Raw genomic sequence first — 143,794 nt, 5'->3', positions numbered from 1 at the left:
TTTCCTTCATTTCTTTTTCATTATTTCTGATCTGATCTTTATGATTTCTTTCCTTCTGCTAACTTTGGGATTTTTTTGTTCTTCTTCTTTCTAATTGCTTAAGGTGCAAGATAAGGTTGTTTATTCGAGATGTTTCCTGTTTCTTAAGGTAGGATTGTATTGCTATAAACTTCCCTCTTAGAACTGCTTTTGCTGCATCCCATAGGTTTTGGGTCATCGTGTCTCCATTGTCATTTGTTTCTAGGTATTTTTTGATTTCCTCTTTGATTTCTTCAGTGATCACTTCGTTATTAAGTAGTGTATTGTTTAGCCTCCATGTGTTTGTATTTTTTACAGATCTTTTCCTCTAATTGATACCTAGTCTCATAGCGTTGTGGTTGGAAAAGCTCCTTGATACAGTTTCAATTTTCTTAAATTTACCAAGGCTTGATTTGTGACCCAAGATATGATCTATCCTGGAGTATGTTCCATGAGCACTTGAGCAAAATGTGTATTCGGTTGTTTTTGGATGGAATGTCCTATAAATATCAATTAAGTCCATCTTGTTTAATGTATCATTTAAAGCTTGTGTTTCCTTATTTATTTTCATTTTGGATGTTCTTTCCATTGGTGAAAGTGGGGTGTTAAAGTCCCCTACTATGAATGTGTTACTGTCGATTTCCCCTTTTATGGCTGTTAGTATTTCCCTTATGTGTTGAGGTGCTTCTGTGTTGGGTGCATAAATATTTACAATTGTTATATCTTCTTCTTGGATCGACCCCTTGATCATTATGTAGTGTCCTTCTTTGTCTCTTCTAATAGTCTTTATTTTAAAGTCTATTTTGTCTTATATGAGAATCGCTACTCCAGCTTTCTTTTGGTTTCCATTTGCATGGAATATCTTTTTCCATCCCCTTACTTTCAGTCTGTATGTGTCTCTAGGTCTGAAGTGGGTCTCTTGTAGACAGCATATATATGGGTCTTGTGTTTGTATCCATTCAGCTAGTCTGTGTCTTTTGGTGGGAGCATTTAATCCATTTACATTTAAGGTAATTATCGATATGTATGTTCCTATTCCCATTTTCTAAATTGTTTTGGGTTTGTTATTGTAGGTCTTTTCCTTCTCTTGTGTTTCTTGCCTGGAGAAGTTCCTTTAGCATTTGTTGTAAAGCTGGTTTGGTGTTGCTGAACTCTCTCAGTTTTTTCTTATCTGTAAAGGTTTTAATTTCTCCATCAAATCTGAATGAGATCCTTGCTGGGTAGAGTAATCTTGGTTGTAAGTTTTTCTCCTTCAGCACTTTAAATATGTCCTGCCAGTCCCTTCTGGCTTACAGAGTTTCTGCTGAAAGATCAGCTGTTAACCTTATGAGGATTCCCTTGTGTGTTATTTGTTGTTTTCCCCTTGCTGCTTTTAATATGTTTTCTTTGTATTTAATTTTTGACAGTTTGATTAATATGTGTCTTGGCGTGTTTCTCCTTGGATTTATCCTGTATGGGACTCTCTGTGCTTCCTGGACTTGATTAACTATTTCCTTTCCCATATTAGGGAAGTTTTCAACTATAATCTCTTCAAAAGTTTTTCAGTCCCTTTCTTTCTCTCTTCTTCTTCTGGAACCCCTATAATTCGAATGTTGGTGTGTTTAATGTCGTCCCAGAGGTCTCTGAGACTGTCCTCAATTCTTTTCATTCTTTTTTCTTTATTCTTCTCTGCATTGGTTATTTCCACTATTTTATCTTCCAGGTCACTTATCCGTTCTTCTGCCTCAGTTATTCTGCTATTGATCCCTTCTAGAGTATTTTTAATTTCATTTATTGTGTTGTTCATCGTTGCTTGTTTCATCTTTAGTTCTTCTATGTCCTTGGTAAATGTTTCTTGCATTTTCTCTATTCTATTTCCAAGATTTTGGATCATGTTTACTATCATTATTCTGAATTCTTTTTCAGGTAGACTGCCTATTTCCTCTTCATTTGTTAGGTCTGGTGGGTTTTTATCTTGCTCCTTCATCTGCTGTGTGTTTTTCTGTCTTTTCATTTTGCTTATCTTACTGTGTTTGGAATCTCCTTTTTCCAGGCTGCAGGTTCGTAGTTCCCGATGTTTTTGGTGTCTGTCCCCAGTGGCTAAAGTTGGTTCAGTGGGTTGTGTATGCTTCCTTGTGTAGGGGACTAGTGCCTGTGTTCTGGTGGATGAGGCTGGATCTTGTCTTTCTGGTGGGCAGGTCCACGTCTGGTGGTTTGTTTTGGGGTGTCTGTGGACTTATTATGATTTTAGGCAGCCTCTCTGCTAATGGGTGGGGTTGTGTTCCTGTTTTGCTAGTTGTTTGGCATAGGTTGTCCAGCACTGTGGCTTGCTGGTCGTTGAGTGAAGCTGGGTGCTGGTGTTGAGATGCAGATCTCTGGGAGATTTTTGCCATTTGATATTATGATGAGCTGGGAGGTCTCTTGTGAACCAGTGTCCTGCAGTTTGCTCTCCCACCTCAGAGGAACAGCACTGACTCCTGGCTGCAGCACCAAGAGCCTTTCATCCACATGGCTCAGAATAAAAGGGAGAAAAAGTAGAAAGAAAGAAAGAGAGAGAGAGAGAGGGAGGGAGGGAGAGAGAGAGAAAGGAAGAAAGAAAGAATAAAATAAAGTAAGATAAAATAAAATAAAGGTATTAAAATAAAAAATAATTATTAAGAAAAAAAATTTTTAAGTTAAAAAAAAAAAAGGACAGATAGAACCCTAGGACAAATGGTGGAAGCAAAGCTATACAGACAAAATCTCACACAGAAGCATACACATACACACTTGCAAAAAGAGGAAAAGGGGAAAAAATCATAAATCTTGCTCTCAAAGTCCGCCTCCTCAATTTGGGATGACTCGTTGTCTATTCAGGTATTCCACAGATGCAGGTACATCAAGTTGATTGTGGAGCTTTAATCCGCTGCTCCTGAGGCTGCTGGGAGAGATTTCCCTTTCTCTTCTTTGTTCTCACAGCTCCCAGGGGCTCAGCTTTGGATTTGGCCCCGCCTCTGCGTGTAGGTCGCCGGAGGGCGTCTGTTCTTCACTCAGACAGGACGGGGTTAAAGGAGCCGCTGATTCGGGGGCTCTGGCTCACTCAGGCCGAGGGGAGAGAGGGGCACGGAGTGTGGGGCGGGCCTGCGGCGGCAGAGGCCAGCGTGACGTTTCACCAGCCTGAGGTGCGCCGTGCGTTCTCCCGGGGGAGTTGTCCCTGGATCCCGGGACCCTGGCAGTGGCGGGCTGCACAGGCTCCCCGGAAGAGGGTGTGGATAGTGACCTGTGCTCGCACACAGGCTTCTTGGCGGCGGCAGCAGCAGCCTTAGCGTCTCATGCCCGTCTCTGGGGTCCGTGCTTTTAGTCATGGCTCGCACCCGTCTCTGGAGCTCCTTTAAGCAGCGCTCTTAATCTCCTCTGCTCGCACACCAGGAAACAAAGAGGGAAGAAAAAATTTTCTTGCCTCTTCTTCGGCTGGTCCAGACTTTTCCCCAGACTCCCTCCCGGCTAGCCATGGCGCACCAACCCCCTGCAGGCTGTGTTCACGCCGCCAACCCCAGTCCTCTCCCTGCGCTCCGACCGAAGCCCGAGCCTCAGCTCCCAGCCCCGCCCGCCCCGGCAGGGGAGCAGACAAGCCTCTCGGGCTGGTGAGTGCTGGTCGGCACCGATCCTCTGTGCGGGAATCTCCCCGCTTTTCCCCCTGCACCCCTGTGGCTGCGCTCTCCTCCACGGCTCCGTAGCTCCCCCCCTCCGCCACCTGCAGTCGCCGCCCGCGAAAGGGCTTCCTAGCGTGTGGAAACCTTTCTTCCTTCACGGCTCCCTCCCACTGGTGCAGGTACCATCCCTATCATTTTGTCTCTGTTTATTCTTTTTCTCTTTTGCCCTACCTAGGTACGTGGGGGGTTTCTTGCCTTTTGGGAGATCTGAGGTCTTCTGCCAGCATTCAGTAGGTGTTCTGTAGGAGTTGTTCCACGTGTAGATGTATTTCTGATGTATCTGTGGGGAGGAAGGTGATTTCCGCGTCTTACTCTTTCGCCGTCTTCCTCCGACTTCCTATTTGTAGACTTGTGGACAATAACCATTTGACAGGTGTGAGGTGATACCTCATTGTGGTTTTGATTTGCATTTCTCTAATAATTAGCCATGTTGAGCACCAGATTCTGCCTTTAGAGCTGCAGTTCACCAAGGATGCCTGGGTCCCCAGATATTCCATGGACTGCTCTGGGATGAAGCCTGAGCAGTGGGACTTTTAAAGCGCCCCGGGTGATTGTAAAGTGCATCCAAGGCTGAGAGCCCTGCCCTGAAGCCTTGTTACTCAGAGTCTGCTCCGTGGATCTGGTTTCTCAGAGCATCAACAGCACCCAGGGGCCTGTTTGGAAATGCAGAGCCGCAGGTCCCGCCCCATATCAGAACTTACTTCGTAAATCTGTCAGCACGTTTAAACACCACTGACTAAGCCCTTTCTCCTCTCTTTGGTATAGTGGTTATTCCAGGGCTTCAAATATCACCTCTACACAGAGGACTCCCAGATTACTCTTCCCTGATATTTTATAACACTGTGTCTGTACTAGGATGATGGAAAACTGCTGGGGCTTCCCGCTCGTTCTGACTTTGAGAGCTGTGCTTGGAATTTGGAGTCTGCAAGTTTTCTCTGACTCCCGGACTCACTGGAAATGTGACTTGCAGGTCGCTGCAGTTTTTCTTGTAGATTTGCATGTTTTTTAGGAGGAGACAGTTCAGAAATAAGCTGCCACCGTGTGCCTATCAGAGGCAGAAATCACTTTCTTAGACTTAATTTAAAAATTATGTATGATTGGGCTTCCCTGGTGGTGCAGTGGTTGGGAGTCCGCCTGCCGATGCAGGGAACACGGGTTCGTGCCCCGGTCCGGGAAGATTCCACATGCCGCAGAGCGGCTGCGCCCGTGAGCCATGGCCACTGAGCCTGCGCGTCCGGAGCCTGTGCTCCGCAATGGGAGAGGCCACAGCAGTGAGAGGCCCGCGTACTGGGGAAAAAAAAAAATTATGTATGATTTATTCCTTCTGTTTTTTTGTTTTTATTTCTCTTTATGGAACTCCTATTATTTAGCTGTTGGACCCCTGGAGTGGTTCTCTGATTTTATCCTTTCTCTCCTTGTCTTTTGGCTCTACTTTCTGGTACATTTCCTCAATCTCACTCTTAGTTGTTAGCTCTTTCTGCGCTTACCCATCTCCCCTTGGCACATACATTTTCATGTCTGCCAGGCTGTCTTCCAGTTGCTGACACCTACAGCTCTTGGCTTGGGGACTTTCTGTGGCCACAGACTCCACTGTGCTCTTGTGAGCAGCAAACCAAAAATGCCAAGAATTACTCTGCCTTGGGAGCAGCCTTCAGCGAATGGCTGATTGGCTTTTGTCACTCAGCATATTTCCCTGGAGATACATCCAAGTTGTTGCATGGGTCCATGGCCTATTCCTTTTCATTGCCTAGTAGTGTTTCATAGTACGGTTGTACCACAGTTGGTTTAACCATTCACCTGTTGAGGACGCTGGGAGCTGTTTCAAGTTTGGGGCAGTTACAGATAAAGCAGCTACAAACATTCATAAATGGATCTTTGTGTGAACATAAATTGCATTTCTCTGGGACCAAAGCCCAAGAGGGCAGTTGCTCGATTATACAGTATTTGCATGTGTCACGGTGCCAGGTTTTTGACATATCATCAGTGCTGACCTAGAGGGGTTTGGACTTTACTTGACAGCAATGGAAAGTGTTCACAAACTTTTGGGCAGATAGGATGCAATCACAGTATTGCTGTATGAAAAGTAATAATCTCATGCAGTGTGGAGACTAAACTGGTCATGACGAGTCTGCGCCACTACTATAAATATAAGTAAAAGGATGAAGAGCATGAACCAGAAGAGAGTCACCGGGAGTGGACAAGAGAAACAGATCCAAGGGGCAAAGTTCTTTGGAATCTTACAGAGTTAATTCCACAGCTGGAAAAGGATACCCTTTTAAAATATGACCCATGGACTTTAACTCCCAAGAGGATGTTTGAGGAGAAATAACAGCAAAGCAAAGCAGAAAGGAAACTAGTTGTGCTTAAATTTATTTTCAATTAATGTGTCCATATAACATTAAAGACATTTCCTATAAGCAAAACTCTGGTTTAAGTAACAGCTGAGGGGAAAATCTCCACCTCATTTTTTTCCTGCCTGCAGCCTCTGTGTACTGCTTTTAATAAAATAAAACATGATGTGCTTCTGTGGGTAAATTATGATTTTCCCCTAATATATTCTAATTCAGACTATTTTCAGAGAGCTTGATCTGAAAATTGCTCCCATATCTATAAAAAGCATATGTATTTTGAGAACTAAAAGATGAGAAACAAGAAGGAAAAAGATACTTAAAAAAAAGAAATGCTTCAGCCTGTCTAGTTACAACTTGAGCCAAGAATTTGATGTCCTGAGAAAATAATTCTCTCCAACAGTTTTAGAAAAGGAAGAACCCAGATAAAAATAAGCCTCTAGCAAATGGAGCCTGAAGAAGAATCCATTCCCAAAAAAATCTAATTAAAAATATGTATTATCTCACTTGCTCGTGTTATTTTTGGTACCTTAAAGACAAATTACTATTAAAACTTTTCAAAGAATTGTACCATGTTTCTCATAGCTCCCTATCTTTTTGTGGTTTCTTATTACAGAGGTAAAATTGAGGGTGAGGGTTGGCGGTTTGCTTTGTCTTGTTTCCGGTAAAGTTGTTTTTCGTGACAAATTCTTAGAGGTAGAGAGCAAACCCACCATTCCATTTTTCAAATGCAGCTGGTGAGGCCAGTTTCAATACAGAAGAAAAACCAAGCCAAACAGGCAATGAAACAGAAAACCTGCAGAGGTACATTTGCACTCAATATTGATGAGCTGGAGAGTTAGCGCCACTGTTGAAATTTGGTCATACACAACCACCACGAGCAGCCCCAGCCAAAGAGACTGTGGACTCCTGAAGCTGCGTATCGCTTTCTCCATATTAACCTTTTTCTGCAGCTGCCTCTTTCTCCAGCCTGTACCTGTGTTCTACTGCACAGGGAACATAGGGTTCCTGTTCCAAGGCTGTCTTTAATGAGGCATTAGGCGGCCGTGCTTCATGTCGTGGAGCCACCCCCAAAACTCTTGAAGCTGCTTCTCATGAGGATATATCAGGTGCATCTCAGATGCTCTGCAGCAGGCAGTTGGGGTTTTTCTACCATGTTTGCAGACATCAACATGCTCCTTCCCAGGCTTCCAGTGGTGGAGAGGTTTTATGGAATGAGGCGAACATCAAGAGAGTTTTAGATTGCAGATCCCACATTTCCCAGATTCTCTTCCATGTGAATAAGTTCATTATTGAACCATAGCACATACACATGTTTTCTGTATCTAATGACCTGTTTCCTTCAATTACCATTATATGTGCTAAGCTCCTCTGGCATGTATAACTTCTAGCCAAGCAAAGGAGAAAAGGCATAATTCCAAGCTTAAGAGTGATTGCAGGGCTTCCCTAGTGGTGTAGTGGTTAAGACTCTGCCTGCCAATGCAGGGGACACGGGTTCGAGCCCTGGTCTGGGAAGATCCCACGTGCCTCAGAACAACTAACCCCACGTGCCAAAACTACTGAGCCTGTGCTCTAGAGCCAGAGCTCCGCAACGAGAGAAGCCACAGCAATGAGGCTGTGGGCAACGCAACGAAGAGTAGCCCATGCTTGCCCGAAAACCCAATGCAACCAAAAATAAATAAATAAATGTATTTTAAAAAATACATCTTTAAAAAAAAAAAGAATGATCGCATACATAACAGCTTTTAACTCTTTTATCCCTTGAAGAAGGAAGTGCCTTTAAAACCACTCTTTTGTTCGAAAGCACATTCACAGTTCCCGAACTTGCTGTGTTTGAGTTCTTTTTTTAAAACCTTAAATTATTTTACTCTTTTTAAGTAGATCACGTCCAGTAGTTTATGGGAAAATTGGTATTCTACCAAGCATGTTCTCACATGTTGATAAAAACATGTGATGGAAGCATATGCTCCACGGTCGCCAGCCTCCAAGATGGCCCTCAGTGATGCTCACCAACTGAATTCATGCCCTTCCCATGTGGAACCGGGACTGGCCCTGCATGACCCACAGACGCGAGCAGAAATGGTGGTGTGTGATTTCCAAGGCTAAGCCACAAGAGGCATCGAAGCTCGCACCTTGGTCTTCTGGATCACCCACTCGGCACAGTGCCATCTGCCATGCTGTGAGGGTACTCAAGCAGCATGTAGAGAGGCCACACAGACAGGGACTGACTCGCCAATCAAGGGAGGGAGCTACCTTGGAAGCAGATCCCCAGCCCCAGTCAGGCTTTCAAGATCATCGCAGACCTGATCAGAAACTGACTGCAACCTCATGAGAGAACCAGAGCCAGGATCACCCATCTCAGTCACTCTCAAATTCCTGATGCTCAGAGACCTGGAGAGATAAGGAATTACTACCACTGTTTTAAGCCACTGCATTTTGAGGGTGATCTGTTACACAGCCGTAGTAGTTGGAACACACACATATATACATTACCAAACACAGATTACCCAGAAAAGGATTTAACTCCAACAGGAAAAGTTCTTTCCAGAGTGTCGGCCCTTCCAGCAGAGTATTCAGTGAAGCAGATAAAAGAATTTTTTTCTACTGACGGTCTTTAAAGTATCAAAAATCGAACATGGGGATACTTTGCATATCAATTAAATTTTTTCTTCTTAGAACCACTGTACCTCCTCCCACAGAGTCCCTTTTTCTGATTATATTCTGGTAAAGAGAGCAGAAATGGTCTGTACGCCTCTCCAGAATTTTCCGTAACTGGCTAGATATGGTTGCCAGCAATCCATGTGAGTTTTGACATGTGATATGTAATTGAACTGACAAAAAATATTAATCAAATCGATACTACGTAGAGTGTGATTTAGATTTTCTCCACGAAAGAAAGTTTAAGAACTTAATTGAGTTGGAGGGACTATTGAGATAAAATTTTAAATGCTGTGTCAAATATTTGCATTGAAGAAGGGTAAAAGTCACGTTTTTCCTTTACTCTGTGCACGTAAAGGACTGAATATTTTCAAAGCTACATTACAAATAAAACTATCCTGGATATGCCAAGCCCTCTGGATTTTTAAGAAACAAATTAATTATCTGTACACAAAGGCAGTCCTGTGAGCCAGACTTGCTGTATCTTGCTACATATTTCCAATCCTGCTACATCTATGCCAAGATGGAATTCTTATCACGTTACTCATGTCTCTTTTAGCCAAATGTATCAAATTATAGTCATGGAACCAAGTGCATGAGAGCTCACAGACAAGTGGAATAACTCAGTTCATGGACTCTATGAGCAAATCCAGTATTCAGAAGGCCGCTGAAGAGAACACAGCCTGTCCCGCGCAATGAAATTTAGAACAAAAATTGAGAAGGTTCTCTCCCTGCAGCAGGGAGTTTCCCAGCCACAGAAAACTGCCTTCTGTATTCTGGGTAATTACCCCACATATAAAATATTTAATAGTCCTTTCTTCAGCCAGCCATTTTTCTACCCACAGATGCCACCTTCTCATCCCAAAGTCCACTCTCGAATTTCACAAGGAAATAGGCTATTAAAAATAAGGAAGAACATTTAGTCACTGACTATCCTGCCTTCTTGTGGTTTGGGATTTTATTGTTATCCTTTATATCAGGGAAAAGAAATAGCGCAGATTGGCTTTTTTGTTTGTTTGATGTTTATTCAGTGAGCACTTTCTCTGAGCAGAGAGCTGATTTGATCTAAGCATTCAACTGCTGTTAGTCATTTAATCCCCAATAACCATTGTGGGTTATCCTCTTTCACAATGAGGACACCAAGGCTCTGGGAGAATAAGGAACTCTGCCCAGCTCATGGGACCAGTCCAAGGAAGGACAAGGATTTGAACCTGTGAAGGCTAACATAACACCAAAGTCTACACTTGTAACCTGTACTATATCCCTGGTCACTTTAATCACTGAATTCAGTCACCAGAGGCATCTGTTCTCAGTGGCTTTAAAACTAGCCATTGTATCATCTATCGCATGGGTCGTAACATAGTAGGATTCCCAGAAAACCGGGGAATCTCCTGTACAGGAGTTTTATACCTTATACACAGTCCCTCAGACATTTCAGAAACCTAACAAACGTGGTGGTGGCACTGCTACACGTCATTAATGTACCAAAAAATACATCAAAAGGGGTTTTTCCTGATTTATGAGACTGTAATTGAAAACCCAAGTACTTGTCTAATTCATTTACAGAAGAGATTCTAAAAGCAGAGTGCCTCTTAAGGGAATGCTTGTAGCCAAGGACTAGGGTTTTTGGATTGGAGTCAAATCCAGACAGAATTAAGTGTTCTAGTCCTGTGTATTCCAGCATTATGTATAACATTGTACATGTTCCTGATCAGTCTTAAGGTGAGAAATACACAGTGGGCAACTCAAAATCAGAATCCATTTCTAAAACAAGTTAAACTATGGAAATTGATAGCAAGTATGTAAGTAGGGAAAACTTAGCAAATTGTACATTAGAAAGTGAGTTTACCTTGCTGATGGCAAGCTGTCTGCCAGAAACCCACATAGGTGTGGAAGGGTAGACAATAAGCTCAATTCCTTTGTGCTAGGGACTCAGCAATCCATTACTGGGAAGATTTATAAAAACTCACCACACAGAGAAAAGAATTAGAATGAATGAGAGGAGTTAAGGTGAGGGATTGCTGAGGAGCTGTCAAATTATCAAAACGTCGCATAGATGGAGGTGCCTGAGTGAGATCAAAATACCTAAGCAATAAGACAGGTGAATTCTGTAACCGCTTGCCAGAGTAAAGCACCTTAGGAGAGTAACAATGATAACGGCGATAATATTAATAAAAAATATCATCTTCAGTTGATGTACATTCCTTGAAAAAAATTACTTCCTGAGAAATCATCACTGGGTAACATTTAACTATCATATAGCGCTGCAGTTGTTTATTGACCTCTCCGGGTTGGGTTTTTTTTTTTCCCCCCTGAGATATCCATCCAGTATCTGAAAATATAATTTAGAATCTTTAAAAAAAAAAAAATTGATGCAGTTATCTCGTTTTTAAAATGATGAATCTGAAAGTTAGACAAGTTGACTGAATTACCTGAGGTTCTACTTTTATTTTTTTCCTGTCTCTGTTTATTTGGCAAATGCAGTGTAAGCCCGCAGTCATGCTGTGCAGTGGTCAGGCTGACCCTGGACACCCTGCATTGAGGGCAAAGTTAATAATACTAGATCCAGATCTTCTGACTTCTACTCAAAGATCTACAGAAGAAACATCAAAGTACCTGTGTCCACTAGGGTAAACAGTCTGTCAGTGGAGACTGTCTTAATACTTGATAGCAGTGTCTACAGCCAAAGCTCCGTCCCCACAGCTGTCATTACAGAAACCTAAAGGGATCTGCTAGGCATGGGGAAGTCCAGTAATTTCAGAAATGCTTCACAGTGAGTTCTGGAAGAATAAAAGATGTGCCTCATTTTCTTCAAACTGATAGCACTTGGCATAGAAGAGTCAGGACTAGGGCACGTGCTCCATAAAGAATGCTTGAATGAGCCGAGAAAGTTGCGTTAGAAGGTTTCTGTCGCAGTTGTCTGTCATTCCTCGGGCACTTTTCTCATCCCTTTTGACACTGATCTTTGGGAAGAAAAGGGGAAAATGAGGCTAATAGAAGAAAGGTAAAAATAGCCAATATTTGGAGAGATCCAGAGCTGTCCGAAAACAAGCAAGTAAGCACTCTTGCTAAAATACAGCCGCACTGGCGGAATTACAGATATCAACAGATCAGAAGTCCAAGGCGACCAGAAGAGGAAGCCCACGCCAAAGCCCTGATCAGAGATGCGGCTGATCCCTGCCCGTTAGAGGCTTACAAACCAGAAAAGCTAGACCAACACAGGCACGCAGAAAGCAGATGCTAAAGAAAACCACTCGTGTGCTCATCAGGCTCGTTCCAGCTGGGATTCAGGACATCACTGCTCGTTACCAGTATCCATACTGAACACAAAGAAGAAGACACCATAGGAAACGAGGCCCTCCTGGATAGCCCTCGCAACGATTCAGTAACGCATTGAATATGTGTAATGCTGTTGCATTAATATCTGCTCTTCATTAACAGAACTCACTCCTTTATTGGTAGACACTTGTTTCCTCCGCATCCTTTTTCTGCGTGTCTGTGTTGGTTTAACGCTTTTAGTTTGTAAGCCCCTGATGTGCAGAGATCAGCAACATCTAGGAATGGAAGCAAATGTTGGGAGTAAAGAACAACAGCAGGTAGATGGGAAAAATAAATTAGACAGCATGGGGATGGGGGGGAAAAGACAGAAGCTACTCTAAGCAAAGAAAGGAAATTATAATTAGAAAATTGCATCAGGAATCTACTCAGAACAGGGATGCAAAGAGCAAAGGAATATTGAGGGGGTCCAACCCGTATCAAACTGGAGTTCTAATAGAAGAGAATGGAAATGAAACGGTGAAGAAAACATTCCATGGCCCAGATCATTCCTGAATCATCCTGGATACCCTTCATTGCTCAACAGAAGCCCTGAACTAAATAAATGGGAACTTTTAAGTTCCATAATAAGTGTGAGGCCCCATGTTTCTCTGCTCTTTCCTGAATGACCAACCTCTACATAACTCCTCAAAATTTGCAAAGCTTTCTTCACGTACGGTATCTCACTTAATCCTCTGAGCAGCCTGTGGTGTGGGTATCATTAAACTTATTTCTGTGTGAGAAAACTAAAACTCACAATCCCACAGCTAGAGAAGAACAGAGCCAGGGTAGGTGCCACGGTTTTAAAACATGTCAACATATTCTTTGATACTTCTCCCTTCAAAAGGTGGAGCCCAGGTCCCCTTCCCTTGAGTGTGTGACTTAACCAGTCGATTAAGGGTGAAGTGAAGGCTTGTGAATTTCAAGACTCAGTCATAGGAGACACTGTGGCTTCCATCTTGCTCTCTCTCGGATCCCTCACCCTGGGGAGGTCAACTGCCGTGTTGTGAAGACATTCAAGCAGTCCATGGGACAGGGCCACTTGGTGAGGATGAAGCTTTCAACCAAAAGCCAGAGGACAGAGGCCTCCTACCAAAAGCTGTGTGACTGAGCCATCTTGAAAGCGGATCCTCCAGCCTCAATTAAGGCTTTGGATGCCTCCAGCCAGGGTTGACATCGTAAGTGCAATCTCATGAGCAACCCTGTGTCCGAACCACCCAGCTAAGTTGCCCCTAAATTCCTACCCCCAGAAACAACGAGATAATAAACATTTGTTGTTTTAAGCTGCTAGGGAATCATTTGTTATGCAGCAGTAGACAACTGATACACACCAGGAAATGAATCCAAATGTCTTGACCCCCAAAGCCTGTGCCCTTTTATTTCACACCACTGCTTTTTCTGTGACTTTTTATGCAAAATCAAAATATTTTGTCCCATTTGACTTCCATTTCCCTAACCATCAGTTCAGTCTTTGCCAACTGTGTCACATTTTTCAGTGATTATTTAGTTCTTACATTCTTAAAACACTGGCTTCCCCTTCTATATTTATAAGGGCCATGAGAACAGGGGATAGATCTGTTTGAGTGACCACTGCATCCCCCAGTTTAAATAAATCCACCAAATTTAGTGTTTGGTCTGTAATGAGTACTCGATAAAAATTTGTGGATGAATGAATGGCCAAAACACATATGATACAACTAGTCTGTCACTGGGACTTTGTTTTCATTTTATGCTGAACCAAAAGGGAATAAATTCTGTATCTAAGAAGGAGGAGGGGATCCTGTTGGAGTTACAATTTTATTGACTCAAGCTCCGCAGGAGAAGTTTGTTTTAGTCTGATAAAGAAAATACCTGGAAAAGCAGAATATATTACTGTTTTTCAACAACATGCAAAAATCCCCAGGGCATGCAAAAATAATGTTTTCCTAATCAAAAGCGTCTTGTTTGATCCTTTTGCTTCCCGTCCCAGACCGACTGGAGGTTTTGGGCAGCAAGCCCTCAGACAGGAGTGGCCCAGCCTGCCGGTGACCTCAGCTGCAGAGGGGGCCGGGAGGCCTCGATTACAGACAGCATTTTTCTGGGCAAGTTATTTGTTCGCACATGAACCGTAAATCAACATGTGGTACTAACTCATGATGGCTTTTGACTTTGGGGGAAATGCCTAACCACCCAGATTTTATTTCACAGCCAGGGAAAAAACAAATAACGTGTGAGAGAAACAAAATGCAGGAAACGTCTATGAGACACGACCGAACTTTTTAAAAACCCAAGAACAATTAATGTTGCTACAGCAATGCAGCTTTGATCAAAGACCAAACATTTTTATAGCAACCACCAAAATGGGATGTGATAGCACGTGTGCACGTTTAATCCAGTCCTCACTCCTTCCTTCAGCATTTTATCCTCTCGTCCAGTGCCCACCAGGACGCTCAGCTGTGATGGAGGTGTTCTGTGCTAACACAGTAACCACTCGCCGGTGTGGATACCGAGCCCTGGAAATGTGGCGAGTGTGACGGAGAATTGAGTTTTCAATTTAATTTCATTTTAATTATTGATTTATTGTTAATGACTATTAAATTTAGTAATTTTAAATGTAAATGTCCACAAGTGGCTGGAAGCTCTGGTGTTGGCAGCATTGCTCCAGAGCCATTTCCCATAGGGTCTTGAGCTGGGGGCAGTCTCAAGCTACTGGAGTAATTTAGGTTGTCAGGCTGAAAATTATTACATTTTGCCAAAGAGAGATAGCAAGAAACACCAAAATCTCAAGCTGTCTTTAAGACCTGCTAGGGGACTCTGTTGTTCTGCTGTCTTCTGGAGTCTCTCGTGGTCAGCTCCTGTACTGTTCTGCTGTTTCCTGGAGTCTCTCGTGGTCAGCTCCTGTACTGTTCTACTGTTTTCTGGAGTCTCTCGTGGTCAGCTCCTGTACTGTTCTGCTGTCTTCTGGAGTCTCTCGTGGTCAGCTCCTGTACGGTTCTGCTGTCTTCTGGAGTCTCTCGTGGTCAGCTCCTAATGTGAGAAGTGAGGCGCGAAGGAGCAAAGAAGAAAGCCCACCCCAGGCCTTCAACCCGGGTTCCTGTCCAGTCAGAGAAGGAGGGTTCTGTTCCACAACAGGGATGCTGCATTTGGGGTGAAATGGGCAGCAGAGTGAAGTAAAGATCTGCAGCATGGAAATCAGGTTTCATTCACCAGGGAGTTCTGACTGGAGCACAACAAGCCCTCAGAGGCCCTGAGTGGGATGCCCAGTAGCCAGACTGGCTGTGTACCACTGTCTCCTTCTGCTTTGGGAGCAAGTCCAAACTGTGCAGGCTGTCAGGGAAGCCTGCCCAGCTGTCCTCCCATCACCTAGCCACCTAGTTTCTCACTGCTCCCCAACAGATGTGACCGTCAGTTCCTGTGCGGAAGCCCCTGTCTAATCCGACTTCCCTGGCTCTCTGTAGACCTCCCTGACTGCACGCCCATCAGACTGCCCACGTCAAAGCTGGGGAGCAGCTGGAACCTCGCCCTCTGCTGGTGGGAGTGTGAACTGACATGACCCCTGGGGAAACTGGTCTCTAGGTATCCACGAAAACCGACCACTCCTATTCCTGGGTAAATACATACCCAACAGAAACAGGTGCATATTTTCACCAAAAGACGTGCACTTTAATATCTAAAGCAGCTTTGTTGCAAGGTCCCTAACACTGGAAGCACCACAAATCCCAACAACGACCGAACGGATCAATGGGGTGTATTTATACCACGGAACACTATACAGAATGAAAAGAAACTGTCTGAGAGCACACGCAGCAACAGCAGCACATCTGACATCATGTGGCCTCCAGACACAAAATAGCACCCCTCTCTCCTGTCTGCTAGACGCTTCCTGCCTTTTGCTGATATCATTCACTGTGTAGAAAGTACAGAAATGAGCACGATTAATCCATACTGTTCAAAGAAGTGGGGTGGGTAGTGACAGAAGGGGCAGGGACGGGGGCAGTTGCAGGGTGCCCGTAACGTTCTGTTCTTGATCTATGTGCTGATTAGATGGGTGTACTCCGTTTTAAAAAGTCAGCGAGCTGTACCCTGAGATACACACGTACAGTTTTCTATAGGTGTTCTCCAGTAGTTTTTTAAAAAGCTCTATTCATCCTCAAAAGTGCAGCTCAAAACTTACTACTTCCATAAACCGTGAAAGTCTTCTACAGTGATCTTTCATTCTCTCATCATTTACAACAAAAAAGCAAAAAAAAACTGTGTATGGTTTCAGACACACACGTCTCACTGTATCCATCAGAATTTAAACACTCCAGTTTTTAAACCCCCCTCAGTTTTCGCACAGTAGTGGCCACAAAATACATATTTCATAAACTCTTTTAAATGAAGCACATCTTTTCTGCCATGACTTAAAATTGCTTAAATGGCAAAGACAGGTATTATCTCATACTTTCTGTGAATTTTCAAACAGCTGAGTTCAGTTAAGCACACATTTCCTTGCGCGTATAAAAATGGAAAACATGGCAACAAAAAGGACTCTGGAATTTTCCATCCATGCAGCTGTTGCTACACAGCGTCTGTGGTGTAACATTCTCTTAATGGCCCTCACTCCACAGTCCCACACAAGAGAAATGATTTCATTCCCATGCAGTCCCATCACTGTACTGGGCAAAGGTGTCAGAAATCATCGAGAGAAAGGAAAATACTCCCCCGAACTGTGATAAGCATGAAAACCGTTACAAAGTACTAGATCCAGAATTTGAAGATTCATGCTAAAGCCTACGTTGGCGAGTTTCCAGATGACGGTGGACTGACCAGCGTGCTTATTCTTTCACTCATGAATTCTGAGAACGGAGGACGAGAGAAGTGTGAATCCATGGGCGAGTCCTAAACCACAGCAGTCATTTATAGGAGTCCTCACTGTGACCTAAGGACAGAGTAGGGAGGCTTTTCACTGACACACACTGTCAGTTAAGATGCATCAGTGAGGAGCTCCTTCAAGGCCTCACTTCTCCGTTCCTTCCGGCCCAATGACCACCACCAACAGGATTGGCCTCTCAAAGCGTTCTTCTGTTTGCTTGGTTTCATCAGCCCTGCAGAAAGAAGGGAAAGGAATCCCTGGTTTGCAGAAATGAGCAAAAGACGGGAGACTGAGGATTTCCCTAGCACTGTCACCTGTGCCCTAAATAAACAGTTGCAGATATAATCTCCCCACTCCTACAGCTCCACAGGGAAGTTTGGTGCCATTTGACGTGGCGTAGTCTGACATATTTACACGTGTGCACAGGAAAAGCAGAGCAGAACATCAAGCATGTGTGTTGCTCGAAAAGACTCTTGTCCAACATCCACAGAGCCATGAGGGCTCCATAGGAAGGCCAAGTCCATGAAATCCGAGAACCAGCCCAGCTAACGCTGTTTGGGGTGCTCTACGTCAGGCTGACTTGTGACTTTTCACTTGGTAGCAGCTATAAAATTCTTTACTCTTGGATTAAAGAACTTCCCAGAAATAATCATATTTATCATCTCTGTTCTAAGGAGTAACTAAAAGCAAAAAATTAATCACGCAGACACTCCCTTCCTCCGTCTCTCTCTCTCTGCACCAGATATTTCCTTTTAAAATAGGAAACGCCCAGTCTCAGTTTCAAACCTCCTTTGAGCCCAGCAATTCCACTTCTTGTATTTACCCAAGAAAACTGAAAGCATAGGTGCACACACAAACTCACACACGAATGAATGTTCATAGCAGCCCTAATGTCCATCAGCTGATACCCGGATAAACGAAACGTGGCATATCCGTCCGGTGGAACATTACTCAGCCTTAAAAAGTAATGAGGTACCGATTCATGGGACTGCACGGATGAACCTTCAGAACGTTACGCTCAGGGAAATACACCAGACACGAAAGCCACGTGTTGTAGGATTCCATTTATATGAAAGAGTCAGACTAGGCACATCTCGAGACAGAAAGCATCTTAGGGTTGCCAGGGGCTGGGGGCAGAGGGACACGGGAAGTGAGTGCTGGTGGAGACGGGGTTTCTTCTGGAGGGTGATGAAAATGCTCTAAGGCTTATAGTGCTGTTAGTTGTACAACGTTGTGAGTACAGCTGACCCTTGAACAACACAGGGGTCAGGGCTGCCAGACCTCCACACAGCCTGAAACCCTGTGGGACTTGACGGTCATCCCCTTGACGGTCATCCCTCTGTATATGTGGTTCAGCGTACGGGCGGTCAACCACCCGTGGACCTTGTAGTACCGGGGAGCTCATTTATTGCAAAGATTCCGTGTAGAAGTGGGCCTGTGCAGTTCAAACCCATGCTGTTCAAGGACCAACTGTGTACTAGAAACTACTGAAGTGTGCATTTTGGGATGCCTTTTCTGGTAGGTTTATTCTATCTCACTGTTTTAAACCTCCATTTCAGACGGCTCCTCTGCTGCCCGTTCCCCCAACACACCCCCACCCTACCCGACCCCACCCCACCCTCCCAAATGCAGGACTGGGGAGTGAGGGGCCCTCTTCGCATCTCTTCGAGCCACCTCTTTCGAGCAGGGACGCAGCAGCCCCTTGCGGGTGGGGGTGGCATCACCTTCTTGGTCCTCAGCCACAGAAGCAGTCGCAAAGCACGGGTGCAGCGGGACTCTGGGCCTAGGAGTCTTTGTTCATTACGTTTCAAGCAAAGAATAGCAAGGAGGTTACGACCTTGGTGCCAACCCTTAGGGCCTGGAAAATGTGCAGTCTCCCTGCTGGACTTAAATCACAGGCATCCCCTCGGAGCTCCTGTTCATCAGGCTTAGAACAGCCCTGCGAGTTGCCCCCACAAAGCCGGAGGCCTGACTGTCAGCGCGTTTTGCTGTGTTTCCAGTGAAACAGGCCCTGGGACTCTGCAGGTCTGTCCGGCAGCATTTTCAGAAGATACCAAAGCAAACAACTGGCAATTCGAATGCAGACCAGAGACGTGGCTGCTGAGGTGTCAGGTGCTTGGTGGGGGTGGGGCGGGGGCGGGGGACTGCGAAACTGCCGGGCTCCCTCCTGTCATCAGCTCCTGGCCGCAGGGAGAACAGGAGGAGTTGCACTAGACCCCCCCTCCCCCCCCAACCTGCACGGGCAAGCACCCTTACACCTGGGAAGCCCGCACCACGTTGCCCCCCCCAACCTGCACAGGGCAAGCACCCTTACACCTGGGAAGGCCACACCACGTTGCCCCCCCCAACCTGCACAGGGCAAGCACCCTTACACCTGGGAAGCCCGCACCACGTTGCCCCCCCCAACCTGCACAGGGCAAGCACCCTTACACCTGGGAAGCCCGCACCACGTTGCCCCCCCCAACCTGCACGGGCAAGCACCCTTACACCTGGGAAGCCCGCACCACGTTGCCCCCCCCCAACCTGCACAGGGCAAGCACCCTTACACCTGGGAAGCCCGCACCACGTTGCCCCCCACAACCTGCACGGGCAAGCACCCTTACACCTGGGAAGCCCGCACCACGTTGCCTCAACCTTTAAGTCTCTGCCACCCAACTAGAGACGCGTCCAGAGCTCGCGCTTCCCCAGAAGAGATCCCCTTCTTGCCACAGTGCCTGAGATTCATCCACAAGGCCTCAACTGCCCTTTGGTTAAGACACTCTTTCCCTCAATACTCGTTTCCCAAATGCTTGTTTTTGCTGCCAGGGGTTCCACATTGAGCCATTAGCCCTGAGCACTGAGAGTGTCTCACCACCCTTGTCTTCAGCTGTTCTCCCGCCGCACCCACCCACCCGTCTGCACCTGCCTGTTTGTCAGCCAAGGCAGCGCGCTCCCCTCCAGGGCTTTGCACCTGCTGTTCTCTCCGCGTGGAACAGGCTCCCTCCCTCTAGCTGCTAGCAGGCCCCCTCCCTGTATTCCGTGCTCTGCTCCAGGGTTGCCTTCTCAGGGAGACCTCCTCTGCCATCTGTGTGCAGTCCTGCCATCCCCTCTTCCATCGTTCTCCGTAGCACTCAGGGCTGCCTGGCTAGTGCACCTTTGGGGTTTGGGGCTGGAAACCCACTGGGACGTGCGCTTTCTGAAAGACTGGCCATTTTGGCCACTCTGAGGTCTCCTGCCTCACTGCAGTTCCCCAATAAATAGTAGGTAAAGGAAAGAATGAGAAGTTGATTAAAAGATTAGAGATTACAAGGCAAGTCCTGTTCCCAGAAAGCTGAGTAGTGGTGTACAATCCTCACCTTAGGGCGTAGATGTGCGTATCAGGTGTTTTCCATAATTCCCTGAGTGTTACACAGTGGGCACCAGTAAGCTCATTCAGTTACAAATAGCAGAGATCCCGTCTCCAGCCTCCACACTCCAGGGAACTTACTGGAGCAGTCCGGCAGTAAAGCTAGTGACAGACAAGACTTGAATCTGGGCTCAAAAAATCAACAGGACTACAATCTGGTTTTCCTCTCCAGTTCTCAGCTCTGCCTAGACAGCCATAGTTTCACTTCCACACTAAGCCTCCGTTGTGGGCCCTGGTGGGTGCCAGGCATTCAGGATGCTTCCTGTTGAAGTCCAACAGCAAAGAATCTTTTCAGGCAGCACCCAAGGGCAGGTAAGGCTTTCCTTTCCCCGAAGCCCTTACATCCTATTGACTCTGTCATATGCCAACCACTGGATGCATCCATCGCTGGGACCAGCAAGCATAGAAGGAGCTTCAGCTGGGATCCAGCCCCCCCACACATCAGACATGAAAACAGTGGAGGGCTAAATTCCTCAACAGGAAATCAGGGTTCCATCAGGTAGAGAAGTGGGAAGTCACTGCTGGAAAGACAAGCCACAAATGCCCAGTATATTGTGTGTATGTAGGCATTTAAAATGTTAAAAACCTAAAGTCTCTGTTAAATATAGAATAAAATTTTACTTCTCTAAAATCATGTCTTACCTCAAATTGCAGCTTCCTCAATTTTTAAGGGCAGTGGAAATTTTTAAAATCTTTATTGTGGTGGTAGTTACATGACTGTTAAACTGGTCAAAATTCGTAGAACTGTAGCCAAGATTGTAGACTTTATGTATAGGTCTGGAGAACAAATATGTTGCCTTTGCAGACCAAGACTGCAGCAAGTACTCGGGTGTGCCATTGTGGCATGAAAGCAGCCATAGACGATATGTAAATGAGTAGGCGTGGCCATGTTCCAATAAAACTTTATTTACAAAAACAAGCAGTGGGCCAGATTGGACCTACAAGTTGTATATAGTTTGAAGATTCCTGAACTACACACTTGAAAAAGAATGAATGTTACTACATGTAAATTGTACCTCGATAAGCAAACAAGAAAAGGGTAAAGCAGAAAAAGAAAGTACTCCAGGAAAAAAAAAAAACGCTGTAGTCCCTTCAGCTTACTTGAAGCAAGATTTTATCAGGAGAATAGAGGTATTTTTATTGTTTGGAAGAGGGATCTGCTGATGGTGTTTGTGCAACACATGAGCCAGAAGGTTTATAGAAAGTTAAACGGGGAATTTTAAACTTGACTTCTGAAAATTATTTAACACACTCACTTGAAAAATTCACCAGGAAGTCAACTGCTTGCCTCTGTCCTTGACAGAGGTACCTGCAGCTGGCTGAGCCCTGAGTCAAGAGTCCAGAAATGAGCTGTTTTGTTTTGGTTTTATTTAGTGTGATGACTTTAAGACCCAGTGTCTTGTACTTCTAGTTTTTTATTGTTTGCTTCTTTTATGGCAAAGCAATCTTTATCGGACAGAGATTGTAAATAAGATCCGGTCGTTTCTTCCCCTTCGCTAAATAATGGCACAAACAAAACATCCCTGAGGCTGTTAGCCCACCAGAATTGAAAGAGAAATCAAACTACTGGGAACCAGCAAGTGAACGCTCTCAAGACCAAAAAAAAAAGAAAGTTTTTAAAGCAGAAGAGTTCAAAATCGGCTGGCATTCGAACACCCAAATTTGATGTAGGCAGAGTAATGTGGAGGTGCTCCCACACTGCGGAGACGCAGGTTGTATAAAAGATATACAGTCAGACTCTAGCGTCTGGATTTTTGTAAGATGTAGACTAGATAACAAATCAAAGTGTTCATCTCATCTCTGAGTGGGAGAAACACGCTTTTAAATCAAAGGAAGCTAATGTGCAGATCAGCTGGAATTTTCCACGAAGATGATCCTTCCCCCACACAAACATCAAGCCTTCAGAGGATGTACGTTAAGGGCAGATGTCATGCCAGGCTCCAGAAAGACAAATAAGACATGAGCTGCCCTCCGGCTGCTGAGAGCCCAATTACGAAGACAGATGAAAACACAAATATTTAAGAAAACGTGTTGTGTTATAACAGAGTCTCTAAATACTTTAACAAGTCCAGGCCAATTTAATTTACGCAAGGTGACGTTAAACATGCAAGCAATATGATTTCCCTTTGAAGCAATACTACTAATAAAATATGATCAAAAGAGTCATGCAAGAGAAAAAAATGGTCACACATAATTCATTTCCCCCTCCTAAGTCTGGTGCTATCATGGATAGTGGTGCAGAATTTTCTTTCTTTAAAAAGAAATGCCGGGGCTTCCCTGGTGGCGCAGTGGTTGAGAGTCCGCCTGCCGATGCAGGGGACACAGCTTCGTGCCCCGGTCCGGGAAGATCCCACATGCCACGGAGCAGCTGGGCCCGTGAGCCATGGCCGCTGAGCCTGCACGTCCGGAGACTGTGCTCCGCAACGGGAGAGGCCGCAACAGTGAGAGACCCACGTACCGGAAAAAAAAAAAAAAGAAGAAGAGGGTACATTGTACATGTGTGGTTAAAAAGAAAAAGAAAAAAGAAATGCCAATTAAAAAATGTTTTTTAAAAAATGTTTATTTTTGCTTGATTGTTTTGTGTTTGTTTTGTTGTGTTTTTTCTAAAATAACTTGAAGTTAATATTACCAAGAGAGATTAGGAGTAAAATAAAGAAAACATGGACCATCAGAGTTAATTTTAGTAACAGTCCTGGTCTTAGTAACCATCAGAACGTTTTAGAGACAGAATTTTGATATGGTTGTAATAACCAAGCCAGGAAGATGGAGTTAAGTTGAAAACATAAAGTCAATTTTTCCACTGAGTCATTTCCTAGAATGAGACATAAATATCCCCAACATTCTTTGCCCTGGACATTAAAATGGATAATTTGAGTGAATATCTCCTGCAGTTGATTAGAGTCACTGCAAGTTAATTGTGCGACATGAAACCTCACATGCGGGGCTCTCAGATTGTAAGGGTACCTCAGAAGGATCACAGAGGGTTCTTGTCTCAGTGCTGATTCCCAGCAACCACTCCCCAGAGAGTTTGATTCAGGAGACTAACGTGGGACCGGGAACTTAACTCATTTCATCTGACAAACTGCATGGTACCCCTCCTGTAGCCAGGGAGGGACCAGGGTCTGCAGAAGCAGTCATCTGTGTGTTACCAGTACTCCAGGTGACCCGTAACCTAGAGGCTCCCAAACCTCACCACCATTGGCTCTTCAGGGCTCCCTGACAAGCCCAGAAGAATTTGGGAAGGGCCAGGGTCTGACATAGATACTGGCGGGAGATGTGCTGCATGCTGTCTAGTCCATTTGTAACCATTCAGTGAGCAAATCAAAAGTTTTAAAAGAAGAGGGGGACTTCCCTGGTGGCGCAGTGGTTGAGAGTCCGCCTGCCGATGCAGGGGACGCGGGTTTGTGCCCCGGTCTGGGAAGATCCCACGTGCCGCAGAGCAGCTGGGCCCATGAGCCATGGCCGCTGAGCCTGCACGTCCGGAGACTGTGCTCCACAACGGGAGAGGCCGCAACAGTGAGAGACCCGCGTACCGAAAAAAAAAAAAAAAGAAGAGGGTACATTGTACATGTGTGGTTAAATTTCATCAACTCCATAAGTGCCTTTACGTTAATTGTGCCACTAAGACGTTTATTTCCTAAAACAACAGCTAATCCTCTTTATCTGAAGCTACCGGTTTTCCCAAGTCAGCAGAATAACCGTATCAATGTTTCTTTTTCTTTGCAAAATAGAATCTCAGACAGCCAGCCTGAGAGGCATGTATCAGGCCCCTTGCACTGCAGTCATCCATTTGTCTTTTGACAAATGAAGGAATCTCAGACCCAAATGACTAGAAGGAAACACGGCTTACATACAGTCACATACTATGTTATTTGTTGAGTCCGTGTATGCAAAAAACTATTTTGAAGCGAGTCACGAATTGATGGTGGTCCGTTTGATTTTGTAACAACTCCACTCTGTGTTCACTGTTTCTCTCTAAATAAAGGACGCTGGTGTGCCTAAATAATCTGGCTGAATAGGAGACTTGCCTATGTCTAGTCCAAGGGTTGGCAAATTATAGCCTGCTGCCTGTTTTTGTAAAATAATAATAATAATATTTGATTGGAACACTGACATGCCCATTCATTTAGGTGTTGCCTGTGGTTGCTTTCTGGCTACAACAGCAGAGTTAAGTCGTTGCCACAGAGCCATATGGCTCTCAAAACTTAAAATATTTACAATCAGACCCTTTTCAGAAAACGTCTGCCAAAACCCTGATCTTGTCACTTGAGACCACCAGAGTTAGCACTCAGCCAGACAGATGAAAATGCTCGACGTTGACAACGAAGCCATCTAAGTCTGTGCAAAGAACGGCTGTGCGTAAAAGCAACAGAAGAAATCACACAGAAACGGTCGACAGATTTTACTATATTTAAAGTATCTTTAAAATGAAAAGGACAATAAGGGAAAACATGGCAAAAAAATAACAAAGAGGTTAACGTGCTTGATACCCAAAGAACTGTCACAAATCTGGGGGAATGCCACCAGCAGTTCGGTAGAACAAACTGAAGAGGAACGGCTACAAGTTGCCGCTTTACAGAGCAGGAAATAGAGCTGAAAAGAGAGTGAAAAGATGTTCAACCTAACTAGTAAATAGTAAAATTAAAAACGTAATGAAATACCATTTCAGTTTGGGAAAAAAACTGAGTGAAACAGTGAGTCATATCCAGTCTTGGTGAAGCTATGTGGACAAGGTACCCTTGAGCCCTGATCATTTGCGGGGTGGCTGGGGGGATTCTGAAGGGCAGTTGACAACATCTATTAAGATTACATACACAGGCCCTTTGACCCCACAATTAAAATTCTTAATGTTCACCTTAGCGAAATACTTACAGTTGTTCACAAGACTGTAAGTCAGAGGCCACACTATAGAAACTGTGCAGCAACTATATAGGATGAAGCAGAAGTGAATGTATTGATGTTGACAGCACTCCAAGATTATTTTCACCCAGAAGAAACAACTTGCAAGGCAATATGTACATGAAGTTACCATTGAGTTTCTTTGAAATCATATTTTTAACTTGTCATGGACTGAATTTTGTCCCCAAAAAAAAGACAAGTCCTAACCTCCCAGTACCTCAGAATGTGACGTTATTTTAAAATAGGGTCTTCATCAAGGTAGCCAAGTTAAATGGAAGTGATTAGGCTGGGTCCTAATCCAATACGACTGGTGTCCTTATAGAAAGGGAAAATACAGACACGGAGACAGATGCACACAGAGGGAAGATGATGTTAAGGCACGTTGGGAGAAGGTGGCCACGTGACTGGAGTGATCTCCAGGCCAAGGAAAGCCAAAGGTTGACAGCCAACCACAGAAACTGCAAGAGGCAAGGAAGGATCCTGCCCTAGAAGCTTCAGAGGGAGCACGGCCTTGCCAAAACCTTGATTTTGGACTTCCGGCTTCCAGAACTCCAGGACAATACATTTCTGTTGTTTTAGGCCCCCCAGATTGTGGTACTGCGTTTCAGCAGGCCTAGGAAACTAATCCACCATCCACTCACATCTCCCCCAAAACACCTAGTCAGATCGGGACGGCTTCTACGCATAGATACCTGTGTAAGTGCACAGAAAATGATTGACAAGGTCGTACACCAACCAGTAATGCGTACCTCTGGGAGGCGTCTGCAGGTGACACGTGAGATGGACCTCACCTTTCCATGCATTATTTGATAATCCAGCCGCTAATACGTGTTAATGTAGCATTTGTTTACGTGAAAAATTCTCTCTTATAAGGTGAAATGGTGAAGAGCGTGCCCAGTGCCCCTCCCTTCTCGTGGAAGAAGAACCCCTTTTCTGGTCCCACCTCTCCCATCCCAACCATCTGGTTCCAACACGCCATCCACCATTGACTGATCCCACAGATGCCCTTTGGGACCAAGCCAGGTCCACTGGGTCTGACGGAATCCCTCCCTGTTGGGATAGCTAACGACCTAAGCCTGGGACACCCTGGCCTCTATGTCCACTGCTAGGCAGGGGAAGCAGCTCAAGTGGGACAGAACAAAGCCAGCCTAAGAAAGGAAACAAGTGATGGATGGGGCATGTCCGTGAGAACCGGTGGCCTGAAATCCTTGCTTCCAGCTGCTCCAGAAACCACCTCACCTCTGTCCTCACTTACTTGAGCCAATACTCTTTGTCACCAGTGCAACTTAGAATTGGGTTTCTGTCACACTCAAAATAGCCCTACACAGAAAAGAACAGGAAAACGTAAGAGAGTAAACATTATCCATACAGTTCTAAACATCCGGTGGGAAAATGTTCAGAACCTTGTTAATAATCAAAGGAATACAGATTCCTTTAAAATGGGCTGTCTTGTTTGTTTGTTTTAACTCAGTGGCTTCTGTGCTCTGTGTGTGTGTCCCTGAAAAAACTGAAGTTCTCTGATAGCATATTTTATTCTTTTTTCATCTTTTTCTGCAGTTCCTAAATTCTTAACAATGAAAATCTATTCCTTCTATATTTAGAAGGTAATTCCCCATCCTTTAAAAAACAAAAAACAACCTCTTACAAAAAATCAAGAGTGAAACATTTAGGACCTAGATACGAAGATATAGTCAAAGAAGTCCAAGTATGTGATCACTCACAGGGAAAAAATGAGGCAAGATGAGGGTGACATCATGGTTTAGAGCATATTTTGTCTGGCTTCTCAGCACACCTTAAATGTAGGGTGTTTGTTACTAATCTGGATTGAACAGGCTTGCGGTTGGCATGATTATGTCCTATATTTCAAGCCCTTTAGTGTATTAGATCCTGATAACGAACGCAGTATCTGCCTCAGTGCTCACCAGTATTCCAAGGAGAGCCGTACTCCCTGAGGAAAGATCACCTAGGTGAACTCAGGTCTGGCCCTGTGATTTGTTTCCCCCATGAAGGTGAGAAACATGACATTTCAGGGGGATGCTTTCCAGTGGGGTTGTCATTTCCCCCCCACCTCCCTATCTCCATCAACCTCAGTCTCCACGTGACTCTTTTAGCAGAGGCCTCGGGCCAACTTGCAGTGACATGTAGCAAGAGCAAGAAAAAAGCTGAGTCATCGGGCCCTGGGGTTGTCAGTTAGTTACTGCACCATCACATGGCCTCCCCTCCCTAATGCAGTGGAAACCCAGGGAAAGAGACTACAAAGGATCTTTGGAAAGAAAAGGAAGGTTGCGCATACTCAATTGCAAAACGTATTTTAACTCTCTGACCTACTGTTCTATTCTCTTGCTATTTTTACACGCTGTAGTTATTCCTCTTGATATTCCACTAACTTAGCAAAAGGTTCTAGTGCTTTTTGAGCCTGATTAACAAGGAAGCAAAGGGAAAATCTTGGCTGTATCAGAAGCTTTAACATTTCTACCACAGCTCATACTCTGCACTAAATTACACTGCTATCAACATAATCAAGCACAAACAAGGCCACGTTTCTGTAATACATTACCCAACTCATGATTCCCTCCACCTCCCAGTCTCAGAAGAGACTGCAGCGGGAACCACACAAGCAGCTCTGAGTAATTTTTCCCAGATTCATTTTACTCCAGTTCTAAGATGAGTTTAGACCGAAGATTTTTGCCTCGTGGAAGCTAACTTAAATCATTTCAGTAGATTCAGGCTCAGCTTGGGAAGTGTGCATATCAGGCGGCAGAAGTGCCCCTGTATTGCATCAGGGATATGCAAATATAAAGAAATAGCCCCTCACATAACAGTAAGGCAAGAACATGTTTTCATAAAACTTGAGGGAAATCGTGCATGCAAGAAATGCAGGAAAGAGTGAAATTACTTTTAACAAAGTGAATTGAGATCATCGTCATCTGGAGCCAAGGAGCTTCTCACGAGCTGAGGTGCCTTACAGTGAAGCACACACATGCGCGTGCACACACACGCACACTGACGTGCTATCTAAAATGGAGCACTGTACACACGCACGGCCACATAGAGAGGGACATACATGGAGAAATGGACACACACAGGCATGCACACTGTCTTCACTGGAGCAGTGTCACACACACACACACACACACCTGGACACGCACCACCTACAGTGGAGTAATGCACACACACTGGAAATACCACAGGAAGTATTTGTATCAAATTGAAATGAAATTTGTAGATTGCTGTGACTTTTTAAAAATGCCTTCTCAAACCACTGAGAGCTGCGGCTTTGTCTTATATGTTGTAAACATTTTGGGATTGGTCGGTGAATTTCTTGCTGTCGTAAAATTTTTAGCAAACTTGAGTCTTGACTTAAATAGGTAAACCACAGTGTTTTATCAACACAAAATTTCCCTGTGGTCCAGGTCAAGGTTGCCCAAGATGTTAATCTTTGACAAATTAAATGCTGTAAATTCTGGCTAAGGCATGAAAACACAGTAATATCAAAAACATCAACTCCATATGTAGTTCTTTTAACCACGTCACATGTAGGAGGCTTGGGGTGGGCAGGAATCTGCCGTTTAATATTGATGGTAGCCAAAAGGACTCCCACTGGCCAATTCAGGGACAATTAGAGCATCCAAAAGAAGAAGAATGCTAATTGATTATAACACATGTAACCAAAACAACAACAACAAATTACCAAAAAAAGAAAAAAAACCATGAGGCTCTAATGCACAAAAGTTGGGGTACAGAGAAGAAAATTTTAGCAAAGAACTTGCAGAATACCTCACACAGTGTTAATGTGTCAATTATATCTTAATAAAGCTGGAGGGGAAATGAAAAAAGAATAGTGTATAAAAGAAATGATCAAATTAGTAATTCACCATTCTGTAACCAGCAGTGTAGTACTTCAAACAGGAACAGTTAGGGGCTGGGTGTGACCCTATCTTCACAGTCCCAAAATATCACCCCCCTGGCCCCCATTGACTCATTCCTTACACAGGAGAGAAGGTGCCCGCATGACAAGGATATGGAGTGGGCACAGCCCTAACCAACTAACCGAGCTCAGCAAAAGCAATAGAAAGTCACCTTGAGCATTAGATCCCCCGGTATAACTCAATGGAAGGGACGCAGTAACACTCTTCAGTGTTCTTGCCAACAGTGTCCAACCTGCGTGGAATCCTGAGGAGACAGGCAGACAAATACAGACCATGGGACGTTATAGAAGACAACAAGCCAGGACTCTTCAAAAACGTCAGTGGCGTAAAAGAAGAACTGAAGGCAGACAGACTGTTCTAGATTAAAGGAGATTACAAAGTCATGGCCAAATGCAGGGCATGATGCTTAACTGAATCTCAGACTATTTTAAAGGCTCCGGAAGCACATTCTGTACTGACGTCGGAAGCTCCTAGAATCTACTGAGTGGACACAGGTGTCAGTGGCCAGGCAGGTGTGGCGGCCTCCTGCTGCTGTGGAGGCTCACTGCATTGGAGGGGCACGGGACAGGTCTGGGGGCAGGCTGCTTTTGTGGTGGCGTTTGCACAAGGCTGAGACAGCCCATCCAGGTGAGACCCCTGGCATCGACCTGCAGGCAACACACGCACACCCACTGCAGCTGAAACACACCCCCTGGCCCTAGGACCCATTAGGGTCTATCATTTTAAGGGAAAGTCCCTTGGCCTAGTCCCTTTGGGCTCCTCTAACAAAGTACCATAGACTGGGCAGCTTGTAAACAACAGACATTTATTTCTCACTGTTCTGGAGGCTGTGAAGTCCAAGATCAAGGTGCTAGCAGATTTGGTATCCGGTGAGGGCCTGTTTCCTGGTTCATAGAAGGTACCTTCTCCCTGTGTCCTCCCATGACGAGAGAGGAGAGGGAACTCTCTAGTGTCTCTTTTACAAGGGCGCTAATCCCATTCATGAGGGCTCCACCCTTATGACCTAATTACCTGTCAAAAGCTCCACCTCCAAATGCCACTACCTTGGGAGTTGGATCTCCACATACGAATTTAGGAGGAGGACATCAACATTCAGTACATTGCATTCCTGGAGTAGCTTAACACAGTTGCCCCTGTCAAAGCCCGGCATTATTTTGTTAGTGGCAGCTGTATTGAACAGAGGCCCCACCAGCAATTTCTAAAAGGCAACAGATGATTTAGAACTTACTAGACTGGTGATTTGTGCCTCAGTTTATATCACTTGGAAGGCAGTTTTAATGATACACGGTTTAGGGAGAGAATAAAATGGACTATTTTTGAAGGGAGTGTATTACTTTATATTACCAAGTATTTTGTATGTTTTATATTACTATAGATTTTGTATTTTAATACTAAGGGGTAATTTTGATAGTGAAATATGTGTAAAGTCCTACATTAAGTGCCCCTTACACAGTGGTATCCACTAAATTTTACTTTCTTTTCTTCCAGGAGAATACCGAGATCTTTGACAAAGTAATGAAAAGCAAGAGATGGAACAGGTGCCCTCAGATAGGCACTTGTGTGCAAGCCATTTACTGGAATCCCCAAAGGCTGTAAACTCTTCTGTCTGAAAAGTACACCCCGTTGCCAGCCCTAACCTAATCCCACAGGAGTTCCCAGCTACTTAAGCAAGTACTTCAGTTGCAGCGAAATTACATTTACACACCAGTGCCAGAAGGAAAAATAACAATGGGAATGGAAATTCAACTTAAACACTGTCACTGAGGCACATTTCACGGACTGCAAAACTGAAGGGACATAAACTGTTTCCAATTTCCCTCAGCCCTGAAAGGAAGAGCATGAATCAGGTAATAAATCAAACTTTAATTTATAAACTTCTTGGGATTTCACTTTCATGGATGACTATTTTATTCCAGAACTACTTCTGAGCCTCCCTCGTCAGTAAAAGAAACATAGAAGCACCTCATTTATTTACCAGTCGCGACGGATGGCTCTCGTTCCCCAGCCCACCTCCCAAAATACATCTGCGCCGGTCACTGGTTTTTTGTTGTTGTTGTTGTTGTTTTAATGTGATCCTGAAAGGGTTTACATTTCAGGGCATTTCCCAATCACATGGAAGTCAGTTCTTATAAAATTACATCATGCCATGCTCTCAGTAAATAAAACGTTTTAACTGGGTGAGAAAAGGGATTTACTACGCCTATAGCCCTTTGTAAATATTCCTTTCGCTTTACCGGCATGAAAGCCCCCAAGTGTGTTGTTTCCTGTCTTTAACATCTGTTAGAGGGAGTTGCTGTTTCTCACGTGGACTGTGGGTGAAGCATACCCTCACACTTCTGCAGCACTTGGGACACAGTGTGTATCCCGGGCCTTCACTGCCTCTGCAGAATGGATGAGAGCCGACCTACGCTTCCCCGTGTGGGTGGGTATCCAGGAGGCTTTGACACAAGGAAGAACCCCCATGTGAGTGGCTGTACCCATGCTTTTTCTTCTCCCTTATTAAAAAAAAAGCAGTAAACTGTCAACAATTTCCTATTTAGTAGTCAGACCACCTTGAGAAAGATAGGTTGTCCGTTTACAGGTATTTTCTCCCTCTGTCCAAATCATGAGACTAAGAGTCATGCAGATACTTCATTTAAAAATTATAAATAAAACCCCCAAGTCTCTCAAGCAGGGATCAGCAAACTACACCCTTGGGCCAAATAAGCCACGCCTATTTTTATAAATAAAGTGTTATTGGCACTCGTCCACATCCCTTTGTTTTACATATCGTCAAAGGCTACAAGGTCGGATGAAGTTGCGAATTTTCAACAAAGATCCTATCTGTCTACCACAGAGCTCACAAGCGTCACCATCCAGCCCTTGACAAAACACGTTGGCCAATCCCTGCTTTAAAGCCATGTCGTCTAACAGAAATAGAATGCAGGCCACGTATATAATTCTAAATGGTTTAGTAGCCGTGTTAAAAATGAAAAAGAAACAAGTTAATTTTAATAATATATTTCAGCCCAGTAGATGCAAAAAGGTACGAGTTCAACATATGACCTAACATTGATACTAAAGTTATTAATGAGAAACTTTTTGTCTTCATATTAAAGTCTTAGGAAGCTGGTGTCTTTTTTTTTTCTTCATAGGAAGCCTTAGAAGTCTACCTCACATAACAATTCAGACTAGTCACAGTTCAACAGCTTAACAGTCACTTGGTCCCTGTAGGTCCAAAGGGCATGATAAGTGAGAAGAGAAAAGGAAATAAAGAGTTTTTCCATGAAGGCTCCAGCTTCACTCAAGTGAAATGTGAGATAACAGGCTTTCGGCTCATTCTAAGTATATCCCAAGCAATGTTTGGGACGTACTTGATATTAAAACATCCTTCGCTGTGTGTCCAAAATTCACACGTAACTAGGTGTCCTGTAATTTATCTGGCCACCCATTCCTTGGCCCCTGTTTAGTAAAAATTCAAGCGGGAGGCAGCAAAAGGAGGGGATGGTCTCTGATGCCCTCCAGTCAGCTTGCTTGCCTCACCTCATTATTTCATTGATTCTGAAAATTGCTGGTGTGTGCACACTCACTGGCCTGGGAAATCAATTAATGCTAAATTCATCCAGCCCAAGGGCTGCCAGGGGTCATGCAGAAGCCCAGGCTGCACCCCTCAGCACGAGTCAGCAATGCCATCACCCACCAACGAGTCCGGAAGTTGAAACGCAGAAGCAATCTTCCTTTTAAGAAGGTTTTGCTCTTAAAAAAAAAAAGTGTGTTGTCCCACCAAGGCACTAGAAACATCTTCCACAGAAAAGAAAGAGGCCACACAAGAGTCATGATAAAAATGGACTACAGATAATTTTTCTTACTCCTGTGCAGGGGAAAGACATATTGACTGTGTCCTTTCCGCCTTCGGGGGAAAGGAGGGCAGCCCTTCTAGAAGCACTGAAGTGCAGAATTAGGGAACACATAGTGAGATGACCAAAGAGTAATTTTAGAACATGAGAGCTGTCTGGGAATCCACGTAAAAATCCAAGTTGTGAAAACCAAGCTTCATGTGTTCTGTTTCCTATAGTCAAAAAATTCCGAAAGTATTCTGTCTTCTTAAGGCAGTGGTAACAGAGTTCAAAGCACAGGATGAAAATCGGATTGTGTGGAACAGAGTATCGTCTGGTGAGAGAACAGTTCGGTTTGGCAGTCGGGGACTCAGCAGATGAGTGAATTGCTTGGCAACGGCAGCATGATCAAAGCTGTCTACACAATTCGAACAAGTAAGAATAGACCCCAAAAATGAAGGAGAAAATGATCTAGTGACAGCTGCAATTATGCTTTTTTTTTTTTCATTTGCTCATCTTGAAAAATCATTTGGGAGAAACTTCCTCACAGAAAGAACAGAGAACCTTTATGTCATTCTTTTTCAAATTAATTCACTTGCTGAGCTGAAGATTCGAAGCACTTCATCGATCCGTTATTTAATGATGGCTCAAAAGATGTTTTGTGCAGAATGAGGGTTATCTTTCTGTTGGAACAAAACAAATTGTTTTAATCGTGTGCACGTTAATATGTCCAAATGAACATCAAACTCCAGAAGACTGAAATAACTCCACCCCATCCGGAGACACCAGAATTTTCAAAGTTCTCTTGTTATTTCAGCTTCTAGCCTCAGTTACAAGTGAAGGCATTAGGAGGACTTGAAAGGTGTCCAGAATCCCGCAGATACTCATCAGGTTCTCACAGGCTCTCTCCATTTGGATCGGTACCATGATTTAGTCTTATTTTCCTGACGTCTTGCCCACTTTGAGATTCTTTTATGCTACAAACCAGAAAGCTCACTCCAAAATAGAAAGCACAAAATGCACTGAAAAAACAATAGCCTGCATCGTGTCCATAGGTTTATAAACTAGTTTTTTCTTCTCTCTGTAGTGGGAGGCCACCAAGAAAGTAGTTCATCAGATTCTCAAAAGTATTATTGGACATAAAGATTTCTTTCTCTCATAGGTTTAAAAAAGAATAGACTGCCAAGTGTCTGCACTTGCAAGCCAGTTTTAAGTTATGCTGTGTGCACTCTAGAATTCCTCAGGAAGGTGAAATAAAATCACTGCGAAAGTACTTCATGCCTCTGAACTGTGCAAAGATGGTGAAATGGTAAATTTGGGGTTGTGTATATTTTACCCCAATAAAAAAAATTTTTTAATAGAAATATAGAAAAATGGAATAGGGCTTCCCTGGTGGCGCAGTGGTTGAGAATCTGCCCGCTAATGCAGGGGACACGGGTTCGAACCCTGGTCTGGGAGGATCCCACATGCCGCGGAGCAACTAGGCCCGTGAGCCACAACGACTGAGCCTGCGCATCTGGAGCCTGTGCTGCGCAACAAGAGAGGCCGCAACAATGAGAGGCCCACGCACGGCGATGAAGAGTGGCCCCCGCTCACCACAACTAGAGAAAGCCCTCGCGCAGAAACGAAGACCCAGCGCAGCCAAAAATTAATTAATTAATTAATAAACCCCTACTCCCAATGTCTTCTTAAAAAAAAAAAAAAAAAAGGAATAAAACCAAATAGCCATAAAACATCACGCATAACACAGTGTTGACGGCGAGTCTTGTGCCTACAGTGCTGGCACCTACCAGATGCCAAATCTGCTTTTCCTTCATGACCTGAAGTTCCAGAAATTGCTCCCCATACTAACCACAGTTTTTGGTCCAACTGGCCATTCAGTCCTATAAGTAAACAGGGCTGTAATTTAAATAGGCTGTTAAGACACAGGATTATCTAGACTGTTCAACATCACAGTCCAGTTATTTTGCCCTAAGGTGCAAACAGAATTCCATTTAAATATTACCATAATAACCAGTGACATCTTCGAATTCCATGGCCACATTCATATTTCCCCTTCTCTTGACAGTTAGCAGTAATTTCTGTGTCACGGGAAATTGCACTTATCATTTTCATAAGCAATCATATTCTTTAATGAAGACTTTTGGGGGTTTTTTCCCCTACCAACAGGTAACTTAAGAGTAGATATATTTGGACTTTTTTTTTAGGATTCAACATTCCATATAAAATTTCACACGTTTCTCGTCTACCGCACTGGTTGGCTTTGGGAATGGTTTTCACCTCTGTGCTCTGTTAGTTGTGGGTCTACCCGTGGCACTTTGTGGACTTGGAGGAAGATGGGGGAGTCCAGAGGGAGGGAGGGCATTGCTGGGCAGAGACTTAGTAAGGCATGAGAGTGGAAGGGACTAAAGGAAGGGGGAGGAATGTGGGTGCTCAGCAGAGCAGGTAAGACTGCACAGGCTGGGGAAAGTATTCCAGGCTGAGGAGTTTAGTTTACACCCAGAAGAGAAGTGGGGTACCTACCATTGGATGATTTTAAGCAAGGAGGCATGTAGTGAGGTAGATAGCAGCCCCCAAAATATATGTCCAAGTCCTAACTCCTGGCACCTCAGAATGTAACCTTATTTGAAATAGGGTTTTTGCAGATGTAATTAAGGTAAGGATCTTGAGATGAGATCATCCAGGTTCACAGTGGGCCCTAAATCCAATGACTCGTGTCCCTGAAAGAGAAAGGAAATGAAGGTTCGAAACTCAGAGGCCAAGACTCCATGTGAAGATGGAGGCAGAGATCAGAGTGGTGGGCCCACAAGCCAAGGCAGCTGATGGCCACCAGAGCTGAGAGAGGGACATGGGATGGATTCTCCCCCAGAGCTTCCAGAAGGGCCAATCCTGCTGACACCTTGATCTCAGTCTTCTGGCCTCCAGAACTGTAAGAGAGTACAGCCACCTGTTACAGGTCATTTGTTACGGCAGCCCTAGGAAATGAACACAGATTCATATAATCAGGTTTGCATTTCAGAAACATATTCTGACTTTGGTAGAGGAAAATAGCTTGAACTAAAACGCAGACCAGGTAGGAAGACTGTCATAATCCAGATGAGACCTGAAAAGACCCAGGAGTGTGGCAGGAGTGCTGAAGATGAGGTTATTAAGGCAAAGGCCTTTCACAGACATTGTCACACTCGGGGTTGGGGGTGGGAAGTGGGAACCAAGGACAGAGCTACCAAGTGGAGAGAGGGCACAAGGGGAGGTGTTACCAGGAAAGAAGGGCAGCTGGACCCCAGAGATGGCAGGGAAGGTGGGCGTGGATGCAAGTAAGAGTCCTCATTGCCAAGTTAAGAAATGAATGACTTTCTCCCTACTGACCACCGTTAGGCAAGGTCATCTGCTGAGAGTATGCCGAGAAGGGGCTGGGAGAAAGCTGTGTCGTTTTGACGCAGTTAGGCCTGGAGGATGGAACAGAAAAGAGAGGCTCGCAGAATCACTTGCTCTCAGGAGGGCCCAGCTGGGGTTGAAGATCATGATCTGTAGTAACATGAATTCACTCAGTTGTGCAATTTTTCTTTAGCAGCCATCAGCAGCTTGGATGTGGACCAAGGACGGCAGATGGCTGGGCTGATTCAGGATCACGCTTCCGCAAAGAGCAGGACGTAACATTTCAGTTTGTGTCCAATATGAGCTCTGTTGGACCGATCGACTTGACTTCAGTAAATTCTCTACTGTAAACGTCGGGTACAAAAACTACTCCCTAATGGATACATTGTGGCACTGTCTTCCGCTGAACACTCTGATAGCCTTTGAGAATGAATGAGCTCTAGCTACGCAGACAGAGGAACATGAGGCCGGTAACGGTGAGTGACAGATGTAAGCCGCCCAAGATACACGCCGTACGATCCATTAATAGAAAATTCATTCTGTTTAAGGGTATAGACGTGGAGTAAAGCTACAGAGAAAAGCAAGGAGATGATTATCCCCAAAGTCAAAAGAGTGGTAACTTGTAGTGGGGAAAGATGGGTGGCGATGAGGCGACCACTGGCAGTGTTCTCTTTCGTGACGAGGGATTGCTGATTGTTCCTTTTCTATTATTTGGTAAAACATGTATCTTGAATGCATTTTTATGCCCATAGATCATACATCATAGTGAAAGAAGAAAGGAGGGAATCTCTGTGAATCTATAAATAGCATTCAATATCATTTTAATTCTCTACAAAACAGAGGTGAGTTAGTATTCTAATAAGCCAGGATTTTTTTTTTCCCCAATGGCAAGCATGAGCAACTCAAATTGTGTTAAAAAAAAAAAAAATGCTTCCTACTATGGTCTTTCTCTCTCCACTCCTTGGCTTCACGTTTCTCTATGCCTCAGTGCTGTCTTCAGTCTGAAGGACTGATGAAGATGGATTTATAAACAAATCTCTTTGTTAGAAATTCTAGCAAAAGCCCACATCTGGCTGTCTCTAGGTCATGGGTCACAAACTTCTGCCTAACCAGTCACTGTAGCCAAGGGATTTGAAATGCTGTTTGGCCAGGCCTGGTCTTCAGGTCTACCCCTGGAGCTTTATATCACAGGGCCTGAGAGTTCCCTAAAGAACACACAGCCGGGGCTTCCCTGGTGGCGCAGTGGTTGGGAGTCCGCCTGCCGATGCAGGGGACGCGGGTTCGTGCCCCGGTCTGGGAGGATCCCACATGCCACGGAGTGGCTGGGCCCATGAGCCATGGCCGCTGAGCCTGCGCTCCGCAACGGGAGAAGCCACAACAGTGAGAGGCCCGCGTACCGCAAAAAAGAAAAAAAAAAAAGAACCCATAGCCATGTGTTCCCTAAAGGAAACTTGACTTGTGTTAACCATAAGGCAGGGGGTGGACATGGGAGCAGACAAAACCCACCAGTGTCCACTACAGATATTTCCACCTTTCTTTGGCGCTGTCACCAAGCAGTAATTTCCTTTCATTTCCTACTCCTATCTTTCAAACACTTCCTTTCCAGCCCTCTCCCAAATAAAGAGCAAAGGCAAACAAGATAAGCAAAATACACCGAAAAACACCCAAGAATTTAGAAGGGAGCAAAAGGACTGAAAGAATGAGTGGTGCCATTTTCCCCAACCTTTGGCCTGTCATTAATTACCTAAAGGAACTTTGGGTCAAAGCTTTGCATCAGCCCAGATACATAATTGCTAGTGACTTACTGGCGGTAGATTCGTGCTCGCGTGGTGCAGCAGATTAGAATCGTTCTGCTTGGCAGGACGGTGAAGGGTGCCGGATTGACCCAGCTCGCTCAGCTTCGCCCAGTGACCAGCAACTTCTGCCCCAGAGCCTCAGGGGACAACACAACCCACTGCGCTCCTTGAACTGCGTATGGGGGAAGGTCAGCAATGCCCTGGGAGTGTCCAGGACAGAATGGATTTCCCCAGAGGCAAAGGACAAGCTGCCTACCAGTGACCAAGCCAGCCAGTGCTCCAAGACCATTTCAACACAATCACAAGCAAAAATGTCTCCAGAATTACGTCTGTGGTTCACCGAATCCTCGCTGCTTCTGCCGACACTGCCGACACTGAACTGCAGGGCTGATCTGCGCACGTTTAGAAGCACCCTGAGATCACCAGCCCCTTCCAGTCACCCCTGCACTGGGATCAAGGCTTAACGAAGTCCCTTGAAACGGAGCTCCAACAGACTTTTCAGCCTTAGGACATCTCCTTCTTGAGAACGGCTTGAGGAAACCAGCAACATCAGAACATTCACAGCCGGGATATTTCTTCCCAATTAAAGCAAAGAAGAAAGACAAAATTCTGTCTCTTTTCAATAATTACCAGTAATCATTTCACAACAAAAGGCTTTGTGGTTTCTGGTAATCACGATCAATGAAGATTAAATTAACATCTTGAAAATCCACATGATTATTCCACAGATATACCTTAGGCTCCCTCCTAGGTGCCCAGCTCTCTAGCAAGCTCTGGGGACCCGAACATGAATAAGATACAACTCCTGTCAAAAAGATATTACTCGGGAATAATTCACCCCTAGCGGCACATTCAGATGACACACGGGCTGCGGTGAAGGCGCGCAGGGCCCAGGTCTGGTAGTTAGCAGCTGCCCTTGCACCACCCATGGGCAGGTCCCTCCCTCCTCCACCCACTTCTCCCTCCAGGCTGCACAGCCCAGGTGCCGAGAGACCACAGGGCACCCCTAGGCCAGGGTGCAGAAGGGATGGGAGTGCCTTAGCCACCCTCTCTCCCTCCTCCTGTGTGAAGCCCTCAGTCCTATTAGGACCATAGTTGTGTCCTCCCCAAAATTCGTAAACTGAAATCCTCACTCCCAGTAGGCCAGAACATGACTATATTTGGAAAGGGGGCCTTTAAAGAGATGATTAAGTTAAAATGAAGTCATTAGGGTAGGCCCTAACCCAAGAGGATGGGTGTCCTTATAAGAAGAGGAGATTAGGACACACGCTCGCAGGGGAAGGATCATGTGAGGACACAGGGAGAAGACGGTGGCGTCTACAAGCCAAGGAGAGAGGCCTCAGGAGAAATCAATGCTGCCGACACCTTGATCTTGGACTCTGGCCTCTGGACTATGAGGAAATAAATTCCTGGTGTTTAAGCAGCCTTGTCTGTGCTACTCCGATATGGCAGTCCCGGCGAAGCCAGTCCACTGCTCTGCGGCCGGAACGCAGAGACCGTACGTACAGAAACTCTCAGGTTCATAGGAGGCCTTTTTTTTTTTTTCCTTCCCAATTTGCAAAGCCCAGACAGTTGAAATGCCAGACACTTCTTGCTCTTTAGACTGAAATGGTATAGCTGACTAAATCCAAACATGTGCTACGCCCACGACGACCCATCCCCCCCAGAAAACTTACACGTGGCAACCAAATCCTGGCTTCTCCCTCCTGGCTCCCCCTTCTTCCTCTCTCAGACAAGTCCCCAGACGATTTTAAGGATTTTAAGACGTTGCATAACCTGGCTTGGAAGAAAGAGCCAGTGGAGCTTTTCCTGAATCTGCCTTCACGTGACGGTAACAGATTGTGAACTATACGTTTGCCAATTTTCCCCCGTGTCAGACCATTTTTAAGTTTTGTGTGCACAGAATGGCATTTAAAGGCCTAAAATATCTATAGCCCACGAAGTTCACATAACGTGCGCAAGAACAGCTGATGCAGAGTTGGGGTGGGTTTGGGGTTTTGTTTGGGGGAGGCGGCGGCGGCTTTTCTGGTTGGTTGGTTTTGTTGTTTTGCTTTGGGGCTGAAGGCGGGAGCAGGGAACAGGAGGGAACCGAGTGACAAGCAGCTTATTTAGGAAAGTCCTCGCTAGACTAGAGGGGGAAGGGCTGAGGACTGCTGGGGCTGGCGGGTGAGCAAGCCTGGGGTTGGGGGGGGGGTCCCTCTATGATGACCTGGCAGGCAGCTCCGCTGCTGGGTCTCGGGGCACCCAGCCTCCACGTTAAACCCACCCCCTCTCAGTCTGTGAACAAGTGGTTGTTTTTAAAAAAAAAAATGTTTTTTTTAAGCAGACTTCCTGTTATGTTCAAGGAAGGCTTGGGCCGTTTTATTATTAAGCAATTTTCTTTTTAAGTTTAAAAAAAAAAAAGGCCACATTTCCCCTCAGACTAAAATCTGCCTTACTCAAGTATCCATGTTTTAAATCTCATATTTTCTTAAGCCCTTAATTAAGCCTTCCAAAAGCTCGGCTATGTTTAATTTGCATTCCGAAACAGAAAATCTAATGTGTTTTAACATTGTCTGCTTCAGCTGAAAAGGAAACTGTAAATTTATACAGTCTGGCTTTTAAAAAAAAAAAAATTGGCAATTGCATCCTAATGAGTCTCTGGAATGGGGTTCCAACGCCCCTGTCCTTAGCCTTCCGTCCCTCCTCCATCCTCTGCTCCCTCCTCCCTCCTCCTCTACTTTCCCTCCTCCTCCCCCTCCCCTCCCCTCCCCTCCCCCTCCCTTCTCTGCTCCCTTCCCCCTCCCCCTCTACTTGCCATCCCCCATCCCCCTCCCTTCCCTCTCCTCCCACCCCTCTGTTTCACCTCCCATTCTTCACCTCCCCCTGCTCCCTTCGCCCTCCACTCCCTCCTGCTCGCCGCGACCACCTTCCCGCCGCAACTGCAGGCTCCCCCCTCCTCCTTCCATCTCCCCTCCCCCATACTCCTTCCCCTCCCCCATACTCCCTCCCTCCCTCCGCCAGCCACTCGCGGTGGGGGAGGGGCGAGCCTGGAAAGGTCACGTGGCCTCCTCGGCCTCCGGGACGGGGGAGGGGCGGCGGCCGAACCTGTTCTTTGTTAAGAGGTCAACGCCAGCGCCCAGCGCCGCCGGGAAGGAGTTACCGACGACCTTCGAAGAGCGGCGCACTCGCAGAGGCGCCCCCCCCCCCCCCCCAACTCCGTCGACTCTCCCCCCAGGCCTGCTGGCCCTGCTCTCTCTAAATCTTCTGCTCCGAAAATACTGCTCGGGCTCACAGTTTGCTCCCGGGGATCCTAGGGCCTTTTGGGGCGGGGAGTGGGGTCTGCGGGGAAACGGGAAAGGGACAGCAGAGGGGCTGGGCCGCGGGGGAGTGGCGGCTGGGTCTGGGGATAAGTGGGTGCGGGGGAGCTAAGGGGGAAGGTCCTGGAGGCCGGGGGTGCTTTGTGGTAGCACTGGGGGACGGAGGTGGAGGATTTAAGGAAGGGAAAAGCCACATCCACACGTTTAGGGCTTTCCGTCCTGTCGGTGGACGCAGGAGGGTTTCTCTGAATTTCTGCTGAATGTCAAAAGGGTGAAGTTCCCGCTGCACAGTTTGAGAACCGCTCCCCACTACCCAGCCCTATAATTAAACCCCCAGTAGGACCGCGCGGGAGGCTGGGCCCTAGAACTGCTGTGTGCTGCCTGCCTAGTATCAGCCGCCCCATAACTGTAACTTCAGAAGCCTCTGGTACGGTGTAGTGGCGAGAGGGTTCGCAGAGTTATCGGAGACGGTCGGGTTCATTACTAAGCCTCCTGATGAAATGTTTGCCACTTTCCTGAGACTTTACCGCTTAGATGTTAAAGGATGTTTACTCTTCCTAATACAAAGCGAAGCGTAGCCAACTTTCTGTCCAGGAAAGTAAAGATTCCCAGAGAAAACCGGTGTTAACGTTTGCGTGCATGACATGCCTGTCGTTTTTCTCTGCAGAAAAAAATGTTCCGTCCAGACGGAGTTGAGGGTAGCGGGGAGGTGAATAATAAAATGGGGCTCGCACTGTTTAAATAGCTTAGCATTCTGATTTGGTTACTTAGCCTTAAAAATATTTTTTTAGGTCAGTAAATACTTTTCAAAGGCATACTTTTAATGACGGCTTAAAATTCCAGTGTTTGCATTTTGTTTTTTGTTTTTGAATGCAGTTTTAATTTCCTTAATGCAGAGCATTCTTCTTGTTCAACCCTAAAGAAATGTATCCTAAATTACCTCCTTGTGTAGTTATACAAGTAACTTTCTTTACCCGCAACCCACAGTGCCAAAAAAAAAAAATGGTTAGTTTCCTCCTGCCATGGATGAGTGTTTTGACGGCTTGCTTGGGGATTATTTGGAATTCCTATTTGAAGCTTTCCAGTGTTAAAGGTAGAAAAAAACATTGGCAAATTTTCCAAGCCAAGAGCTGCTTCCTGTCCTTTTGAGATCTCAGATCAGAGAAGAGGTGGGCCTGAAGGGGGAAAAGGGATGCTTCAGATGACTGGAGAGAACGAGAAATACCCCAATACCCTGGTTTTGGAAGGATCTGGGATGGGAAGCTCTCTGTCCCAAAGCACTGCCTGCCACGTTCCCTGGGATATCCAGCAAAGCCGAAACGTTCATGGTGAGGGGTGGAAATTTTCCCTCAGTTGTATTCTGTTAAGTACACAGTTTTTGTGTATGGACACAGGCACATTTTAGGGGCGTGGTGGATATCACTAATTACATATAAATTGAATGACTTTGAATGCACAAAATTACGTGGTAGGGCAAGGAGGCATCACAGAGAGAAGACATCAGTCCCCGCCTGGTAATGACAAACTTCACAGGCCTGGGAGACATCGGGGTGATGGGTTTGAATGATTCCCTCTTTTGGTACCCATCACACGGACTTTGTAAGCAAATTGTTTCCCCAAGTTATTTTTTCCCATGCTGCAACATGGACTGTGAAAAGAAGAGATGTGAGAAAAATGCACAGCCTTTCATTTCACGAAGCGAGACCCTCAACTTGTGTTCTACAGTCGAGAACTAATTCCAGAGGCGTCCTTGTATCTCTGCAGAACATTCACGTAGTGAATTTTTTGTTCTTTGAATCGACAACTTCAGTGTTATAGTGTGACCAGTGGTAAATAGCCACCCAAGAGGAAAGAAGACACACGTCCACACAGACTCCTAAAACAGTGTTCACAGCAGCATTATTCAGAGAAGAACTGGAATCACCCCAGATGTCCGTCAGCAGCTGAGTGGATAAACAGAATGTGGTCTCTCCACACAATGGAATGTGAGTCAGCCATAAAAAGAAATGAAATACTGATGCGTGCTACAGCGTGGTTGCAACTCAGAAACGTTATGCTGGGACACAAAAGGCTGCCTATTATTTGATGCCATTTCTGTGAAATGTCCAGGAAGGATTAACCTGCAGAGACAGGAGGGAGATGAGTGGTTATTGCCAGCTGTAGGAGGGGAGAGATGGGGAGTGACAGACAATGAGTGCCGCGTTTCTTTTGAGGGTGATGAAAATGTTTTAAAACTACATTTGTAGTCATGGTTGTACAACTCAGAATATACAAAGAAATAACAACAGCACTGAACTATACACTTACGGTGGGTGGATTTTATGGTATGTAAATTGTATCTCAGTAAAAGAATTTTTTAAGGCGGTAATAGAATGCAATTTTTGCAGACACTGTCTCTAAGTGAAAGGGGGCCTCTAACACAGACCTGTTGAAGACAGAGTATCTTCAAAATAAGCCACCCTGACACCAGCACATGGTAGAGCAACTCTGTGCCAGACACTGGCTTTTTCTTTGAGGTGTTTCTCTGTGACCCTGATCCTACCGGGTCTTAACCCTAATCACTCCGTGTCTACACTTGGGCTCAGTCCTTCTAGTCTTTTCTGTCTTCCTGCTTTCTGCCCGAGGAGCCTTGTGATGGTGTGCTTGGCCAGCTCTCCCAAATACCCTACAAAAGACTCCATGAGTTGCTCTCACGGGAGACTTACACAGTTAACCCCTGATTCCTGAGACTACAGCGCAGGGTTTCCTCCAGCTATAACCTCACCACACTTAGCTGAGCTCTTTTATCTTTCCTTCTCTCCAGATAGGAAATGCGCTCCTGGCCATCCACAGTCAGAAGCACATTTCCCATCGAACCCCAACGCTCATGAAATCACCCTTACCCTTGCCATGTGTGACAAACTGTCATTTTCTTGTTTATCCACTTTCATTTCATTTTTTCAATGCTGGTCACCACCTACTCCATTGAATTCACAACTATCTAATTATATGAGTGACCCTCCCCAGTTCAGAAAATATAGATCCACGGGGGTATTAGGCAATATATGCAGACCTTTTGGTTGTCACAGATGGGTAGGGGGTTGCTCCTGCCATCTAGTGGGTGGAGGCCGAGGATGCTACTTATGCTACAGTGCCCAGCAGAGCGCCCACAGCGGAGGACGACCTGGCCCCAGATAGCCACAGTGCCAAGGCTGAGAAACCCTTCGCTCAGCTTGAGCAAAGTAAACAGCAGATGAGGATCTGCTAGGCAGGTCTTGTAGTTAACTCTAAAGCAAGGCTGAAGGAGAACCCTCCGCAATTGACAGCGGTGACCTCGTTCCTGCCTCTCCTTTCTACTTGATCTTCACCTTCTGTACTGCTAATCCAGTGCAGACAGTGTAGGTCCCCAGACGACTTAGCTCAGGAGAGAGAGAGGCTCGACCCATGATCAGTATTTAGCTGGGGGCTGGTTTGCGCCCAGTGGGTTTGCACAGGCCTCAATCAACCTAACTCGTGTAGGAGAGTATTGTATCCCTGTGAGCCCCATTCAAGCCCCCTAATTTGAACCAGCTTCCTCTGCCAGGGGTTGGTCCCCAGGGGAGTGTGGGTCTTTGTTATTTGGGCCTAAGGTTGCTCTGCGTTGCAGTGTTCTGAAATAAAGGCCCACTCTGCCCATACCACGGCCTCAGAATGACACAGGCCTGGCTCCGCCCTCCACGCGCCTTGGCTGCAGGAAGCGTCTGGTGTTGGACCCTCCTCCTGCCGTGTGGCTTCTCCGCTCACATCTGCCTCAGGCCTCCCCCACACGGCCCCCATCCTGCCCTGCCATCTGCTCCTGTGGAAACTTCCAGCTCGCCAGCCCCGCCCTAACTCTCCTTCTTTCTCACCTGAGAACCCAGGAACCATCCGTGAGGCAGCTCGTGGGCCTCCACTCACCTCCACACCTAAATCACATGTTCCCTAAACTTTAAAACACCTACTGCTGGAAACCTACCCCCAGAGATTTGGGCTTCTTTGGTCTGGGATGTGGCCCACCCATCGGAATTTTTTAAAGCTACCTGGAAACCCAAAGGGGGAAAAAATTTTTTTTTTTAAAGGGGAGTTCCAAGATTACCTAGCAGTTAGGATTCCGGGCTTTCAGGGCCAGGGGCCAAGGTTCAGTCCCTGGTTGGGGACCTGACATCCGGCAAGCCACGTGACACGGCCAAAAAACACAACGACTCGGAGAGTGTCATGTATAGCCAGGGTCGGGGCTCTCCTTCCCCTCTTCTCCCCCTTTGCTGATCCCCAGTGCGCCGCTGCATTTCTTCTCTTTGTTCCCCTTAGAACCACTTGGAGAACTCTGGGTATCTCTTTTGGGGGGTGTTTTCCTGTGAGTTAATATTCTGAATTTGGACTCATGGAGGCTTCTCCTAGGAAAGAAAGAATGCTAGATTATTGCTGGGGGAATGGAACTCAGGAACATGTTTTGAAAATATTTTTTTCAGTTATGTGAACTCTAACACTGTTGGCATTTGGAACTGGATCCTGCCCTGTGTGTGGTAGGGTGTTGAACAGCATCCCTGGTCTCCACCCACCAGATGCCAGTCCCACCCCTGGTCCTACCTGTGACAACCCCACTGTCTCCAGACACTGTACACATCCCCTGCGGGGAGCAAAATCGCCCCAGTTGGGAACCACTGATGTAAGAATATACAGAAGTATGTTTCTGCTTTGCTGATTTTTAACTACGTTAAAAAATATACCTTTTCAAAATATTTTTCAATCTTATTGAATGCCAACAGCACTTTGTGTTGTTGAGGTGGGAGAGAGAGCGTCACGCCCATCCTCCCGGGTACCTGAAGAGGAAAGCAGGAACAGACCTGCTGCAAGAAGAACGACCTGGAGCTGGGCACATAAATCAGTGAGAGGCAATGCGTTCAGTGAAATTAGCAGAGGCACGGCCTGGCCTCTTCTGTCTCCCGACCGCCGCCCTGGTTCAGGCGCTGGCCTTGCGGGAGTCCACAGAGCTCCCACTGCTGACGGGCCCAGGGCACCTCCTGACTTCCATTCTGCCTTCCATCCAGGCCAGTGCAGCTTCCTCTCTCTGGGGATCACGGGACCCCTTCCCTCTGGGAAGCTGCGCCTTGACGCACCGTCAGACACCAGAAGAGCTGCCTGCAGTCAGGAGCGAGATGTGGCCGGGGCGAGAACGTTTGTCACTTCTGCATGATGGGGCGCCATCAGGCCCAGCGCCCCCCAAGCTTGTGTCTGCACACAGCTGTACCGGGGGCAACAGATAATGAGGAGGCGTCTTTCCAAACCAACAGAGCATCAGGGGAGTGTTTAACATTTTGCAGCATCTCTAGAACTATGTTAGGAATTTCAGAGGAGACACTGGCCCTTGGATTCTCTCCTCCTGAATTGTTTGTGGGGAAATGAGCCACGCTGTTTCCCGTTCTCGGACCTGCGTGCAGCACACTGCCGTGTAAAGACGTGTCCACGTGTGACTACACAGAGAGCCGCTGCACAGGGCGTGAGGCATGGCGTGGAAGGGAAATGCAGGGGCCTGTGTTCAGAGGCAGGACAAAGGAAGTTTCCTGGCTTCTGCGGTCTCTCTTGACCTGTCTTGGTGTTCTTACCTTCAATGTCACGCTGCTTCGGGCACTGCCACTCACAGGGGGTCCCCCACAGGTGCTGGGGTACCGTGACTCAGCAAGTGGGGCACGTCTGATGACCCCAGCCACCGCCCCGCACGCGGGGCAGAGGGCGGCATCAGTCCTGGGTGGAGACAGGGAAGTGGGCTGCAGAGAGCCCCCTCCCCGGGGAGCCTCCCGGCCCCAGCTCCGTGCTCCGTTATCCTCGGGCTTCACTTTCAAGTCCCACACTCAAAGATAAAATTATTACAGCTGTCCATATGGCAGTTTCAGAGTATTAAACCCCAGACCAGGACCCCACGTGAGCATGGGGCCTCGTGCCACTGAAGTGTCACACAGCCACGAAGCTGGCCCTGCCTACCCCTAAAGCGTCAGCCAGGCTTTGACATAACTAAGTAAAGGATGAAGAAGACATTTTCCAAATCACAAGATGATGCAATAGCCAGTTGCCCAAATAATTCGTTCTATTAGAAACAGAATTAGCATTCCAAGCACTTTTGCTCTTCTCAGTTGCCAAATTCTGTTTTCACATTGTTAGTCTCTATACAGTGAAAACATACAATGCACTTTTTTTTTAAATCAGCCTCCATTTTTGGAGTTCCTGGCATGTATTTCTTGATTGATTTGTAAAACAGCCAAAAAAGAACTGAGGATTTGTTGTGGCCAGAATACATATATTTCACAAAAATCCCTTGTTCAAAATATAATGAAATCACTTGCCCGGAGTTGGAGAGGGCCTAAGCAGTGTGGAATAAGTAGGAAGCGTGATGGTAAAGGATTATCACCAGAATCTGTCACTTCTCGGCCGGGGTTTCTTGGCATGGAGACCTTGAACCTCCTGCCCTAGAATCTGCCCAGCCCCAAGGACCAGAGCGACCAGAGCTCCAGGGCTGACATCCTGGGCATCTGCCTTTGTAACAAACGCCCCAGGTGGCCTGACGCACCCACACTTGGAGAAGCACTGCCCAGTCAAACGTGGCTCTGACTGGCCCCAGGCAGTCGTGAACAGCACACGCTCCTCCTAGAAGTGGGACGAGCCCCCTCGTATTCTAGCTGCTGTTCTGAGACGTCCTTGGCGGGAATACCAGGCCACAGACACATGGCATCTAAAGGCATCCCCCGCTGGCACAGAGGTGCGGAGTCATGCAGCAAAATTCTGAGGGCGTGGGTGCCGGGCTCCTGGCCCTAAACTCGCCTCTCCAGCCGTTCTGGGTTCAAGGAGCACATGCAGGGGCTACTTACACTGCTCCATCCTAGCTTCTCCACCTCCTGAATCAGGTGTTGAAAAATACAGACACGCTTTGTGTCCTTCCTGTCTACAATCCCAACCTGCGATAGGAGGGAAAACTCCAAGCGCAGATACCTTATGCTCGGGAAACACATTCCTGTCTTCTTAGGAGGTGAGTTTCTTAACTTTAAGAAATCCTCCACCTGTGAAATGTTTTTGTTATATTCTTGAGACAGAAATCTGCCAATTTGGTAAATTCTTTCTTAAACAAGATTCGTTATCTGTAGTTCTAAACATCTTTCTTTTGGGGGGAAGGGTAATTAATTTGCACTGGACAGGATGGACATTTGCTCCCATTTTCGAGTGTTCAGAACACTGTCTTCCGGTCACGTCTGCCATCCCCCCAGCCATGCATCTGTCACCTCCAGGACACTCCAGGAGAAGGAGCTGGTCCTTGTTCTATCAGCACATCTGTTTTTGGAAGGATCCCATCTGGCAAAGCTTCGTCTTCTTTCCCCGAAACTTTTTGCCACGAGAGATGTGTTGATTTCATTTAAACTACGAATATACTGTAAAATACAAGAGCCCAGGAGCCCTAAATGCAAAAGAAAAAAAACTTTAGGGTAAAATAGGAAGAAAATAAAGAGATTATTATATCGATAACTTCTGAGAAGCTTTCATAAATTCTGCAAGATGGTGATAACGGTCGACAACCTGGCAAGTGTTTCGGGGAAACGAACAGGAAGCGAAACCCACTGTGTGCATCACGGAGCCAGCATTTCAGTGTGTAAAGTCCCTCAAGCCTTCAGGGTCTTCAGAGCCATCTTGTAACCTACACACTCCATGGAGATGATACCCTCACCGCCTACATCCCATCCTCCAGCACAAGACTTCCTGGAGGATCTAATGGGACAAAGCTTTGAAACAAAGAAACGAACCAAGGGTGGGAGGGGCAGGAACAAACTTGGCTCTTCCCCAGAGTCTCTCAGGGTGACTGGTCTTTCTTTTTCTCTCTTATCCAGCACCGCGCCCCCGCCCAACTCCCCACCACCCCCCACCCCCCCACCACCCCCCACCCCCACCCCCACCCCCGCTTCTTGTTCTCCATCATTATTTTGAGTCAGCAAAGAGGAAGTGTCAGGGCACTCCGCGGGAACACTCCTGATGGTGTACCTAAGGAAAAACGGCAACATCTCTCCTGTTCTTTTTACTCAGAAATCTGTGTTTGATTGGAGGATGCACTGTTCAAAGCAAAGAACTCCTTGGAGATTCTCCGGATGAGAAAGGGACTCATAGTAAACCAGTTCAAGGTCAGGCGGATGGGGTTTTTTTTGGTTTGGTTTGGCAGCGCAGCTCCCAGGCTCTCTGGTACACCAGGGCGTGCCTTAGCTGGATGTCTGCACAGAGAGTCACTTTTCATAAGGATCTGAAGGTGCAGGGGAGCGCCAGCCAGGGACAATTGCCAAAAATAGCCGACTTCCAGGGCTGCAGAGAAACTGCAAGACCAGCATAAAAGGACCCAAGTCACACCAACTAACCCATCGATGCGAAGCCAGGGGGCTAGGTTATAAAACACCCCACAGTAAGATTTTTAGAAGGAGTGTTTATCTACTGAAATGTGCCTTGGGCTGCAGTTCAGCCAGCTGAAAGGAAGGTGCATTTTAGAAACGCAGCAAGGTGCATCCCCAGTAGAGAACCACTAGAGTAAGGTGACTAGTAGAGCAAACCGGCCTGGCTGGCATCAGGAGACAGTCCAGTTAGTCACTGGAGTGGGGGAGGGGAGGTTGTGCTTCACGCGGTCTTGTAGGGACCCAGATCTCATCCATCTTGGGCTCCGCCGTCCGTCAGCATCTGAATTCTACAGTCTAACAGGGAAGCAGAGAGAGAGCATGGGGCGGTCAGATGGGGGTTCCCGAAGCAGGAACGTAGCAGCCATAGAGCACTGGCAGCAGGCCTCATAAACCTGCAAGGGAGGTGGAATGCCGGCTAGCTTCATGCCCCGAAGAAAACAGAAACGGTAATGGGGTCTGAAGAGCACATGTATTCTCTATCAGACATAAATGCTTGTCAGGGTCCGCTGTCCCTCTAAAGAAATCTCTGGACGGATACGCACCGACCCAGGCATGGAAACAGTGGGGGAGGGGAGCTGGGTGTCTGAGAGTCGTGAGAGGGCAGGAGAGTTGCTCTCCACTATTTAGACGTTTTGAATTGTATATGCATGTCTACTAAAGAAGAATGAATTTTCGTTTCAAGTCCTCATTAGGAAAATAACGAGAGCTCAATGCACACAAGCCCCAGAAATGGACATAAGCGCTTCCACAGGTGAATATAAAACTGCCTGTGGGCTTCCCTGGTGGCGCAGTGGTTGAGAGTCTGCCTGCCGATGCAGGGGACACGGGTTCGTGCCCCGGTCCGGGAAGATCCCACATGCCGCGGAGCGGCTGGGCCCGTGAGCCATGGCTGCTGAGCCTGCGCGTCCGGAGCCTGTGCTCCGCAACGGGAGAGGCCACAACAGTGAGAGGCCCGCGTACAGCAAAAAAAAAAACAAAAAAAAAAAACAAAAAACTGCCTGTGTTCTTGAAGACCAGAGTTCTGTCTTCTGAGGGGATTAAAGACAGAACACTTCAGATTCAGTGAATGTGAACAGGCTTTCACCAAAGTCGATTATATCTGCGTCTTTCAGTCAGTCTCCTGTCACTTCCATAGGAAACAGTTCTTGATTACTTTCAGAGTAATTGGAACCAAAATGTGTCTCTGTGAAAACATACTATTAAAACAGCTCAGGATGATTTTAATCTAGTTCATGATAATAAAAAAAAAAAACCAATTTCATATGAATTTCCTCTATTCCATTTTGAAAGGTTTTGCTCTAATAGCCATTCCTGTTAGGATTGCTAAACGTATTTTACTTAATGTTCATAAACAGATACGCAATGTGGAAAGGTTCTTACTGGAGATTCACGATTTTTATTGAAAGAAAATCCTCCCCTAGAACTTCTGCACATTCTCTTTCTTCCCTGTTGGCTTACAGAATGTACATCCTAGGAGATAGTAACATTGTTTGAGGGTGTGACGTTTTGTTGCTCTTTGTGGTATTTCCTGATAAGTCCTTGCTGGAGGCCCTTTTAATTTTAAAAATACCTCTAAACACTGCTGTTTTGGAGTAGTTAGAAAATAATTTTCAGGTGGCTACTCTTGTATGCTCACTAGATTAAAATTTTAGATCCTGTAGAATATTTGTATCAGTCAGCTTTTTCTGCATAACAAACATCCCCAACACTTAATGACTGAAAACAACCACCGTTTACTTAGCTCATGATTCTTTGAGCTGGATTCAGGTGAGTGGCTGGACTCAGTCTTGGCTGAACTCAGTTATGAATCTGTAGTTGGCTTCCAGGTGAACTTGAGACTGGCTGCTGAGCAGATGGCTTGTCTCTGCTCCACATGGTCTGCCACCCTCCAACAGGCAAGGCAGACCTCAAAGAGAGAAGTGGGGTGTAAGACTCTTGACACCTAGGCCTGGAACTCACACATTGTCCCTGCTGTCACATTCTGTTGGCCCTAGCAAGTTATAAAGCCAGGCCAGATTCAAAGGAAGGGAAAATAGGTTTGACCTATTGATGGGGGTCATTGCAAAGGGGCATGCATGCAGGTGGCAGTGAAGGATCATGGCCGTTCTTACAATCTGCAATAGTATTTATTTCTATTTTCCTAATCACATTGTCCTATACGGAGGTTTTAAAAATCCAAGCCTGTAAAGAATGGGGTACAAGAGTTGAAAACCAGAAATCTCCATTGGATTCTGATTAGACAGAAGCCCTGAATGGAATGTCCTGAATGGGCATTGTTTTTAAACTTTGAAACGTCTGGCTACATATCTGTCCTCAAAATATAACCTTGAACATCAGATTCTTAAGTTGCTCCCAAAGCTACCTGTTTTCTTGCTCGGTAAAATAATTACCCGTCTCCTGCAGCAGTGGAAAATCACATGTGATCACTGTAGAGATAGTGGGTGTTACAGCAATAGAAAAAGATGTTGATTTGATACAAGGTTTACGTAGCTAAAACTCACGGATGTGGAACAAAACAGCCTCATTATTTTTGTATTCCGTTCAAAATGCAAAGGGTGGTGGGGAAGGAGAGGCAAGCCAACTTTAATAAATGGAAAAGGACAAAAACGCAGTAAAAGAAAATCATTAATGTCTTGTTCAGGAGGAGGAGGCATTAACCAAGAATAATGAAAAAAGAAAATTGACAGCATGGTCCCTGGTGAAAGCCATGCTGCCGCCACAACTAAAACCAACCTGGAGCTCAAAGCCCCGTTCTCCCTCCTCCCACCCTGCCACCCTGCCAGGTCCCACCCTGCCACCGCCTCCCAACCCTTCACAGGATCGTGGGTCCACTCTCCACACATGCTAAATGTGTGATGTTCCTAAAACATCACAAGGAGCTGGGGAGGGCACCCCCAAACTATTTCCTTACATTTTTTTTATATTGGCAGCACATTTCCAAGGGGTAAAAATACCCATTCCCCCTCACCCCCTATATCTTTGGTGTTAAAATAAGAAGAAATGGTTTTTTGAGGTGGTGGGACAATTACACATGACTGTGTTGAAGGCACAGACCATCGAGCAGACTAAAAGTATCTGAAGGAGAAGCCAGGTACAGTGAAGAAATTACATCATGAACCTCTGAACCAGTATGTCCTTCCTCCTTTTTCTTTAGTTAATTTAATAAACAAGTTACTGAGCATTTAAAATGAGAAAGGCATTGGGCTAGTTGTGGGGGAAGCATAGAGATTAATAAAACATAGCTCTTTCTCTCGAGGAGATTATAACTTATCAGGAAAGAGAAGCACTTACTCAGTAACAGTAACACGAGGTTGAAGTAAACATAATCCATCCTCGTTATTCGTGGATTCTCGATAGAATTATTTATTGAAATCAATACTTATAGGGTTTTCACAGTCATTCAAGGCCACGTACACAATGGGGAAAATGTTTTGGTTGCTTGACAAGCATGTTCCCAGCTGAGGTTTTTCACACCCTATTTAGTACCAATGTTTTTTGCCCTTTGTGCTTTTTATTGATGATTTCAGCATTTAAAATGACCCACTAATGCTGCAGCGCTGTCTAGTGTCCTAAGCGTGAGAAGGCTTATGGAGAAAATACGTGTGTTACATGAGCTTCCTCCAGACATGAGTTGTAGTGTTGGCCGTGAGTTCAGTGTGCATGAATCAATAGCATTTATTAAATAAGGTGTCGATAAACAGGAACACGCATACAAGAAGCTTATGTGCTGATGAAATGAAATGTTGCGAGCAGAGGCTCACAGGAACCTAACCCTGTCTTTCCCCAGGAGCAGTGGTTCCGTCTTCACTCATAGTGTTCATGGCAACCTTGTACAACATCACTACTGTGAATAATGAGGATCAGCTGTTTGTTAAATGAATGAGTAAAAGGATGTGTGTCACAGAGGGACCGCTAAAACGCTTGGATACTCCGAGACAACTTCCAGTTGAAGGAAACCAGAAGAACTCTTTGGAGGAGGAAACATACCAGCTGAGTCTTGCAGACTGAGTCAGTTGTGGATTTAAAAAGTTGGTTACGCACACCCTGCAGGATGGAAGAGCACAGACAAAATCATAGATGTGGAAAACCCTGGTACGCATCCTGCTTACAAGCACAAGTCCCAAGGTCAGACCCTCTGAGTCTAAAGGCAGTTCTGCGACCTCGGGTAAGTTACTCAGTTTCCAGTGAAGGGGGTTAATAATAGCATCTCTCTCATAAGGTTGCTATGAGGGTGAAAATCTGTTAAACCTTCTTCGAGAGCCGCGTGCGTGTTAAATATCTACAACAAGTCAGCTGTCACTGCTGTTATTATTTATGTCATAAGGTCGGTGGATTTTCGTTTGGCTCCGTCATAAGTTACATGAGGCAAAACTGGGAAGTAGAGCTGGAAATAAAGGTTGAAGTCAGGTCCCTGAGAACCTTGGATTTTTTTTTTTTTTTTTTTTTTTTTGGCCGCACCGCACGGCATGTGGGAATCTTAGTTCCCCCACCAGGGATCGAACCCACGCCCCCTGCATTGGAAGGCAGTCTTTTTTTTTTTTTTTAATACATTTATTTGTATTTATGGCCGTGTTAAGTCTTCGTTGCTGCACGCGGGCTTTCTCTAGGTGCGGGGTGAGCGGGGGCTACTCTTGGTTGTGGTGTGCGGGCTTCTCGTTGCGGCAGCTTCTCTTGTTGCAGAGCATGGGCTCTAGGCTTGCGGGCTTCAGTAGTTGTGGCTCGTGGGCTCAGTAGTTGTGGCACGTGGGCTCAGTAGTTGTGGCTCACGGCCTTAGTTGCTCTGCGGCATGTGGGATCTTCCCGGACCAGGGCTGGAACCCGTGTCCCCTGCAGTGGCAGGCGGATTCTTAACCACTGCACCACCAGGGAAGTCCCAAGAACCTTGTATTCTTGATGAGGAAACAGACTTTTCACCCCTTAGCACTGCGGAGCAGGAGTGGGTTTTTGAACTGGGAACAGAGAACATTCAGGTTGTGCTACATCCTGAGGCTGATGGTGGGAAGGAGAAAGGATGGGAAGGGACACAGATGGGGACTGAGAGACCAGTGAAAAGATGGTCCAGAAGTGGGGAGGGTTCCAGGAGGGGACGGAGAAGAGAGAGTTCATGAGATCTGGAGTAGGTCAACTCAGAAGAGTCAAACATTATGCATAGGGTGCTGGTGGTGTTTTGCTTCTTCATCTGGTGCCGGTTCCATGAGAGCATTTAGGCTGAGAATTCAGGGAGCCCTGACTTAGCGCGTGTGCACTTTTCTGTATGAATATGGCTGTGACGTAGCTGAAAAGTGAGTTAAAGATGTCAGGCAGGAAGGCTCGTTGGAAGATGGATCCATTTCAGTGAACAAGATGGAGAAGAAGCAGAGCTGGGCGGGGAAGGTGCCGTTGAGTTTGGCATCTGAGAGTTTGAGAAACTTCATAAATGGGGGTGATCTTGATGGAAAACGAATAGCCCCTTGGTTGCAAGGGCACCATCTGAAACCTTCCATTTCAGAGTCAAGAATCTTGAAGGTGGGCTACAGTTCTCTTGATTTTTAAATGAAGCAAGTAAAAAGGAAGGGAGGGAGGGAAGAAGGAAGGAAGGAAAAAGGGAGGGAGGGAGGGAAGACTGGCCTCAGGTAGTGAAATTTAGGGTATTCATTGACAATTAGGCTGACATTCTTGTCTTCTCACAAAGGACTAGCAGACGCTTGGATACAGGTCTGGCTTCCAGTTTTTCCTACAAGACAGGAGTGTACCACAGCCTGACTAAAATTCTAATAGAACTCTCAAAAGCTTTGCCAGCATCTTAGTTCTACTTGAAACACCAATTATCCAATGGGGAGCAGAGAGGTGCCAACCGAGAAGGTTTTAAATGTCTTCATTCCTCCTCCGTTAATCCAGCTCGTTTTACTCTGGGAAATAGGCTGGGGTGGGATGCGGGTTAAAATCAAAAAGGTGACGTCCTATTTCTCATAAAAACAAGCCTCGTTTCTCCCTTCAAGTGCAAAAGCGAGTAATCAAAGATGGCAGCTGTCCTAGTGAACCTGTGTGTGCTCATTAAATAGCGGGGGGTACCCAGGGCGTTTATTTCAATGAAAACAATTAAGCATATACATTTTGTCTGCTCAGCCTTAATGATTCCCTGTTGACAGGGCTGCGTGCGGGGTACTTCTTGAGTTTCTAAGCAAGATGATCAAACGGAAATGACTGGCAAGTCTTATAATTTGGGTAACTGCCAGACAGACCAAGGATAAAAACACAAAAAAAGAAGAAAAAAAGAGACTGATGACCCGCAGCACTTTTTTTTTTTTTTTTTTTTTTTTTTTACTGTTGGAAAGATTACCTTTGAGGCCCCAATATTTATCTGCTAGCACAACGCGGCTTCCAAACTGGACCACCCGCCATCATACCCAAGCAGGACCATACCGTCTCTCTAAGCCTGGGAAACCACTTCTGAAACACCTCTAGGGCATCAAGGTCACGATGAAGGATTAATCACAGGAAATGTATAAAGTAGAAGAAAACCCGTCAAGGGCTCTATTTCCGACACTGCTTTCTCTAGAGTTCAAGGGATTCACGCCGTTGGGGCATCTGTCTTTGATTTTCATAATCTCACGCAAAAAAGATAGCGTTTGCCCTGAACTTGAAACACATTTAAAACACTGTGTGTTCTCAAAGAGTCAGAACATACCCCAATCAAAATTATGCTTTCCAAAACCTGATTTCATCAAAGAAGTGGATAATGAGGAAGGGGAAAGTCTCTAGGAGTTCGCTGAAAATGCTGCTTCCAGAGTGTATACTGGGGCCATTAGATAGAAATCAGCCCTTCCTTAAAGTACAGGCTTGTAAATAAAAAAAAAAAAAAAGTACAGGCTTGTTGGGACGCAAGGAAAGATGATGTTAGACCCGCAGGCTGCACTCCCCTCAGGAGGGATGAGGAATGAAATAGTTTGTGCGTGTTGCAACAAGGTGGAATCTGGGATCTTTTTTTTTTCTTTTTTTTTTGCGGTACACGGGCCTCTCACTCTTGTGGCCTCTCCTGTTGTGGAGCACAGTCTCCGGACGCGCAGGCCCAGCGGCCATGGCTCACGGGCCCAGCCGCTCCGCGGCATGTGGGATCCTCCCGGACCGGGGCATGAACCCGTGTCCCCTGCATCGGCAGGCGGACTCTCAACCACTGCGCCACCAGGGCAGCCCCGTTTTGATGAAGCTCGAGGAAACCAGAAAATTCACAACCTACTTCCTAAGGGTTAACTGTGCTTTGAAACCTAAAATTGTGCTTTCTTCACAAAAAAAGGTAGATCTGAATCACAAAATAATAAGAAAAAATGTAAATTCACTATTCCAAATTATACATAACAGGAATTATTACTTGATGAACAGGAAACCAAAAGTCTCCTGTCATGTGTTTACCCTCTTGTGAACGGGGCACGCTCACGACAGCAGACCAGGGTCCAGTTTGCGTCTGTGCCCACAAGCCTGGTTGAATGTGGAGCCCTGAGTGGGTGTCAGTCGCCACCACAATTCACTGAGTATCGTGTCCTTTGGGTCACCGATCATTTGGCCGCTGATCCCAACACGTGAATCCGGTTAGCCCAGGATCGCTCAGCCTCAGCACTCTTGACGTTTGGGACCAGATCTTCCTTTATTGCTGGGAGGCGTCCTGTGCACTGTACAGTGTTTAGCAGCATCCTGGCCTCCACCCACTAGATGCTGGAACTTACCCCCACCCCTGTGACGACAAGCGAAAATGTCTACAGACATGGCCAAATGTTTCAGAGGGGATGTGAGGACACAGTCACCTCCCAGTGAGAAGCGTCAGGCTTAGATACAGAGATGTAGTCCTGCCTGTCCTGATCTCACGTTCACGACTGGCCGACCCACCCAAAGGCCCGCCAAACTGCCCGAGAAAAGCGACTCTTCACGGCTGCTCACGATTACGATTCAGCTGCCATTCTTCTCCACAACCTGACTCTTGTATTTCTGCCTCCGATCCAGGCAGTGAGACCTGCGTCTGACCCCCTTACAAGAATTGTTGGACCTCCCACTCAGTTCTTGCTTCTAGGTCCCAAGTCTCCTGCTCTCGGGTCTCCAAGAGGAAGAAATTGTCATCAGGCAGCCCAGGAACCTGGGAACCTCACCAGCTGGGCCCATATCTCTCCCACCCTGTTTTCACCTCCACACGCAGTCAGGGCAAGGGGACCCAGTACCTACCGCCTGGCCTTTCTTGCACTGACCCTAAGGACAACACAGTGAAGGAATCTGCAAGTTGGTGAACCGGGTCTGCCATACTTGGTTCCACATTCTGTCTCATCAGTTGCCTCGAGCAAACTCTCCTCATTTCCCTTAAGGAAGAACTGATTAAAGGTTCAGACTTAACTCATGAAAAGTCAGCAACCAGCCAAGTGTTTATTGAACGAGAAGCTAGGCCAGTGAGGACCTGGTGGTCTGGGAAGCCTCCAGTGTGTGTTCATTCGTTCAGTCACCCATTAGAACAAGACTCTGACAGGTCACCATTGTGTCTTCTATGGCTAGAAAAGTCTGATGCTGAATAAATATTTGTTGAATGAGTTCATTTACTTCTCAGAAACGTTAGGTCAATGACTATTACTTAAGGACATCTTGCATGTTCTGTGCCGGTGTCAGCAAAATGAATGAATGAATCAATCAGTCCATGATTCCTGGACACTGGTGGCTTTCTAGTGACAGGAGACCACCATTTTCATATTAGGGTTGTGGTGGGCAGAATTCTAAGGTGACCCCTGACATCCCTGACCCCTGGCATACACATGGCCTCTCCGAGTTAATCACATGCTAACACCTAGGTGCTTCTGAGGGGATTTTGCAGGTGGAATTAAATCCCAGATCAGCTGACCTTAAGAAAGGGAGATTACCCTCAGTGGGTCTGACCTAGTTAGGGGAGGCCCTAAAGGTGAGAGGGCTTTTCCTGGAAAGAGAGATTTGAAGCCTGAGGGGGAGTCTCTCTACTGGATTAAAAGATGAAGGAAGCCCTGTGGCAAAGACCGTGGGTGGCTTCTGGGAGCCGAAAGCAAGCCCCAGCTGACAGCCCACGGGGAAACCCGGGCCTCAGCTTTACAACTGCATGGAGCCGAATTCCGCCACACCCAGTTGCACCCGGGCAAGGACCACATCTTCGGCCGGGAAGCACAGCTCCACAGCCACGGCCAGGCCAACGCCTCGACAGCAGCCCAGAGAGAGCGGAACGGAGGATGCAGCTGCACGTACCCAGACTCCTGACCTACGTTCCAAGTACGAGCTGATAAACGGCTGTGACCTTAAGCTGCTCAGTGTGCGATGATTTGTGAGGTAGCAATAGAAAACGAATACAGAGTTCAAAACAACAGTAATTCAGTAAGTAGACCACAGAGCTGATTCTCATATTAATGGGGGAAAAGTTTGTATCATGTGGAACCAGACCCCTCCACGCAGTGGCAGGAGGCTTCACCCCTCAGCCTACGACCTGCCTGAAGCTATCGTGAGAGCAGGAGAAGTCTGTAAGGCAAAGAACAAGAGGAGGGAGAAAGCGGGAGAGAAATGTAGGGACGGGGCGGACAAAGGCGTCCACGAGCAATGCCGTGCTTGAGGGCAAACTGGGGAGACGTCAGTGAGTTGGGGAGAAGATACTGAGGACATTTGCCGTTCGTGTGGGATAATTAGCCAGAGAGAGGAGGGGAAAGGCTTTCACAAGTTCTGCTACGCTGGACCATGAATGAAAGCCCCATTTGGGCATTTCCTCAATGCCACGCAGACTTAAGTTACTTTGAGATGAAAACTAGTCCAGTTTCCCCATCCTTGGCTTCCCCCCGCTCTCCTAGCTCCTACCTGGAGGCCTCAGGTCTGGGAAGATTCCCTGAAGAGCCATCAACGCAATTCTACAAGAAAAATGCCCGTCTCCCTCTTGAAGCTCACTGTCCTGTGGCTCCCACCTTCCCTGGTAGCAGCGGAGAGGATGAGGAAGTGGGTGATGATAAGGGAGAGGCGCGTATGTCCGTGCCTTTTGTCAAGCTCCGCAGGAAACGACCACCTTCAAAGGGCACTCCTTGCCCAGACTCTTCCAGTCTCTTTCTCCTGCAGCAGCAGTTCTCAACTGCAGTGGGTTTTTTCCCCCAGGGAACATTCGGCGACGTCCAGAGACACGTTTGGTGGCCACGCCTGGGAAAGGAGGGGTGATCCTGGCATCGAGTGGGAAGAGAGCAGGGGTGCTGCTAGCCGGCCTGCAGTGTGCAGAGCAGCCTCACAACCAAGGCTCATCCAGCCCCAGGTGTCAATTATGCCGAGGCTGAGAGACCCTGACTTACAACCACTGATGGCCAAGGGTTGAACATCACAGATGCCAGAGAAAGCGATGGAAGCCAAGCATATCTGCTCCCACAGGCGGGTCGCTATGTTTGGTGTATTGGATGTTTGTCTGTGGAAAATCAGAAAACAAAAAGAAAAAAAACCCACCATTATTTCTCAGGTAAAAAAAAATTACTGAAATGCAAACCACATGAGGATAGTTATCTTGTTCAGCTGCCCGCAGAAAAACATACAGCAAGACGCAGGCCAGTTTTGGAACCTCCCATCAAGCTGCCACAGGAGGAGGCGGTTCCTGATACCCGGGAGGCTGCCTTTCCACGCGTGCTGGCGATCCCTGCGCTGCCGGCCTGCCTGTACGCTCGCAGGATGGTTACGAGGCGTCTGCGAGGTAGGCTCGTCCCACGGTAGGGATCGGACACCCAAATGAACGCCGTGAGTTCTGCTTCTGGGAGGTTCCATGGGAAGAACAGATGTCACCGGTGGGGCAGGACTGCCTGAAGACAGAGCACAGAGCTGCTGGCCATCGTTTGGGGGCCCAACCAAGACACCCTGTTTCTCTAAGTGGCTTCGTAGATGAACAGGACGACGGTCGAGGGAGGGGTGAACAGGGCAGGTGGGATTCGTTCTCAGGACTGCTCTTGCCTCCAGCGCTCCGCCCCAAAGGGCCGGCCTCTGGCCTGTCCGTGGCAAGCGCCTCTCAGCAGCGGGACAGCTGTGTTGTGCTCCTGACGAGTTCTCCTGAGCTGGTGCGGTCATGTCCTGCTGAGTCAGAACCCGGGGGGATGTGGGTGTCTGCATCTGAGAGACACCCCGAGGGGCTCAGGGAGACCCACACAGAGACGCAGAGTTAGACTTATTGGGATACGATGGCCGAGGGCTCTTTCTGGAGGGAGACAGAAAGTGAGAGCAGGTGCCATGGTCAGGAGAAACAATTCCCTCTATCAGCCTTTAAATTTTCTGGGCTTTGTTCCGTGCTGCCTTTATGAACGCGTAAACCTTAAGTTTCTATACAGCGGGATTGATGTAAGTGTATCAAGAGGCATATCAGGAAGAATTAATTTCATTTCGTCTTTTCCTTTTGTTGTGACAGAAGCACCCAGCCTGTCGACAGATCCCCAGAAACGTGAGGGCTCCCAGGACACTGATTCATTCCGTATTTACATGCTCCAGTACTTGTAGCCACGGCTCCTTCTGTGGCAGGCTTTTGCATAGCTTAATAATGCTCAGAGCGAAACAGCACGTCCTAAAGTCCAAAAGCAGTCTCTTCCTTAACGTGAGCTCAATGCCCATGATTCCCTAATAACCCTAGAGTAGAAACAACTTTATTTTCAGGAATTTTACTAAAACGGTTCACTGATGATTTGGAGCTCCCATCCGCCACCCGCCACCCTCCCCCCCTTTTCAATTCGATGAAACTGAGTATTTACCGAGTTTCTACTACGCGCCAAGCTCTGTGCTAGGCTCTTGGGGTGGAGGTGCGGCCCACAGTTGGATCCAACAGACGTCCCTCCGCTGGCTCCGTTGTGGTGTTTTCTCTGCTGCATTCCAGTAAACTAGCCTGAGCAGAGACACAGTAAAACCCATCTAGAAGGTGAAGACAGACGAAGACACGTGGTTGTTGGGAACAGGAGACAAAGCTAGAAGTAACAGCAACCCTCAGGATTCGTCCTGTGGCTCCCGGTCAGAGGAGGACTCTATATTTGGCTCCAAGCTTCCCAGCAGCCAGTGTGAAGGGAGAAACACGATCACCGTGTACCCACAGTGTGGAAACACGCAGAGCAAATACAGCAGAACAAACACTGCTATTCTCCCTGAAAGAGCGTTCCTTCTCTCCCTTATTCTCCTAACGTGGACTCCCGCCATGGCCTGAGGCTAACAGTGTAGCCGGTAGACACACCGGGGGACAAGGCGCCTGTGAACAGCAGCCAGCAGGTGCAAGGGTGGAGTGTGGACGGGTAGATGGGACCCTCCATAGGGGAACAGAAGAAGGGCACCTGGAAAGACCTGGGGGGACAGAACCCCGAAGGTGGGCCAGATTTCCACAGAGGCAGAAAGAACGGCCTTGCATGCAGTGGGCACAGCCTTGGGCAAAGGCACAGAGTTAGGAGAGGACAAAACATCTTTTGAAAGAGGCAAGTCGGCCAAGGGTAGCTGGACTTTAAGTCTCATGGAAGCAGATGAGGAAACGTTGGAAAGGGAAAAGCCTGGAGCTAAGACTGTGAAATCTCCTGAAGCTGGGCTGAGGGGTAGAGACATTATTGTGTGTGTCGTGGTTGGCCTCGAATGGGGAGACGTGGAAACTTTCTGGCAGCAGCCGGGAGCCCTGGGGTTGGTGCACTGAAAGAAGAGGAGATGGCGAGACCCGATTCACGGCTGGGGAGTCACGGTGTGATGGTGAGGGGGCTGTGAACCGGGCAGTGGACAGAGAAAACAAGGGGGCTCCGAGGACGAGCTTCGGGAAGCTGGCGCTCACTGGCCTCACCAAGGACTCAACCCTCGGCAAGGAGCCTCAGGGGGAACATAGGTGCTCCTCCAAGTTGGCTAGATCAGGAGCCACCGGCTGAGGGTGAGGGGAAAGCGTGGGCTGCAAAGGCTTTGGGCTTTAGAACCTGGGCAACCAGCAGGACTCCTGTAGCATTAACTGGAGTAGGGACGACAGACACAGAATCGATCAGACAGGTTGGAGTCTGAAGAGTTTTTACAATACACAGTTTTTATAACCTCCCGTCTGAGGTTGCCTGAAGGGGCAGAAGGGGTGCTGGAAATGTTCTGCGTCCCGACTGGGACATTGGGTACATAGGTGTCAAAACCCACCCAACAGTACACATGAGAGCTATGCTTCTTACTGCATACTAATTATACATCCATGCGTTGAGATGTTTAAAATAAAGTTTCCAGCAGACCAACAAAGGTAAAGAGATCTTAGCTCTGCCCTAAAGGAGGTCATACAAGCAAACAGATACAAAAGAGCCCAACAATAAGCAGAAAGGTAAGGTGCTGAATATAAAGGGCAGAGCAGAGTCCTGGCTGGGGTTTGGGGATGGCTTCTCACACGCGGTGATATTTGACCTGGCTTTTGAAGGATAAATATACTCGGAATAAAACTGTCAAAAAAGAAAGGCAGGAATTCTAGTGTGCAGATGACTCATTGCATGATCAACTCAGACACATTTATTGTGGTGCATTTTAAAGTGCTGTACAAACATGCAGAAGTTTATGCCTATAAAGAGACAGCGTCGGGCTTCCCTGGTGGCGCAGTGGTTAAGAAGCTGCCTGCCAATGCAGAGGACACGGGTTCGAGTCCTGGTCCGGGAAGATCCCTCATGCCGTGGTGCAACTAAACCCACGAGCCACAACTACTGAGCCTGCGTGCCACAACTACTGAGCCCGCGAGCCACAACTACTGAGCCCGCGAGCCACAACTACTGAGCCTGTGTGCCACAACTACTAAAGCCCGTGCACCTAGAGCCTGTGTTCCACAACAAGACAAGCCACCACAATGAGCAGCCTGCGCACCGCAACAAAGAGTAGCCCCAGCTCGCCGCAACTAGAGAAAGCCCACGCACAGCAACGAAGACCCAACGCAGCCAAAAATAAAATAAATTAATTTTAAAAAAAGAGAGAGAGAGACAGCTTCAGGCAGTGCAAGAACCTGGGTTTTGGAGGTGGGCCATTCTCGGGTTGAGCCCCAGCTCCACCTTTTATTGGTTGTGTGGCATTGGGCAGGTTCTATAATCTTTCTGTAAGTGCAGGTGCTCCTTTCCCTACCAGCTAGTAGCAGTGAGAATTAGGGGAGTCAATGAAGTGAAGTGCTTAGTCCATGGTGAGTGTCCATGAACGTAAACTCGTGATCTGATTACCTAGCAAGGGCGTATGCTTAGCATTCAAGTGATTGTTAAAATAACACGCCAGACGATACCCATACAGTTATATGCTTATTTTCAAATACTTCAGGTCTGAATGTTTTAAGTTTGGTTTCTCACCTGTGAACCCCTGAGGACCTCCTGAATTTAACTTAGGACTCTCTGAAGTGTCTTCTATTAAATCCAAACATATAAACGTGCTGAAAATTTATCACAGTGTTGTGTATCTAAAACAGAGAACATTGTAACAGATGTGTGGGGAGTGTGTGTACATCATGTGTGTTATGCTTTGTTTTTTTTTTTTTCCTCTCCCGTTAAAAGAACACATGCGGAGGTCCCATGTCCTCACTAACGGTGTACGAGACGGAGAATCACACTGCATATTCCAGAGCAGTCCCGCACCCTTGCTGAGTCTTTGAGGGCAAGGAAGTCACAGACAGGAGAATCTGTTGGTTTAAACCATTTCTTCAGAAGCTCTCAAGCTCCTGACTTGTCTGACTGATGATGTGGCCAAGACTGACCTTTCCCCACCCCCATCACTTGAATCAAGGAAACCACCTTGCAGCCTGTCCCTGGACCACTTAGCAATCCCAATTCCAAAGGATGCTTCAAAGGGGACCTTTCTTCCTATGTGTACATAGCATTTCTCACAAGCTATGCCCAACACAGCATATCAGAATGGTCACTGGAGACAGGTAAATGGTGAGAGTGATTCGAGCGATGAATGCTTTTTTAAAGTGTTACATTTAGAACAGTCTGCCTCCCCGGCTGCCAGCATCCTTGCCGAGGCTGTCAGGTTTCCACGTTTGTGGGCTGGCATTGGTTTACTATCTAAGGTATTATAAAAAGCCAATGGGGTTTTCTTATCTTCCTTTTGGGTGTTGGGGGCAGGGCAGGGGGGAGAGCTGGTGTCTTCTCCATTCCATGTTGTCTTTAGTTGATTGCGATGACAAGAACTGTCTTTTAAGTGGAAATCGTGACTATGCCCAGGAGCCGATCAGGGACAGATTTACTTCAATGAAGTGAAGGTCAAATTAAAATGGAAGATGGAAGTTGACAAGCTTACTTGTAAGCAGCACAAATGAATGGATGAGAACTATTTCTGAGTGTGGGAAGTACGTCCTGCAGATGGGAAACGCGTATGTAGGAAAGGAGCTGCTGGCCACACGTCTTGTAGATTGGGAGGCAGTCTGCAGAGGGAGGTATTCTAGGGGGGAGTCATAACATCTTCCAGTGGAGACACTTTACAAGTGTTGCGATTCTGTGACTTAACTGGGGCTTTTAAACCTTCGGTGTCTTCAGCCATAGATAAGCTTTCAGGGTTCCTTATCTATTTCACATCTGTCGTGCGCCAACCACCCAGCACCCAGGGTGCGTGCGGTTCCTTTCACCAGCTCATCTGTGCTCCTGCGGCCGTGTGCTATCAGATTACGGGTTAGAGTTCAGAGTGTTCGCGTTCAAACTTCAGCTCTGCTTTTGAGTACTGGGTGATGTCTCCAGTACTTGGGAAAGGCTGTGTGTTAGTTGCTGCATCATAAGCCCTTCCCTAATTTAGGGAAGTGAAACCACCATAAATATTTATTACATGTCAAAGTTCCTTTGGGTCAGGAATCCAGACGGCGCAGAAGGGACAGCTCGTCCTGGATTCACATTATTTGGCCTTCTGCGGGAGACTTAAAGACTGGAGACCAGAGCATCTAAAGACGGGACGCTGGAGCACCTCCCTCCGACTTGGCCGGTGCATCAGTTCCTCTGCACATGGCCCTCTCCACAGGACGGCTTGAGCATCCTAACAGGGCGGCTGGCTCCCCCAGAGTGAGTGCCCCAGGACTCCAACGAGGGCCCTGAAACGGTTGCTATGACCCAGCCTCCAAAGTCACACACCATCACTTTCTCAGTATTCTGTGGGCCACAGAGCACGGCCACATTCAACGAGAGAGGAGCCGAGGCAACGGTGTGAACCCCAGGAGGTGCGGGTCATCGGGGACTGTCTTGGAGACTTGCTACCACAGGCAGCATAAGCTAGCAAGCAGTGGGGTACAGTGGCAGGATGTGGTGTGTACAGTGCAGTGGTTTAGAGCGCAGTGCTGTGCAACGAAGGCTCTGCGACCACACCGCTGGGGTTCCCGTCCCAGCCTGCCGCTTACTCTGCGGCCTCACGCAGATTGCTTGATCCCTTTGTAACTCAGTGGCCACATATTTAAAATGCGGTAGGCTAGTTTATAGTTTGGAAAAAATTCATTCCCAGCACTGTCTTCTCCCCCAGCCCCTGCAGTGTTCACGAGAGGATAATAATTCCCCACCTCATCAGCCCTGGGCTGGGCTCTGTGAGTTGCTTTGAACTCATGGTGGGCAGAGTGTACCTCCCCATTTCTGGATTTTAGATTCAGCAATGCCCCTTGCTTTGGCCAACGTGAGCAGATATGACAAAAGTAGAGGCCCGAAATGAGTTTGCACGGTTTTGCTTGCCCTCATGCACGTCTCCCATCACTATGGGAAACACACGGTACGGTTAGTCTACTGGCTCCAATACAAAAGGAGATACTTGGAGCAAACCTGAGCCCAAGCTGACCCAGCTGTGCCCAGACTAGATCCACTGACTCTCAGCTGAACTGTGGACAGTGGACACACAAAGGAGATTAAATGATTGATGGGTTAAGCCAAAGACATTTTTGTGGAGATGTTTGTTACACAGCGTTTTTGACACACCAGCTAACCAATACAGGTGGCAATGACAGAACCTATCTCATAGGGTCATGGGGATTATGTGAAATAATATATGTAAAGTGCCTAGAACCCTGCCCGGTGCTGACGCTTGCTCGTAGAACCTTGACTCACCTCTCAGAATGCAGGGTTGTCCCCTGACCCTCTGCAGACCCCCTTTCCCTAGTCCATGCACTCCACTTTGCCCCAGACTTCCTTGTCCTCCACCGCACTCAGCTTCACCCTCTCATGCCTTTCCACACCTTCCCAGGTGTCAAGCAGCTAATCTGACTAATTAATCCATGTTAGTACAATAGTGGGAAGATGTCACCTCCACCTCACTTCCTCCCACCAGCCTGGGAATCAGTGATTTGTTATTTCTGTTTGTTTGTTTTAAACGTTTATTGGAATCAAGGGCTCCTTTTGTCTCCCCAAGAGGAATCAGTCACGGTGAGCAGTGCAGAGGAGGGATGAAGGGATGGGCAGGCTGTCACAGGCTGGGAGGCGGAGGAGGGTTGCTGCAGTATTAGGACAGTTTCTTTGAAGCTGGTGGAGCTTTGAGGCAACCCGACCTGTCTGAGCACACAGGTCCCATTCATGTTACTGCCAAGCTCTCCACCTAGGCTCAGGGCCCAGCATCCCTACCTCTCCATGCAGGTGGTCATTGCTGAAAACGTTCACTGGTCCCGCAAACATCCTCAGAGGAGCAGCAGAGGGTGAAGAGAATGGAAATAGGCGCCTCCAACCTCACGATCAGGGTGGGCGGCAAGGGTGGGATGCTTTACGGGAGACTTGCACGAGGAGGTGGAAGAAAAAGATGAAGCAGGAGGAAAAGAGGATAAAGCTAAGTGGAGAAGAGATCGGGCCAGACGAAGAAGGAGGCAGAAGAAACTCGGGAGAGAGAAATGTATCACTGCAGTGGAGAGAAAGGAAAACAAGAGGAGTGGAGAGGATTAGGTGTGGGCTGCATTTGGAAGCCAGACGACAGTAAAGCATAACTGAATGTGTAGAGACCCAGAGGGAATTTTGATTCCTACAGACTTTCTCAACCAGTCCTAAAAGGGGGAGAAAAATAAAAGATGACGGAGACAGAATTTAACTTAGAAGTTCGTGTGGAAACTAACATGTTCCCGTGGGTCCCACGCATGGGAATCTGCCTTTGTGAGTTATTCCTATAGTATATTTGCCTGGCTTCTTAACCCAAGGATAAAAGACCAAGGTTTTAAAGGGGGATCATGGGTGAATCTTAATGAGGCCGATTGTATCAGCCTGGATTCTTAGTTGTAAACAGTAGGACTTAACTCTGGCTAGTTTAAACAGAAAATGAATTTATTAGGGAATAATAAGGAGTTCACAGAGTCTCCAGGAGGCTGCCTCAGACACGGAGCTGGCAAGGTCAGAAGTGGTGCAAAACAAGACAGAACAGCTCCCGCGAGGACCAGACCGCTGACACAGCTGGAAATAACGGCAGCTCTACCTTGAATAAGAAAGGAGGGTTGGCCGAGACACAGGAAGGAGAAGCCATTTTCAGGCAAGGGATGGCATTGAGCTGTGTCTCAGTGTCCATCCTCCCTTCCTTCTGCTGCAGGAGTTCTCAACCTGGGTGGTTTTACCCACAGGGGACATCTGGCCGTGTCTGGAGACATTTGTCGTGACCGGGGGAAAGCATCCCACTGGCATCTGGTGGGTGGCAGCCAGGGGGGCAGCTAAGCACCTAACAGTGCACAAGGCCCGTGCTCGGCTGGCCTCAGTCTCCAACGGAGTGGCCCACCACAGCGTGGAACCCCACCGAATTCACAGCCTCGGAAAAAATGACAGCTCGACTGCCGGGACCTCAGGGGCCACTCCCACGTTATCGACTCCTCCACAGTTGAATCCGTAAACACTGCGGCTCTCCGATGACAGGGGTCAGCAAAATACAGCTTGCGAGCCAACTCCAGCCCCCTGCCTATTTTTGTACGACTCATGAGCTCTGAGTGATGTTTATATTTTAAGAATGGTTTTTTAAAAATCAGCTGATGGCCTGGGATGGGCTCTTGCCTGCCCGCTCCCCTGCCTCCTGCCCCTTGCTGTATGCCACCTAACACCCCGGCCGTCACGGGCACCTCTCTTCCCTAGCAGGGGCGTGCTCCGCGGCAAGGTTCTGTGGTGGCCGTCCCCATCCCAGGATGGCAGCTCCATGGCACGTTCAGTGGGTAAAGTGGTCAGGGGAGGAGGGAGAAAGTCTCCTACCCACCCTCATCCAGGTGCCTTCTTCCAGCATTTGGAACAGAGACCCTGAAGAATGTGCATCGTACACTGGACTCTATAATTGCATAACGAGCGTCGCCAATAATAGTCATTCATTTCTGTTTATAGAAGGGTGCTCCGGTCTTTCCGCGCCGAGTCCTATAGTTGGTCGTTTTTGTGCTGCGGGAATCACAGGGAAGTACTTCTTTCTTCGGGCTTCTGCGGGCCCGACGTGGTTGCGCCAGGCCGTAGCTGACTGACACTGTGAGGGTCTCTCCACATTTCTTCCCCACTCATGTTCACATACAAAGGAGCGAGTTCCCCCGTGTGTGTAACAAGCCGCCGTGCTGAAGAGTTGAGGCTCCTGGAAGCAGTGCTCAGCAAACGGCACTTGGGAGCCAGTGTATAAATACCCCAGCTCCCTCCTCCTGAGCAGCGAAAGCTCCGAGGTGCCTGAGCTACGCCGTCTCCCTGCAGGTTCCCCGCGCCCCCCCCTGCCCCCCGCCCCGGGGATTGGGCTCCAGCTGCCCACGGTGCTCGCGGGCTTGGTGACGCTCCCCTTATTGGCAACCTTCAGTTCCCTTTCTCATCTCCTCACTCTGCTACAGCTGTCTCCTGGGATTTGCTCACACGTCAACCTGCTTGCACTCAAAGCCTGTCTCAGGGTCCGCTTTTGGGGAAACCCAGATCTGGACAGTTATCCAACTTAGAGCCCCACTGTAGGCATGAAGAAGACTTGGGTCCATTCACGTTTTAAGGTGAGGGCAGTGCAGCAGCAAGACAGAGCATGGGCTTTTTAGCCCTTGGCTGTGGGCATGAGCAGAGAGTTGTCAGCCGCAGTCGAAAGAGAGGGTGCACCAGCACCCAGAGACTGCCGACGGTGAAGTACAGGCCCCACGGCAGATATGATTAACGGTTAATGGTTCTTTTCTGTTTGGTTCATAAATGTAACATGTCAAAGCTAAATCAATTGCTCTACAGCTCAGACACCTGACCCTTCAGAAAACAACATCTTTATGGAAAAAAGAGTGACCAGAGAAGGGAACACATGGGACGCCACATCACAGTCTCAATTACCTGACTCACTGGATCAGACTTCTCAAGCAGAAAAGATTAAATATTGATTCTCAGTGGGGGCAGGGAGAGAACCGTCTTTTATTTCTCCTCCTCTATTCCTGCATCTGCCTCGTTAACCCCTATGTGGAAGGAATATTCAGATCCCCCTACCTGCCCATGACAACGTCCCACCTTTTATAGGGTAAGTGATTTTTGGAAGAACCATTTTACTGAGATTGTTAGCCATTAACTGTCGCTGAAAAAAAGATGATGCCCCGCCCCTTGCAGAGAAAATATAGCTTTACATTAGTGCAAGTGAAATGTGAATGTCGGAATTATTAGCTGTTGCATTAAAACTCAGTGCACACGTGCGAGGTTGAAAAGACTCTCAGCATCTCTCGTAGTCTCGGATGGATTTTTATTATTTTAAACATGATTGCTCCTATTGTACTAGATGGAAAAGTCATTATTACGTATAATAAGTAAATGATAAAAACAAACCAACTAGATTTTAAAAGATACTTCCAAAATCTGCTTCTCATCATCCTTCTAAGCATTCAGGGAGATAATTTCTGTTTTTAACAAGGAAACATAACAGTTCCTTACTGTGACTTCTTAAAATATGAAATAAGCAATGATGGTTCATTTCAGCCATTTTAGTCTTTCTATTCCTTTTGGTTCAGTGATGCTCAAACCCGAATGTACTAAAAATACAGAGCAGATTGCTCTCTTTGAGTTGCGGCATCATCTTAAGCTTCCTGCAACTGTGTTAGCTCCTGGCTTGAATCTCCACAGGGGTTTTCTTGCATATTTGCAGTAATACATCAGGCTTGCTTTCCTGCTACTCACGAGTGCCGAGGAGGACAAACCAGCTAGCTTTTACTGTGAGGAGTGTTTCCACCCCTACTTCACAGGAGAAGCAAAACTGAGAAGGGATCTCTTCTCAAGGCCGAAAGTACAGGGCTGGGGAAGACAGTGCCATTAACTTCTCGCTTCTGCCTTTCGGTCATGCCTGTTTCGGATTCCCACCACCTTGGCCTTCTCTCGGGTGTTACAGCTGATGCTGGCGTGCACGCGTAACTCCTCCTGTACAAGGAGGAAGGTAACTTTCTGCCCCACCAAGACCAGAAGAAGCACCTGCCTGAGCCCAGCCCAAACTGCTGGCCCAAGAACCACGAGCCTAATAAATGGTGCTTGTCTTAAGCCATTAAATTTCGGAGCTGCGTATCAAACAGCAAAAGCTAACCAATACAAATACTTTGAAGGGTTATTTTTTTTTTTAGCTCTAATGAGCATACAAGAGTGATGGTCTGAAAATTATTCAGCTCCTCAAAAACGGCAACATTTTCCGTGGTGAAAAAAATTTAATCTTTAAACACAATTTTTTAAAAAATTAAATGACCATAGAGTAGAAAGCAAAGAATGCCACCAAATATCACCATCTGAAACATGGTCACAGATCCTGTGGGATTAAATTGTTCCATAGATCTAACCACAAAAAAACCCCACAGCTATTTACATATGTCATCTTTTTATTTACAAGTAGCGAGATAACTTGTACATGTTTTAAATGGAAGTCTAGTTTCCATACAGTGAAATGCATAAGTCTAAATGTTCAGTTTGATCAGTTTTAATGACACACACACACATGTAACCCAAGCCCCTATCAAAATATAGAACATTTCCATCGTCCAGACAATTCCCTCGTGCCTCTTCCTAGTTAAACCTCTGCCCAGAAGCAACCACTGATCTGCCTTCTGTCCCTAAAAATTAGATCTGTCTTTCCTAGAATGTCATAAATCATGTAGTATGTACTCTTTTATGACCGGCTTCTTTCACTCAGCAAAATGTTTTGGAAATTCATCTTCGTATGTTGGTGCACGTAGCCATAGTTCTTTCCTTTTTAGTGCTGAGTAGTAGTCCATTCCATGGCTAGGCCGCTGCTTATCTACCCATTTTCCTACTGAAAGATGCCTGGGCTGTTTCCAGTTTTTGGTGCCTGGAAATAAAACAGCTATGAACATTTTTTTGGGGGGGGGGGCGTGTATTTTGGGTTTTTTTAACATCTTTATTGAGTATAATTGCTTTACAATGGTGTGTTAGCTTCTGCTTTATAACAAAGTGAATCAGCTATACATATACATATATCTCCATATCTCCTCCCTCTTGCATCTCCCTCCGACCCTCCCTATCCCACCCCTCTAGGTGGTCACAAAGCCCCGAGCTGATATCCCTGTGCTATGCGGCTACTTCCCACTAGCTATCTATTTTACATTTGGTAGTGTATATACGTCTATGCCACTCTCTCACTTCATCCCAGCTTACCCTTCCCCCTCCCTGAGTCCTCAAGTCCATTCTCTACATCTGCATCTTTATTCCTGTCCTGCCCCTAGTTTCTTCAGAACTTTTTTTTTTTTTTAGATTCCATATATGTGTGTTAGCGTATGGTTTTTGTTTTTCTCTTTCTGACTTACTTCACTCTGTATGACAGACTCTAGGTCCATCCACCTCACTACAAATATCTCAATTTCGTTTCTTTTTAGGGCTGAGTAATATTCCATTGTATGTATGTGCCACATCTTCTTTATCCATTCATCCGATGATGGACACTTAGGTTGCTTCCATGTCCTGGCTATTGTAAATAGTGCTGCAATGGACGTTGTGGTACATGACTCTTTTTGAGTTGCGGTTTTCTCAGGGTGTATGCCCTGTAGTGGGTTTGCTGGGTCATATGGTAGTTCTATTTTTAGTTTTTGAAGGAACCTCCATACTGTGCTATGAACATTCTTGCACTAGGCTGTTGTAGACATACCTTTTAATTTATCTTAGGTAGCTACCTATGAGTAAAGTTGCTAGGCATAGAACTGATACGTTCTAAACTTCTTAACAAAATGCCAGTCGTTTTTCCGAAGCACTTGTGTTATTTTAAATTCCCACCATCACTGTGTGCGAATTCTGGTGGTTCAACATCCTTGCCCTCCTTCAGTGTGGTCAATAACTGAGCCATACCAGGACATGGCATTTCACTGCAGCCCAAATAACTTCTTTTTTATTTATTTATTTATTTTTGGCTGTGTTGGGTCTTTGTTGCTGCACGCCGGCTTTCTCTAGTTGCGGCGAGCGGGGGCTACCCTTGCTTGCGGTGCGCGGGCTTCTCATCGCGGTGGCTTCTCTTGTTACGGAGCACGGGTTCTAGGCACGCGGGCTTCAGTAGTTGCGGCAGGCGGGCTCAGTAGTTGTGGCTCATGGGCTGAGTTGCTCCGCGGCCTGTGGGATCTTCCCGGACCAGGGCTCGAACCCTTGTCCCCTGCGTTGACAGGCGGATTCTTAACCACTGGGCCCCCAGGGAAGCCCCCAAATAACTTCTTTTTAAAAGTTTCCTTTGCAGGCAAATGTTGAACAACACTTGTTTCGCTAAACAATAATGATTTTGGCTAACTAATTTGTATCACAGAGGCAGCTTGTTCAAGTACCCCATCGTAAGGTTAAGAGCCACTGGGACATGTGATGATAATGAATAAATTGAAATGATGTGGGAGAGGGGATTGAAGACCAGAAACCAGGCCACTACTATCCAGGATTAAACGTGTCCAGCCCCTTAACCATCTTTGACGGTCTTGAGTTTGTCATGGGTGATGGTTGGAATTTAATCCATTCAGATATTTATTAAGCCTTAATTCTGCACTGAGGATTGAGTATAAGGTCATGAACAGGACAGAGGTTACCCCAGCCTTCATGGAGGATACTGTTCAATATTTAGTGGGTGAAAGTCGCCAACTAGAAAGGAACTTCAGGACAGTGCAGTGAGGACCGTGGTCAGAAAGCACCTATCTAGGACTTGAGGGCTTCGTAGAGAACATCTAGGAGGGTGAACTGCCGAAGCAGGTGGCAAGGCGGGAGGGTTCCAGGCTGAGTCATGAGCCTGTAGGACAGATGAGAGAGAGTGGTGAGAATGAGCATGGTAAGCGAAGGATACCACGTGTGGAGCAGAACAGGGAGGCAGGGACCAGATCTTGAAAAGCTTGTCATGTCAAAAATGGGCATGTTACTCGCAGGACAACGGGAAGCCATTTTTTTTGGATTTATGAAGGGACGTGAGTGGAGATGTAAAATGGTGTGGCCGCAGTGGAAAATGTTTTGATGGTTCCTCGGTAAGTTAAATATGAAATTCTCATATGACCCAGCAATTCTTCTCCTGGGTATGTACCCCAAAGAACTGAACACAGGCGCTCAAACAAGCATGTGCACACAAAGGTTCACAGCAACACTATTTACAGTAGCCCCAAATTGGAAACACCCCAAATGTCCACCAACAGGTGAATGGATAACTGAAGTGTGGTATTATAATGGAATATTATTCCAGTATAAAAAAAGAGTGAAGAACTGATACATGCTACAGTGTGGATGAACCTTGGAAATACTGTGCTAAGTCAAAGAAGCCAGACAAAAGCATATTGTGTGATTCCACTTAACTGAACTACCCAGATGTGGCAACTCCAAAGAGACAGAAAGCGAGTACGTGGTTGCCAGGGGCTTCGGGTTGGGGGGGAATGGGGAGAGGCTGCTCAGGGGGTGCAGAGCTGCCTTTGGGGGTGATGGAGGTGTTCTGGAACTAGAGAGCTGAAGGTGGCACAACATCGTGCATGTACTGGTGTCACTAGCCGTCAGTTTTGTTACGCGTGCATCACCACGGTTTCTTTGAGAGGGCGTGTGGTACCATGCAGTTTGTTTTGGGAAGATCAGTGTGACTGTGAATAGGGGGTGACAAGACTGGAGTTGGGGAGACCAGGTAAGATCTTTTAATTCAGGAGGAAAATGAGAGTGCGGGAGTAGTGAGTGATGGGAGGAAAGCAACAGGCGGTGGTCATACCGGAAAGAAGTCGAGGCATGGTGACGAGCGTCTGGGGATGAGGAAAGGCAGGGGAGGCGAAGATGAAGCCCCAGGTCATCGGGGCAAAAACATCTCAGAAATTATTCTGCTCTTTTCACACTTCTCTCGCTTTTAATAATACACCTGCATGGCTTGCTATTGGAGACAATATAGAGTTTGCATTGTAAATATTTCCCTTTTTTCCATAGCTGTGTTTATCCCAAAGCATGCCAGCTTTCTGCTGATGGAGACAGGGCCTAAGTCCCTCTGGAGAGACAGGCATCAACCAGTTCAAAAAGCTAGACTGCCCTTCAGGCATCTTACCCGTTTCTAAGGCCATGCTGACCCGGATCGAGCTTTTCCGGTTCCACAAGTGGTTAGGATTGTCATTTCTAGTTCAAACGATACATACAGAGAAAACTGTAGTTTATCTGATAAACTCATCACTGAAAGATAAAATTTATCTTGGGGAAACAGTCATTATAACGATAACATCAACCAAAGAGCCCAGCTATTTACTACATGCTAGGGACCATGGCCACTGCTTTACATCTCCGAGTGTGCATGGCCTCTCATCCTCTGCCCCCCACCCCCCCCACCTCCCTGCCCAAGAACCGAGGTCCTCATCTCAAATAATCCCCAGTCAGGGATTATCCGCGGTTCTTGCTTCCTGTCTCTACTTCTCCTCCCTCCGTCCCCTTGATAAGGTGAGAGGAGACCCTGTTCAAACCCGAAGATCCAGTGTCAAGTCCTAACACAGCTGTTGTAAACTCAGGAGAGACAGAGGGCTTCAACGGCCTTCTGAACCAGGAGTCGGCAGACTTGTCTGCAAGGGGCCAGAGAATAGGTCTTTTAGACTTTGCCTTCCATTCGGTCTCTGTCACAACCACTCAACACTGCCATTGAGGCTGAAAGCAGTCAGAGACACTCTGTTCATGAACGGGAGTGGGTGCGTGCCAATAAAACCTTAGTTGCAAAAATCGTACACCTTACTTGACCCGTGGGCTACAGTTTGCCAGCCCTTGTTGTAAACTGAGGGTTTGCGATCACGTTTTCGTTTTACTCACCTATAGTTGGCCTGGGCCTCCCTGCGAGAAATAATCCAGGAGTGATGAGTGGGCTGCCAGGGAAGGGACTGTGGGCTTCAGTTGAAAGCAAAATCTCTGCTTTATGCCCCAGCAGGATCACTGACCATTACTATCCTTTCACCATTAGGTGCTCAGATATTGTTGAGATAATGGCCTAGTTAGAGGCTGCTTGGTTATGTTCCAGTCAGCAATGCCTGGCCCTCCCACCAAGCAAAGCGGGGAAGAGGAAAACCAACCAACTAATTAATTCTTTGGTCCCCAGCAATTATGCAGGCCAGGACTAGTGAATTATTTAAAACTGAAAATTAATTATTCAGTGAGAGTTCCCAAGACGCATCTCTGGCCACACCGTCAGAGAGAAGAAAGCGGGGCATGCTACCACTTTAGAATTCAGATGCAGTAGAGCGAGCGTCTGAACTTGCTGCTGCTGGGTCGGGGAGGAAGGAGCCACGGAGGCTGCGACAGGTGTGAGGTCGGGCACAGTCAGCCCCACAGTGGACCGCGTGCTTCAGAAGAGGGAGGGTGCAGACAGAAAACGCAGAAACGATCTGAACGTGGGCTTCCCTGGTGGCGCGTTGGTTAAGAATCCGCCTGCCAATGCAGGGGAAACGGGTTCGAGCCCTCGTCCGGGAAGATGCCACATGCCGTGGAGCAACTAAGCCCGTGCGCCACAACTACTGAGCCTGTGCTCCACAACTACTGAAGCCCACGCACCTAGAGCCCGTGCTCCGCAACGAAAGAAGCCACCGCAATGAGAAGCCCTCGCACCACAACGAACAGTAGCCCCCGCTCGCTGAATCTAGAGAAAGACCACGCTCAGCAGCAAAGACCCGAAGCAGCCAAAGATTAATTAATTAATTAATTTTTTTAAAAAAGAAAAAACGATCTTAACGCGAATGCCCCTACCCATTAGCAGACCGAGACTGAATAATTGTGTGTTCGGCTTGTGTCTTTCTCTGTAATTGTGGATTCATAGAGAAAATGTGATTTTTAGACAAAGCTACTTGAGGCACTCGCTTCTCTTAATATTGCCGGCTAAGTATTGTTACTTGCCTGATAAGAAGCTGGAAGGCGCAGAACACGCGATCCATTCCAGGCAAACTCGTCACCAGGTGTGTGAATGAACTAATCCAGCAGATCTCACGGAGGATTTCCTAGGAGCCAATATTTTTTCCACCAAATAACTTGTATTTTGAGCTAATTATAGATTCACAGGAGGGTGCAAGAATAATGCAAAGGAGTCTCTTGTTCCCATCACCCTTTTTTCCCCAATGGCAGCATCTTGCATAAAACCATGGCAGGTTATCAAAGCTAGGAAATCGACAAAGCCACAATACGATGAACTAGCCTACAGTCCTTACTCGGATTTCACATTTTTTTGTGCCACTCATGAAATGGGTGTGTCATTGTGTGTAACTGTATGAAGTTGTACCGCTTTTAGATTTGTGTGACACCGCCACTCTCAAGACACAGAACTCTTCCATCGCCACGAGGGAAATCCCCATGTCATCTCTTTACTCTCACATCCCCCTTCTTCCCCAGCCCCTGGCAGCCAACGATCTGGTTTCCATCTCTATACTGTTGTTATATTGAGGAAGTCCTGCAATGCAGTCATAAAATATGTGACCTTTTGAGATTGGCTTTGTACAGTCTGCATAATTCCCTGGAGATTCTTCCAAGTTGTTGTGCGTATCAATAAATAGTATGTCTGCACTGAAGGGCGTCCAGACTGATACCAGTTTTGGGCGCTTACGTATTTGGCGGCTGTGGGCCAGTGTCTGTGTGAACCTCAGTTTTCATTTCTCTGTGATCAATGCCCAGGGGTGACTGCTGCTGTCCGGATTTGCAGAGCGGGATCCAGCAAACATTGAATGATTTTACGTTTGTCCCCCTATTCCAGTTCCAGAGCAAACCATGTGTGTGCACCATGGTTCCTGACGAGATGTACCGTTAGCCCCCAAAGGCATGGAACACCCTGGCTTCAGTGACTGTTATTCAGTCTCTTCTGTTTATGCAAGCAATCTAGATTAGAAATAAGTTTTTCCTATGGGGCGAGGAGGGGCTGAAGACAAAGTTTCTCTGCAAACCGAGCAGGACCCTCTGGGTCCTTCCTGGGACAGACCCCTCCCCCAAATTCATTCACTCTGTAGCTCCTCTCTGAAGTACCTGGATAACAGGGCTTGATGCACATTCCTGAGTTGTATTACAGATGCTAAGCCCCCACCAAATGGAAGAGCTAGCTGCTTGGCTACTAGGCCTACTAGAGCCTAAGGATTGATCGTGTTAACCCACGTGGCACGCCCTGTTACCTCACCATCAGCCAATCCGGGAACTGGGTACAAGCTGATCGCACACCCTGCCACCTGCCTCCCTCACCTGGGCTTTAAAAACGCTTTTCTGAAACCCATTTGGGAATTCGGGCTTTTTGAGCAGTAGCTGCCCTGGACTCCTTGTACGGTGCCTGCAATGAAGGCTGCACATTCCTTCACCACAGCCGCTGGTCAATAGACTGGCTTTACTGTGCGCAGGCGATGGGACCCACGCTTGGTTCCGTAAGAGCTGGTTCAAGATCTGGCTTTAAGAAAGCAAAAGAGGGACTTCCCTGGCAGTCCAGTGGTTAAGACTCCACACTCCCAATGCAGGGGGCACAGGTTCAGTCCCTTGCTGGGGAACTAAGATTCCACAGGCCGTGCAACGCGGCCAAAAAAGAAAAAGAAAGCAAAAGAAAAAGAGTCTCTAAGAGATATCTGTCAAGGGCCGAAGAAGTCTAGAAAACAGTGCAGGCTTTCACGCGGCAGGCTCATGTGAACAAGATCTCCTCCCAGACGTGGATAATGTACCGCAGGGTCCCGTGGGATTCCTTTGCAGCACCTGCTGGAAGTAAGCATCGCTCAAGAAAACCCACATTTGTATGGGGAGCAGTGTTTCCTTGCCAGTTTCTCCACCTTGGACTCGGATCTGAGACTTGAGGCTTGGGAACAGGACATCTGTTAAGACTGGCCCAACGGCCCCCCAACCCCCCCCTCCCCAAGTCACATTTGCTTTGGGTCATTTTGAAACCAGCTCCTCTTTGATGATGAGTAGGTAGAAAAAAAAAGCAGGTACTACCCACAAGGTTAATTTTTCACTACGTCTTGTTTGCATTGTTGGTTTCCATTGCCCACAGTAGAAATGAAGCAGTGATTTTTATGCTCCGGGGGAAAAACAATGTTGAGTAAGAAGGCTAGTTTCAGTGACTTGCTTCTGGCCGGAAGGAGAGAGTGTCCCACGCTCCTGGAGAAGGGGGAAGAGGACCAGCCTCCCCCACCAAAGTCTGGCAAGGGGGCCCTGCTTAGGCAGGGCGCGGCCAGAGCAGCACACCCCAGTCTCCACTTCCCAACCCAGGTGGGCAGAGACTTACTGAGGGCCCTGTTTTCATCGCCATTCAGGCCCAATCTCATTCCTTCCCCAGAAAGCAGAGAGCAAGGACTCCGTGTACCGCTGCCGCCTCGCCGACGGTCCGCTGTGAAATCCAAGTAGCGCGAACACTTTCTCTGAACGTGTAGCTGGGGGGAAAGATGATGCAGTTAGGTAGAGCAGTAGCTGCCGTGAACAAGACGTTTTCTTGAGTTGATGAACTAAGTAGGAGAGAAAAGAGGTCCCTTGGTGTGTCTTCCCCATTTCTGTGTCTATTTTCAGATCCAAACTGTTTCCTGTTAAAATATGCATGCCAACATTTTATTTTTAACAAATGCTAGCCAAAGTACGCATCAGTGTCTTCTCCTCAGTCTCTAAAATTGGGTACGATGGCCTAAATAGCTGGGGAGTAGCAGGAGGAGGAAAGATTCTGAGAAGAATGCAGACAGGAGGAGCTGAGTGGATGGAAAGGAGAATCTCGCTGTCTTGGTGGCGAGGGGCAGACTCCTGGGTCAGCCTCCAAGTGGAGAGGACAGGAGTGAGCGGAGGGCTGGGCGGACTCACTTAGGATGCTCTTAACCCACTGGCTTGGGAAATTTGTTTGCAAGGGTAGCTTTTTTTTTTTTTTTGGCTGCGTTGGGTCTTCGTTGCTGCACACGGGCTTTCTCTAGCTGTGACGAGCCGGGGCTACTCTTCGTTGCAGTGCACGGCCTTCTCATTGTGGTGGCTTCTCTTGTCGCGGAGCACGGGCTCTAGGCGTGCGGGCTTCAGAAGTTGTGGCTCGTGGGCTCTAGAGCGCAGGCTCAGTAGTTGTGGCGCACGGGCTTAGCTGCTCCGTGACATGTGGGATCTTCCCGGACCAGGGCTTGAACCCTTGTCCCCTGCATTGGTAGGTGGATTCTTAACCACTGCGCCACCAGGGAAGCCCAAGGGTAGCATACTTTTGAAACTTGCTCCTTTATGTTGTATGAGGAAAATCACACCATAAAGACTCAAATTCTGGTGACACTTCATTTCATACAAGGAAGCTCAGCTGGCAAGGAATCTCCTTGTACTTGAAAAAAAAAAAAGTATTAAATCAAACTAAAGCTTGCATGTAATTCAGTCAGAACGACTAACTCTCAATGCCCCGCTCCATCTCTCCTCACCCCCATCCCATTCACCCACCCCAAGCAACAACTTTCCATTCCTACCTGTTTCTTCTAGAATTTCTCTCCATATTTCTAAGTACTGATAATATGCACCTGCTGTTATTTCTTGATTTCTTCATTTCAGTCAACTTCTATGATGGTACCTGGGGATTTGGCTGGTTCAACCACCCCAGTTTAACTCCCTCCAGCCCCTCAACTTAGATGTTATGATTTTTGTTTAAATAGTCTTTGTATTGGGCTTCCCTGGTGGCGCAGTGGTTGAGAATCCGCCTGCCAATGCAGGGGACACGGGTTCGAGCCCTGGTCCGGGAAGATCCCACATGCCGCGGAGCAACTGGGCCCGTGAGCCACAAATACTGAGCCTGCGCGTCTGGAGCCTTTGCTCCGCAACAAGAGAGGCCGCGACAGTGAGAGGCCCGCGCACCGCGATGAAGAGTGGCCCCCGCTTACCGCAACTAGAGAAAGCCCTCGCACAGAAACGAAGACCCAACACAGACAAAAATAAATAAATAAATAATTTTTCTTTAAAAAAAGTCTTTGGGGGCTTCCCTGGTGGTGCAGTGGTTGAGAGTCTGCCTGCCGATGCAGGGGACGCGGGTTCGTGCCCCGGTCCGGGAAGATCCCACGTGCCGCGGAGCGGCTGGGCCCGTGAGCCATGGCCGCTGAGCCTGCGCGTCCGGAGCCTGTGCTCCGCAACGGGAGAGGCCACAACAGTGAGAGGCCCGCCTACCGCAAAAAAAAAAAAAAAAAAAAAGTCTTTGTATTACTTTTTTGTAAATGTATTTATTTATTTATTTTTGGCTGCATTCAGTCTTCGTTGCTGCATGTGGGCTTTCGCTAGTTGCGGTGCGCGGGGGCTACTCTTTGTTGCGGTGCGCGGGCTTCTCATTGTGGTGGCTTCTCTTGTTGTGGAGCATGGGCTCTAGGCATGTGGGCTTCAGTAGCTGTGGCACACGGGCTCAGTAGTTGTGGCGCCCGGGCTTAGCTGCTCCGCGGCATGTGGGATCTTCCCGTACCAGGGCTCGAACCCATGTCCCCTGCGTTGGGGACCACTGCACCGTGAGGGAAGTCCCTAGTCTTTGTATTATTATGGCTTCCTATGTTCTCTGCTAATCCAAGTGACAAGCTATGATTACATTTCCTTTCTTGTTGAGCTCTGAATATTTTCTGGAATTAAAACCTGTCGCATGCCATTGCTTAGTTTTCTAGGGATGTATGCCAGTTTTTCCTACGTGCTTTGCACTGTCCACTGATGACTCCCCCAAATGCTCAGACACATTAAGTAACCTAACTGTCCTCGTTTTCCCCATGCAGAGACCGCCCCTTCTCCTGCCTGCTCTGCAACGCACTGATTTGATCTGGAAACCAGCACACGGCTTGTGCTCAAACACCCCACCCTCTCGCCTGCACTGGCTCTCGCCTCCTGGTCTCCTTGTGTTCCCCGTTCTCGGTTTACTACTTCGTGTTTCAGAAACACATTCTCCAGGAGCTTCCAAAGAGAGTGTGCGGGTGAGGTGCGTACCGTTGCTGTCTTTGCAGTAGGCGGAACCTGCTCCCTCGACCCCCTGGTTCTACCTGAGGGAGAGCCCCCTGGTTCTACCTGCATTGGAAACGTCCTCAGAATGTTCTCTGCTTTCCTTCTGCTCCTACTGCCCTAAGGATCCTACTGCCCTTGGACTCTTGTTCAGCCTCATCAGAGATGACTTGTTTTCCTCCGCAGAACCTTTTCACCCCTAGAAATAGAACAGGTGTCCCAAAGTCAGTGGTCTAATAGCTGCAATTTAAAAGGTGAAAAAGAAAGATGTGACGTTAATTTTAAGAATATATTTTATTTATCCAGTATATCAAAAATGTAATGGTTTCAACCTGTAATCAATATAAAAATGATCAATGAGAGGTTTCACCTTGGGGAAGTCTTTGAAATCAGGTGTGTATAGCACACTCACAGCCCACTTGATTCGGACCTGATACGTCCAGTCAGCCCGGTGCTCAAGTATTTGGGTGAATAAGAGGGTCTTTGTGGATACAAAGCTGGCCAGCCTTCCTGGTAGGTGGCCATCTCACAACAGGTCATGTCACTGCCCCAGGGCTTCTCTAGCCTCTGCCCCAGGGCCCGACATCCGAGATGTGTTCTTGGAGTCCTGGAGGATTGTTCAGGTTTGCAACGTTTTCTGTGAAAGAGCCAACAATTCCTGGAAGAAGTGACTCTTCGGGCCTTACTGGGTAACAGGCATAAGGGAAACTGGGTACACGGCCAGCAGAGGGCCAGCCCCTGCCCAGTGGGTCTCAGGTTGGATGGCGGGCAGAAGGGCGGAGGGCAGGAGGAAGGAATACAGGACAGGGCTACTCTCCTTCCCCTTCTCTCTCTGTCTCCCTCTCTCTCTCTCCTCTTCCTCCCCCAGTCCCCATGACAGTCAAGACCCAGAGGTGCCCACCAGGGTGGCAAAAGATTCCGCACTTGTATCTGTCATCTTCAAACTACAGAAGAGAGCAAGCCTCCTGCTTTGCTTGTCAAACGTTTACATCATTTACATAGCGCTTATTCTCAGCCTGCCACTGTTCTAAACCCTTCTGCAAATATGCCCTCATTTAATCCTCATAACAGCCCTGTCCCCATTCTAAGGATGGGAATGCCGAGGCCCAGAGAGGGTCAGTGTATGGTTGAGGTGTGTCCCCAGGCAGTGGCTCCACACTCCAAGCTCTCAGCCACTGCTGGTGGCTCCCCGTCTCCATGGGGTTTCTGCACAGTTAGGCGGAGCGCAGGAAGTGTTTGGGTGTTTCGCCATGAAATGGTCTGCTCTGGAAACAAAGCCTGTGGGCTTTGAACTGAATTTTGCAGAATGGGTTTAAATCCAGAGCCGAGGCGGCGCTCCGAGCGAGTGCTGAGTTCCACGTGCTCCCTGGGGCTTCCATGCTGACCCTTTCCGGTTTCACCGAGTCTGGTCCCCTCATCCACCCTCACTGCCGGAGAGAGCCAGCTAGAGACAGAGGGCATGGCTCACCGGCTAGTCGTACCTTTGAATATGAAACTCCCACTTAAGCACGTTCCAGCCGGGTTAGGCTCCCTACTGTTTCCAACGATGACCGTTTACTCTACCTTTCCTTTCTGCCTTAGTCAACTTTCCGACTTCCAGAGTTTTCAACATGTTGGTGAGCCTCAAATCCCCTGTATGTGTCCTGCTAGGAACCAGCAAGCTCATAATTAATAAGATCTAATAAATTTGGGCTCCAATAATTTGCCTTATGTGATGGTTTTGACAGAAGCTGGGCCAGAGTGAACCTCCACTCTGTGAAGAAAAGGCTGGCTAATCACTGTAATCGAGTAAACATTGCAGAGACTGGATTCATCTGTTTTTCAGATCATGGAGCTATGATGCTTGTTTACGCCTGTATAACAGCCACATGCTATTTCATACATGTAGTAATAATAGCTGGTCTTTTGTTTTCAGGACCATTGTCTAGCTATCACGTCCTTGGGTAATGCAAGCATCCTGCCTTTTATTTTATTTTTTTTTTTTTGGCTGTGTTGTTACATCTGTGTTTGCCCAGTCGTGGTTTCCCCTGAGGCTCTTGCAGTCACACGGACCTGGGAATGTATAATTATGATCTCACCTCTTAAAATCCTACGCGTCTTGCACTCCAACAGTTCAGAGCTATTGGAGCTCTTACTTCAGAAGCAACCCTAGGTGGAGAGACTGCTAAAAGAGAAAAAAGGTTTTCTGAATCAACAAGCAAAACCTTGCTGGAAATTTCCTAAAGATAGCATCGACAGGATACATAAATATTCCAAACTCGGAAGCAGAGACTTGTGAGATAAAGCCTCCAGTTTTGGGAGACAGTGAAGGGTCAGGGATATATATTCTAGTCTGAGAAAAAGAAGTGGAAATTGCAAATCTGTACATGAGCTGTGAGGAGCTCGTATGCTGGTGGCAACGCAATTACCTTTGAATTAATCGTCAGGAAAATGAATGAATACAGGAATGTGGCTTTTGAGGTTTAATATGATTTTTCAGTAATAACTACGTAGGAATAATTAACTAATTCAGGACAAGTGTCTTCAAAAGTCTATTAAAATATAGCTCCGGTAAATTAAATGGTACCATCTGCTCGTGCTTCTCTCTTTAACACAACTAATAAATTGTTTTTCATGCATGTAATAAATATTAGATAACTTGAAATTGGGTTTTCCCTTATTGTGGTGTGATATTTTTAGCATGTGACCTTGGATATTCCAGAAATATTCCTGGGTTCTACCATGGTAATTAGTACTTAATTTCACTGCGATAGTTTTCCCCATGCTCCCGAAAAAGTGCACGCTAATTATGAATCATCCTCATTTGTTCATCAAGGCAAGCCCTCCAAGGACATCCTTAAGATGACAATTTATTAACATAAACCAGGCTATTCTATGTTCTTAAAATAATAAAGCCCTTCAAATATTTTACGTTCGGAACTTACCTGTGAATTTATGGCAACCTCCCAAATAATCAGACTCACTGTCATTTGGTTCCTGACCCATCCTTTCAGAATGAGCACAGGCGCTGCCATCGGGAACCGCAAAGTGCGTGGGATGAACGTCTCCCAGCAAGAGATGGAAGCTCTCATGTCTGTTTGCTCCCTGCCCTGCACCCAGATGGCTGAGACATAACCCGCCTCGGCACCCGGCACACAGCGAGGCCTGGCAAAGGTGGGCAGCAAAGCCTTGGCTGGAAGCCCCTCCCCCCAACCCAGAGGGTAAGTCCCTTGGGGTGGGATCCATCTCCCTCCACTCCTTTCGCTGGAGCATCCCAGCACCTGGGACAGGAGCTGCCCTCAGGGTCAGCTGCGTGGATGTGTAAATACCTGTTTGCAGGATTGGCACCTACATTCTGTACCCCAGTACCTTTGCCCACGAGACTGCTTCTCCCACCCTTCCTCCTGTTCCCCGGCAATGTTAGCATGAAGGTGCTTTCTCAGCAGTGCCAGAGTTGCCCTCCACCTGGGCTGAATTAGAGCTCCCGCCGGCAGTGGGAGGGGGCTGGGAGTGGTCCCCTGGGGCTCGAATTCTGGTGGCCACGGCACTAGACGTTCCTCACAACTTGATTGTGAAGTATTAGTGTACCCATGCTTCAGGTGCAGGAAATAAGGCATCCTGAAGTTTGAGGGACTCGCTGAGAACCCTGACCTCTCAAGTGCCACGTGGGCCTCTGAGCCCCGGTCTCCAGCATCCCTCTGCTTCCGCCGTGAGGCCAGGCCAACAAGCTTGAGTGTTTAGTTCACAGGAGAGGGAGACCCAGGAAGAGTGTGCCAGAGACACCTGTGCAACCACATTCTATACCATCCACAGAAATAGGGGCGGGATGCTATATTCGTTTCCTAGGGCTGCCATAACTGGTACCACAGACCGGGTGACTTGAAACAACAGAAATCGATTCTTCCCCAGCTCTTGAGGCCGGAAGTCTGAAATCAAGGTGTCGTGGCAGAGCTGTGCCCTCTGAGGGCCTTGGGGGAAATCCATTTCCTGCCTTTCTCTTGGCTTCGGGTGCTGCTGGCAATCCTTGGTGTCGCTCGGCTTGGGGACGCGTCCGTCCAATCTCTGTCATCACATGGGCTTCTGCCTGGGTGTCCTCATGTCCTCGTCCCTCCGTGCACGTCTGTCTCTGTGTGTCATCGTCTCTCCTCACAAGGACATCCGTCATACTGCGTCAGTGCCCTCCTTGATCCAGTAGGGCCTCCTGCTAACTAATGATGTCTGCAAAGACCCGATTTCCAGCTAAGAGGACATTCGTGAGAACCAGAGCTTGGAACTGCCACGTGTCTGTTGGCGGGGGGGGAGGCACAATTCAACCCCTAACACGCGAGCTGCGACGCCGCTTGTTTTCTGCTCACCTCGCTGGAGGCGTGCAGCGAGGGGAAGCCACAGCTGGTGGAGAATGTGTTGCTGCTCAAGGCTGGCCCTGCACCTGAAGGCAGCAGCAGTTTTGGGTAGATCCTCACAATGTAAAGGTCACCCGCGGGCTCTGGGGTCTCATGCTGCTAAACGTCTCCCAATGCTCAGGACGGCCTCCACCGCAGAGCATGGCCCCACCCATGACGTCAGTAGGGCTGAGTCTGGCAAACCCTGCCTCCATCCCGGAAGGGATCAAGTGAGGCGTTCAGGCATCTCTCTGTGGGAGATACATGGGGTCCAGCTTGAGGAGCCCTGCCCCAGGCCATGCCCCGCGCTGTGTGAAACGCTCTTCAAATTGTCCAGTTCAGGAAACCCTGTTTCCTACCCAGGTGGACCCTGTCATGCTGATTTTTTTTTCAGTCCATTAGCAAAGGACTAATACAAGAGCAGGCGAGTTTTGAAGATGGAGGGAAAAGGTGTCGGAAGGTTCTGGAATGTGAGAAGCTGCCTGCTTGGACAGAGCAGAGGCAGCAGAGAACACATGGTTTTAAGCTGGGGGGAAGCAGGACATGGTGCTGTCAGCCCCAGGGAGAGGCCAGGCTCCCAGAAGGGAGTGGAGGACAGCTAGGGACTAAGTGTATGCCTCACAGCTTGGCAAGGGAGAGTGGACCACAGTCCTGCGTCAGCCAGCCGCTAGGAGAACGGGTAACCTACAGTCGACTCTGGAGAGCTTGGCGTCTTGGGTTACGTCTCATAAAGAAGTCAGGACCGGGCAAGTCAGAGGCGACGCTTGCTCCATTGAACCGTTTGCAGTTCTGAGCTGTCTGTCTGTTTGATGCATACCCTGCTTCTCTCGGTGGATGTGAAGCTCCTGCAGTATTCTCCTGCTGTCTTTAACTTTCCAACCCCCCTTCTTCTTACATTTTATATTTGCTTAGCTATCTTATTTATTTGCTTCAGATGTTTGGTTGTATGATACTAAATGTCAGCAGAGCGTTCTTACACACCCAGGCTGGCTTCCAACACTGCGTTTTGTTAAGTGATTTGCTTGGAACAAGAAACATTTTTCTATGAAATTAATGTCCTAAAATGGTGGGCTGTCCCAGGCCACACAACAAAAGCCTCCCATAGATACACTCTCCCTGAGGACCTAGCAATAGTCGTATGGGACCTGGTGTTTTCCTGGAGAAATACCTTTGGTGGGTGATCCAACCTGGAATTGCAGATCGACCTGTACCACGATTCCGTATCAGGTGAGATGGACGGCCAGGGAGGAAGGCTCCTTCAGGAAGCAGGCATAGCTCTGTCTCCTAGCATAGGGCTTGCACATCAGCCAGGAGCTGCAGGAATGGGGGGTTTGAATGGTCCAAAACTGGGGCAGGGGGTTCGCATGATGAGTCAGCTTGGGAGACGGAACCCGTAGGAGGAGGACGAGCTTGCGTAGAGCACGAGGAGGAGTGTGGTAGGCAGAATAAAGGCCCCCAAAGATGTTCCTATGCTAATCCTCAATGCCTGTGAATCTGACCTCACGTGGCAAAAGGGAGGTGAATAAATCACAGATCTGGAGATGGGCCGCTTATCCTGGATTATCCGCGCAGGCCCAGTAGATCCCAAGGGTCCTTGTGAGAGGAAGGTGAGAAAGTCAGGGGCAGAAAAGGAGATGTACGGATGCAAGCAGAGGTCAGCCAGGATGTGAAGATGTTACACAACTGGCTTGGAAGACAGAAAGGGGGGCCAGGAGCCTAGGAAAGCAGGCAGCCTCCAGAGCCTGGAAGAGGCAGAAAAACAGAGTCCCCTGAGAGCCTGAAGAAGGACCCGGCCCTGCCAACAGCCCATGCACTGTGAGAACGGAAATGTGTGTTGCTTTAACGCACTTTCAGCTTGTGATAATTAGTTACAGCAGCCATGTGGGGAAGGAACACGGCGGGGGTAGGGGGTGGGGCGGGGGTTAATGACCAGCAATGAGGGAAGTAAAGCATGCAGACGGAGAAGGACTGGAGGCTATTCCTCCCTTCACGCCACCACCTCTGTCCCCTGGCCACTGTGCTGAGGCAGAGAACTCAGGCGGGCGTGGCCTCCGAGGACGGACTGGGCTCACTCCTCCCTCGGGCCTGCCCTGGGAAACCCTGTCTCCCGGTAGCTTTCATCACCAAGGCCCTCATGACCCAACACTGTTCTCATCCCTCATTATTTGTCTTTTAAATGTGATAAGACATACGTAACATACAATTTGCCATTTTAACTATTTTTAACATCAATTCAGTGGCATTAAGGGCATTCACATTGTCGTACAAACATTACCGATACCCATCTTGAGAACTTTCTCTTTTTTGGTAATCGTATAAGTCATCTTTTTCCCCTCGAGGTATAGTTTTAGATCTTTTTTATTTATTTCCTTTTTTTTTTTTAATTTTTAAAAATTCTTTGGCTGCACCACACTGCAGGTAGGATCTTAGTTCCCTGACCAGGGATCAAACCCGCAGCCCCTGCATGGGAAGCGCAGAGTCTTAACCGCTGGACCACCAGGAAGGTCCCAAGGTATAGTTGATGTACAAGATCTCCAGAACTTTTTCATCTTCTCACACTGACCCTCTGTAACAGTAGAACAATACCTCTCCACTACCTCCTCTTCCAGCCCCGCCCTGGTAACCTCACATCTATTTTCTGTCTCTAGGAATCTGCCCATCGTGGATATTTCATATAAGAGGAGTCATACAGTATTTGTCTTTTTGTGTTGTCCACCGTATTTCAGCCAGTGTAATACTTTTAAAGTCCATTTGTGTTGAAGAGCGAATCAGAAGTTCTTTCCTCTTTTTAGGCTGAATAATATTCCATCACATGGATAGGCCCCCTTTTGTTCATCCGCTCATCTACTGATGGACAGCTGGGCTGCTCGTACCCTTCGGCTGTTGTGAATAATACTGCAGTTAACGTTGGTGTACAGTATCTGTTTGGGTTCCTGCTTTCATTTCTTCAGGGTTTATACCTAGAGGTTGAATTATTGGGTCCTATGGTAGCTCCACATTTAACTTTTTTAGGCACCACCAGCTGTTTCCCACAGCAGCTGCACGATTTTACGTTCCCATCAACAGTGTGCTAGGAGGTTCCCATTTCTCCGCATCCTGGCCAACACTTGCTACTTTCTGTTTGTTTTCATTACAGCCATCCTAGTAGTCACGCAGAACACTCATGCTTGATAGAAAAACTCAGTTAAGTACCTAAACTGTCCCTCGGGGAGCAGGGAAACTGGGTGAGGAGGAACCACGAGAAGCCTTCAGGAGCGAAATCTTCAGCACTCAGAAAAGAAAGGAAAGAGGAAGGAAGTTCCTTGAGAGTCCCAAGAGGGTGGCCCCTCATGGGTAAGAGACACACAGGCAGGAATCGTAAGACAGGCACCAGGCGTGCATTACCTTCCGCCTGGCCAGACGTGGGGGCCTGGCCCTAATCCCTTCATCAGCATCTTTTTTTTTCTTTTAATATTTATTTATTTATTTGGTTGCACCGGGTCTTAGTTGCAGCAGGCGGGCTCCTTAGTTGCAGCTCACCAGCTCCTTAGCTGTGGCATGCAAACTCTTAGTTGCGACATGCATGTGGGATCTAGTTCCCCAACCAGGGATCGCACCCGCCGGGCCCCCTGCATTGGGAGCTTGGAGTCTCAACCACTGTGCCACCAGTGAAGTCCGCCTTAGTCAGCATCTCGAACACCCACACAAGGACTCGCAGCTGTGGACCTCTTCTGCTTTATGATGATCCAGCAGAGCAAGAGACCTCAGAGGGAAAGGAGCCATTGTCTGCTCTACCGACATGACTATTCGATGAGCCCTCATCTCCGAGCATCACGGTAGGCCGTAATTTGACCCGCAATACTAGCCCTACGAACCTGATCAATTTGTGGCTGGAGAGTTGGAGAGGGTGGAGGTGTGGGATCGCTAGGCCATCACACACCGCTTAAGACAACTAACTGCTCTTCTGGCAGCACGTTTTCTGAAACGACGTCCAAGAGAAAAAGATGGGTGTATGATACCGCGTGGCGTGTGCGAATCAGACATGTCTGCCAGTTATGTGGACCAGTGAGGACATCTGCCTAGCGGCCTTTTTTCCTTTGTTACCATAATAGACAGAAGCAATTTTATGTCTTTAAGACATACAAATAGCAAAAAATCTATGTGACTTGGGTGTTTTCACAGTTAATTGTGTGCGTGTGTGTGTGTGGTAAAAAACATGACATAAAATTTACCATATTACCCATTTTTAAGTGTAAAGTTCAATGATGTTAAGTATATTCACATTTTTGGGAAACAGATCTTCAGAACTTCTTCATCTTGCAAAACTTAAACAACTCCCCATTTCTACTTTCTGCTTCTGTGAATTTGAGTACTTTCCACACCTCAGAGAAGTGGGATCTTATAGTATTTGCCTTTTTGTGAATGGCTTATGTCAGTTAGCATAATGGCGTCAAGGTTTGGGGGGGTGGTTAATATTTATTTATTTATTTGGCTGCGTTGGGTCTTAGTTGCGGCACACAGGATCTTCGTTGTGGCACACGGGCTTCTCTCTAGTTGTGGCGCTCTAGAGCCCAAGCACCGCAACTGCTGAGCCCGCACACGAGTTTAGTTGCCCCGCGGCATGTGGGATCTTAGTTCCCTGACCAAGGTTCGAACCCGCGTCGCCTGCATTGGAAGGAGGATTCTTAACCACTGGACCACCAGGGAAGTCCCTGGCCTCAAGGTTTATCCATGTTGGAGCATGTGACAGGATTTCCTTCTCTCTTAAGGCTAAATCATGTGATAGGATTTCCTTCTCTTTTAAGGCTGAATCATATTCCATTGTGTATACATATATTGTGTGTATAGACCACATTTTGTTTACCCTTTGATAGGCATTTGGGTTACTTCCACCTCTTGGCTATTGTGAATAATTTTGCTATGAATGTGGGTGTATGAATCTCTCTTCAAGACCGTGCTTTCAGTTCTTTTGAAGATCGATCTATCTATATCTCTGGATGTGGGATTCCTGGATCATCACAGAGTTAGCATCTTTTTGGACTACAAAACAACAAAATTAACAGTGCAAAGACCAGTTGACAAACTATATTTGTACACCAGGGGCGAGCTCATAAGAGGGAAACTTTCTTGCTCCCTTTATGCCTTATTTACAGTTTATTATGAGAGCTTTTTTATTCCACTTGTTATGGAAGAATATATATAGAAACATACAAAAACCTTAAGTGTGCAGTTTAATGAATTTTCTTAAACTGAACACACTTGTGTAACCCACATTCATGTCAAGAAAGAGGACATTACCATACCCGAGAAGCTCCGTTCCCCTCATGACCTCCCCAAGAGTCAACTCTGTTCTGATCGCTCAACCTAAATAAGCATTGTTGATACTCAGAACATCATAGGGGAATAAAGAGAAGAGAGGAGAGGAGAGGAGAAGAGAAGAGAATGGAAGGGAAGAGAAGAGAAGGGAAGGGAAGGGAAGGGAAGGGAGGGGAGGGGAGGGGAGGGGAGGGGAGGAGAGAAAGGAAGGGAGAGAAGGAAGGAAGGAAGGGAGGAAGGAGGGAAGGAAAGAAGGAAGGAAGGAAGGAAGCTGAGTGTGAAGGGCCCTTCCCTTGAGCTGTGTGACTTTAGGCAATTCAGTTAACAGCTAAGCCTCAGCTTTCAACCTCTTACAGTGGCAATTCTCCTAAATGCCCAGCCGTCGACCAGCTCAGCACTGTCATGAGGGCCATAACCAGGTTATCCAATTTTATTACAACTTAGAGAAAGCAACGTTCTGTTGGGGTTTGATGTGATAGAACTTCTGGGTCCATCCCCTCCTCTTTGGGATGGAGATTCTAGAAGAGCACTTGTCAGTCAGTCATGTCCACTCTCAAGTTTATTTGGGATTTGGCAGTGAGAGACAGGAAGGTGAAGGACAGATAGGATCTGAGAGTTCTACTTCCGGTCCGGAGGGAACAACCTCAAGCCAACAGGAAACATGAAGACTGAGTGATTCAATGCCAAGTGAAATGAACGTCAGTTCTGCCACTAGCGATTCTTTATTAGTCCAGGTGGCTCTTAATTTTCATGTCTGTACTTAGCACAACTTCTGAAATCCTCATTGAGAGGTGTGGAATCATTCCCCCACCTTTAGGTGTGTGTGAAATAGGACAGTTCTCATGCAAGGCTATGTAAATCCTGGATTATCTGGGTGGGGCCAATGTAATGACAGGAGTCCTTAAACGTGGAAGGGGAAGGCAGAAAAATTCAAATCAGAGAAGATTTGACTGTGGAAGAATGGTGAGAGAGTTGCAGTGTTGCTGAATTTGCAGACAAAAGCCTTTGACCTCCGGATAGAACTTGGCTCCGGGTTTAGGAAGACACATGGAGCTGAGCCAGTCCTAGCTCAGCAGAGCTCAGCAAGGGCAGAGTTGAAGCACAGCCTGCATGCATTGTGAGCGAGAAATAAAGGATTGCTGCAGTTGCAGCAGACAAAGCTCGTACATGCAGTACACCAGAGGATGCAGTCTGCAGGGACCAGCCTCCAGTGGTCAGTAGTTGCAGCGGGAGGGCTTAGTTGCGCCGCGGCATGTGGGATATTAGTTCCCCGACTGGGGATCGAACTCGAGTCCCCTGCGCTGGAAGGTGGATTCTTAACCACTGGACCACCAGGGAAGTCCCTGGGGGGCTGTTATAGTCTAACCCTTTCTAAGCTCTTCACTTACCTGAATCTCAACCGCAGGCTTCTGGCAGGTCCCCTCTACTCCCCAGAAGAGGCAGGGTCCCTGTCCAGGGACCCCCGACCCACTCTGCAGGGCCTTGTGAAAGCATTCCCTCTCAACTAGTGTGGGGTTGGCGTATGTGCTTCCTTAAGCTTCCCGCTCTTCCGGGCAAGAATCACGACTTCAGCTTTTCCTGAGCACTTAACCAAAGGCACACTTGCAGCCTGCCAAATGCTGATCAAAGGTGAGCTAGTAATAATATCCCAATGGCAAGTTTCTGCAACGTAGCGGTTCTCAAAGTGCGCTTCTCAGACCAGCGTCAGCCTCTGCTGGGAACTTGTTCGAAAGGCAGATTCTTGGGTTTCCCCCAGACCTGCTGAGTCAAAACCCCCAGGACTGGGGCCCAGCCACCTGGGTTTGGTAAGTCCTCCCAGAGGTTCTGCTGCACTTTTAGTTTGAGTATCACTGCTCTGGCCTGATGTTTTGTATTTTTCAGGTCATCGGTCCCTTAATAATTCCCGGTTCTCTTTCCCCCGATTTTTTGGTAGTTATTTTATTTTGGATTTTGAGCTGAAGTTCTCCAAATCATGTAATTCATATTGTGTCTGATCACATTGTTCCTAATTGTTTGAGACGCATATTTCAGTGGAATCATCATAGCTTCGGTTTGTTGAGCAGTGACTGTGTACTAACCGTAGACCTGAATGCAGAAAGCTTCCTCTCAAATCAGCCTCAGAAGAAGAGGTAGCCTTGGCCCCAACCTTCAGAGGCAGAATCCGGAGCAGCGCCCTGTGAATAATGCATGCGCCGCATCCCACAGCCAGCACTGACTCGAAATTCAAAGCCACCGTGTCTCGCTCCAAAATCGGTGCTTGTAACCCCAGACTAAACAGTTTCAGAACCTTAGACTCTGACTTTTAAAGGGCACCAACTGTTTATTGCATCCAGATATTTTGCCACCAGAAGCAGCTTGACATAGGTAAAGTGGAGTGCCACCAGGGGAGGTTGGAGGGCATCAGACGGAAGGTCCCTCCCTTCTCCTGGTGTTGCCTCATCATGAGCTGTGTTCATTCTGAAGCTTATTTGCCGAGCTATTCTTTTGTTCTGGGGATGACCAACGCCTTTTAAAGGTGTAAGGCCAACTGGCCCGAGGCAGGGGAACACAATCAGATTCACAGGTTGCATCAGACCGAAATTCTCCTGACCACCCAGTTCCAGGAACTGACCTGGGGACTTTGAACCCAGCCCAGCCTTCCCGCCTTTCGAGGGGCGGGACCAACAGTCCCCCAGGATACCCGAAAAGACCACCAAATAAGGAATACCCTGCGCCCTCCCAGATTCGCCACACCCCTTTCCCTTCTTCCCCTATAAAATCTTGCCAGACCCTCGCGCGGGTGCGACTTCTCTGGCCCCTTTCTCTCGGACCAGTGAACCTCGCCCGGGAGCGCTCCCTAATGAAGCTCACTTGAAGCTTTCCTCTGTTTCGCGGTGCCGTTTGTTAAGATCCGACCTTACAAAAGGAATAGAGCAGACTATGCCCAAAGCACGTCAAGGTCTTCCTTGTTGGTGTCGCTCTGGCACCCTGTGAAAACCACTTGGCCCTTCCACTCTGCTCCAAACTCCCTGCTCCCTCCAGCTGGTCCTGGAATCAGCTTCCACCACCTCTGCCTTCATACCGCTGTGTCCCCCTCTCACCTGGGACCCCTCCCCAGGGCTTCCAGCTGCCCCGTCCCCTCTGCATCTGGCCTCTGCAGCATTTCGGGCCACACCAACCATCTCTGTGACATTGGATGTGACACCACAATTATATCGGGGGGTCCTTAAGCAACCCCCCAGACAAAGGCTGGCAGTTCCCCCTCCTGCCTCCTGGCCCTCTTGGCCCTGCACTGGAAGGAGGTGTCCCGTGGTGCCTGAGCACCATGAAAACCGAGGGAAAAGGGATTCAATCTCCTGCCGCCATGTTGCTTCCTCCTCTGAGGTTCTCATGTCATGACACAGTCCTTTGGGGCCTTAAAACCTTTCCCTTTTCAGGACTCTCCTAGTAAAGTGGAGAAGTAACGTTATAAAACTTGGTCATATTTTGTTTGGGTTTTTCTATGGCGCTAAAATATACATAACATAAATCTGAATCGTTTTTAAGCGTACAGTTCAGTGGCATTAAGCGCGTGTACAATATTGTGCGTCTATCACTACCATCCACAGCCTGAACTTTTCCATCACCCCCAAGAGACACTCTGTTCCCATTAAACAACATCTCCATCCCTTTGTCCCCCAGCCCCTGGTGACGACGATTCTTTCTGTTTCTATGAACTTGCCTATGCTGGGTACCCCATATAAGTAGAATCATGAGATATTTGCTCTTTTGTGTCTGTGTCATATTATTTTTGGAAAAGGAAGAGAGTGATAGGTGTAGAGGCAGGGAGTGCATAGTGATGAATGGAATTGGTCAACGGCCAGTGACAGAAATTCCTGTCGAAACAGAATAAAGCATAAGTCCTTGTGTGTTCGTTGTCTGCTGCTCCGTAAAAAATTACCACAAGTTCAGTGGCTTTAAGCGCACACATTTTGGGGATTCCCTGGCAGTCCAGTGGTTAGGACTCCACGCTTTCACTGCTGAGGGCGCAGGTTCAATCCCTGGTCACGGAACTAAGATCCTGCAAGCTGAGTGGTGCAGAAAAAAACCAAAAAAACCCACACACATTTCTATGCATCAGGAGTCCAGGCACAGCTTAGCCGGCTCCTCTGCTTGGGGGCTCACAGGGTCTGCAGTCCAGATGTCAGCTGGGCTGCTTTCTCATCTGGAGGTTCAACTGAGGCAGAGTCAGCTCCCAAGCTCCCTCAGGTTGTTAGAAGAATCCATTTCCTTGCAACTGCAGGATGTAGGGCCCTCGCTTCTTGCTGGCGGCCCTTGATTCCTTGCCACACAGCAGCTGACTTCCTCAATCCTGCAAGGTGGTCTCTAGAGCTTCTAGCTACAACTTAATCAGAGGAGTGACCGCCACCCTACATGCCATATTCTCTCGGTTAGAACCGAATAACAATTCCTGCCCACACTCCAGGGGATGGGACCCCCACAAAGGCATGAACACCAGGGGGCAGGACTCAAGGGGGCTGCCTAGGGTCTGTGCAACACGCCTTCAGGGTGGGAGAACTGAGGGGAGAAATGTTCATAGAAAGCCAGCCAGGGGGACGTTTTGCTCCTTCTTGAGTTTACATGAGGTTGCCCCGAATTTGGCCAGCAGACCTCAAAGATAGGTAGTCAGACCTTTCACCCCGAAAACATGGGGCAGCCGGTCTTTTCTAAGAGCTTACAATTAAGACTGGAATTAAAAACACAATCAAGGGAAAGATTACTTTTAAGTATTACTTAGTCATCTTCCTCCACCTGCAAGTTGCAGCCTCAGAATAACTTGGAGGAAAAAAATCCCTGGTTATTTACATTTGCTCTCTATTTTTAACCGCCTTTCTGTTTTAAACATTTAATATCTTCCAAACCCCTATTGGAAGCCACTGAACCTGTAGCAAGATATCCTATTTATTTTTGTAGCTATTTTCATCTGCTTAGAGAACTTTTTGTTTTCATCTGAGCTCTTAGGGGAGGTGAAGCAGGTCAGCATGTCTGGCCCATTTGTCAACTGGCTATGCTGCCTTCTTAATAAAACGGTGCTAAATTCAGAGCTACTTATCACGTGTCTCTTTTTATGTGGCTCAGTTTTTCCATTACTTGAAGTTCCCAAATGCTAATAAACCCTAATGTGCTATATTTGGTGGAATGAATGCATTATGCTTTTCAGAGTTGATGTTTTTACATAAATAGAACATGTTCTGCAAGAGAGAGGGAAAAACCACCCTCGTAGGGCATACATCCATTTGATTTTTTCTTCCCCCTGTTGATCTGGAGCTGTTTAATCAGAGAAGGAGGGAGGGGGAAAAAGATAAACAAGGCAGAGGGAAAAATACACCTACAGATTCGGCCCACCTCTTCTGCCTTCTGTCTTTGGGCTGCAGGTTCCTTTTGTATCCGTTGATTTCACAATCACTAATCATACACTCTCAAATGGATCTAATGTAAAACATGTGTCTGGAAGACAGAAAAATGACTCTCCAAGACTCCGTAAGACAATACCTTTGTTGTTGTTCCAGCTGTAGTTAGAATAAACATTTTGCTATGGAGTCACTCGAAACTCATTAAAATCCCAACGATAAAAATCACCTCCAGTGAGAGAAATCAGAAGCGTTAGCAAACTTCCGTGGGAGTTATCAACTCTGAGTGGAATGAGGGCCCCTTGTAGACAGGAGCCGCGTCTCCATGTGGCTGCTGGTTGCTCAGGTGTACCCATAGGTAAGACACATGATGTTTTGCAAGTTATACTCAGAGGTTAAAGACAAAAATCCAACCTAACCTAAGGCTGGTGCAGTAGACACTGCAACAGAATGTGAAACCAGTGACTAAAAATCAACAAACATCATTCAGACCCACCATCGGGAATATTGTTTTACTCCCCTCCGCCTCCCCCTCGCCCTCACCGCACTCCACCTTCCTCTTCCTTCCTCTCCCCTCCAAATCTGTCTTTGTTGCGTGATACTGTATTCTTTTTCAACCAGCTTCTGGCACAAAGATGGAGCATTTTAAGAGTTTAATGTCAGATTACTCACATTTCCCTCTTGAATGTTTTCTAATTCCATCCTTCCAAGGAGAGGAAGAAATACAAAATGTATCTCTCTACCTTGATCTTGCCCTGCAGGCTGTTGCTGTCACCGTCTCTGACCGGTGTTTCTGGGAACAGTCAAACCAGTAGGTCAATGTAACTTGTAGTACGCAGCAAACAAAACCTGGCATTGCTTATCCTTTACCTGTTGAGCTATGCTGTTGTCATTTACGGCTTCTATTAAGGAAAGTATGCTTCTTTGCCTCAAGAAGCTCCAGCAGCAGCCAGTATCTGGACTTCATCCTGGGCGGCCGAGGGGCCAGTTCTCCTGGATTCTCAACCATGCACATGAATATGCGTCCTTGCGGCGGGTCTTCCTGCACGTGCGTTTCTCTGAAATTAAAGTGCAGCCACAAATCCAAGGAAGAGGCTTTTGTGTTTTTGCAGTCTAGTGGGAAAATAACTTTCGGCTCCTTTTTCCAATTTTAAATTAATTTTATTTTGAAAAAAAAGGTTAATATTTTAGGAACTTCCCTGGTACATTTTTTCTTTTTTTTGGCCAACATGAAATTCATATAACATGAAATTAGCCCTTTAAAGCAGACAATTCAGTGGCATGGATAGTATATTCACAGCCTTCAAACTCACTCCTCGTTCCAGTCTGCCTTTGCTCTGGTCCCGCCCTGAATCTGCTTTGTGTCTCTAATGATACACCTGTCCGGGGTGTTTCATGGAAATGAAATTCTGTCATGTGTGGCCTTTCCTCTCTGGCTTCTTTCACTCAGCATACTTCTGAGATTCCTCTGCATTGTAGCATGTGTCAGTAATTCATTAAATTCATTTTTTTTTAAACCCCACATTTGTTTATTTATTTATTTTTGGCTGTGTTGGGTCTTCGCTTCTGTGTGACGGCTTTCTCTAGTTGTGGCAAGTGGGGGCCACTCTTCATCGCGGTGCGCAGGCCTCTCACTATCGCGGCCTCTCTTGTTGCGGAGCACAAGCTCCAGACGTGGAGGCTCAATATTTGTGGCTCACGGACCTAGTTGCTCCACAGCATGTGGGATCTTCCCAGACCAGGGCTCGAACCCGTGTCCCCTGCATTAGCAGGCAGATTCTCAACCACTGTGCCACCAGGGAAGCCCCTAAATTCATTTTTAAATGAAAATAATTTTAGATGAAAAAAATAATTTTGAACGCACTTTAGGTGTTCGTTTATTGAGCACCTGCTGCGTGCGAGGCAGTAGACTGTAGTTAGCATGATGTAAACGTTGACCTTCTCCCCGAAATAAGCCTGCCCTGGTCACTGGAGCACCCCACCCCCATGCCACAGTCTCTGACATAAAACTATGCCAGGTGGGTTCCCAAATTAGCCAGATCCTGTGACTGAAAGCCTTTCATCTTTGGAGAGATTTATTCTCCTTCCCCTCCCACCTTTCTTTAGAGCAACGTCCATTTCCCCTGAAAGCACAGACTCATTTTAGAATTGTCATTAAAAAAAAAAAAAAAAAAAAAGATATAGCATGCAAACAGTAAAAAAAGGGGGAAAAAAGAATTGTCCTTTTAATTCATAGTGTGTCCATAAACAGGATGCAGAGGCCTGTGACTATCACAAAGAAGAGCCAGCCCTCAGGAGCGCTGCACGCTGGCAGGGGAGAAAGGACACCAAGGCAAGATGGAGACAGCAGCGTGAGCGCTGGCCCGCAACCTGGTTTGTCCAGGTCGGGGAGGGGGAGGGAAGCGGGGAGGGGGTGGCCTGCGAGGTAAAGGCCCCTCGAGGCCCTCTGATGTGAAATGGGCTTTGAAGGAACAATCAGACTCTGTTGGAGGTGGGGGGGGGACATGGAGAGGGCAGGGTGAGGGCCTTGTGGCCAAAGGGGAGACTTGAGTCAAGACTTCGCTGCAGGAATAGGAGACAAGGCACAAATAAGCCATCTTGTTCAGAGTCAAGACTTATTTGGAAGTGAGCACGTGGTAGATGTCAAAACTGGCCCGCAAGAAAGAGAAGCAAAGGGGCAGTAACCCCCTCTCCCTTCGCTTCCTCCAACCTCCCCACGGCCACCGTCTGATTCCCCGGCTGCTCCAGCTCAGGTGCGAATGACTACGACCATGAGGTCTTCCTGCACCCAAGGGCCGCAAGTTCTGCAGGTGCCTCTATGATGCCAGATGAATTTCCCATCATGCCTCTCTTTCCATCCTTATGGCTCTCTCGACAAGTCTTGTGTGTGGAGACTTTGCTCTGCATATCTGACTGCGCTCCTCTCTCCCCTCCTCCCCGTGGCAACCTCCTCTGCACTCTTCCAGACCCATCTCTCCACCCCCCAGCCAGAGCGGCTTCCTCCTTTATATCGTCACCAAGTGTATCATACTCTTAGAATAACTGTTCAATCAAAAAAGACAGACTTTCTCTGTCCGGGTACACCTTGGGCATTGCCGATGATGCTGGGGCCTCACGGACGTTCCAACTTAGCTGGAAAAGAAAAACCATAAAGGGAAACCCTCCGTCGGGATCCAAGGCCCATACTGCAAGGTACCCCCGACTGGTAGAGCCCTTACGTGCTCCAGATATTCAGAGGAGATAGAAAGAGCTGAGTGCAATTTGCAAAGCAGTCAGGGGGTGATGTCGGTAGAGAAGCGCAGGATGGTCACGACAGAACAATCGAGAACAAAGACGCGCTGCAATGCAAGCTGGGGTAGACTGTGGGCACGGGCAACGCGCACACGCTCGGAAGAGTCCAGCGTGGGTGATGAGGTCCTGGGCGGGGCGTGAAATGAAGGGGCAGGTGGTAGACAGGCAGCAAGGGCAGGAGGAGCTGGAATGGACAGCCGGATTCCATTGCCTGGGGGTCTGTGGGGAGCGAGTAGTTGCAGATGGTTTCAAGGGTGGAGTTTGTATAACTGGGAGGAAATTGGAAATTCAGAAATGGGGACAGCGTTTCCTTGATGGGCGAAAGGCATGCTTGTGCCAGACCGTTACTGGGAGTGGATGGGTACAGCCCGAAGACCCTCAGGCCGAGTCACCCTCCTTCGGGGCTGGGAAAGGTGACAGTGATTTGTCACACACAGGCATTATGGCCGCTGCTTGGCACGAAGCGTGACACCTGTCACATTTGTTTTTGGAATGCTTAGGCCTTGGGAGCTCCCAGAGATTGAACAGCGTGCATCACAGCACACCGCAGATGTTCCTGTTTCTATGAACAGCTAAATAATGCATGAGCCTCAACCAGACCATTTCTCACGGTGGAAACGGTGTCCTACTTCTAGCTCTTGTTTCACTAGTCCGGCCAAGTGAAAAACGTGTCCAGAGACCTGCTGGCCCCCACCCCCCAAACAGGATGTCCTCCTCTGGCCATGGCGCTGTGGTCAGAGACCCGTGCCCTGAAATCCACGGCCCTGCCCGCCCTCTCCAGCGCAAGGACCAGAAAGGATCTCTGCACTGTTCTTATTCTTGGGGATGGGTGGGGCGTGGCTAATTACTGGTAGACAGTGAGCATAAACCAGACCTTCCCAGAAAACCAGCCTCCAAATTAAACCTGGTTAAAGGTGTGGGAAACGCAGACAGAAAGGTTCCATGTCAGGTAACAGGTTTAGGCTGCTTTGAGTTTTTTCAGGCCAGCACTGAAATCTACATTGTCTAATTTGCCAGCCTCAAGATTTTGGTGAACATAGTTTCCTCAATTACCTGAAATGGTGGAATGTTATGAAGTCACAAGAGACATGCTTTTTCATTTCATTTTAATATTTCTGCATTTCATTGAATGAAATTATAAGTAGCACAATTTCAAAAAGAAAGGAACAGAGAATTCCAAGTTTTTAGAATGCCCAGTAGGCAAAGTCTGAATTAAGAGATGAGATGGGGCTTCCCTGGTGGCGCAGTGGCTGAGAGTCCGCCTGCCGATGCAGGGGACGCGGGTTCGTGCCCCGGTCCAGGAAGATCCCACATGCCGCGGAGCGCCTGGGCCCGTGAGCCATGGCCGCTGAGCCTGCGCGTCCGCTCCGCAACGGGAGAGGCCACAGCAGTGAGAGGCCCGCATACCGCAAAAAAAAAAAAGAAATGAGGTGAATTCTTATGAGATAATGAACCTTCACACGCACGCACACAATCACTCATTTCTACCATGTATCACCCACGACTTTAAGTTTGTCTCCTACTAGAGTAGAAGCTTCTGGAAGGTAGGACTGTGTCTTAGTGCTTCATTTTTCCCCCATGGATCCATAAAATGCACTCAAGGTTTGTTTGAAGAGAATTATATTTATGTTACTAAAATGGTGTTTGTTTCAGTTTGTGTATTTTTTCTAGAGGACCCATTGAATTGCTATTTTAGGAACAGTTCATTGCTTAAGAATTCACAATCGTATTAAGTAATTAAGTAAATTCCTCAATTACTTAATTCCTAGGAATTAAGTAATTCCTAAAAACATGCAGATTCAGTAAGAAGTAATAACTAATGCAACTTGAAAGGAAAGTTAGGTTGTGCTTTTCATACAACTTACAGTTTTCAATGTTTTGAGTACAAATGTATCCTGACAGATTTCTTACCTGCTTTTTAAATTAATTTATCCAATTGTTGTTTCCTTTCTGAAGTATTTTATATACTTTATATCCAAATGCGTGCCTGTCATTTTTATGCAACCTGTGAAATTTGCACATAGGTTCTGGCAAAGGTTTTTTTTTCAAGCCAACTGAACTGACAGTTAAAAGAATCTAAAGTGTTTAAACCCAAATGATTTTTTTTTTGAGGTTGTAACAGAAAGATCTCCTGAAGGAGAAAAAACCCTTATCTTGTCCACCTGTATAGACTCTGACACAAATACATAATTTAGAGGAGATAAGTGGAAATGAGCACATGCATATTTTTGAGCTAAATTAATTTTAACCGTAATAGCTGATGCAACTTTTGCAGCCGCCCGGTGATGAAAGTAGCCACGTGTTATTACTGCTGTTACTGTTACTGTCCCCTCCCTACTTACAAGGGAAAACCTTGGCACTGGGGGGGGGGGCACTGCAAGCCTTGCGCCATCACCTGGCTGCCTATCCACCAGCAGGTATCCAGCCTCCAGTCCCCGCGGTCTGGTATAAAATATGGAACCTGGACCCTTCATAAGCCAAACGAAGCTTTATGGAGTGTGCTTAAGTAGAAACTAGTTCATGAGAACTCACTTCAGAATGAAGCGCTTGGAATCGACGTGGCCTAAACTAAACATCACCTTTGCGGGCAGAGGAATCTTGCTGTGGTTTGTGGGGTGGGAAGTGGGTGGTGTTGGAGGCCAGGACCTGCCTGGCGGAGGGCTCCCGGATCACAGAGCGTACTGCATCCCGCTAATTGTATAATATATGTACGATGTATACTATGTATACGTAGACGTATGCATACGTGGATGTATATACACACCAGCTGTGTAACCCCAGTGAGGCACACACTCCCGCCTGACCTGGCCGAGGCGGTCGACCGGGGCCCTGCCCTGGAAGTCCTTCACACCCTTCTTCCTCTTTCTGTCCAAATCCTGTCTTCCGTGAAAGGGTGAGAGGTGGCATGAGACAGACAGATGTCACCTGGGTCTTTTCACTTTAACATCCCCTTGCCACCTCTTGTTTCTAATCCTCAGCGTCTGCTTTTGAACCAGGGATCTCTGCTCCCCTGAGCTCAGTGTTTTTCTGGGGCTGGGGGCCCAGTGTGTGCTTGGCTGGCACCCCTCCCCAGCCCTCCTCCGCTGGGCCCCCAGCAAGATGGCAGACAATGGGGAGGTGTGCGATGCAGGTGGTCCCCGGGCTGTCCTCCGGCTCTCCCCACACACCTGGCTGTCTGCACACCTAGGGCATCCACGGAGGGGAGGGGCTGAAGGACAGGTGGGTGGCACTGGGGCCCAGACAGCGCATCCCCTCCTTCCGAGTGTGCCCCCCTCAGCCCCGGCCCGGGCCCTGAATTCCCTGCTGGCCGCCCTCATGCTACCGGAGCCCCACCCCATGGCTGCCTCACTGCTCTCAGCCTGGAACTCTTTCTGGAGTCTTTGCTGCCCTTCCTTGTGAAATACATTTCCTCCTCCGGCTTCTTGGACAAAGTAACTGAATAACCTCCTTCCGATGACATGGCGATGTCTGAGCAGCGCCAGCTCTCAGCACTGCCAAGAACCCACTTTGGAATGAGGTCATCAAAGCACGCTGGGTTTGCTCTGAGGGAATGGAGGGGGTCGTGAGGAAAACCGGAGTTGATTTTGAGGTCCCCCACACTGCGCGTGGGGTGGCCTTGTGGGAGCGAGGAAGATTCCCAGGACACAGTGCTACTGGCCAGTCATCCTATGGGAACAGGATCCTAGTCTGAAGAAGGATCGGACACCCCCCCACCCTGATTCTGCAGAGGCCGTCTATTCTCATAGGTCCCCTCCACGACAGATGTCACATGTCAGCATGGCAGACTCAGCCTCGTTCCAGAAAAGCGACTCGGAGAAGCCAGATCTTATCACGGCTTTTACTAAGCGGGTGGCCCGTGGGCAGTTTGGCCATTCCGGCAGTCAATTTGCACGTAATTTGGGGGGGTGTTCATTTGACTTCCAAACAATGACACACCACACGTGAGAGGCCAGATGGAGTCTAAGAGACGCCTACACCTCCAAGCGTGCTGCAGTCTGTGTGCAGCGAGCCCCAGAGCCCCGACGTGGTCTTGACGTCGTTGCCAGCTTCTGGGGGTTTTTGTCGGAAAGACAGCCGCCCCCCTCCGTGGGTCACTCTTGCTGAGATGCAGTTGGACTAAGATGTACCAGGAAGTTAGACCTCCGAGGCCCACCCACAGCCTCACGCACACGCACGCACACACACACACGCGCACGCACACACACACACGCACACACACACACACACACACACACCCCACCCACCCAGCCGGGGCTGCCCATAGAAGAAAAGTGAAAAACACCAGATAAACCCACTAGCAGCCAGTGCAACTGGGAGAACTGACAGGTCCAGCTCCAAGGCGGAGGAGAACCACAGAGGCCCCTGGAGGGTTGCTCAACTCAGCTGGAGGAGTGGCCATCACGCATCTGCTCTGGGCAGCTCTGTCTCGTGAGAAGGTCAAATACATATATATACACACACATATATTTTTTTAATACGTATTTTATGTATCTATATATGTGACAGAATGGCCATTGGAATCCACAAAGCAAAGAGAGAGTTTCCCCGGTGGACAAGGAGATAGGGAGCCTGGGTAACACAGCAAAGAAGGTCCCATGACCAGCACGTGTCCAGGGCAATGGCTGAGTGGGGCGATGGTGCCCCAGGGGGTGTCGGGCAAGGCCTGGAAGACAGTTTGGATCATTACAACTGGATGGAGGGGGATGGCCTACTGTCATCTAGGGAGTAGAGACCAGGGGTGCGATTAGACACCCTGCAATGCTTGGGGTGGCTCTCTACACCAAAGGGTGATCGGGCCCCAGATGTCAGCCGTGCCGGGATAAGAAGCCCCGCTTCTTTGACAGCCCAAGTCAAAGCTGTGTCTTACTCATTTTTAAACGCTGTTTCTAGACTAGGGGTTTCCAACTAGAGCAATTTCGTCCCCCACTGCCTAGGGACACTTGTCAATGAACAAAGACAGTGTGCAGGGAGGGGTGCTACTGACATCAGGTAGGTGGAGACCAGGGATGCTGCCCAAGACCCTGCAATGCACAGGGCACTTCCCTGATGAGGCGTGAGCAGGCCCCAAGTGATAACAGAGTGCCGAGATGGAGGAACCCAGGTCCCTGCTGCTCAGAGTGAGGGCCGTGCACCTGCAGCACCAGCGCCATCTGGAAGCTGGTGAGAAATGCAGAGGCTCGGGCCCCAGCCCGGCCCAGTGGAGCCCAAATCCGCAGTTTGACAAGGTGTCCCAGGTGACCTGAGTGCTCAGGGGCGTTCAGGCGGCTCTGATCTAGGGGCCCGTATGCAGAGGTTGTAGGCGCTACTGAAAGGGACCAGGTGTCCTCTAATTTCTTTCTTTTAAAAAATTTTTTTTCCACTTAAAGCATTTGGCGTTCTTTTCTTAATTAATTAATTAATTTTTAATTTTTGGCTGCGTTGGGTCTTCGTTGCTGCGCGTGGGCTTTCTCTAGTTGCGGCGCGCGGGAGCTACTCTTCGTTGCGGTGCGCGGGCTTCTCAGCGCGGGGACTTCTCTTGGTTGCAGAGCCCTGGCTCTAGGCGCGTGGGCTTCAGTAGTTCGGACGCACGGGCGTAGTTGCTCCGCAGCACGTGGGATCTTCCCACACCAGGGCTCAAACCCATGTCCCCTTCATTGGCAGGCGGATTTTTTTTTCTTTCTTTCTTTTTTTAAAAAAATAATTATTTATTTATTTTAATTTTTGGCTGCATTGGGTCTTCGTTCCTGTGCGCAGGCTTTCTCTAGTTGCGGCGAGTGGGGGCTACTCTTTGCTCCGGTGCGCGTGCTTCTCATTGTGGTGGCTTCTTTTGTTGCGGAGCACGGGCTCTAGGCACGCAGGCTCAGTAGTTGTGGCGCACGGGCTCTAGGCACGCAGGCTCAGTAGTTGTGGCGCACGGGCTCTAGGCATGCGGGCTCAGTAGTTGTGGCTCGCTGGCTCTATAGTGCAGGCTCAGTAGTTGTGGCGCACGGGCTTAGTTGCTCTGCGGCATGTGGGACCTTCCCGGGCCAGAGTTCGAACCCATGTCCCCTGCATTGGCAGGTAGATTCTTAAGCACTGCGCCACCAGAGAAGTCCAGTCATCCATGACTTATTGTCATGGATCCTAGGGGGGCTGGGGGTAATAAGTCTTTGTCCAAAAACACAGTAAGGGCAAGTCGTGAAAAGAAAACCTCTATATTCTCCTCCAATCCTTTATACGTGATGCCACTTTTAACTCCCTTCCTCTTTGTACCCTTGGGTTTTCTGTTTGTTTGTAACAACTTTATTGAGCTATCATTCACGTACCATTCAATTCATCCTTTCAAAGTGTGCAATTCAGTGGTTTTTCATATACTCATAGGGTCGTGCCATCGCTCTCTAGTCCCAGAACATTTTCCTCCAGGGAAAGAATCACTATGCTTGTATACCTGAAGCTAGCACAACATTGTAAATCAACTGTACTCCAATTAAAAAGAAAAAGAGAAAAGAACCTCTGTGCCCCTTAGCAGTCACCCCATGCCCCCCAGTCCCCCAGCCCCCGGCAACCACTCATCTGCTAATCTGCTTTCTGTCTCTACGGATTTGCCTAATTTGGGACATTCCATATGTTGCAAGCTGGATTGCGTCCCTCAAAAATTCACGCGTTGAAATCTTAATCCCTAGTATCTCAGAACGTAACCAGATTTGGAGATTAGGTCTCTAAAGAGGGGATGAGGGTACAATGAGGTCACTAGGGTGGGCCCTGACCCCATAGGACTGGTGTCCTCCATAAGAAGAGGCCATCAGGACACAGACACACACAGAGGGAAGACCACGTGAGGACACAGGGAGGAGACGGCCGTCTACACGCCCAGGAGAGAGGCCTCACCTCAGGAGGAACCAGCCCTGCCCACACCTGGATCTCAGACTGCAGCCTCCAGGACCGGGGGACAGTAGATGTCTGCAGTTGGAGGAGCCCGGTCTGTGGTGCTGTATTATGGCAGCCCCCGCAGATTGATACACCATATAAATGGAATCACACAGCGTGGGATTTCCTGGTCTGGCCTTCCCTTGATTTCACACTGGTTGAAACCCCTAACTCACCCTCCTCCTGTTTGCCCCTCCCTCGGGGTCTCATCAACTTTCTTCTTTGGAAAACCTCTAGTTCCCGGCCACTGTTGCCAACTAGGCCCAGTGATCATTCATATCCTGGGGCGGCTGCAGGAAAACCCTGAAATATTGCTGAGGCAGAACCAAGATGATAATTTGATCTTTTAAGATGTAAGGTTGTATGAGATCTGAACCTAGTGGCTCAGAAATACGTTACAGCATTTGAAAAGTCATTTCCCCAGCGCTTCCGCTTTTCAGCTTTGAGGATTATTTCTAGTTCTCTTTATAAATGACTTAGTGTTTTCATCCACAATATTTTGGATTATTTTCAAGGCATAGCGTAAACATTTTCATGCAATTTACTGTAGCAAATAAAAAAGATATTCTGCTTTGTGATTCTATGTGTATATGTCTGATAAATTCAACGCAGTTCTTCAATCTGGATGTAGCAGTTGCGGTTCAGCCAGAGAAACAGAACCGGTAGAAGACACATGCTAGGAGATTTGCTGCCAAGATTGGCTAAGCCATTGTGTGGGAGGGGTAGGCAGGGCTGACATCTGTAGGGACTGCAGTTAGGAAGGGCGGGCTGGAATGTTTTTTGGGAACTGACGGAAACTGCCGTCCCCAAAAGAAACTTCTTCTTTTTCATAGAAACCTCAGCCCAGCGCAGCTGGCCTTTTACCTGACCGCGAGAGACCCACCCAGATGATCCGGCGTAATCTCCCCCGTTCAGAGTCAACTGAGGGTGGGCCTGAATCCCATTTACAAAATACCTCCACGGCAATACCTAGGATAGTGTTAGCAGTGGGTTAAATTGTGTCCCATCCAAAAAAGATTATGTTGAAATCCCAACCCCTGGTACCTGTGAAAGTGATCTTCTCTGGACATAGGGTCTTTGCAGTGAGAATCAAGTTAAGATGAGGTCATGATGGATTAAGGTAGGTCCTAAATACAGGTTCTTGGGGTAGGTCCTAAATCCAGGGGAGTTTAGACACACGCACGCACACACACACACACACACACGCACACACGCACACACGCACACGCACACGCACACACACACGCACACACACACGCACACGCACACGCACACACACACGCACACACACACGCAGACGCACACGCACACACACACGCACACGCACACACACACGCACACACACACGCAGACACACACGCACGCACACACGCACACGCACACACACACACACACACGCACACACACGCAGCCATGTGAAGATGGGAGGCAGAGACTGGAATGACGCAGCTCCAAGCTAACGAACACTAAGGATTGTCAGATTCCACCAATAACCGGAACAGACGAGGGAGCGTTCTCCCCTAGAGCCTTCCACGGGAACATGTTCCTCTCAATACCTTGATTTTGGACTTCTGGCCTCCAGGACTCTGAAAAAGTAAATTTGTATCGTTTGAAGCCACCCAGTATATGGTACTTTGTCACAGCAGCCCTAGGAAATAGACACAGTGTCTGAATAACTGCCAACAGTGTGATGTGTGAAGTCGAGACAACAAGAGACCATGACACCTGCCTTCCCTTCTCATCCCTCTGTCCTAACCTTCCGCTCCTCCATGGAGCTCTTATCCTAGTTGCTAGAAAAGCCAACGAAAACAAATAAACGTCAACATGTTGGCTCATGAAAGACAGATTGATTGGGGGCGGGGGTCCCACATCCTGACAGAGCCCTTAGTGCACTGAGGGGGCCTGGGGTAGTGGGAAGAGGAACGGTTGGCCAAAGAAACAGTGGGTACAGGGGCAGAAGCAAGCTGGGAAAATTTAGGGAACAGCACAGGCTGGGGTGGAGGCAGGGCAGGAACCAAGTAGGTGCAGGGAAAGTGGGAGAAGTAGAGTCTCCTGCCTCGTATTAATTTTCACTTGTCTTTAAACATACATGAAGTACACGCATGTATATATGCTCTGTCTGCGTGGCTTGAAATTTTTATATAAAATATTTTTCTTGTCTCTTCCCCAGAGGCCAGTACTATCCTCAAGTCCTTTCATTTTCCGTTTCTGCAAAATGGGATTGTGTCTGTGTGTGCAATTAGAAGTGTTTTTTTTATATATATATATTTTGTGTGTGTGTGTGTGTGTGTGGTACACGGGCCTCTCACTGTTGTGGCCTCTCCCGTTGCGGAGCACAGGCTCCGGACGCGCAGGCTCAGCGGCCATGGCTCACGGGCCCAGCCGCTCCGCGGCATGTGGGATCTTCCCGGACCGGGGCACGAACCCGCGTCCCCTGCATCGGCAGGCGGCGGACTCTCAACCACTGCGCCACCAGGGAAGCCCAGAAGTGTTTTATATTTAAAAATAGCCATCTGTCAAGTCAACTGAAATAGAGCATTCTGATTTGTTGAAGCAAACTTTAACAATTTTAGAGTAGTTGTAGAGTGACACAGAGTTAAGGCTGAGAGCTCCGTCTACCCGCTCACCCAGGTTCCCCATAGTCAGGCTTTTTTCACAACTAACAAGTCAACCTTGGTCCAATACTATGAACTAGAGTCCAGACTATATTTGGATTTTCCTCAATCTTTCCACTAACGTTCTTTTCTGTCCCAGGACAGAGTTTAGTTGTCTCCTTAGGTGCCTCTGGGATGTGACAGGGTCTCCATCCTTCCTTGTTTTTGACGACCTTGACAGTTTTGAGGAATGCTGGTCACGTATCTTATAGAATGTCCTTCAGTTTGGGTTTGTCTCCTGTTTTTCTCATGATTAGACCGGGCTTATGGGGTTTTGGACACGCTCAAGTTTTTATTTACGTTTCTTTGCCTATAATGTTTCAACAGACATTAATATATCTTAAAACAAGAATCATATTTAAGCTAGAAATCATGTATTTAGTAGTTGTGATCATTCGTTTAGAATCATTTATTTAGTGGCCATCATGTCTTTGTCCTCTTTCCATAAAAACACGGAAAGCTAGGAGACCACTTCTGTGCTCTCAGCCGCGGCTCAGACAGTGCCTTGGAAACGGACTGACTGCTCAGGTCAGCCCCACACCCGAGCGACTAGACGGCAGTGTACCACTGTCGGCTTCTGTGACTGGGGAGGGTTTGATCCAAAACAGTTATTTCTAGAAATGTGATCGATTCCCATTACTATCTCAAAAATATATTAAGATGTTCTTGCCCTCCCTCTCTCCCTTACCGACATTTTAAGAATCACAGATGACATATATCTGATCTTAGTAAATGTCCTCGATCTAGTGAAAATAACAGCAAACAAAAAGAGTTTCTTACACAGGTACTGGAGAAAAGCCCTGTGTTCAAATTCCTTTGAGTTTTTTTTTTTTTTTCCTTTGAGTTTTATGGTACATTCCTCGAATCTGCTGGGTTTTCTTTTCTTTCTTTTTTTTTTTGAAGTCAAGTTTACTGAGGTGTCATTTACATAAAGTCCACCCTTTTAGAATACAGTTCTATGAGTTCTGGCCAACATTTACAGTCATGTGACGGCGCCCAAATCAAGATACAAAACCGCTGGGTCACCCCCCGCAAAGCATCCCCATGGGCCTCTGTCGTCCACCTCTTGCGTGTGCCCAACGCTGGTGACCAATGATCTGTTTTTGGTCCCCGTGGTTTTGCACTTTCCAGAACACTGGATAAATGGAATCATAGAGAATGTCGCCCTTTGGGTGTGGCTTCTCTCACCTCTCAGTTTACAGCTGAGATTCGTCCATGTTGTGGCACAGGCCAAAGCTGCTCCTTTCTAGGGTTCGTTAGTGCTCCAACATAGGCATACACCGCAGTGAGCTTGTCCCTTCCCCTGCCGAAGGACATCTGGGTTGTTTCCAGATTTGGCAACTATAAACCAACCCACGCGTGTAGAGGTTTTTGTGTGAACCTACATTCTCACTTCTCTTAGGTGGCTAAGTAGGAGGTGATGGCTGGGTTGTCTGTGCGCATGACATATATATGTATGATCTTATCGGGTGGCTGTTCGTTTCGTAAAAACAACCTCAAAAAGGCCTTCTGACAAAGGCACGATAGAAAAATGCAGACGTCCCGCCTCCATGTAGTTTCACCTGTGCGTTTCTTGAACCTGCTGGTTTTCTTTGTCAAAGTGGTGTTGAGCTTGACTACGTGGGAGATGATTTTTGTGCAGCAACTATTTATAAAATCATCCTCTCTCCCAGGCTTGTTCTCCACAGCGAGTTTTAAACACTAAATGCAGAAGTGGAAACAAAGGGAGGGGAAAAAAACACATAATGTCTTATAGTGAAATATGGTTACCAAAAGAGAGAGGGAGGGGGAACGACCTTTTGAAAATTATAATCTCCCGCTATTTTGTAACTGTGATAATAGCCACGTGTTATTTGGGGGGAATCGGAACCTTAACCCATCATGTGCAGCAGCCTTTTCTGCTGCTGTTATGGTAGTTGCCGGGTGGGTGGGCTATGAGATTATTCACGGATCGAGAGGCAACGTGGTTTGTGTTAGGAAGGCCATCGGTTTTGGAGTCAGAGGAGTTGGGCCACTCTGGCAAGCAGAATATGGTCCTCTAAGGATGTCTACACTTGAATGCCCTGAAACCTGTGAAGATGCCACCTTCTGTGGCAGAAGGGGCTTCGCAGATGTGGCTACATTTAGAATCTTGCAATGGAGTTTACACTGGATTAGACAGTTCAGCCTAATCTAATCACCAGGATCTTTGAAATTGGAAGGGGGCGGGGCAGGGGAAGAGCAGCTGGGGATGGTGTGTTGTGAGGACAGGACCAGAAGGAGGTCACATGCCGAGGAACTTGGGCTCTAGACACTGCGAAAGGCAAGGAAACAGATTCTCCCCTGGAGCCTCTGGAGAGAATCAGTCCTGCCAACAGCTCAATATTAATTCGCCCAGTGAGACCCATGTGGGACTTCTGGCCTGCAGAATGGTCAGATAATAAGCGGTCAGATAATAATGGTCAGATAATAAGTGGCTTTTTGTTAAGCCACTAAGTGTGTGGTAATTTGTTACAGCAGCAAGAGGAAACTGATGCAGCCACTAACCTCTGTGAGATTCAACTTGCCTTCCCTGTACAATGAGTATGACGGCCATTGTATCTCCCCAGTCACATCATAGGTTGCTGTGACAATGGGTGAGATTGTCTTTGAAAACGTTTAGAAAACTATAAGAAAACTGTTACATGGGAAAGACATATAGCTCCTGTCAGCTCGGTTCTTCCTTTGCTCACCGGCATCTGCTCCTATCAAGGTACATTTAATTTTGCTGAGTCCTTTGGATGGCCCCTACCCTCTCTGAGTGGGTGGCTGGCCCCAGGCATTTCTGCTCTTCTAAGATCCAACCCCACCCACAAACAGGATGGGCTTTGTTCCTAAAAACACCCTCTGCTTCTTTTCCACCATCATTTTCCTCCTCCTTTTTCTTAAATATGTAAAAAAGGGTGTTCCTTAATTTAACTTTTTCTGAAAAGTTTTTGAAAACACACTATAATAAAGAAAACAATTTTCCTAGGAAGAGGTTAGCAACCTTGAGTCCTTCAGTCTCCTGGAAACAAGGGTTTCTAGGCCAAATAGTCAACGTTATTCCCGCTTCGCGGGCCACTTGACTCTGCTATTACAGCGCTGCAAGCTGGAAAGGAGTAGGCATGTTTGTGTTGCAATAAAACTTTATGTGGACACGGAAATTCAAATTTTGCATAATTTCCACCTCACAAAGTATCATTATTCTTTTGATCTTTTTCCCCAGTCTTTAAAAAAACGTATCCTTACCTTGCAGGCTGTGCAAAAACTGGTATCAGAGCTGTCCTCAGCCAACTCCTGTCCTAGCACAGAATCTCCATCAGGGCAGGGAATTTTGCCTGTCTTGTTAACGACTCCTTCCCAGAACCTGTCTTTATAACACCTTTTGATATTTTGCTCATCAGGGAGGCATTTTTTGGCATTAATTTAGAGTTTTAAAATATGGCATTATAATATTACTTATCTTGATGAGTAAGTTTTTGGCATCCCCTTAAAGTCACCTCACTCTAGGGTCCTGGCCCATGAGCCATGGGAGGGGGTCCATGGTGGTGGCGTGGATGAGTCTAGGTAGGCAGGAGGGCCATAGAGAATCATGGGATGCAGCTTGCACTCCCTCCCTTGGCAGGTAGGTCCCAAGGAGAGATGGCAGGGGGTCCATGAACTTGGATGGGGAAAACCTCTGCAGTTAACCCAAACTGAGCATTTCTGACAACTATGACTATAGAGGAGATGACAGTAGCATTAACTGCATCTTTGATTTGTTACCAGTTTGTCGCCAATAGAAGTCTGATGTATTTTCAGAGCAGGTTAGAGTTGAAGCAGATTTTATTTGTACCCACCACTACTTTGAAATGACGGAAGTTATTAGTACCACCTCTAGAGCTTATGATTGGAAGTACTGAGAAAGAAGCACATGTATTATGACATTGGAATTTCTTTTTTTAATTTAACTATATTTTTACAGAATCGAGTTTCCTTGTAATCTTATGTATATTATTTTATGTATTTACGCAGTGGTAATCAATAGAGTCAGTAACTTGCCAAAGAAGGTCTGGGGCGTAGAAGTGGTTACAAACCCCCTCCTCTCAATCCTTTAACCTCTTGGGCCAAATCTTTTACTCTGAGCATTGGAGATAAAAATCCCTGCCCTCCAGTATTACAGGGAGGATCAAATTCGACACTGTGCACGGACACCCCCATGCCCAATGCGAGGTGTTTTCAGTATTCAAAGGATGTGAACTGAATGTGACATTCCAAATAGAAAAAAAACAGCAACAACTCACATGCATTTGTCTGCTCGTGCTGCCATAATAAAGCACCGAAGATTGGGTGGTTTAAATAACAGAAATTTATTAGGGCTTCCCTGGCGGTCCAGCGGTTAAGACTCTGCACTCCCAATGCAGGTGGCATGGGTTCGATCCCTGGTCAGGGAGCTAAGATCCTGCACTCGGCGTAGCCCAAAAGAATAACAAACAAACAAACAGAAATTTATTTTCTCACAGTCTTGGTGGCTGCAAGTTCAAGTCAAGGTGTCGGCAGGGTGGGTTTCTCCCGCGTCCTCCCTCCTTGCTGTGTCTTCACACAGTCTTCCCTCTGTGCATGTCTGTGTCCCAGTCTCCCGTGCTTATAAGGACACCAGTCAGATTGGATAAGGAAGGATCACCCTAATGACTGCATTTGATTTATTTACTACTTTAAAGGCTGTCTTTTCAGAAACAGTCGCATTCTAAGGTGCTGGGGGTTAGGACTTCAACATACGAATTTGAGGCGGGAGACGCGACACATCCTATCTTGAAAAAAAGACTGGATGCCTAGCCAGGTCAAGGGTAGCAGAAGGGGCTACCACCCACCTCATCTCACATCCAAGGCAGGTGATGGAAAGCCCTGTCCTCACTCCTGTTTACTTCTCCAAGTACGTTAACCATGTGCTACCACCTGGTACAACCGGCTCCCTTTGTAGTTTCGGTTCCAGTCTCCCTGAGGAAAATTAGAAGCAAGCCCCGAAGCAGACCTCGGCAAGAGGTTTGTACGTGAAGTTGGGGAGCACACCCCCCTTCTTCGTTTCTGCTTGTGGCGGATGCTTCCTCAAAGCTGAGACATGCTCTGCAAACATCCCCGAGAGGTCACTGTGCCGTGGAGCACACGAATGAATCCTGGACTCTCAGGCCTTTGTGAATCGGCCAGTCATGGAAACAAATATCAGCCTATGCGTTAGGAGCCATAGAACATCAGATGGGCCTCGATGAAATTACATATCGGATTCAATGAAAACTGGGCAGTAATTCTCAAGAGAAGTTTAACACCTCTTCCTACTGTCTTTTATTTAAAAAAAATAATAGACTTTTTTTTAAAGAGCCGTTTTAGATGTACAGAACGGTTTAGCATATAGTACAGAGAGTTCCCAATTTTCCTCCTCCCACACACCATTTCCAGTGTTAACACCTTTTGTGTAAGAGTAGTACCTTTGTTACAGTGAATGAATCAATACTGATAAAATCCACAGCTGACATTAGAGCTCACTTCTGGTTCTGTACAGGTCTACCTGTTTGGACAAATGCAAAATGTCATGTATCTGCCACTACAGTATCATGCAGAATCCACTGACTGCCCTGAAAATCCCTTGTGTTCCCCGTATTCGTCCCTTCTTTCCCATCCCCAGAACCCCTGGCAACCACTGATCTTCTCAGTTTTGCCTTTTCTAGAATGTCGTAGAGTTGGACTCATACAGTATGTAGACTTTTCAGATTGGCTTCTTTCACTTGGTGATAGGCATTTAAAGTTCCTCCTTGTCTTTACATGCCCTGATAGCTCATTTCTTTTTATTGCAGAATGATATTCTATTGTATGGAGGTGCCACAGTTTGTTTATCCATTCACCTACTGAGGACCATCTTGGTTGCTTTCAGTGTTTGGGGAGTAAAACTGCTGAACATTCCTGTGCGGGTTTTTGTGTAGACATAAGTTTTCAACTTAGTTGGGTAAATACCTAGGAGCATGGGCGCTGGGTCGTATGTTTTGCTTTGTAAGAGACTGCCAGACTCTTCCAAAGTGGTCTTACGTTTTGCATTCCCACCAGCAACGCGTAAGAGTTCCTGTTGCTCGGCATCCGGTTGGCGTTCGATTTTTTGCCGAGCTGCGTGGCTTGTGGGATCTTACTCCCAAGACCAGGGACAGAACACAGCCCCAGCAATGAAAGCACCAAGTCCTAACCCCTGAATTGCCAGGGAATTTCCCGTAGTTTGTCTTAATGTGCAATTTCATTGTGATATGTGATATTCTGCATCTTTTCATAGGCTTGTTTGCCATCTGTATATCTCTTTGGTGAGTTGTTCTTTTTTCCAGATCTTTGGCCCATTTTTATTCTGTATTGTTTTCTTATTGTTGAGTTTTGAGCGTTCTTTGCATATTTTGGATATAATCCTTTATCAGATATGGATTTTGCAAATATTACCTCCCAGTCTGTGGGTTGTCTTTCCATTAACAGTGTCTTTTGCAGAGCAGAAGTTTTTAATTTCAATAAGTCCAATTCATCAGTTTTTTTTTCCATGGATCATGTTTTTGGTGTTGTATCTAAAAACTCACTGCTAAAACCAAGGTCGTCTAGACTTTCTCCTACGTTATCTTCTAGGAGTTTTATGTTTTTGCTTTTTACATTTAGGCCCATGATCAATTTTAAGTTGGCTTCTGTGAAAAGCCTTGAGGTCTGGGCTAGATTAATTTTTTTGTTTGTTTTGTCTATGGATGTCTGTTGTTCCAGCACCATTTGTTAAAAAGGATATTCTTTCTCCATTGAAATACCTTTGCTGTTTTGTCAAAAATTAGTGGACTATATTTGTGTGGGTTCCTGCTGCCTTTTTACTAAACATTTGGCTACTGTTTAGGGGGAATACTGATTGCATTTGTTGCGAGCGGATTCTTGTATTCCAGCTGTCTGCATCAGCAAGCAAAAATACTTGTTTGGAATATAGATATTGTGCAGTGCATACCTGTGTAGATCCTTGCTGCTCATGGCCTCCAAATTAACCTTTATACTTTTGTCAGAACGCACTAGCTCCTTTCCTGCTCTACTTTAATGTGCTTTTCCCCCTTTTTTCTTACACCATTCGAAAAATCTGCAAAACATATTAAATAAGATAGTCTAATTTAACACGTTCCTACCACCCATCTAGCATTCAGAAGGTGGAATTTCTCGGTGTTATTAGGATAAATGTAGGGGGTCGCCTTTCCTGTCTGAGGTCTTACAGAGTCCCTGGGGGCTCCTAGGAGTCTGTGATAAAAGTGCTCGACTCCATACTTGCAAGAAGACCGTTGGGATTATTGGGACACGATCAAACAGGCAAGATGGATTCCAAGCTCCCTTGCATTGTTAGCTACGGAAGACCAGCTGTAAAAAAAAAAAGTGGTCACGCCGGGTCCTAGTTTGGAAGCGAGGATTTCCACCACTTTCTCATACTTTAAATGATTGGCGTCTGCCAAGTAATCAAAACATACCAAGGAACCTTTTCATCGTGTTCAGTTCGCAATTTCCAAGCGGCTAACGACAAGCACGGCTGGCAAGCCAGTGGGCCAGTTTGGCTGCGCGGCTACTCGAGAGTGTGCGGTAGCCGGGGGCCGTGTCCCAGTAAAGCCGAGAGCTGTAATGATGTCAACTTGTTATTTACTTTCCAAATCTGAATGACTGAGCAAGGCGAAAGGAGAATCAATCAACCACAATGTGACCCTACAGGCGGAAAAAACGCAGCGCTCCCACCAGCAGGCGCTGGGGGAAGGGAAGCACGTGTAACCGGGGCAGGGTTGCATCAGGAGCTCGCTCGGGTTTTCTGTTGCCCCCCTGGTTTTTCGATTGCCTGTTAATACCTCAGCGTCAGTCCTCACAAGCCCAAGGAGCCCGGGAGCAACGACGGGCAGGCTCAAGGGAAGGTCCCACCACGTCCTTTTGGGGGGCCTTGCATGGCAACTGATACAAAATAAGGCAAAATCTATTCTGCTGATTCACAATTATGGAGACTGTGTAAGTGTATCTTTTATTGATGTGCTCTAATAATAATGTGCAGCAACCGTCGTTTTACATCACTGACGTTTCACAGCAATATTTGGCAGCATAATTTTTAGTCTGCCTTTTTGATGGAGGACCAGCCCCTTAAACACTCACCTCGGGCCCCCTCTCCGCAGAACCAGTACAGCAAATGGCCCCGTATCCCAGCAAGGAGCAAGTGAGGTTCCAGTGTAAAACGCTGAGTGTGTACTGGGCTCTTGGGGTGAAGCTCCTTATACGCCAAAGGGAGGGGCAAACTTATTCTAAAATGTTCGGCAAAGCAGACACCCAAGGTGCCGGCGGGTGGGTGCAGATGTCTGTTTAAGTGAACTCAGGCCTCGAGAGGGGGGCAGTTGTCACCAAGCAGCAGGGGAGGCAGGAGCGCTGGGGCCTCGGGTTCACCAGGGCTGGGCCGAGCGAGCTGCGGCAACCTTAGCACTTGGCCGGGGCCCGACGCCCGACGCCTCCGGGCGGGGGCGGGGGTGAGAAGGCCCGAGGGCCCGGCTTCTTCCCCCTGCCCCCGCCGGGAGCCTCCACCCCGTTGGGCCCGAGTTTCTTTCTCCCCACGCACTGCCGGCTCTTCGCTGGAGGCATTTTGCAAAGGTCGAGGCTCCCCCTGGGCCTCCACTTTTCCGGGGAGGGGAGGAGACCATTGGGGTGCCCTCCCGGCCGCCGATTTTGAGGGAGCGGCGTCCTCAGGCAGGTTGCAAGGGTTCTGCTAGGGCAGCTGGGCGGCTGCTTCTTGGAGGTGGGGGAGGGTAACAGAGCGGTGGTCCGGTTCCCCCCTCCCCTGGAAACCGCGGTGCTGGTGACCAGGCTCCTGTCCCGTGCTGGCTGGGTCCGGGCCTGGGACGGGGTGGGCACAGGCCTGCGTCTCCTTCCGCCCGCATGGAGGCCACGAGGGAGGGACGGGGTTCGGATACACTAGGGAGACCCGGATTCCCTTCAGCCACTCCGGGCGCGGCGGGGAGAGCAGAGTCAGGGGTGAGGGACGGGGGAGGGTCGCAGGTTACCCCGCCGTGGGGGCGGGGCGGGCCGGGACGCGAGTCTTCCCTGGAGCCCTGGGGGAGGGGCTGTTGGGGGCGGACTCTCCCCCTCGTGGCTGTGGGGGAGGGCAGGCCTGGTGTCCTCACCCTCAGTGGGGGAGGGACCAGCTTGGGACGCGCCCCTCCCCCCCGGGCGTGGGGGGGGCTCGGGAGGGGAACCCGGGCTCCAGTCCCCGGGCGGTGGGGGAGGGTGCGGGCTGGGGGCCGTGGGGGGAGGGGCCGGCCCGGCGGCGGAGGCGGCCTCCCTGGCAGTCCTCCCGGCCGGGGTCGGCGCGCTGGCGGCCGCTCCCCCCGGAGGTCACTGCCCGTGCCGGTCCCTCCCGCCGTCCCGCCCTCTGCCGCCGCCACCGCTCCCGCCCCAGCCCCCCCCCCGCACTCTCTGCGCTCGGGAGCGAGGTGCCGCCAGCGCCCCCGCCCCGCCGCTGCTGCCGCCGCCGCCGCCGCCGCCGCCGCAGCGCCCTCGGCCGCCATTCGGCATCCGAAACTTTCCAGCGCCCGCGCCTCTCGGGGACTCGGCTGCGGCGGGGCGGGGGCGGCCCGGGGGCGGCGCGCGGCTGCTCCGGGCGCCGGGCCCTCCTCGGCCGCGGCACGGCCCGGGCTCGGAGACGGCCGGCCGGAGGGAGGTTCGGGGCGGCGGCGCCGCCGCAAGTTGCGCTGCTCGCGGCGAGGTGAGTGTGCGGGGCTCGGCCGGCCGGGTGGCCGGCCGGGCGCGGGGTGGGGCGGGGCGGGGTGGCGCGAACTTGTCCCGCGTGGGGGCCGGCGGTTCCCTCCCTCCGGGGTCAGACCGGCGGCCCGGGGCTCCCGCACGCTCCGCCCGCCTCCGGGGCTCTGGAGGGGCAGGTCCCCCAGTGTCTCCCGGGCTTGGGCTGGGGTGCGGCGCGCTCCCTGCAGGCTGCACAATACCCCGTTTTGGCTGCTCCCCAAAGTGCCGGCGCGTTGGGGGCGGGCGGAGGCTGGGGGGGCTCCTTTGTTTCGGGGAGGGGGAGGCGGCCGGCAAGTTTGAGGAAGCGCTCGATTTGTCCCCCGGTGCCCCTTTGTCTGCCCAACCCGGGGCTGGCTGGACGGACCTGCGCCGCCGCGGGATCCCCCGTGGGGGGAGGGGAGCCCCATTCATCCCCGGGCGCGGGCCGGCCAGTCCCGGGCTGGCTGGAAGCGCGGCGGCGCGGGCCCTGGGCGGCTCAGTTTCCGAGGCGCAGAAACTGTCAACGAAGTCGGGAGATCCCCAGCCCGAGCGAGGAGCGCGGGCTGGGGGCGACTTCGGCGGACGGGGGGCGTCCCTGGTCTGGCCAGGACTGCGGAGCGCGGCCTGGGGAGGCTGCAGACCTGTTGCTCCCGGGCTGGGGGAGGGGTGCCTCCAGATTCGCGTCCCGGGCGCTGCTCACCAGGGGGACCTTGCCCACGGGGGCCGGTTTTCGGAACGGGGTGGTGCGCGCCTTCGGGGGTCGCCGGGTCTGTGACAGTTGCGGGCGCTGGGTTAGGGCCTGCCCTTCACGTGCGCTGTCCGTGCGCTGTGAGGCCCGCGCCAGGGCTCGTTCTTAGCACGGCCTCGCATTTTCCGCGCCCCTCGCTTTGGAAATTCCACAAAGTTAGAGTCGGAGGTGGGTTTTTTTTTTCTTTTCTGTCGCTGATGTTGTAGAGCAGAACCCCCAAAGAAACAAGCTCCAGGTTCTGTCCCTTGTGCCACGGTTTCTGCTTTGTTTTGTCACATGTGGTTTGACCTGACTGCTGGATGTTTTTCTCTCCAGGAGCGCCGCCTGGGTCCCTGGGTTAACCTGAAAGGGGAGGGGCGGGACTCCAGCCTGGGAGGGGGAGGGGAGCGCCCCTCTTCAGTCCTGAACGGTGGTCTCGGGGTAGGAAATGGCCCAGGACGATTTTATGAAAAGTTTACAACTAGTCATTCCTAGGAAAGACGCGATGGGGGTGGGGGGCGAATGTTGAGTATGGAACAGTTTAGACGTGAAGATGACGCTTTTATATTAAGGGATGTTAATATCTCAAACGTCCGGCAGATTTTCGTGGAAAACCCCCCAGCTGGATAATGAGTCCAGGGATGAAAAGTTGAAGTGCATCACTTGACCCACTTATGAAGATCGCCCCTTAAGGATATTCCAGAGCTGAAGGGAACGCACACCTGTGGGATGAAAATGGAGACTTCAGGTGTTGATTTGGTGTTGTGCACAGCAGGGTGTGTGTCACTGGATCTTCTCAGGCTGGCTCTTCTTGCGTTTCTGCCCGGGGCTTAAGTCACTCCAGGAACTGTCAACACCCCCCATTTAAATTTCGCACCTTGACCCTTAAGTCTTCCCAAGCTCACCCCTCCCGAAGGTTTGGGTGTTTAAATGAAGTGTGTGGCGTCTAGTTGGTCCCGAGTCTTCACCTTCAACCATGGGAGCCTCAGTTTTCTCATCTGTGTGATGGCGTCATGAGTCTACCTGGGTGGGCTGTTCGGAGGGTTTCAGCGCTAGCCAGCAGAAAGGGGAATAGAGCCCCTGAGTCCACCTGCATCAGGACACCATGCTTTGCTAGAAAAGCAGTCTTTGTCCCCGTTTGGCCTGAACTAGTGAAAGGGCCCACCCTGTTGTTGTGCTCTACCGTTGACCTTCAAGTCCTGTAACTTTTCTGAGTGTCGTTTTCTATGTGTGTAAAAATAAAAACGGGAACTGAAATCGTGGTACTCGTTGGGTAGTGCAAGGACAGAAAGAGGGAATGTAAGTGTAAGTTTTCTGAAAACTACAGAGCTGCCTGTAAGTTTTAGCTGTTGGTATTGTGCAGGTGGAATCATTTTCCTAATGTTACTCTAATGCCATGCAGTGAGGATTTTACACGCACTTAATACCCTGTGTGCAGCAGTTATTTCCTTCCTGCTTCACAGTCCACTGACTTGCTAATACGTGGTGGAGGGAGGATTGTTTGATTCCGAAAGCCCACCTCTTAAGCTTGGTGTTATCTTGCCTTCCTGTGTATACATTGTGTGAATCTTCCCACTTGGAGACAAGCTCATTAAATTACACACACACACAATTTCTCCCTCCCTCCCTCCCTCCCTCTCTCTCTCTCTCCCCCACACAGAAGAACCTACATTGAAATCTGTTTATACACCTAGATGAATCTCAACAGAAATCATGAAATGTCCACCACAGTGGAAAGATTGTTTTTGTCTATAGCTTAATTATCCAGTGTGGCAGCCACTAGCCAACATGTGCATGTTTAGATTCAAATTAACTAAAATTCAGTAACCATTCTGTTGTTACTAAAATAAACAACTCTGTTGTTGCAGTGCTTTACCCATAATTCACATACTCAATAGATGTGTGTGGCTAGTGGCCGCCATATTGGGACAGCGCAGAACTTGCAGAACGTTCTATGGGAGGGAGATTCTCTATAGTTACTGCAAGTAAGGATTAATAAAGAAGGCAGTAGAGAGAGTTAGTCTACTTTTTGTGGGAGGAGGGGAGAGGCTGTAAGAGTTTGAAGTAATTTACTGGTAGACTTTAAAAAGAAAGGCAGGTGCATTTCAGCTAGCAGGTGACCTAGGAAAGTGATTTCAGTGAGATTTGACAGCTGTGGTTTTTGAGATTGAGGTGGTTTGGATCACTTTTGATTTAGAAAACCAGAACTCCAAGCTAGAGTCTCTCACTGAGTATTTAACCTTGGACATGGCATTTAGTGGCTCTCTGCCTTAGTTTCCCCATCTGTAAAATGGCATAGCCAGGCCCCACGTGGCCCGCCTTTGTGTGTGTCGCGGCGCACATCTCTCGGGATGGTGGGGAGCCCAAGGTGTCACCGTCAGTGAAGCCCCACGTAGGTGATTAGAGGCCTTACCTGATACGTTTAAAGCCTTGCTCACCATGGGCTACCGACTCCTCCCCCCAAGTTTAGGCCTTAAGTTTTAATTTCTTGAGGGCAAAATCTTCTGTTATTAAAAGGCTGATCAGGAATCCTTCCAACAAAGTGAGGCTTAACAGTAGTCAAAGTATTTTTAAAAAGTGGCTGAGCGCTGGCCGCTTCCTGTAGACGGGTCCCTGAGTCAGGATGTTATTTTTATTACTTAGCTGGTGTGTTCTTTGCATAGTCTTTTGTATTTTTTTATAGCAGCCTATTAGAAATTTTATTTGTGGTTGGGGGGGAAAACCCAGTTTTGCATCTGTGAGAGGTGACTTCCCAGATCGCCCTCTGCCATTTGTCCTCACTCTTGCCTTGTCTCAGGACTGCTGTGACCTGTCAAGCCTTTGAGACACCTGGGATATCCATGATTCTCTTCCAGAGGCGGGCAATGGGTTCCTGCAGAGGGAAGCCAGGCCCCCAAGAGCCATCTCACGTAGGTCCCGAGTGTCAGGAGTTCAGACCCTTCCTCAGTTACCTGTTGGGAGGGAGGACCCCACACCCCAACCCTGAGGCTGCCCCCTCTGAGCTTTCCGCCAGGTGTCTGCGTCTTGGGCCCTGCAGACGTGGTTATTGCCAGGCCTGACCCGGGCCCGAGGACAAGCACGATCGCTCTGCCCTGTGAGGCGAGACCGTCCCAGGTGTGGTGTCCCCGATACCTTGCATTTGCCTCCTTTTTCTCCCGTAAAAAAGAAGAGTACGTGACTCCCAGTAAGTTGTTAATCTGTCACCGCCCAAGACATTCAAAAAATAGTTTCAATCGGGAAGCAAGACTAAAGTCATTTTGTAAACATTTTTTTTTTTAAGTTGGAAAGATAAACTTTTTTTTTTTCCATAACTAGGTTTAGCGTGAAGGAAGTAACTGGCCTCTTGAGTGGAGACTGGATGTGAGTTTTTCCCTCGGGTCTGGCCCTCCTTGGCCCTTGCGCCCTGTCCATCCTTTCCATGGGGCTCGACCAACCGGATGGCCCTGGCCACATTAGCAGAAAGAGGCCCAGCAACCAAAATGAATGCTGGGTGTGGGAAGGGACAGACGGGCAACATGTTTATAGACGGAAAAGAGAGCCTGCTCTGAGAAAATGAGTTTCAGACCTCAAGGGGAAAATGCCGTCATTAAGGAGTGTGCTCCCCGGGAACTTGGCCATGGAGGCGGCCGCCTCCTGCAAAGCCCTCCCGTGCAGTTATCGCCGGCATCAGATATTTATTGGGAATCCGCTGCCTGATTGAAGATTGCAGATGTGAACTGGAAGCCATTGAAAAGTTAAATCGGAGCAAATTTAAACTTGAAAACAGAGGACAGAGTATTTTCTTCTGATAGAGGAAGCTGGGTTCCGTTTCCATGGCTTTGGTTTGTTCTTGGTCCTTGGAGGGAAGAGGTCGAGCTGGAGGGCGACTCGCAGGCTCGCGAGAAAGGGTGACTTAGAGACGAAGGTAGAGGAGATGGTTGTTCACGGAGGCCGTCTGTTCAGCCTTGAACTCTGGAAGCTTGTAGTCAGCCCATGGTTCTCAGGGCAGTTTGGTCCCCTACCGTCAAGCAGCTTTTGGCAATGTCTGGAGACGTGTGGTTGTTACACGTTGGGGGAGGGGGACGGTGATGTTCCTGGCATCCCGGGGGGGGGCGGGGGGTCCGTGGATGCTGCGTAACATCCCACAGGGCACGGGACAGACTCACCCCAGAGAACGACCCGGCGCTGGATGCCCGTGATGCTAGGGTGGAGACACCAGCCCTGAGTTGTGCTGTCAGCTGTGCAGTCCTGTTTCGAGCAAGGTCCACGGGCAGGTGGACGTCAAGATAGGTATCCGGCGCTGTGGTTCTCACGGCTCCCGTAGGCCATTTTGGGATACATTAGGAAGTAAATGAGAAGGGAAAGGAGGCGGCGGGAAGCGGATGGCCTTTGAGAAGAAAGAAACGGGAGCGGCGCAAGGCCAGGAGGTGTTGGGGACGGGAGGGGGGGGCGGTGCGAGTCCCCTGAGCTCTGTCTCAACTGGATTAGAGCCCCCGATGCCAGCGCTCCTGCATGGCGCCTTCCTGTTGGTTTTGCTGATGTCATTGCAGATTGACCAGGTCTCACTTTTGATCGGCTTCTTGGGACTTGGGTATTTATCAGGGGAGCACCGGTTCCTGGCTCCTGTTTTCGGACCCTCTCTGTGCCCAGCGAAATGTCGGTTAACCTGGCCTCGGGGTAAGCTCCGTTTGGGAGGGCGGGGACAGGTCAGGATGGGAGGTGGGCGGGGACAGGTCAGGGTGGGAGGTGTTTGCTGCTTGCAGGACCGTGGCTTCTGTTTCAGGCCCCGTCCTCTCCTGTGAATAGTTGATTCGGGAAGGGCCGGGGGGACAGCTGGGTGCGGACCTGCAGTGGGGCCCTCTTCCAGGGCTGGGCACGGCTGGCACCTGGAGTCTGGTCCTCCGGAGCCAGCCCGTGGCCCCGTGTCCTGTTACCCCCCCAGAGGAGCGCCAGGCCCAGCCTGGTTGGGGGCCCTGTGGGCTCCTGTGGTCATGGGGTCGGGGACGTGGTCGCAGGGAAACCTGGTTTGCAGCCAGTTCACCATGCACTCACTGCCTCTGGGCACATCCGTTACCTTCTGTAGCCTTAGGTTTCTTCTTGAGAGAGAAAGAAAATAAAATCTGTTTCTCAGGCTTGTATTAACAGAAGGAGGATTCTTATCGTGCTTGGAGCTCAGTGTCCTTAGGTTTTCCTCTACTCTGAAGCTGGGAATTGGTGTGGAAATATCCAATGATGACAAAAATAATAATACATCTTTTTTAGTTACGGTGGTCTCCATCAATGGCTTGCTTGCTTTTCTTATCTCCCCTCCCCACCCCCACCCTTAAGTTAAATTTCAGGGCTGGCATACGCACACAAACACACACACATGCTATATACAGACACATGTATATCCTCTATATATTTCCTAAATTTACTATATGATAAATTATGAATTTCAGCATGCTTAAATTTCTGTAACCACCACCATCATCAGGATACCAAACAACTAAATTCCGTTACCCCAGAGGTGTCCGCGGTGCTTTGCCTCCACACTCCCCACTCCCTCAGCCCCTAACCTGGGGCGCCTGCCCATCAGCTCCGCTCTCCTGGTCTTGGTAATCGCATTTTAACTCAGGATGAAATGCCTAATAGTGAATCTCTCCACTCTTCCGGCGCCTTCCTTGACTCGTGAACTTTACACTGTAGCACACTTGGGCCCGTGTGTTTTCCTCAGAATGATTTTGCACTGTGGATTTTATCAAAAGCAAGGAAAAGCCAAAACTTAGAGTTTCTTAATACTTGTAAGAAATCATAGTGAAAAAGTATCAGGTGTCGTGTTGGAGCCGCCTGTAGGATTTGCGCATTTCCTACGCCAGTTGATCCTTGCTGCCAGATCAGTTGAGATGGGACATTTTTGGATGCACTTTCAGAGACTTTTTGGAGCAGTACTATGTAAAATGTATCAGTAGGTTAGACTCATGTCTTTAGTTTCAAAAACAGGACACACATTAAGAGGCGTGGTTTTCCCAGTGGGTTGATAACGTGACCGTAAAGTGCGCTAAAAATATCCAGTTGTGTTTGCATTAGTTTGTTGTAGAAATGAATTCCTACATCTATGTTTCTGTGTGGTGGTGAACCGGAATTTTACCTTGGGTCGTAATTTCACTATTTGTGATCGAATAAGGAATATCGTGTTTTCTAGAGGATCCTTCACCTGGCGTCTGGGTCAGTTGTGTCCTGCCTTGGGTTGCCCGCCTGCTTGTGTGAAGTTGTTGAACCTGTGTGTGTCCTCACTTGCAAGTGAAAGGCTTGATGAGCTGATCTTGAGGCCTCTCCTACCCCGTGTGTGCGGATTGTAATGTGGAAAAGGCATACGTTAAATGTTGCGTGGGCTCTTTTTTTTTTAAAACACTTTTGTAGGTTAAGGATTATGGTGGTTTTATATTAACTAGCAGTTTGGGTAAACTATGTTCCATGCTTTAACTATCGTTTTACCCATGATTGAAGTAAACAATATTCAGCTTAACATCGCTAAGTTACTGTAAAAAAAAGCCCGAGCGGTTCAGAAGACACTTTGGGCTGTGGGGTGCCTCTGAATAACTCTTACGAGCGTTGTAGTTTCCCAGTCTCAGGAGACCCCGTAAAATAAGCACAAACAATGCTCACGGCAAAATTCATAGTGTTTAGAAGAGAGTGTCTCTGCCTTGAATTCCTGTCATTTTTTCCTATCGTGGTGGATGGAGCTGGAATCCTGAAAAGAAAACATGAGAGTTTTCTTTGCTTACTTCTCTTGAGCCTGGAACCCAGAAAATGACCCCAGATAGCCAGCCCTGAGCACTTTCCTTTCTGGAATACTTTCCGCCAACCCCCAGGGAGAATACAGAGGCAGGAGGAGGTGAGCACTCTCCCGGCGCCCCCCCCCGCCCCCCCCGCCGGCGTGATCACCTTCTCTCTCTCCAAGATACTGAAGGCTTTCCTCATGTCTACTGCAACCTGGACACCCAACCTCATCCATGTTGAAGCAAGGCTAGAGGGACACTGTCCGCTTCTTGGAGAGCTTAACTCATAACTATTACAGACTTGCCGGTTGTCATTGGGCTTTAGAGTCTGTGTGAACATCCGGTATCCAGTTTGCAAACACTTCTGCTTGTTTAAACTTTCCGATAGATGGAAATTCGGGCAAAAGAAGCTTACTGTATGTGATGCCATTTTATTTCTTAAATCAGTAATAACAGATACTTTAATATGGTAAGACTACGTAAGTCACGATTGGGAACTGGAGAAAATTCCGTGTAACAGAGCAGTGCTTTTTGTTTCTAGTGCGTTGGGGTGATTTTTAGCCTTAGCCAGATCAGCTCTACCCTTCGAGGTACTCTTGTTATCTTGACATCCGTTTGAAGATGAGAAATGAGAAAGTGGAGCTGGAGGGATGTTACCCCGTTCATATGATGCAGACATCTGTAGCACCGGTATGCAAACATAATTCTCAGCACCTATAAAGTTCCAGGTGGTTGCCGAGTTTTGGGTTGTATTTAGAAAAGCAACTGAGTAGAGAATTGATGTCTCTACCATTTGATTTATTTAGGAGACAGAATAAACTTGGGTCCTTGCCTTAGGTTCTTTTTACAGCAGAATCTTATCAGGCATTTTAATCCCTTGAAACTTGAATGCCAACTCTGTGTTGGTAAAGACTCAAGTATTCACAGTTATCAATGTAAAAACAACGGTTGCCAGTCTCTGACAGTCCCAGGTCAGTCTTGGGAGACACGCTTTGGTTTAGCTCCTAATTTGATTATGAAAAAATACCACATTAGGTTTGTATTTCTAAGATGCACGATGATTCTGTGCCAGTTTCAACAATTTCTAGAGATCTGTAGCGTAATTCTTCAAAAAGCCTTGCCAGGAGAAACAGCATTGGAGGGGCACTCAGCTCAGAAGTTGATGAAAATAAGAAGTAATGATCTCATGTGTCCAGGGCATCACAGAAATCGTTGTAGACCAGATGAGAACAAGGGGAGAGGCCTGTGGAAATTAGACTCGCCTGATAGATTTCATGGGACTCTGGTAAATTTCATGGGCCTCCTAGGACATTTCCTTGAAACCAGTAGTCTCCATGTTTAGTTGGGGCAGAGGGTGACAGAAATGCCTTGTCTCAGGTTTTAATTCACAAAGTGGGCTCCCAAGTGGACTGGATATCATATCTCTGGCAGTGACAATGAGATTTACTGGAGTGCAGGAAGAAACTTAAGTTCTCTGTTTATTTATTTTTATGTAATAGTTACAAAGTGTCTATTTGTGGTCTATGAGAAATGCATATAATGATCGTTGAGTGTTATCTCTAGTTAATACGTTACGTGAGTTGGAGTTAATGCTTAAAAGGTTTTCACTGAGAGGGATATGCAGTGAGAAAGCATCTAGAGATCACTGATGGGGTCCCCAGAGGTGAGAGGGGCTGATATTGAAGTCCCTGAATAAAGTGGGACACAGATGTGTTCCCCTTTTTCCGTCTGGCTTCACCTGCCACGGTGTGTGTGTGTGTGTGTGTGTGTGTACACACACACACACACACGTGTTGTGACTGAGATCTGACAGCTTAGAGATTGGACATACCTCCAGAGGCACAGCTGTTAATGATGTGACTTGGGGAAGAAAGAACATACGCTGACAGGGTACTGTGCACGTTTTGGATCTACAGGATTGTGCGTGTTTTTAAAGCTGAAAAAATATTTGTGTTTCAGAACCAGATGACAATATCTCAGTTGCAGGTGCACGAGGAAACTTTGGAACAATGCTGTGCTTTTTAAGCATTTCATGACGCTGCAGTGTTTTCATAATCACTTAATTCTGTTTATAAATCAGCTGCTTTCATTGACGGATGCCCTCAGGGCTCCCAGGAACCAGGCTTTTTGTCAAATAGGTGATTCAAACTTTAAAAGATGGGAGATAGCGCTGGAAGTGGGTTGTGATAAAAGTCTCTCAGTGCCTTCAGTCTGGCTGTTTATTTGTTGTTGTTTTCTTCCAGAAACATATTTCATCCATCGTGGTGGTTATTAAATCTTTTATTTTTTGCATTTCACATTAGAGGCTTTTTAAAAGAGAAAACTGTCATTTTAGTTGATGCTGTATTACTGGTGTTACAGAGAGTAAATAAATACAAGAGTTACATTCACACCCCGGACCACATTGTGGCCTGTGGAGGTGAGACATAGGACTCACCTCCAAACTGCAGGTCTTTGGCTGAGGTCGTTTGCTGAGAACGGCTGAAGCTTTGGTTTTCATGACACCAAGTGTCGACCGCAAGTAGTTCCAGGTTTCCGCACCAGCCTTTTTGTTTGTTTAATTTGAAATGATTGGTGCGTTAGCTTCGGTTTTGTGTGGGATTTTCGGTGTCTGTGCCTGTTTTCCCTTTGTGGATGATGAGTTTGCAGCATAGCTCTGTATGTAAAGGGAAGCTGACGTTGGTCTTGTTCTCTGTGCCGTCGGGGCACCAGGGCCACACGCCATTTCACAGTCGGCAGGATCCACGTGGACATTCATTTGTCCTTTGGTAAACGGATATATTTATCTCCTACTTAAAAAAAAAAATTGCTTCTCTTTACAGTAATATTCAGAACGCACCTACTGTGAAGAGAGGAGAAGCAGGAAGTAGTTTTTTTTTTTTTTCTTGTCTGCACCACGTGGCCTGCGGGATCTTAGTTCCCCCACCAGGGATCGAACCCAGGCCCTCCAGGCCCTCGGCAGTGAACGCACGGAGTTCCAACCACTGGACAGCCAGGGAATTCCCAGGAAGTAGAATTTTTGACATCTACATTATGCACCTTTGTCTCTGCTCTCCAGAGATCAGGACATTTAAGCTCCCGTAACAAATTTAGTTTTAATGAAAGTCTTTGGGAATGTCCTTTATCTGCCCCGTGCCTGCCCATCTAAGAGGAGGGAGAAATTACACTAAGTATTTTGCTTTTAGCCGGTTTCCTTGAGCCTTGTCCATGTCCTGACTTCTTGCCAGCAGGTCAGCTAGACACTGGTCAGTCGCTTCAGGTCTGGACAGGAATCTTTTTCTGTCTTTGTTGTTGATAATTTTCTAATATTTATTCATTTGATTATTTGCCAGCCAAATTACCCTAAATAATATTCAGAGATGTATCAGAGACTAGCCGCATCCTGAGACTGTTCGCAGAAGTGGGCACAAAATTTGATTTTATTTCCTAAATGTGTACCTCAGGTACTCACGAAGTGCAGAGACCTGTGTATACCCTCTGGGAGTTAGAGGCCCAGGTGTACAGAGCAGGAATGTAGGGGAACAGTAGCACCAAGTGTTTGCGTCAACGGGACGTGAAATCTCCAGGTATGCTAACCTTTGAGGGAAGATCTGAAAACAGATGAGTTTGTGGTGGTGTGAATTACCACTCACATCATTTCCGTCAGGGAGGCAGTTACTCTTCTTGGGAAGCTCGGGTTATTAGAATCAGCTATCTTCATTTTCCCACAAAAATATAAATCAGTTGTGGTTCAGATAATTGTATGTGAGGCTTTACCACTGGAAATTTGAAGTTAGCGGAATTGTACACCCCTGGTTAATTACATTAGTATACTCAAACTAAATATAGGATACGATTAGCTCATGGAAATGTTTCCTTTTTCTCTCAGTCAGTACAGCTTCTGTCCACCCAATAGTTAATAGTTTTTAATTCCATTATGTAATTTTTGATCATCCTGTGTTTCCAGAAAAGTTAACTGAATAAAACTAGAGACTGTATGTTTTCACTATTTCCCAATTCATATTTAAACATGAAATGGTGCACAGAATAAGCTGTCCTTTGTGAATTTTAATTTTCTCAGCTCCTGGCACAATAGAGGGGTAAGCTGGGGTCCCATTTTTTTTTTAATTTTTATTTATTTATATTTATTTTTGGCTGTGTTGGGTCTGCGTTTCCGTGTGAGGGCTTTCTCTGGTTGCGGAGAGCGGGGGCCACTTTTCATCACGGTGCGCGGGCCTCTCACTGTCCCGACCCCTCTTGTTGCGGAGCACAAGCTCCAGACGCACAGGCTCAGTAGTTGTGGCACACGGGCCTAGTTGCTCCGCGGCATGTGGGATCTTCCCACACCAGGGCTCAAACCCGTGTCCCCTGCATTGGCAGGCAGATTCTCAACCGCTGCGCCACCAGGGAAGCCCTGGGGTCCCATTTTTCTGCGTGGCTTTTGCTTTAAGGGAAGTTTGGGTTTGGTTCATAGTTTGCTATCGAAGAGTATGTTCAACCTTCTTGAATTACCTGTTGTGTTTGCTTTTCCATTGAATGTTCTATCTTTGGACAAGGAATATATTTTTCTGTATGGGTTTCTGGTGGCCCGGATGTTCATCAGAGCGGAATTTCTCTGTGTCCGCACTGCTGCCATTGGGCAGTTTGGCTGTTCTGTAGTTCCTAGTGTTGAGTTGGACACACTGTAGATTCAGGTTGGCTGTCATTCCTTTTGCAAGCTATGTGATACTTTTGTTTTATTTGGGTTTGCCATAGATGTTTGCTTTGCCTTGGGATGGCTGTAGATGGCCACCTGTGGTGATAAATTTCACGCAGATCTCCAAATCCCATTTAAGGTCTAGTTGATTTTCAGGAACCCTGTTACTGAGGTGTAAATTACATACCAAAAAAAAGCACCCACTTCAAGTGTACAGTTTCAGTGATTTTTAGTCATTTTACCGAGTGGTGCAGCCATCGGTCATCATCCAGGTTTCAAGCATTTTCATTCCACAGTAAGATCGCTCACGTCTTCAGGAATGTCATGTCATCCGTTCCTGCGCCCCCTGCCAGCCCCAGGCAGCCACTAATCTCCTTTCTGTCTCTGTAGATTTCCCTTTGCTCGGAACCCGATGGTGGGAGGTGATTTAGTGAACCTTCCCCGCCCCCTCTCCAGAAGAGGGGTACCTAGGGAGAGTGCAGGGCCGCACGGGGAGCCTTGGTGTCCTCCCTGTAAGATCAGGATAGAGATGGGTTGGTTGCAGGCTCTCAAGGCGGAGCCATGCGGGAAGTAAGTAGCTCTGTGGAAAGACAAAAAGGTCATTATTCCCGTCTCACCCCTGGCTTCTTCGTGACTTTTTTTTTTCTTAAATTCTATATATATGTGTTAGCCTACGGTAGTTGTCTTTCTCTTTCTGACTTACTTCACTCTGTATGACAGACTCTAGATCCATCCACCTCATTACAAATAGCTCAATTTCATTTCTTTTTATGGCTGAGTAATATTCCATTGTATATGTGTGCCACATTTTCTTTATCCATTCATCTGTTGATGGACACTTAGGTTGTTTCCATCTCCGGGCTGTTGTAAATAGAGCTGCAACAAACATTTGGTACATGACTCTTTTTGAATTATGGTTTTCTCAGGGTATATGCCCAGTAGTGGGATTGCTGGGTCATATGGCAGGAATAAAGACACAGACCTACTAGAGAACGGACTTGAGGATATGGGGAGGGGGAAGGGTGAGCTGTGACAAAGCGAGAGAGAGGCATGGACATATATATACACTACCAAACGTAAGGTAGATAGCTAGTGGGAAGCAGCCGCATAGCACAGGGAGATCAGCTCGGTGCTTTGTGACCACCTAGAGGGGTGGGATAGGGAGGGTGGGAGGGAGGGAGACGCAAGGGAGAAGAGATATGGGAACATATATATGTATAACTGATTCACTTTGTTATACAGCAGAAACTAACACACCGTTGTAAAGCAGTTATACCCCAATAAAGATGTTAAAAAAAAAGAAAGAAAAAAACTTTTACATTTAGGGACTTCCCTGGCAGTTCAGTAGTTAAGACTTTGCGCTTCCATTGCAGGGGGCACAGGTTTGGTCCCTGGTTGGTGAACTAAGATCCCGTATGCCCTTGCGGCACGTCCCCCCAAAAAGAGAGAGAGAAACGTTTACTTGTAGTCAGCAAACTGAAGCTAGAGGAGTTCGTCTTATATTTAGGGTCATACTAATCGTGAAGAATCGTGCATAAAGGGCTGCATTGGACAGGTGCGGAGTCTGGACAAGGAACTGCGTTTACAGTGATGGACTCAGTCCCTGGAGAACCCAGGACACAGCCATAGGGCAGTCAACCCTCCATGCCCCTGCTGCCTCCTCCTTGAAATCCCGTCCTGTTTCTTTCATGGCGTTGGATGTTTGACTTTGACGGAAGTTCCGTCTTGGTCGGGATATACCTTAGCTCAGTGGTCCTCCACCAAGGACAGTTTTGCTCCCAAGGGACGCTGGACAATGTCTGGGGGCCTTTCTGGTTGTTACCAATGGGGAAGGGGTGTCAGTGGCATCTAGTGGATAGAGGTCAGGGGCGCTGCCCAGCATCCTGTAATGCAGGGGATGAGGCCCCAAGGCCCACAAAGAATTACTCAACCCAAGAGGTCATTAGTGCCGAGGTCAAGCATCCCGCCTTAGAAGCTTGAATCTCGTGGTTGAAGACTTGGTAAAGTTGAAGGACTAAAACCCGCATCAGACTTAGAGAAGTTGGGAAATCTATCCGTCCTCATACATTCCAGGGAAATACGGATCTTTTTCTACAGCAAAGGACAAGCAAGGTTTTGGGAGCTAACTTCAGAGGGAAAAGAAATTCCTTTAGAAGTATTCATTTACAAATAAACAGCGAAATTACGCGAGACGTCTGGGGTTTGATCTGGAAATCGCACTTCATCCTTATCTCTTCCCCAAGAACTGAGAAAGGAGGGCGGAAGATCCTGAGTGAAGAGACTCCACGTTGATGACTGTGCTGGAAGGGAGTGGCTGCCGTGAGCCCAGCCTTTCAGTGCATCTGCTTACGGCCCTCCCTCCAGGGTTTTGGTTTCTATAGGGTTTTCATTTGCTGTGCGGAGTTCGGAGCGTGCAGTGTGCAGGGTGTCACAATAGCCAGGCCTCCACCCCTTGTTCTCTTCATCTGGTCAACCTTTGAGCCCCCTGAGAAGTTCAGGGCCCCCTGCCTGGGCCCCAGCCCGCTTACCTGCGTGCATCCCCTTCTCTGCCCTGCATCTCCCAGCAGGAGCTGCCCCGCACCCCTGCGGCACTTGTTGCTACCCGAGGGGGGGGGCCCTCTCCCTGCCTGCACCCCTGCAGCCGGCCTTGCTTTGGGGGCTTCCAAAATGCAAGGCTTTTCCTCTGAACAGATTCTGTGTTTTGTTTCTTTTTCCTGTTCTAAGCTGGGTCCTGTTTCTAAGGTGATACCTAAGAATATGCTGATTTCCCTGAATCCCCGCACTGTGGGGTTGTAACTCCCAGCTCCTCCGGCAGAATAACCGATATTAGCAGTCCACAGTGTGATGTGGTAGATTCTGTTTCTGGCATGTTCAGCTGTCCATGTACAACTGTGTAGTCTTCCGTTTTTATCTATATGGGATCATATTACACTGGTTTTGCACCATCTGCTTGCTTGCTTTTTTTTACCCCTTTGTTAAGGTATAATTAAAGTACAGTAAACCAGGCGTATATAAGGTGTGCACGGTCATCAGTTTTCTCCTATGTTTGCTGTCTTGAGTGTGGTGCTGGCTTCTCGGACACGTGCATATCAAGATAACACGTATTTTCGTGGCTTCCACATTTCCCTGTGCCTTTCTGTAATCTCTCTCTGCTTCCCCCCACCTCCGGGCAACCATTGATGGCTTTCTATTACTAGATGGGTTGGTTTGCATATCCTAGAATTCTGTATCAGTGAAATTGCACACTGTGTGCTCATTATTTTGCCTGGCTTCTTTCACTCGGCCTGGTGATTTTCGGCTTTATCCATGTTGTGGCCTGTGTCACTAATTCATCCCCTCTTATGACTGGGTAGGATTCCATCAGGTATGGACGCACCACCGTGGATCCATTCACGCGTTGTTGGACACCTGGGTTGTTTCCATTTTGGGGGTTATTATGAATAGTGCTGCTGTAAATATTTTTGTGACCTTACCACTGGTTCTCAAACTTCATTGTGTACCAGTGCCCTGTGGAGGGCTTGTGAAAACACAGGTTGCCAGGCCCCATCCCCAGAATTTCTGAGTCAGTAAATCTGGGCGGGGCCCGAGACTCTGCATTTCCAGCAAGTTCCCAGCTGACACTGATGCTCCTGGTCTGAGGCCCACACGTGCCTTAGAGGAAGTCTTTGTAGACTGTGACTGTTAGTTGTTCCAAATGTTTCTCTCCTAGACTGTTCCTTATAACGTTGCTCATGGTCTTAACCACCAAGCTTCCCATTTCTGTACGCTTGGATGTGTCCGTCTTTCCTCTTGGCTTCCTTATTATGTCAAGGGGCTAATACCAGGAATAACTCGGGATGCGTGGGTCGGCGTGCTGATGAACGCCAAACGCCGGCCGTGATACCCTGCCGACTCTTGTGGGATCTGACTTGCGCCCTGTCTGCGGTTGCCGGGGTCACCTTCTGAGGAAATGGTCCAGGCCCAGGTGGGGCGGGATTGGACCCAGGCCCTGCGCCAGGGGCTCCCCATGCTGCTGGGTCCACTGCAATCTTAAGGCTGCTCACCCGCCTTTCCTCTCACAGGGGAGCAATACCTATCCTTTCTCCATCCCATCCCCTCCCGTCTGAAACAGCCAGCCCAAGCCAGTCAACGTATTTTACTTTCAGTTTGCTTTTCGGGAGTCTAATCTGAATCTGCTGACCTGGAGCAGCCGGAAGTTATCAGTAGACGTTTGCTGCCGTAGCCAGTGTATTTGTTACCATTGTTTTTTTATTTTGGAGAGAGAGAATACTTTCATTATAGAGGGTTGCTTTAAATTACTGAGAACGGTTACTTTTGCAGAATCGTCTTCCTGCATTTCATCGTGAGCCCCAGGCGTCCCACTTTGCTCCTCAGCCCGTTCCATAAACCACCTCTGGTCACAGTTTGCTACCGACCTCTGCTCAGGCGTTCCAGAATCTTTACTGTGGAGTGGGCTGGTGCGCAGGATTGCAGGCTTGTTAAGTAAACTAACCTCCTTGGGGTGGTTAAATTTTTTAAAGTTTGCAGTGACTTGTAATCATTGGCTGATATCTTAGTGGTTGTTTCCTCTTCCTCTCTCTTCTTCTCCTATTTTTTAATATGACAGCTTTATTGAGATATAACTTACATACCATGCAACTCACTCATTCAAAGTGTGTATAACTCAGTACTTTCCTGGTATTTTTACAGAGTTGTGCAGTCATCGCCACTGTCTAATTCTGTAGCATTTTTATCACCCTGAAAGAAACCCCTTACCCATTAAGCCATCACTTCCCAAATCCCCTCTCCACCCAGCCCCTGGCAACCAATGATCTGCTTTTTGTCCCTGTGGATTTGCCTATTCCGGACATCTTCTATAAATGGAATCACACAATATGTACCCTTTGCTGTCTAGCTTTCTTCCCTTAGCGTTAGGTCTTTGAGGCGTGTCCATGTTGTAGTGTGTGTTATTCCAGTTTCTTGGTGAACGTTTTGTGGAATCTCTGGGTAATCAAGGAGGGCTTGGGGCCTGGGGTGGGGAATCAGGTGGAAGAATGTTACGGGCTGGGTAAACCCGGGGCACGGGCTGCTCCTTTCAGATGACGTTGAAATGGAAAACGGTTCACAGAAGGAGCCATGTTTTATAAGACCATTTCCAGTTCAGCTTTCAATTGGGCGTACACTGTATCTGCCTTCTCCTTCTCTTTAGTTCCATCTCTTCCCCTAAATTTCAACCTAGAAAACAGTTGTGGTCAGTTAAAGCTGTGTCTGCTGACCCCTCTTTTGTGCTGCCTTTTGGACGGCATTTTATTTTCTAAATTTATTTTTGGCTGCACTGGGTCTTCTTTGCTGTGTGCAGGCTTTCTCTAGTTGCGGCGAGCGGGGGCTACTCGTCGTTGCGGTGCGCGGGCTTCTCATTGCGGGTGCGCAGGCTTCTCATTGCGGTGGCTTCTCTTGTTGTGGAGCACGGGCTCTAGGCCCACGGGCTTCAGTAGTTGCAGCACACAGGCTCAGTAGTTGGCGGCACGCGGCCTCCAGGGCATGTGGGCTTCAGTAGTGGTGGCGCGTGGGCTCAGTAGTTGTGGCTCGTGGGCCCTAGAGCGCAGGCTCAGTAGTTGTGGCGCACAGGTTTAGCTGCCCCGCGGCATGTGGGATCTTCCCGGGCCGGGGCTCGAACCTGCATTGGCAGGCGGATTCTTAACCACTGAGCCACCAGAGAAGTCCCTGGATGGGATTTTAGAGGGTCCTTTCTTGGTGTGAGACGTAGGAAGCCTGTAGTCCCCAAGGGGGTAGTGTGAAGTTGCTCTGGGGTCGCGGGGTTCCAACCAGCTAGACTTTGGCTGCGTTCTGGGGCCTCCCTGAAGCCACAACGCCAGCTTAGACTGAGACAGAGTCGTAGAGTTGTTTACTTTTCTGAATGTATAAGCCTTCTGCCTCTGTAGAGCCATAAATTACCGTTCCGGGGTCAGGTGGGAGAATATGGAGGCTGATTTTTCCCCAGCTCTCCATAGGCACGACTTTCTGGGGTGTCTGTGCCTTGAACAGAGAGCTTATTGGTAAGGCTGAAGGTCATGTGTGTTTTCTCCGTTGATCTTATAATTGACTGTGTTAGTTTCCTGTCACTCTTGGGACAGATGACCCCAAACTTCCTGCCTTGAACGACTCCGCTCTGTTATCTTATAGTTGCAGAGGTTGCAAGTCTGAGATGGGTCTCCCTGTGTCAGTGGGGCCGCCTTCTTTTCCAGAGGCTTTCGGGAGAAGCCAGTCCTTGCCTCTTCCTGCTTCTAGAGGCCGCCTGCATTCCCTGGCTCATGGCCCCTTCTTCCATCTTCAAACCCAGCAGTGCAGCATCTCTGATCATTCCTCTTTGGTCACGTGTCTCTCTGACCACAGCCTGGAGAGATTGCCCACTTTTTAGGGCTCACGTGATTACATTGCCCTCCCCCCCCATCCAAGATAATCTCCCCTGCTCAGCATCCTTAACTTCATCGCATCTGCAGAGTCCTTTTGGCCATGCACGGTAACACTGTCACAGGGCCCAGGGATTAGGGCATGGGACTGTCTGGGGGCCATTATTCTCTGGCTCCATTGACAGTCTCCAAGGAGACTTATTTCCTTTGTTTCTGTCTCTTAATTTGTTCCTCTGAGCCCTGCAAGGTTTGTATATTTATTTAATATTTGCTGTTTGTCTCTTGAATGATTCAGAAGTCGTGGAGCTGTTTGGTCGGTGTGCCTGCCTTTCACTGAGATGGAGCCACTGGCTGAGTCTTGATTTACCTCTGAGCACACCCGGTTGTTTTCTGTCTTGGAAGGACCTGGGATTTTTGGTGCTGATCGAACACATTTGTATGTCTAGAGCCTCTCCTTCCCAAGAACTCCATAGTTGGTGGGTGGCCCTGCCACTGTCAGTTTGAGGGTCTCTCGGGGACTCTGACAGAACTATTCCCTGGAGTTAGTGTCTCACAGTCTGAGTCAGCTGTGGGAAAGACCACCACGATGTGAGAAGAGTGGGACCTGGCCCCCAGGACTTCAAAGATACCATGTGTGCCTTTATGGGGACTGAATTGGTGGGTTTGTGGCTCCATACAAGAGTGGAGGAAGACAGGTGGGGGTAGGGACAGAAAAGTCATAATAATATCCACTTGTTAATCAGCATTTTGGTTCAGAAATATTTGGGGAGTGTATCAGTCAGCTTTCTGTTTTGCTGATGATGTGTAACAAACAGCACCCCCGCATACAAAGGCTTACAGAAACAAGCACTTATTTCTTTACAGAATTTTTTAAAATTGAGGTAACGGTTTATAACATGTAAGTTTTCTGTGTACAGTACCGTATTTTGACATCTCTGTATGCTGGAGCGTGCTCACCACCGAAAGTTTAGTTTCCATCAAAAATACGGAATGCTTCATGAATTTTTGTTACCCTTGTACAGGGGCCATGTTAATCCCTGTATCTTTCCAGTTTTAATATATGTGCTGCTGAAAAGAGCACCAAGCACTTATTTCTTGCTTACTGGTCAGTGGGTGGTGAGGTGTGGCTCTTCTGGGCTCAGCTGGGTGGGATCAGGGAGGCCTGGTCAGGCTCTGGGCTGGGTTTAGGACTGAGCTCCTAATCTCCTCCTTCTGAGGCTAGTAGCCTCTTGGGGCATGTACTTCTGCCCCTCCTATCTGGTATAAGAAGAAGCCAAGCTACATCACGCAGTCACGTTTAAAACCTCTGCCTGTCCTTCCCACTAATGCTCGTTGACCGGAGCAAGTGTCGTGGCCAGATCCCACATCCATGGGCTGGGGAGGGCTGTTCCAGTCGGGAGGTCATGCAGAGTCACACAGCAAAGGGGGCAAAAGGCACGTGTGTTAAGAGGCAAGAGGGAAGAAGCAGGATTGTGATACCTTCTGCCCTGTTGGTGTGTGGGAAGGAAGATGACCCCAGTGGACGAGACTGATGCACCCAGTTATATCCAGGAAAATAGCCCCGTAGGTGGATGTTGGAAGCAGCAGGTGCCTGTGAAATAGGTAGCTTCCTTGGTTCCATCTTAGAACAGGGGTTCTCAGCTGGGCAGGTGGTGGGGGCACAATCGTGTCCCCCCAGGGACATCTGGCAACATCTGGAGACATTCTGTTGTAACTAGGGGAGAGGGTGCACCTGGCATCTAGTGGGTAGAGGCCAGGGACGCTGCTCAGCATGGAACAGTGCACAGGACGGTCCCCCACAAGGAATTACCTGGCCTGGGTCCACATGTGCCCAGGCTGAAGAGCCCTGCACAGATGCAGTTTCCAGGTGACTGTCGTGCACTTTGAAGTTTGAGCACCACATCTTGCAGGACTGTCTCCACTGGGAAGGGCAATTGGCAGTCCTTTCCATATAAAGACATAAAGCCCTCCCGAGGAAAAAGGAGTTGTTTAATCTCTCCCAGATGGCTGTGTGGAAGCAGGTTACAGCCCAAGGGTCTTGGCTAGGTCTCTGTGATTTCTGTGACTTATTCTCATCGGCTTGGTACTGTATTAATTCTTTAAATTTTATTAATTTTTTTTTTTTGCACAGCCTAATAAATAGACCATTTATTTGGTGTTGGAAAATCTGTTTTTTATTAGGAGATTTCCATTATGAGCTTAATACTCTTTTTTTCCAGGTGGCCTTTTGCCCACTGTTTCTCTTACGCATGTATTTTCTCTTTCCTCACCAGCAAGACTGCAAGTACTTGACAGCAGAGATCACGCCTTAGGTTTCCTTTCGGCCCTGCACCGTAGCAAGCACACGGTAATTATGGGTCAGTTGCTCATGGTGTCCTTTGCAGTGCACGTTGTGCTGCATGGCTAAGGGTCGTTTATCGTGTTTCCATGGACCAGCCTTTTGTCTCTTGCTGTAAATTCTGTTTCCAGTCTTTGGGGGCTGATGCCTTAGCGTGTTGACACTCGGTTGCTTTGTGGCCAAAAGAAAGTTTTGACCTCATTAGAGGAGGGAGCCGTGTCACTGAGAGGCTGACAGCCTCCTTCCTCCTCTCACACAAGTGTTGTTTTATTTTGGTGATTGAAATGTTGAGGGTATGAAAAAAAAATCAGAGGATCTGACTTGCTGGCGGGACAAGCAGAGGACAGTGCTGTGAGTGAGGGAGTGAAAGCCTGACTATTCCCACCCGCATCGTCGTGCACAGCAAGCAGATAGAGATTTTCTGCTAAAAAGCTGGCTGCGGAAGCACTTGCTCTGGAGGATGCTGTGTCACCTAGAATTGGCTGTCATCAGATCAGCCAAGTATCACCTCTCGGGGCGACCAGCAAGTTACGGAAGTAACTCTGTTGTGCAGAACTTTCTATTTCTCTCTTTCGTTCTCTCCCTTTCCCCCTCGGTTGAGTGCTGTTTAAATGAAATGGTTCTCCTTGATTGTGTCTTTAGTACAGTAGTTGTGAGAGCAAGGCTTTTGTTCTTCCTGATTCCCTGTTGAGAAAAGACATCTCCTGGCTTGTGGGATGCAGGGGCGGGGGGTCAGGACCCACAGAGACAGTTCCATCCTTCAACTGTCCTTTTTTATTTTCATTTCATTTTTTAAAAATTGAGATATAATTGACATATAACGTATTAGCCGAAGGTGTGTAACATAATTATTTGATATATGTAAACATTGTGATGTGATCACCACAATAGGTTTAGTTAACATCCATCATCACACATAGTTACTCATTTCTTTTTCTTGTGATGAGAACTTTTTTTTTAATCTTTATTTATTTATTTTTGGCCACGTTGGGTCTTCGTTGCTGCACGCGGGCTTTCTCTAGTTGCGACGAGCGGGGGCTACTCTTTGTTGCGGTGCGTGGGCTTCTCATTGCGGTGGCTTCTCTTGTTGCGGAGCATGGGCTCTAGGTGCGTGGGCTTCAGTAGTTGTGGCACACGGCCTCAGTAGTTGTGGCATACGGGCTTAGTTGCTCCGTCCATGGGATACATGTGGGATCTTCCCGGACCAGGGCTCAAACCCGTGTCCCCTGCATTGGCAGGCGGATTCTTAACCACTGCGCCACCAGGGAAGTCCCGTGATGAGAACTTTTAAGATTTATTCTCTTAGCAACGTTCAGATATACTCTCCAGTATTGTTAACTACAGTCATGTGTTACGTTGAATCCCCCGGACTTACTCACTCATGTATGTATGTATGTATGCATGCATGTATGTATGCATGTATGCATGCATGCATGCATGTATGTATGTATTTATTGGCTGCGCTGGATCTCAGTCGCACTTGCGGGATCTTCCGCTGTGGCGTGTGGGATCTGGTTCCCAGACCAGGGATGGAACCCGGGCCCCCTGCATTGGGAGCGCGGAGTCCTAGCCACTGGACCGCCAGGGAGGTCCCGGGACTTAACGTATTTTACGGCTGGAAGTCTGCACCTTTGATGCTCTTCACCCACATCCCCTCTCCCGCCGCCTCTGGCCACCACCATCTGTCCTCTGTGCCTTTGAGGTGTCAGTTCTTCTCTACCACCTTGTTGGCTGCCCTGTCACCTCCTGGGCTGTGAGGGCACCAAGTTGGTGTGTCTGACAAAGCAGGTGACCTAGGAGGTCGCATGGAGTAAAGGAGGAGATGAAATAGAAGTATGTGAACTAAATGAAAATTATGTGAACTACAAAATGAGAAAGGCCCTGAGCTGCCGCATTTCCACATGCAGGTCTAGCAGTGTCACGTTATGCTACCGACCTTGGCAATTTTTCCAGCTGTCCTTCTGTCTAAAATACAACTTACATGAAAATGAGCCCATCCCTTGGAACTTAGTGGTTAGGAAACTGGAGTCAGGTTTGGGGAAAGGGACCCTCACCTTGTTAGACCCGACACCCCCCTCCCCTCAAGAGGCACCTGGACTGTTACTCATGGCGAACAAGTTGAGCTGAACGGCACTGAGGAGGAAATGGAACTTCCCTTTCTGTTGGGCGTGCCTGTAGCAAGACGTTCTGAGCACCGATTCTTGTCTCACAGCAGAACGTGATTCATGTTACTGTCGCTTACGGAGTAGAGTGTTGTTGAGATTGGGGGTGGGTGGGTGTGTGCGTGCGCGAAGGGGAGAGGAGCGGCCGGATGAAGCCGTGGGGAACGCAGGGAATATGTTGGAAGATGTGCTTTCGAGGACAAACAGTAAACTTTTGGCAATAGGCTGAGTTTGTGACCTGTGACTCAGACAGTGTGATTGAGGGAGGTTCCAGTGGTCATTTACTTCCAGCCTTCTTCTTATTGGTGCCACGGGGCAGTGTCTTATTCAGCTTTCCAGAACACTCTCTAGGAACTTTTTATGCTTGATGGAGATGGTATTTCTCCTCTCACTTCACTGTGGTTTAAAGAACTGGGAACTGGCGTTACAAGCCGTCTCCACGTTCCTTTGATGATTGTGTAATTTATCAGTGGAGAGTTGCCCATGACCTTCCTGGCATCTGACTTCTCACAGGGTACCTGCGCTCACGGTCTGCCTGTGGAACACGTATAATGGAGAGTGAAGACTTTTACAAGTAGGTGGGTCCTCCTGATTGGAAATTGGGGTTATTTGAGCCAACGCAAGTCAGTTCCTGACCTTATCCAAGATTAACTGCATTAAATCAAAGAAGACCCATATAACTGTAGGTTATAATTCTTTTTTTTTTTTTTTTTGGTCCGATACCAAGACTGAAGTTTCCCTGGAAAGAGCGCTTGAATAAGAGCAGAAGGATTGAATTTTAGGCCTAATGCTATCATTAACCACCCACTTGACACTGGCCCCAAGAGAATAAAGGAATCATCGTTTTTCTTCTGTCAGCTGATCACTTGGGCCACATGCTCTCCAAAAGGTTCCAGCACACAACGTGGTAGATCCGTTTTCAAGACTGTCCTCAGCCCCTAGTCTGAGTTACTGGTGTTATGGGGGGTTGCTCTATCACTTGCAGCGGTAAGAACTGTGTATGGTGAAACCCGGTGGCCAGAAAGCTGTCTTTGGAATGTTCTCTTGTCACTTGTTAGGGAATGCGCTGTAATAATGTTCCCTGGAACTTTCAATGACTAAACTGCCTTGAACAGGAGTCAGGAAAGGCCCACCTTCCAGCAGATTCCATTCTGTGGGGTTGTCTTAGAATTGAGGTCTGAGAGCATTTCTTGATTATCTAGTC

General features: G+C 47.8%; 1 protein-coding gene, 1 long non-coding RNA gene and 1 other non-coding gene across 9 annotated transcripts in view; 2 read left to right on the top strand and 1 right to left on the bottom strand.

Annotated features, from left to right (window-relative positions):
• Positions 1-36,435: 36,435 nt before the first annotated feature.
• Positions 36,436-81,888, top strand: LOC137216781 (uncharacterized). Its single transcript, XR_010939855.1, has 3 exons — positions 36,436-36,723; positions 53,544-53,921; positions 81,723-81,888. It is a non-coding gene; the product is annotated as an uncharacterized lncRNA (long non-coding RNA).
• Positions 81,889-117,667: 35,779 nt separating this feature from the next.
• Positions 117,668-143,794, top strand: part of LOC137216322 (F-box-like/WD repeat-containing protein TBL1X) — a 231,348-nt gene continuing 205,221 nt past the window's right edge. For 2 of the 7 annotated variants that reach the window (XM_067722259.1, XM_067722251.1), the window contains exon 1: positions 119,394-119,545. The gene's annotated coding sequence lies outside the window, so the exon portion shown is untranslated. Of the gene's footprint in view, positions 117,808-118,297; positions 118,435-118,793; positions 118,816-119,392; positions 119,546-140,363; positions 140,438-143,794 lie in introns of those variants that run through there. The other 5 variants (XM_067722254.1, XM_067722255.1, XM_067722252.1 and 2 more) reach the window with 5 other exon arrangements.
• Positions 139,070-139,171, bottom strand: LOC137217656 (U6 spliceosomal RNA). The gene has a single exon (XR_010940166.1). It is a non-coding gene; the product is annotated as a U6 spliceosomal RNA (small nuclear RNA).

Source organism: Pseudorca crassidens, chromosome X (genome assembly GCF_039906515.1).
Source record: "Pseudorca crassidens isolate mPseCra1 chromosome X, mPseCra1.hap1, whole genome shotgun sequence".
Lineage (NCBI taxonomy): Eukaryota > Metazoa > Chordata > Mammalia > Artiodactyla > Delphinidae > Pseudorca > Pseudorca crassidens.
Note: the sequence above shows the minus strand (reverse complement) of the source record. Positions and strands in the feature narration are given on the sequence as shown.